This window comes from Mesoplodon mirus (genome assembly GCF_964341445.2).
Source record: "Mesoplodon mirus genome assembly, chromosome: 5".
In the NCBI taxonomy this organism is placed as follows: domain Eukaryota; kingdom Metazoa; phylum Chordata; class Mammalia; order Artiodactyla; family Ziphiidae; genus Mesoplodon; species Mesoplodon mirus.
In genome coordinates, this window is record NC_138980.1 from 83197296 (window position 1) to 83341474 (window position 144179).

The 144179-nt window shown below is 40.4% G+C and overlaps 1 protein-coding gene and 1 pseudogene across 3 annotated transcripts; both read right to left on the reverse strand.

Annotated features, from left to right (window-relative positions):
- Positions 1-14622: 14622 nt before the first annotated feature.
- SNCAIP (synuclein alpha interacting protein) lies at positions 14623-89598 on the reverse strand. Of its 2 annotated transcripts, XM_082621702.1 has the most exons (11): positions 89520-89598; positions 75159-75231; positions 55189-56057; positions 53344-53523; positions 47596-47709; positions 39932-40057; positions 34032-34201; positions 28934-29026; positions 27230-28298; positions 25911-25981; positions 14623-15189 (listed from the first exon to the last, which is right to left on the reverse strand). In XM_082621702.1, exons 1-11 carry the CDS (start codon positions 89577-89579, stop codon positions 15105-15107), a joined length of 2910 nt encoding a protein of 969 aa, XP_082477828.1. In that variant the 5' UTR covers positions 89580-89598; the 3' UTR covers positions 14623-15104. The 2 variants fall into 2 exon arrangements, with proteins under 2 accessions (XP_082477828.1, XP_082477827.1); XM_082621701.1 differs by lacking the exon at positions 25911-25981.
- Positions 89599-100110: 10512 nt separating this feature from the next.
- On the reverse strand, positions 100111-101095 carry LOC309805381 (annotated as a pseudogene). Its single transcript has one exon. The product of its transcript is annotated as an uncharacterized misc_RNA (transcript).
- Between the last annotated feature and the right edge of the window lie 43084 nt (positions 101096-144179).

Here is a 144179-nt window from a genome sequence, read left to right on the forward strand (position 1 = left end):
TTCTCCAGAGAAATAGAACAAACAGGATATCTATGTCTTTATCTATATCTCTATCTAAATCTATATCTATATATCTAGATCTAGATTTATTTTAAGAAATGGCTCATGTGATTGTGGAGGCTTGGTGAGTTAAAAATCTGATGGGGGAGGCTGGCAGGCTGGAGACTCAGAGAAGAGTTGCAGTTCAAGTCCAAAGATTGCTGGCTGAATTCTTCTTGCTCAGGGGAGGTCAGTCTTCATTCTATTAAGGCCTTCAACTGATTGGATGAGGCCCACCTACATTATGGAGGGCAATCTGCTTCACTAAAATTCCGTGGATTTAAATCTTACTCTCATGCAAAAAACACCCTCACAGAAATATCTAGAATAATGTTTGACCACATACCTGGGTACCATGGCCCAGCCAAGTTAACACATAAAAATAACCATTACATCCACACAGATATCCAGTTGTTTTAGGGCTACTTGTTGAAAATACTATTCTTTTCCCACTGAATTACTTTGGGAAATTTGTCAAAAGTCAATTGGCCATATATGTGTGTGGGTCTATTTTTGGACTCTATTCTGCTCCATTGATCCATAAATCTATCCTTAAACCAATACAATTGTCTTGATTTCTGTAGTTTTGCAGCAAATCATGAACTCAAGAGATGTAAATCTTCCAATTATTTTACTCTTTTTAAAAATTATTTTGGCTTTTTTAGATCCTTTGCACTTCTACAGACATTTTCAAATCAGCATGCTACTATCTTAAAAATAAAATCCTGTCAGGAATTTGACTGGGATTGTATTGAAGTTACAGTTAAATTTGGGACAAGTGACATCTTAACAATATTGAATTTTTCAATCCATAAAAATGGTTTACTTCTCTGTTTTTTAGGTCTTCTTCAATTTCTCTGAGTAATAACATAAGAAAATGGAATTATACTTTATTTGCATACATTACCTGCTTTTTAACAAAAATATCAAGAACATCTTTCTATTAAATAATTTCTGCAGCATTATTTTAAATTATGTTTTAAATTATTTTTTTTTAATTATTTTTTTAAAATTTAATTTATTTATCTTTGGCTGTGTTGGGTCTTCGTTGCTGTGCGCGGGCTTTCTCTAGTTGTGGTGAGTGGGGGTTACTCTTTGTTGTGGTGCACGGGCTTCTCATTGAGGTGGCTTCTCTTGTTGTGGAGCATGGGATCTAGGCTTGCTGGCTTCAGTAGTTGTGGCTCATGGGCTCTAGAGCGCAGGCTCAGTAGTTGTGGTGCACGGGCTTAGTTGCTCCGTGGCATGTGGGATCTTCCCGGACCAGGTCTTGAACCCGTGTCCCCTGCATTGGCAGGCAGATTCTTAACCACTGCACTACCAGGGAAGTCCTTTAAATTATTTTTAATGTGCTTAGTTTTGCACGTTATGGATATATCATACAAAATTTATTTAAACCAAGCTCCTATTATTGGATAACTTGGTTGTTTCACATTTTTCAGCTAAAAATTGTTGTGATATTCTCATATATTAATCTTTGTGCAGCTAAGAATTTTTTTCTTTGTATAATTTTCTACAAGTGGAACTGTTGGGTAAGGGTGTCCTCTTTCAAGGCAGCTTCCTGTTTTCATAATGACTTCTTCTTGGTCCTAAGCCTACAGGTTTTTACATGGTTGAACCAATTTATTTGGCAAAATTGCCACTTGTTTTATTTCCTCTAAGTTTTTTTAAATCTGTTGGTGGATATATTTTGCAGAAAATTCTATTAAATATTCATATTGAATCAGGTAAAGACACCAAATATTATATTTGTTGGTATATTTGTTGCTTCTTGGTTAATTTTTTTTCAGAGTTGATGTGGTCTGTGGGCTGCATCAGCCCATATGCATGGCTATTTGGCATTCATAGTGATGAAAAATATTAAACTGCCAACATCTAAATTTGGGGGGTATCCCAGATAGCATATGGATTTTCAGGCTCTCTTGGAAAACTGGGAATTTGGGCCAGCATTCCTACATGATAGGAATTAGTGGGAAGGGGGTAATTACTTTAGATAGAACATCCCCTTTCTATTTTGTCATAGTTCTCACTCAGCCAGTGTCACTTGATTAGGACACAGCTTGACTCTTATAGGTATTTGGATTCACAACCCCTGATTTGGTAGGATAGAACCTATTAGAAAACTAATGCTAGCTATGTATAGGCATACCCTGATTTACTACCCCAAACCGTTGTCATATGATCTCTGCATGCAGACATTGAAATTTCCCAGTGTCTATGACTAACATTTTGTCTCCTGCTTCCTTCTCCAAGAAATTCTAGACCTCCATCTGGTAACCTATCAGATTTATACTTCCAAAAGGAAACTCCACTCTTCTGAGATACAGAACAGAGATTTTCTCTGTGCTTTAATAAACAAGTTTTTCTAGGTTCTTCTAGTTTCTCTAGAACTATACAAACATAATGTATCTATATAATGTCGCTCAGATTTTTTAGGTCTCAGTTTTAAGGGTATATTGAAGATACAGCTCTCACTTCTCAGTACTTTTTCACTCATGATACAATTATGTTAGGATCAAATGATGAATGTGGGATGTTCTCTATTTCCATACCCTACCCAGCCAAAGAGAATTCTCTAATTACCAGATCAATTTCCCTATTCTTTTATTCCTACAAATAGGGATTCTTTTCTGCTAGGAGAGAGGTAAGGTCAATCTACATCATAAAGTGATGCAGAAAAGAGAGGGTGAGGAAAGCCAGAGAAAGGAGAATGGAGTGTTGAGAGACTTTATGGGGAATTGTGGATTGAAGTGCTCTGGATTGGCAGCAAGTATGAGGGGGAGGGGTAGAAGACGAAAGGGAGTTTTAATAACTATTGTCATGGTCTTTGAATTTGGATACCCTTTACGGTTTTTAAGAAACAAAAGGGTTTGAGTTCTTTTGAAATTACTTTTGGCTGTGGGAATATATTTCTTGACTGCAACCCTGCTCTGAGACCAAACTGTGTCTGCTCCAGGTTTATAAAGGTTATACAGGCTTATGAATAGGTTTTCCTTGTTCATATCCTTCTAAAATTGTGGTATGATTGTATTAATTTGCTGTTCATGAGATGGTAAGTACTGGACACCTGTTTAAACAGATTTAAGATTGTTCCTTCTGGCCAATAGTTTTGTTGTGTACTCTCTTTAAGAAAAATCCAAGACCAAGACAACTGAGACATAAATTTCTGTTCTCCTTTTCTGTTTATATTTCTCATTCTATGGTTTTTCTGGGATAGGGTGTCCACATTAAAGGTCATAATGCTTCTGGCTCTAGGGTTTAATTTCTTAAACACATCCCAGGTCAACTAGAGTGCTAGAGTTTATTACTTTTTAAAAACAAAACCCCTGCCAAGTGAAAGGAGAGAAGGGCATGTTTAGATGAAAGTGCTTGATGTTCACATTCTGCAGTTTGTTGACATTTTATTGCTCAGTGCAATTTTTCCTACCCTTCAGGGCATTCTGCTTAATGGTTTCACAAGAACAGTAGATGTGGCTTCAAAGCAAGCCCCAGGTTTTAGCAACAATGCTCTTATTCCAGTTTATATGAGTCACATGTCCAAAACCTTGTATAGATCTGAAGTTTTTCTCATAAACACTAATGCCCAGAAAATACAGTAAGCCATGTTAACAAGCCATATTAGGTATCACACACTAACATGGAAATAAACCAGGTAGTTCCAAGGTAATAACAGATTTTTGCAGAGGCTGTGGGGGAAGAGAGGTGTACCTAAACTAGATTTTAGATGTATTGTAGTAAATTCATTCTGGGCTTTCTGTCACCAGTGGTCTGATAGTGCTGGCTGTCAGGTATGAATTTGTCATTAAGAATTGGCTATGTTGGTGTGATACCTTAAACACTGAATTATTACAAATACACCAACAAGATGATATAACCCCAGGAAGTCTGTCCTTCATGAGTCTTTATTCCATAGGTCAAGGGAAATATGAGCAATTTATTACCTTTAAAGTGGTTCTCGTCTTATTAAACCACATACATACCAATAAAACATGGCTTTATGAGGGGATCTACACTTTTATGGTTAAAAAATAAAGTGCCAATTCTTTCTCTGAGCACTTGATGTGCTATCTAATCCCTCTTTTACTATTATCTGCTTCGGGAGCTGACTGTTCCGCCCTCTTTCTATGTTTGTAATGGATTGGATTCTTGTCATGGTCAACAGGGTTAGTCCTAAAATGAGCATTTCTGAGAAGGTGGGCCCACAGAAATGAGTAGGCCTGGAGGAAGAGAGTCCTGGCATTAATGGTCGTCCCAACCGAAAAAATGTGGAATCTCATTCTCTGGAGGTTTATTAAAGAAAGTACACGCTTTCCTCTATCTGGAATGGTACCCATGTGCTACTTCTTGCAAGCTATGAGAGGCAACGGATCTCTCAGGTCTCTGCCCAGCATACCAGGCTTTTCTGTTTTGTTTGGTTTTTTTGCCTTACGCGAGCCTCTCACTGTTGTGGCCTCTCCCGTTGCGGAGCACAGGCCCCGGACACGCAGGCTCAGCGGCCATGGCTCACGGGCCCAGCCGCTCCGCGGCATGTGGGATCCTCCCGGACCGGGGCACAAACCCGTGTCCCCTGCATCGGCAGGTGGACTCTCAACCACTGCGCCACCAGGGAAGCCCCATGCTTTTCTTTTTGATGTGTTTATTACTGAAAAGCAGGAGAAAGTGCTCTCTTACCTTACAATAAGAAGATCTAACAGCAGGCGGAGTGGGTAGAGTCATTTCATGGCTGATGGTCTGCAACAGGGTAATCTTCCAGGAACTAATGTCAGCCAAACCTGCAACATTTAGGAGACCGTGGGGTCTGAACTCATGTTTAGGAAAATGTTAATACATATTTGAAACTCCATCTGACAGCCATTCTGCAATACTCATTGCACAACAGAGGAAATTTTCAGCCCTGGTTTTAAATTTTCTTCTCTCTTGCGGGCTTGGGGACGGACCTCAATGTTATTTTAACTTAGTTTCCTCCAGGCAAGGAGATTTACTTAATTAGGTAGCCAATCAAGAAACCTTGTGACTGAGCACTTAGTATCCTGCAGTCCATGTGGTCCTTATGGTTTGTGGTGTGTCTGGAAAACAAAAGGAGCACACAAGGGGATGCTCAGCTGTTTAAAATGTCTAGGAGGCAGCTGAAGGATATGCAAATAAAGTAAGAATTTTAAGTGCCAAAATATATTCTGGTAAAATGGTCTTAAAATCAGAGGTGTGATTTTGCTTCACTGTCAGAGTTTAAGTCCAGGAAGAAACAATGGCCAGGGATTCACTTGGAATGCTGCTTTTGGACAGACAGACAGAAAGAAGCACTTTCCATTCCCTTCTGATCACTCTGAAGCTTAAGGATGAATTGCTTCCTCCTGGGGACCTCATTACAACCCAGCAGTTGTTCGGAATATGAAATCATGGGATTCTTCTTGCACATGTGTCTGCAGATCCAGATAAACAGGGAGGTTTGCAGCCATGATGTCAGGAATCCATTCAGACAGGCTACAATAGAATGGCTCCTTTCTCCTTGAAGTCTTTACTGGTTTTAGAAATTGGCTGTGACAATAAATCCTGCACAAAAAAGGTGGGCCTCCCCAAAGGCAACCACCATTAATAACATAATGACAAGTAACTTTCAATCTAACTTGTTATTTATTCCCTGTACCTGCTACTCATTGCCTGTAACAAATTTATGAAAATTTAAAATATCTTTATATTTAAAAGTACATCTCTCTCAAAAAAGATGAATATAAGGGAAATAAATGCTACAAATAACAAGAGATAACTTGAGTAATTTATTAACATGTTCTTAATTTATTAAGTCAAATATGGAAATGTGAAGGAGAGACCTGGGGTGAGAGAAGGGAAGTGTGAATTATTCACCTGTGAGCAGCAACATTTTTGCATAAGGGACAAGAAATGCAAAAAAGGGGAGGGGGTGGGTGGAGCTTAATGTAGAATGAAAGCTCCTTTCCATCTCTTATTGGGCATGTTTTTTCTTTGAACTCAGGTGGCATGTTTTACCTGTGTTACAGGGTGAGTTTTCCTCAATCACATACTGCCTCTCCCTGCCCAACCAGCTTAAGGGAACAGAATATGGCTTTTTGTGATATAACTCAAGGTGGGGAAGGAAATAGATTCTTTTGGCACAAGTTACAGGAGACATACATCTAGCACCAAGTACATCTTTGCCAGGAGAAGACCCATATCCCTACCCACCTCCACCCACAGGATCCTAAGCACCATCCTGACCCCAGCCTCCCAGCTAGGGGGAAGGCTGGGTGGGAAGTAGAGCCTCCCACCCAGCCTCTACTTTCTAAGGTAAGTAGAGAGAAAAGGATAACGCATGCTGAATGCTTACCCCAAGAGGAGGCTGAACCTTGAAGAGGGTGAAAGACTAAAAGGAGGTGGGTCCAAGGATGAAGGTCAAGGAGTGGTGTGTCGGTTAAGGTCATCTGACAAGCAGCCATCAAAATGGGACTTAGTGCAAGAGAATTATTGAGGGACAGGCCTTGGGAAGGATGAAGGGGGAGGGAACAGGAGGAGCACGAAGAGCCTTCAGACTGGCACACAGGGCGGACACCTGTGCAGGGAGGTTGGGGGTAAGAGTCTCAGACTGCAGCACCTTTTGGAGAAAGACTTGGCCAGGTGAGGGGAGTCCTGGGCCACCACCTGCCCTTAGAGGAGTTCCCTGGCAGGAAGATATGCCGACTCTGATGCCTCTGCTGTGCTCAGTCACCAGCTAAGAAAGCTCAGAGAAGTGGGACACAGCAGAGCTGAAGGTGCTCCCCATTGCAGGGCAACTTGAGTGGAGCCGGGCAGGGTTAACTGCACGGTCACCACCAGCGGGACTCCATGGGGCTGGCCCAAGAGGGCTTGCAATGAAGGCTCTGAGAGGCCAGGACTAAGGCCCTGGCAGGTGAATAAAATAGAGAACCCATTTCTGAATCTCTTCCTACCTGTCTCTGTGTTAGAAAATACGCATTGCTTGGCCAAGTTAAGGTTGACTGAACATTTGCCAAGAGTCTGTGACTTGGACAAACTACCAGTAAGGCCATTTGGCTCTGGACACGCAGTACCGTGTTCAGATGGGATCCTCACTTTGACACTGGATTACACTCTGTGGGGACTGGGTAGCCAATCACTGTGTCTGAGGATATTTGTTTGCTTCTATTAAATGGGAAACTCACAGGGCACATGCCTGGCCTCAGCCAGACCAAGAGTGAGCTCCCCCTTCTGTCAACAACATTGGCCCTGGAGCCCGTACCACACACACTGCTCCTTGTCTTGCATTTCACATACGTGTATACGTGATCTCTCCCATCCTGGATAGACAGTGAGCAACTCGAGGTAACAGTTCTCTTGCACTTTGAATCAGCATTGCCTTGCACACACGGTTGTTGTGGGTTTCAACATCAGTTAGATAAAATGAATGGACAGGATTGGGGAGGCAGGGGGTAAGGTGGGGAAAAGATAATAGGATCCTTTATATTTATTTCAGCCTACTTATTTTCAGAAGGTCTAGGGGTGGCTTATAATACAGATGCGCCACAACTATTGAAAAAGCGTAAAGAAGTAAGAATAAAGAAAGGGGGTGTGGGGCTTCCCTGGTGGCGCAGTGGTTGAGAGTCCGCCTGCCAATGCAGGGGACATGGGTTCGTGCCCCGGTCTGGGAAGATCCCACATGCCGCGGAGCGGCTGGGCCCGTGAGCCATGGCCGCCGAGCCTGCGCGTCCGGAGCCTGTGCTCCGTAACGGGAGAAGCCACAACAGTGAGAGGCCCATGCACCGCAAAAAAAAAAAGAAAAAAAAAAAAAAAAAAAAAAAGAAAGGGGGTGAAGGTGAGACAGACTGGTATACAGCCAGCCCTCCGTATCCGCGGATCCTATCAGCTGCAGCTTGTGTATTCTGTTACCATCGCAGTTGAATGAATCTGCGAATGTGGAGCCCAAGGACACACAGAGGGCCAACTATGGGACTTTAGCATCTTTGGACTTTGGTATCCGTGGAGGGTCCAGTACCAATCCTACACGGATACCCACGAAAGAATGTACTAGAAAGAACTAAGCTAAGGATTGCTACTGAGATGGAATGTAAACTTTACTTTTGACCTTTTCCTAGCAGGTAAGACAAAAAGGAAAACACAAGTTATATAAGGTTCTTATTAGCTAATAAAAAGAAGCATGCCAGTTTTTCTATAGAAGCAGATATTTTCCTAGCACTAACTCTAAGAATTTATTTTATGGCTCCTAATAGAGCCATTGGCTTTTAAAACATATGATGGTTTCAATAAGAGTTTTATAAAAAATATATAGAAACTTTTTTCTTTATGGCTATTTCTTATATTGATTTTTGAGAAATTCCATAGTTCAGAGATGACATTTCTTTGGGGACTTAGGTTGTAGTTCAGCCATCAGCAGTGAAATGAGGTTGATGGATTACATCTGGGTCCATAGCCTATGGAAGGACCCTGAGAAAGGTATGTTACAATAATAATGACCACAGGCTACTACATTAAGTATCAATTCGATATTATTAGCTGTATTAGTTGTATTCCAGTAGAGTATAACTCTGGTTGCATTTCTTTGAAGTTTGGCTAAATAGTTCTGCTGTGGCCACATGCATTTTGATTTGACACTGAACCTTTGTCATAATAGTCTAAATTCCATATTTGTACAATGATCTAAAATTGATTCCAGTAGCTCCCAAACTCATATTAAGGGAAACCACTCTGGGGGATGTGAAAAGTGTTCTAAAAGTCCTCTGGTTTACAAATCAGTTTAAACACCTAACACGATTAAACGTTTCTTTCGTACTCTGAGATTGTTCAAGACTTGAGCATGCTAATATGCTGTCCTAGTCTGAGTTCCCTGGTAAGTGGACTCTGACCTGGAGATTAGTGTACAGCAAGTTTATTATAAATGGTTCCTGGGATCAACAGGGGAGGGGAGAGGATAAGGCAGAGGAAGAAGTTGGGCCAAGCCCACGGGGAGCTCTGGAGCTAGGATGGCTTTCTGGAGTTGTCTCGAGTTGGGTGAGGGGCTGAGCATGTCAACCCCCTACACTGACCAGTCGTTGGATACAGGCTGCCCTGGGAAGGGGCATGCTCTTAGGCAAGGTGCCTCTCTCCAGCCAAGGGCAATTCTTGGAGAAGGCTCCGGGGCTATTAGCACTGGCAGCAGCTGGGAGTGTGAGTCTTGCTTCTGAAGGTGGTACATCACAATGCGTTATGGGATTCTGTATGCGCTGTTTACCAAACTAGCAAAACCTACTTTAATTGTAAAGCACAGCCAAACATCTAGAGCTACTGGTGGATGGAACACAATTTGTGAAATGTACCTTTATCCCAGTGAACTATCGGATGTATACTACTTATTCTGTATGAGGAGTACATCAATTAGGCTTTTTTTTTTTTTTTTTTTTTTTTTTGCGGTACGCAGGCCCCTCACCGCTGCGGCCTCTGCCGCCGCGGAGCACAGGCTCCAGACGCGCAGGCCCAGCGGCCATGGCTCACGGGCCCAGCCGCTCCGCGGCATGTGGGATCCTCCCGGACCTGGCCACGAACCCGTGCCCCCTGCATCGGCAGGCGGACTCCCAACCACTGCGCCACCAGGGAATCCCTCAATTAGGTTTTATATTTGGCTACTCCTACCAGAAGCCGGGTATCAGTGACTTGGTCAATGAAAAGAACTTAGTTTACTCACTTAGATAATATGCAGGACAGTCCAGGGCTTACACAGCAGCTGCTCACGGAACCAGGTGCCTTTTCTTTCCTTTTCTTCCTTTTTCAGCATGTGACTTTGTTCTCATGGCTGCAAGAGGTGCTGCTCTACCCCAGAGGGAAAAGTACAGGGGCAAAGACAAGTGCTAGGCAAGCTTCTTCCTCCACAAAATTCTCTAAAGCACCACTTCATGATTTCAACTGACTTTTCATTGGCCAGAACTGAGTCACATGGGCATTCCTAATTTCAAGAGCATCTGGGAAAGTGATTTTACCTGAGAACATTTAACTGACTTCTCTCAATTAGGAAGAAAGGGTATTGAGAAGGGAATGGCACTGCCTACCACAAATAATAGAATTTAACTCCTTCCTTCCTTGTTCCTACCTGGCTGAACAACTCCAAGAACGCATTCCACAGAAAGAATAGATAAAATATATTTATAAAATACAAATATAAGTAAGACCACAACATCACAACAGATTGCTGTACTTTTCAAATTTATTTTAACTCCCACTTGCCACATTCCATCAAAAGCATTATGCTTTCATTACCATAGATTTACAGTTGTATTTCCACCACTAGGGACAGAGTTGTGCACGTGATAGGCGTTCACTCTGTGTGTGTGTGTGTGTATGTCGTGTAAACAAAGGAACATATCTGGCACACAATATGGCACTATACCGTGTAATGAGGTCATAAAATACATCGTGCATCTTGGTGGCATATTATGGGGAGCCCCTGCAGCGGTGGTTGGGGAGTGAGTTTTAGTCTTTGTTTCAGTGTGCTTTATCTTGGTTATTGCCATTGACTGATGGGTAGTTTCCTGATGACTTGACTTCTATAGATTTTAGGACTTGGGGCAATAACAATTGAAAAGCTAGCCCCATTATGATTAAACATAAAAGTGCAGTGACCCCATCCTTAATGGAAAACTTACTGTTCTGTCTTCTATCCCATCCAGAAAAGAAGCCTCACTTTCTATAATTATATGATTTATAAATTTCCTACATATGAAACTATTGTATTGATTTTCAGTTTATGGGCACATTATACATAAGAGTATTATGTGACACTTCCCAATGACACTTCCTTAGAACACCTAGTAGTCTTTTCTCCATACCCTATCCCAGGTTTAGGGGGTACATCATTCTTCCCCTCTCCTTGAGGAAGGGTGTTTTTCCGTCACGCTATCTTCTCAAATATTGTCTCAGTAGATCACAGCATCACAAAATTAAAAATAGAGGCTACGGTAAATGCCAGAAGGAAGATTCTGCATTTCTAATACACTTCCAGCTGAGGCCAATGCTGACAGTGCCCGAACACACTGTGAGACACTGGTTTTAAAACTTGACTGCGCATTGGAGTCCAGGGGCAGTTTTTATAAATGCTGATGTTGGTTTTATCCAAAAAGTTGGATTTATTTGTTATGAGGTTTGGCTTGGGGATCGGATTTGGAAAAGCTTCCCCAGGTGATTCTAATGTGCAGCAAAATTTGAGAACCACTGCTATAAACCAATTAGAAGACTTTTTTTTTCCATAAGTCCCTCCAAAAACACAATTTGGTAGACTTCTCTCTCCTTGTAAGCCCCTCTACCGTTGATACTGACTTCTGGGTCTCTTTTTTTCAATGAGAGTGCCTAGCACAGGGCTTGATTCTTGGCATGGATCAATCCTGGGTTATTGACCACATCAGCTTATAGAAAAATCAGTGTTCTGTTGACATGCTTTGGCAAGAAGGGAGAGGTGATTTACTTTTCATTGAAAACATGGGTCCAACACATTTCTACTTACTGCAGTTCCTTTGCCAGGTTTCTTCTAAGGCAGATCCATATAAAGGGCTTAGAGATCTTGAGAACTGAGAGCAGAGAAGAGAGAAGAAAAGGGAGAGAAGATGACAGCAAACAGGAAGGAGAGAGAGCAAGGGAGGAAACGGAGAGAAAAAGAGGAAGAGGAAGGGGTGGAAGAAGATGAATGGGGAAGAAATGAGAAGAAAATGAGATGGATATAAGAATATTGAAAAAATTGCTAGTAGATATTCACTAACCACCATCTATGAGAGGTGGTTCTATTGAGATCAACGACAAAGACTGCTGAGATCAACAAACTTATGGTCTCATTAGCTGACACAAATCAAGTGCTTGAAAAGTTATATAAAACTATGCAATAGTTAAAGAATAATGTGTTACCAGAGATAACACAGGACACATAGATAGATCAACAAATCAGAGTTATGGGCAATAGACAGCACGAAGTCCATTTTTATCTGGGGAAATGGTATCAACACTGTTGTAATGAATTCCTTATTCTTACTTTGCTTTATCAACTTAACATTAAGCACACAGGAGGCTATTGAAGAAATAACATTTAACCCATTTTGTATCAAAGAGTCTTTCAGGGAATTATTTAAATATTTCTTTTATGGTCATTTCCTCCAGCCTGTACCTTTCAGTATGTGGCTTATGAATATACACTTTAAGGAAAAAAAAAAAAAAAACCTTGTAAAAATTTGCTTCTTGAAGATAACTTTCAGAGTCTCATCCACACTCCCGACCCCATGATGTACATCTAGAACTTTCTTATTAGGGTTGAGGTCTTGATACTAATAATGGGAATTAAAACCATTCAAAGCGGTGAAGGTTTGGTATCTTGTTATCTTTTTTAAGAAACATTCTTAATTTGAAGTGTTGAACTTGGCAATACAAGTCCCTTTAGTGACATAAAAACAGCCAGACTTTAAAAGATGCTGACAGATGTTGTGATAGCTTTTTGTAGCGGAGCTGAGTTCCCGGCTCTGCTGCATGTAATTAGGCATGCAGATAGAGCTTCACTCGTTTTACTCGCCCGATGGGAGGGAGTGAGGGCCGGGACCCCAAAGCTGGGCTTACTAAAAGGAAACATACTCTTTCTTTAACATGTAAATGAGTCTTCATTTCTACAAAGAAGTAAGAGTTTGTGTTTTCATTTTTAAAATTCTGCACAAAACTAAGATTGTGGTAAGGAAAACATCATTTCTATTAACTTCAAGCACATCTAATTCATCCATGTCATAAGGAACTTGGATGGTAAAGATGTACATGTGTGATTTAAGAACCAGCATTTTTAGTGTCCTAGCAACATCATTAAACATAGAATGCATTGTCATGTGGTCTGGCTCATCTGATTCCGCTCGACTTCCCTATTTTACCTTTTTAAAAAATTCTTTGTTCTTCTGTGCTTAGTACTGTGGTATCTAAAATGATAGTGTCAATAAACAAATTGCCAGAGTTTTCTAGGTCAAGGCAGCATCTCTTTCTTTCAAACTCTTCACATTTTCTTTGCTGTGTTTAATTGGGAACTCTGTGTCTGGCTCATAAAATCCCTGCAGAATGCCCAGCCCCCTTCAACTTTCAAGTTTAAAAACACAGCCTGTCAAAGAACAAAACTGGGGCCTCTGGGGGGCAGAGAGAGCGCTCTCTGGGCCTCCGTCCTTTGCAGACCCCATTCTAGGGCTAAGTCCCAAAGGCTGGCTCACATGTGACTCCCGTGTAACCTCCTCTGCACCAAGCAGGAAACACAGGAATCCACATTTCACATATGCTTGCCATATATTCTCTAGTAGAATCTCAAACTCTAGGACAGAGCAGTGAAATGTGAGGAAGCAATCAAAGAGGGCATAGGAAGCCAAGGGGCCACAATCAGAATAGGGCATCTCATTTGAGGAAAAGACAATGTGAGAAACGCAGAACCACACACGGCACCGGGCTCTGACGACAGGAACTCACAGGACCTGAACAAGGACAGAGCAACGTGGCCGAAATTCATAGACACATTGCTCTATAAGTTGGAAGGAACCTACCTCCTAGATGTGTAGGTAAGCCAGGCTCCCCCTTTCCCAGATTTATCAAAGAGGCAGTGTCCCTTGCCTAAGACCAAAGAGTTGTCCAGGGGTAGAGCCAACACCACAACCCTCCCTTCCTGTGTGCTAGTCAATACACTAAGGAGAGAGTGTAGTACAGGACAGATGGATAGTGTCGTGAGGATAACGAGCAAACTTGTAGCAAAGCCAATTCTGCTATTGCTAGTGGTAGTACCTTGGACACACGATTGACACTTTCTGAAGTTTAATTTTCTAATCTATACAATGGAAGTAATAATACCTACAAATAAGCATGGCTGGTACATAAAAGGCACTTTAATATTAGCTCCTTCGTCTATACACCATTGCATCTCATCAAGCCTAAGTTTGTCAAATGATCCACCTATGCAAGATCGCCTCCTAATTCAGTACCTTGGCCTATTTTGTCCACCAGGACACAGAATGGCCCCCGTTTGACTGCAGTGACATTGCTAGTAACTGTTAATAGCATACACTGCTGCCTCGTACTGATAAGAATACATTCTACTTTCAAACTAAAATTTGACAGGTCTCTTACAGGCCATGGCAACCCTTTGAAAATAAAACCCTTGAAGTTGCAACAGAAATATATTTTTACATGATAGGACAAAACCATCTGGAACTTACTCTTACATGGATTCAAAGAGCTGCATCAACAATAGAGCTGTTATGAACTCAGGCTCCACACTGTCTCCTAAAGGAATTAGACAGGCCTCGTCATGTGTTAGAGGCAGAAAAAAGTGACCCAGGAAAGGGGCTAAATCCTTAGCTGTCATTAGTATTTTCTCATGTCAACACTGCGATCTGAGAAGACAGAAGGAACTGACTTACTTTATATACTTGTCTGATCCTTTAGTACTTAGTGAAAACTAGAATGTTTTATTTGACCCCTATGGGAAAGCAGCTCAACTGGGCAGTTTGTTCATGAAATAAAATATCGGCCATCAAAATTCTCTTAAAGCCCCTTAGAAATTAGAACATCACAGATTTATTAGAAGGTAAGTGCCCCAAGCTTATAGGTGGCTGTTAACATTGTTTTATTTCCTTTATACAAAAAGTAGAAATGACAGAAAAAACACGCTTAACAGAAAACAATAGCACTGACCTGGTCTCACTGAGAAGCTGAGCCCAAACTTCCCATGTTATGGGGAAAGGGAAGTGCAACCAACATCAGCAAACACCCATGCAGTTGATGAAATACAAAATGGTGACAGTGGTTTGGTGAATGTCCTGTGGGGAGGTTGAATCAATCTTAAAAAACATACATTTGCCCAACCATGCTTTTAAACAGCATCTCTTTAAAAACAAGTTATATATACAAATATCACCCAAAAATGTGTCTTATATACTCTAGTGCTATAAATTTAAGGCATCCCGATAGTCTATTCTTCTGCTGGTGAGGCACTGTTCTCATGATTCTATTTCCACAGAGGATAGTCCAGACATTTCCAATGGTGTCCAAAGGGCAGCAATGAGAGATAATAAAAAAGTGATTTATAAGAAGAATTCCTTTGACTCTAGCTCAGCGACGTGCTTTATGCTGTAGGATTTCTTCATTTTTCTATTGATGTCATTATGCCTAAGCGGAAGAAAAACCATAGGCCAAAATTAGATAAAACTATGGTCAAGTTACAATACGACGCCACTAAACAGCTCACCAAAAATGGAAATTATCCTCACACAAACCACACTGAAGAATACTTCATTCCAGTAGGCAAATTATTCTCTTTTCATATAAACCACTCTTTAAACAATAAATAGTAATAACATACTTATTAATAAGTATGTTATTACTTAATAACATACTTTGTGGACACCTTTAAATTTGGCCCTGGAAGTAATTTCTCAATTATGCTGATTGGAATCCAGGCAAAATTCTACAGTCAAGTGAATTTTATCAGAGTCAAACAAAATAGGAAGCATAGTACTGCTGGTTGAGTGGAAACAAGAGATTTTTATATTTTATTCACTGGATTCACTGGTGACACCTTTTACTCTCCAGTAAGCTTGAGTGTTAGTAATTTAAAGGAAATGCTTTTTCTTTGTGTGTGTGATTACTGAGTAGTAGCATGTTGGATGACCACAAGTAGGTAACTCTATGGGAAAAAGAAGAACCTAGGGAAAAATAATGCTGTTTTCCCCTCAGTACTTGATACCTCATAAGCCTATGGAAAGAAGTACCAGCTCAAGCTTGGGAACAGTTTTGCTTTTTAAGTGAATTTCCCTCTGGGTAGAAGCATTCATTTTCATGAGATATTAGTCCCATTATAAATCTTCCAGAGAGGAGTTATCTTCTGAGTTTGAGCAAGCCTACATATTACTAAATTCCTTCTTGTTGCTATGCCAGACAAAAACAAACGATTTCTGGGAATGGTACTCACTCACGTGAAGACACATTTGGATGGAGAACCCCAAGTGGCTTGGGGTTTTTATGGCCTCAAAATCGTACTTGCTTACAAAGACCATGTAGTCTATTAATTCTTATTTTTATTTATTCATCTGAATAGAACTTCAGAGAGTTGTTCATGGGCAAGGAAGGGAAGAGGGTGGAAGAAAAACCTGGTTGGTTAAAAAATGTTTTAGGAACTTCCAATTAAACATGATGGATTAAAAACATAGATTTATCATCTCTTTCTTACAAAACAACACTAAAATGAATAAAGAAATAAAAAAGCATCAACCTAAATGAATAAAGGGAAATGAGAGAGGAGATGATAACACACGAAATGCCAATAATATTTCAGAAACAGGAGGATGGATCGATATGTGGAACTGACTTAGCAGAGTAGGCAGGAAAAGCAGAAATCTAAGCCTATAGTCAGGGAAGCCAGGAAACTGATGTGCACTGCAAGACTCGGGAACTAGAAGTCCCATGAATTTCTGAAAGTGACAGTGGGTGCTGTGTGAGTGCTGAAAATGGGAAGATTATTTGAAACTTTTTGGAAGCAGCAGTTCATACCCCAGATTACCTTCCTGACCCAGTGCAGCCAGGTGACTATCCCTTTCCCAATGTGAAGAAAGACTGGAGGTTACAGTTTGCAAGGCATGGACCAGAGAGACTCTGATTTCAGCTAAAGGGGCTAGAAACCAAGGGATTAAGTGAGAGTCCCTACAGAACACAATTATTAACCCATCTACTGCTAGTTTGACCTACAGATTCCTGGTAATCAGGTTAATAGGCCCTAGAAGGAGACTGGAGTTTCCTTATCTTGAGAAATCAACTGCCAAAAGAAAAGTCCTACAAATACTGACAATTAGTGAGTTTCCCAACAAAAGAGCCTAGTACTTAATCAGTCTGTGTGAAGAAACATCTACCAGTCAACAAGCCTCACCCATAAAGCCAGAGCTTCTAATTGAGCTTTATTGTCTTGTTCCTAAATATGAATGAGTCAGGGATCACCAGACTTTTGACGGAAGTGCTACTATGACAGACAAAACCCAAAATAAACAGAGAAACAGAATTCAAAGTGAATAGAGGTAATATAGGGAGGTGATGAGAACTTCAAAAAATTGTAACAAGAAGAAAAGAAAAACCAGGGAAAATGTTTGCAATTCATATCACAAAGGGTCAGTTTTTATAATGTGTAATATATAAAGAGCTGCTATAAATCAACAAGAGACCAGACTCTCAATAAAAATGTAGAAAGGATTAAAAATAGTACATTCATACAATGAAATAATATGTAGCTATTTAAAAGAATAACGAAGCTCTCTCTATACTAATACATAAAGACCTCCAGGGCTTCCCAGGTGGCGCAGTGGTTGAGAGTCCGCCTGCCGATGTAGGGGACATGGGTTCGTGCCCCAGTCCGGGAAGATCCCACATGCCGCGGAGCGGCTGGGTCCGTGAGCCATGGCCGCTGAGCCTGCGTGTCTGGAGCCTGTGCTCTGCAACGGGAGAGGCCACAGCAGTGAGAGGCCCGCATACCAAAAAAAAAAAAAAGACCTCCAATGTGTTAGGTGGAAAAAAGCAAGAAGACAGACTGTGTGTACAGTATGCCACCTTTATTGTAAAAAGGAAGAAAAGATAAAAATATACACTTGTATTTGATTGTAAAATTTAAATAAATTGTGCATATATAATGTCATGAAAAAGGAACAAAGAGAAAACCAACGAAGTCCTATTAGGCATTAACACTATAATAGCTGAAATAAAAAATTAGAAAGGTTGGAAGGTAAAGTTCAATAAATATTCTAGAAAGAACTTTTAGAGAAAGCCAAAGTTTGGATAAGTACAGAAGAATGGTTAGAAAATAGTTAGAAAAGTAGAAAAAAATAGTTAGAAAAGGATTAGTTCAATGTGTTGAACATTAGAATAACAGTATTTCCAGAAAAGTGAACAGAGAAATTGGAGGGGATAAAATTTTCAAAGATATTGTACCAAACACTTCCCAGAATTGAAGTGTGTACGTTTCCAGATTTAAAAAGTGGGCTGAGTGCCCACACCCCAGGAATGAGAATGGAATCATGGCAAAATATCATGAAATCAAAACAGCGGAGATAAAGAGAAAATCGTAAAAGCTTTCAAGGGATTAGCAATTACAGAGGAATTGAACTTCTTGACAGACACATTGAGGAAAATGAAATAATGTGTTCAAGATTCTAAGGGAAAATAGTTTCCTACCCACAATTCTATACCCAGCCAAATATTCCTAATCCATATGAGGGCAAACCAAAGATATTTCAGCCAGGCAAGGCCTCAAAAATTTTAGCACCCCCTTCACCTCCATAGGATGGGAAGATATATTTACTAAAGTAAGAGAATAAACCAAAAAAAGAGGAAAAGATAGATTCAGGAGATAGGGCTCTACACAGGAGAGAAGCAAAAGGAATTCCCAGAATGATGTATATGGGAAACTGCAGATGACAGCTGTGTGGCACTGCCAGATAGCCACAGTCCAGACTTGGGTAAGAGGAAAGAAAGTGTCTCTGTGAACAGACTGAAACACGAGAGGTACCTGATTTGTCTGAATGCACTGAAAGAAGGGTTCTGTCTCCAGCAGAGTGTTTGGAAATAAACTGTAAACTTAAAAATCAAAATTATTATCTCCAAGGAAAACATAAAGTTACATGAGTAAGGAAATGTAACAATAGTATGCTGCATGGATCCACTGTGATTAATATTTAGATAGTCATAATAATAATAAACACCAAATGCTAATTTATAACCCCCAAAAGTGATACAACTATATTGATGGTGGGAAGACGAAGCAGGTGTGTGTTTGTGTGTGTGTGTGTGTGTGTGTGTGTGTGTGTGTGTGTGTGTTGGAGTGGGGGGCAGTGTTGGTTGCCAAAATGGAGCTGGATAAATTTGGTTCATTGTTGACAACATGGATTTTGGAACCTGACTGACTGAGCTGAAACCCTGGCTGCATAATTTATTACCACTGTTACTGTGTAACCTTGGGCAAGATATATAATCTCTCTGTGCCTTGGTTTCCAATCTGCAAAATTTGGATAATAATAGTATCTACCATATTGTGTCATTCATTGTGAAGATTAAAACAGTCAATATGCATGAAGAACCTGGAATATTCTTTGGTACATGGTAAGTGCTTTATAAGTGGTAGCTATAATTTTTATCTTCTATAGTAGGATGCCAATAGACAGTACAGATAATATCTAAAATTTAAAGTCTGTATGAGCATGTTATTTAGAAATACAGGGAATTGCCTGGTGGCACAGTGGTTGAGAATCTGCCTGCCAACGCAGGGACACGGGTTTGAGTCCTGGTCCGGGAAGATCCCACGTGCCGCAGAGCAACTAAGCCCACGCGCCACAACTACTGAGTCTGTGCTCTAAAGCCTGTGAGCCACAACTACTGAGCCCTTGTGCCACAACTACTGAAGCCCGCATGCCTAGAGCCTGCGTTCCACAACAAGAGAAGCCACCGCAATGAGAAGCACGTGCACCGTGATGAAGAGTAGACCCCGCTCGCTGCAACTAGAGAAAGCCCACGCGCAGCAACAAACACCCATCACAGCCAAAAATTTAAAAAAAAGAAAAGAAATAACAGAATACTAGAGAAAACACCTAAAGACAAGCAAGCGGTTGACTCAGGGGAGTAGGAATAGAGAACGGAGTAGGTTGGGCACAGGGACAGCCAGTTTTTGTTATAAGACTACATTACTATCATATGTACCTATAGCACTTTGACAAAAAATTAAACTAAAAATAAATAAAACTTAAAAAATCTTAGGTTGTAGTCTAAGAATATCATCATCATTTAGACATGGATGGAGTATTTCTACTTTAATATAAGGGGTGCTGTGCTCAAAAACACTAAAAACACTTTCTGCAGGACAAAACACAGCATGATTAGAGTTGAGTCAATACCAAGTAAAATGTTAATTTGAGGCATTTATCTGAATAATATCAGGATGATTCAAGTCTCCCTGAACCCTTCAATTACTTAGTCCTGAATTACCAGTATTCAAAAAAAAAAAAAAAAAAAAAAGAAAAAAGGCAAAAGTGTTTGGGTAATTCTGGCATGAATTATTCAGATAATTTGCTGCTGCTTGATTTCATTTTTGGATATGAAATCACATTCTCTGTGACCAAAATTGGAAAGAAGGCTTACATTTAAATAACAGTTTTTCAAGTAATCTAACTTGCTGACTCATCTAGGCATGGATTCCATACTTCTACAGCCCAGGGTGACCAGACGGCAAGTTATTTTAGAGACTCTGCCTAAAATGGCCCATGCGTAGGCACTACATTTTCCAGTGATAGTCAAAACAGGTAGACTTACTTAGCTACTTTTGTGATCTCCTTCAGAGCTTCACTGAGAGCATATCTATAAATCCCATCTACTAAAAAAATGAGATTCTGGTTCAAAGAATAAAAACATATACTTGAAATACCCAATATGAAACTCACTGTAGGAGGGTAGACTTGTAATCAAAAGGCCTAGATTTCTACAGAGTATACCATCCTTTCTGTGGGATGACAGGCTTGGTCCTTTTTAGTTTTCTTTTCCTTCTTCTTCCTCCTTTTCCTCTCTCTAGCTGTCCCTCTCTCGCCAAATATTCTGAAATCCTCACCATGTGCCAGGCACCAAGATAAGACATTGGGGTACAGACTTGGATACGATGGTGCCAACAAGGGTCACCGGTGTCAGGAAGTTGTACCTTTCATCGAGTTGACTATGTTTTAACTGTATCCTCTCTTAGTTTTCTCTTGATTATGAACTTGCTGAATGAAGGGACATGCCTTATTCTGGCCCAGCAAAATGAGTGGCTTATTGCTAAGGACATCACTGAAACAAGGGCACTGGCAATCCAGGAATCTGACATCCAGGAGAGTCATACAGCTGCACTGTTCTCAGCATGGGAAGGAAAATCCCAACTGGCTGTGGTTGGAGCAGATATTCTCAGTGAAGGTGCTGGAAGGCATTTGAGTACAGTCTCTACCTGATACTTTTAAACCTCAAATGACTTGCTGCTTCTTTAAAAGTCCAGCCTTAAGATAGTTTATAGACTGGCCCAGCTCTTTTAATGTGCAGACACTCTAGTGGTGGCAGACATGTGGTGCAAATATGACACGGGTTCTATATTCATCCCCTTTGGAATTACACAATTCAAAACCAGACTGGGGAGGGGGAGGAAAGGAAGCTGGAGGTGGAAGAAGGGAGTTGTTTGTTCATAACTTTTGGGACTACACTTAAAGCAGGATTAGCATGCTGAAAGAATGTATTTCTAGTGGGATAATTTTGGTTTCCAAGGCAGAACTCCCCCCATACCCTCCTACCTATAGCTCATGGGTGTTCTACATGTTTATTTCTTGCCTTCCAAGGGCAGTGCTTTAAGATAGAACATGGGGTCTTAGTTGCAATTGCTTTTTCTATGTCTCAACTCATTATATTTTGATACTAAACCTTGTTCTACTGTCTTCCTGTGATGGAACACCCTTTCTCCTTTTCCCAGAGAGTATAAGGACCTTATGAATAGAAACTCCATTTGTGAGTCATGCTCTCATGAATCTTGCAAACTCTGGCAGCTTTTATAAAGTTTGCTAAGTTGTGCCCAGACACTGGAAATATCTGAATATTTTAACAATCCCCCATAACATGGGCATTTTTCTACACACACAAGATCCTCCTATGCAACAGCCAAGGACAATGCAAAATTGTGATCCATTTCAAAGGAGAAGCTGTCACTTAATGAATGTAATCTGGAGAAATGGTTCAAGATTCGGATCTCCTTCCTCCATGTCATAGGGACCAAGCTTCCATATGAAATAAGTGTTTTCTCTCTGAAATGAATGTGAATCCTAGGGAGGCAGAGGTGGGGTGGGCGGGACAAGAGTTGGGCAGGAGAAACAGAGAACACCAGGGAAACATGGGGAAGGGTGCAGGGGAAGGAGACCAGACAGGCTCTAGGGGTTTCTGGAGCAGAGGTGGTCACCCCAGGTACACCTTGGTACTCCTCCTGACTCATTGGCTCTGGACCCCAGAGCTAGTATATTAGACATGAAAACACAGAAAAACATACTTCAGATCAGAGATTAGAACTTGAAAGTACAGTTTTGGGGCAGAAACTCTAATTGTCTATAGCGTTACTCAGTGCCCTTTTAGTACTAGCATTCTAACAAACTTTTCTGAACTGTTACATTGGTAAGATTCAGTCTGCTCCAGGGGATTCACTCTAGAACTATGCAATCAACATACTCTCAGCTAGCTTGATAACATACCTATGACTAAGTAATTATATAATTATCCCTTCAAGATCCTTAAAAACCTATGAAAATACTTTAAGATCAAAAATTTAAGATTAAAATGTGGTTATTTGATTATATCCAGAGAAATGATGGCAAAGATGCCTTTGTTTACCAGGGATTCCTTTTTGTGCCGACTGCATTTTCTATCATGATTCTGGAAATGCTGTTCAGTGGGGCTGAGGGTATGCTCGACTCGGGACAGGTTTCAGCCAGGGCCTCACCTCTACCTTCCCAACGTCTTCCATGTCTTTGCTCATTTTTCCGTTTAGTAATATGTCCTGACAATAAGGACAGAAATGTGTGTGTGTGTGTGTGTGTGTGTGTGCGTGCACGTGTGTGTGCACTGGTGGTAGGGGTACCCTGAACTCTGACCTCCTATTGGGCACAGCAGATGACCACTGACATACCCTCACATCAACTCAGGCCAAACTTACCACTCTCTTTGAAGTGGCTGTTGAACAATCTTGACATCTATGTAAAATATAGGCTACTAGCTCTTGGGTCCGGATGTATAATTCCCAGTGTGGCTAATTCTTTGGCAGTAAAACCCACACTAATGGTGTTTATTGCTTACTGTCTTTTTAAGGAGTCTACTCTCATGTTGGTGCTAGGATTAGGGGTTTCCTGATGCTAACCCCTCAGGCTACAGTGCCTCTGTGGTCAAAGGGGATGTGACCAGTGGTGGCCAGGGGTTAATGCCCTCTGCCTATCAGTAACTAGAATCAATGCTCACTTCAAGTGTGACAGATCTTGGATAGACTTAAACTCTGGGAAATGAATGTCTTACTGGCATTTTAAAATAAGTAACTGCAAACATTCCCTTGGAGTTGTAATAATTCAAGACCAACTCGTCCTTTATAAGAAAAAGTAAAGATAAATTTGCTTGTTATAAACAAAGTCATCCTCTGCAGTTGAAACACACTGGAAAAGCTATTCAGATTAATAGAGTTGAATCTAATTTTAAAGGGCAATGAAAAGAAATTTAGATTCTTTGCTATCAAGCTGTGACCAATTTTGAAAAATAAATAGCAAACAGAACCCCCTCACAGAGCTGACATTCTTTAAAATGTTGTATTTATTGTCCCTATTTTTCCTTTACTGGGGGAAAAAAAAATCTTAGGACCTAAAATGTGATTCCAGTATAGGCCTGGAACAAGGGTCCACTGCCCCACTCTTTCTCCCAGGGCTATGCTGATAGGGCCACCAGCAGCATAATGCTTAGAGCCAACTCCAACCCAATGACTGCCATTGCTTTCCAAAGTTATATGATCCCGGGCAGCCCCTGCTCCCAAGAGGAACCATGTGGCCTTCAAGCAAATTCTTGGGCCAAGATTTAAAGGCATCACTGACAGATGGACACTTGGGTTCCTTTCTTTCTTGCATCTTTCTGTGGGATGCCCTTTCTATGGGTCCCACAGGCAAAATGAAGCAGGCACCAGAATCACTTAGGTATTTTTCATGTCCACATTCCCATGCTAGTTCATCTCTCTGAGGAATCTTTATCTCAACTAGATACATCTACCCTTGCTTTATCTAAGGAACAGACTGGGCTGGTTCTCCCTGCCTCTGTGTGATGATGAATCAGAGAAACCTTCCCTCATATGCCATGGACAAACTAGTGGGTTTTCACTTTCCATAGAACACATGCCAAGCGACAGCCATGATAAGGGATAAGTTAATTTATAATAAGGTAGGGAGGGGAAGGGGTCTGGATGTTTATTTAACTACATTGAATATTATAATTTGGGGGTTTCTGTTTATCACTGAAGGAAAACTCTGTTAATACATAAAGCCAGTGAATCGGACAGGTTCAAAACTGAGCCTTCAGAAGGACTGTTCCTTAAACTGGGTAGGAAAGTGTTAACCCAGTTGTCGGATGTCTGAGTAACCTCATAACCTCCTTTTGTGTTCTGATTTCTGTAATCCTATTACAGTAGATTGTCAGCTTTGTTCTCTTACTTGTAAGAAGACAGGATGAAATATATCTGGCAGGAGAATCTACTGGGATACTAATTGTCTTGTTTCCAGACAAGAAACAAGACAATTGGTGCTGTAGGAACCTGGAAGAAATGAGAGGTTTTCTCCCTCCCCCTCCCAAGGAGTTTGCCAAGCCTTTGTGCTTCCTTGCCTCAGGGTATTTTTCGTGACTTCTGCTTAAGGACAAAAGCAGAATTTTCCAGGCACCAGAAGACAGAACCTAAGATGGGGACGCAGAGGGGTGGGGAAGATAGGTTGGAAGAAACAGAAGTGGACCAATACTAGTGTCTGGGAGGGCAAAGGGTATCTTTTTCTATCTCCTTCCCACCCCAGGCATTGGGCTTTTAGCACTGGCCAAGCTGCCCTGCCCCAGTGTGGCCAGAAGCAGCCCAGACTTAGGCAGCATGTTGAGCCTGACCCAAGCAGAATGCTGGTGACCAGTAAATACTGAAGCTCCAAGGTGCTTCCTTCAACTTATGGAGTGAATGAGACCCCTAGGGGAACCCCCTAAAATGACTGAGATTTACTCTTCCTCCAACCTGAATGGAGACCTGGAGCAGATTAAACGTGATTTAGAGGGGAAAAAAAAAGGAGAGTGACATTTCTTACACCTTAGAATTCTGAACTAACATTTACACTCACAACACATTCACTTGTATTTGTGTACCTGTAATTATTATATACATACACACACACACAACCACACAAATGCTTTGGAGGATTTTGGAAGGGTGCTGAAAGGCGTGCCACAGCTTTCTTTTAATTTAAATGATTAGTCTCTTTTAAAAGGGTGTTGGGGGTTTAACTCTTCTGAAATAAACCTGTCAAGAGGCACTCACTGACTTAACTCCCCTTCAGCTGATCTCTTCTTAGCCCTCTCCTCTTTCCTGCTCTGTTAGGGAGTTGTATGTATCCCTGGGGGATGAAGGAAAGCTCTGCTGAAGAAGGACTTTGCTCAAGGAGGAGACTGAGCCACTGGGGACCTTGGAGATGATCCTTTTATATACGCCATCCATACATTTTGAATCACAAACATTCTGTTTGAGAAAGGCCATTGTTTTGTCGATGGGAGCTCAGAGACCGGCTTATGGACCAGCAGTGTGGTTCCAAACACTGAGGTAGAGCAACTACAGCATGGCAGGACCTCGCTTCTCCTGCGGGCAGCAGACTGCTGACTAAAGGAGCTCTCAGTCTATAACCAGCAATGAAGGAAAACCTCAGCTCTGGTTCAAAGTTCTGATTCTGATCGGAGGTTGACTCATTCTACCCATGGCAGGAAATTTCATTTCTATACTTACTTGGTACTTGACTCCATTAAAACAAAGACTGAAAGCCAAGGTCATTTGGGAAGCACAGCCTGTTTGTGATCTGAGTAGATTCCTCTGCCCTCTGCTGCTGGACTGAAGCCCCTCCAACAGGGTACTTGCTCCCTTTCTAAGGCCCAGTTACAAGTCTGCCTTCTTCTATTTGGGGAAAGAGTTGTAATTTTCTACTTCCTTGGTGTCAGCCCCTGGGAAAGGTGCTCCAGGACTGGCATGTAAAAGATCATGCAATTCAAAGTGAAGGCATGGCACTGCTGAGCAATACACCCTTAGCACCACGTACCGTGCATAGTCACACAGATGCTCTTCAATCAGCGTGTTAGAGGAAAGATTGATGCAGCTGTTGTACATCTCCTAGAAAGGTGCAATTAAAAACCATCTGAACACATGCAACAAGCTCAGCACATGCACAAGTCTCAATAAACAGAAGGCATGCAGGAGACAGATTAAAGGGTAGAAGCTTCAGACATACTTTAAGGAGCCTGGGGAACTGCTGAGAACTTTGACTTGAGCGAGAGGAACCCTTAAGTCACCTGGAAAAGTTTTATTCCAGCAATGTAAGTTTGGACATATTTAATCCAAAAGGCCTGGTGTTTGGGGCACAAGTGTGACTTTCCTAGCTGAAGCAAATATATGCTAAAGTCTTTTATAACAAAGACAACTTGGTGGAAATCAGTGTAATTAAAATTGGTGTTCAGTTAATTTGAGTGATATTAACTAAAACTTGATTTTGGTATTGCAAAAAAGAATTTGCACAGTTCTTAGAGCTCACTGGAATGGGATTTTACCTTATGGCAAATAATAAATGGTGTGACTCTCTGGTTAGCAGGATGGATATTCTGGATCCTTCTATTCCTCAGAGAGTTTCACATTTTGGCTGCTATACCATGTTTTTTAAGGGCATGGCATGCACAGAGCATGCAGGAAATGTTGCCTAAAAAGATGTTTTTATCTCTTACTCATGGGATTTAAATCCAGATTATAGTGCATGGTTTTACAACAAATGCAATTACACAATGTAGTTCATGGCGTACTCTGCCGTCCCCTGCGTGCTGGCAAGCATTTCAGACCACTAGAGCTTCCTTAGGGGCTTGTGTCGTAAAACGCCAACGAGGGGGTCCCTGTGGTGTATTCATTCTAAAGGTCCTTCCAAAGTTGAGTAGTTAAGAAACAGAGCTTCTATTTATGTGTTGTTTAATTGGGCTTGAGAATACACTATTCAGTCACGAGGAGAACTAAGGCTTCCTGCTGCAGAGTCAGTGCCAAAGAAGGGCCTGATTTCACATCAATTAGTAGTCTAATCTTGTAGAAATGCCTCCCTGTCTATGGCTCCTAATTCTCAAGGATCAAAACTACTTAGGGAAATTTAGGGACCAGAATACAATCTCCTGTGATTTGTTTAATCTTTCTCTCTTAGAGTATTTTCAAAATGTACTCTAACACGACATATCTCATTAGAAACGCATGAATTTGGCTTTTCATGAATCCTCCGGAATTCTCCTGGGGATGCCCTCAAGGTGGCCAAGGGCAACAATCTGTAGCGTTAGGAACAATATAATTAATTTAAAGGAACAGAAAGGATATTCTCCAAATAGCACTCACCGCCTTATTCTTTCCTTTGCTAGCAGAGCTCCCGGGATTTCCCTTACTGTCTGTGGTCTTCCTCCCAAGTGAGGTTAAGGGCAGAGTGGAGGTCTTCAGCTGGTTGGATGCCTGATAGTTATTATTATTGTTCTGGTTGCCACTTAGCGTCTCCATGATGGATCGGAAGGTTCCAAAAGGCCTTTTCAGTTGATCCCCTGGTTCACTGCTTGCAGAGGTCCGCTGGAGGGTCCTGCCCTTATCTCGGTCCTTCTCTCCATTTAGTTCAGGGCTAGTTTGCTCCATCTGCACCACAGGCTCCTCAAAGGTAACTCTGAGTTTCAAGTTCTGCGATGTCCGGCGCTTGGAAGATGGGGACTTGAGGGCGCTCTTGGGACTCGTGGCCACTTTCTGGGCAGCTGTGCTGTCAGGGCTGGGCTGAGGGAGTTCTCCAGAGGGCTGGCTTGGGGCCGCGGTTCCCGAGCCTGGACCCTGGGATTCCAAGTCTGGCTCGCTGCTCTCTGAGGTGGGGGATGGGCTGTGGCCCTCCAGAGATTTGGAGGCCTTGATACTAAAAGGAAACCTGCGTCCTGATGCCAAGCTGTGTTTCTTTATCATCAGGTGTAAGCTTTCCGCGCTGTCCATACTCTCCACGCTTTCCACGACAGGCTGTGGTCTGGGCCTGTCAGCCTTTCTCACAGGCGTGCCCTTGGGGTCCTCAGAGTTGTTGGAGTCTGTGTCAGACTCACTCAGTGGCCGCTGCATCAGCTGCTTCAGCCTGGCTAACTTCAGTTCCCTCTTCTCCAGTGGGGTCTTTTTTGAATTTCTAGAAGAAGCCTGAGCATCCTGGAATTCCAAGGATAGCTTTTCCTGGGTGCAGACATTCTCTGAAATATCTTTTCCTAATAACTGACGTAGGATTTTATCCGAATCGTCGTCTTTAGCTTTGGCCCTAGCCCGGCTGGATGCAGACAGGCTTCCAAGAACTTGAATCCCCTCTTGTATTCCTGGTTTGCTTTTGCCTATAGGCTCATCATCTGCATCTGGGGATTTCCATTGGGACTTTCTGGAAGCTGGGGAGGATGGTGAACTGAAAGAGGATGAAGGACATATGAGATGACTTCCTACTGGGTTAAAATAACTCAGCCACAAATCACTGCATGGCTTAAATGCCACTAATAACTTACAAATCACTAAGACTGAAATAAGAATAATGAATATCTGTTTCAAGCAATCTACAAACATTCCATGGTGGCAACCAGAACCAGTATAGTATGCCTCATACCTTTTGCTTTGACTACAAAATTTATTTTTTTGTAGTTTTACAAAACTACAATAAATAGTTTTATAAAACTACAATAAACTACTGTTTTATTGTTTATACATTAATTTTGCACCAATTTTCTCAATTAATCCCATCTTCAACAACCTTATGAACCTACATATCCTTATTTCCATTTCATAGATGAAGAAATAAAAGACTCTGAAAGAGTAAGTGACTTGTTTATAGTCCTGGAAAGAAGAAATGGCACAGCCAGAGATAAACTCAAGTCTTCTGACCCTAGGTCCAGTGCCTTTCTCCATATGATAGCTCATTTTTATTCCTCTTTATAAGAATAAAATGTTTTCTGTTATCTTCTTAAAAGATATTAAAAGAAAATCCAAAAGAAGGCTCACACATTAAAGACAGTTAAGAATTCTAACCACTAACGTTCCTGGTATTACCTGGGCGAAGAAAGGAGTGATTTGCCCTCTGATTTCTGGGCTTCCAGAAGTTGTTGGAGCTGGTTCTGCAGTGTGACACGTTGCATTGTCTGTCTGGGAAAAACAAACCAAAATATATAAGCTCTCTGACACATTGCTACTATCAAAAATTAACAGGTATAAACTTTTTTCATGATAATTTTCGATAAGTTGCAATAAATCTAAAAATCTTACAAATGTGCATAATTTTCATCCTTATAATTCAGAAATTTTCCTGAGGATGCAATCAAAAGTACCCAAAAAGATATTCATTATTCACATTAGTAAAAAAAACTATAACCTAAATGATCATCAATAAGACTGAGTAAATAATTTATAATTATTTCTATGAAGGCAGCTATTAAGAATGATAATATATTTGAATATCTATTGCATAGAAAAAGTTTCCCTAATATATTTGTATATATGTAGAAAGTATACAGTATGAAGTGTCCTTTAGAAAAGGGAAAATTTGGACACAGAGACAGACACACACAGCGAGAGCATCATGTGAACATGAAGGCAAAGATCAGGGTGATTCATTTACAAGCCAAAGAATGCCAAAGATTGGTAGCAAACCACCAAAAACTAGGAGGGAGGCACAGAACAGATTCTCCCTCACAGCCCTCAGAAGGAACCAACCTTGTCAACACCTTGATTTCAGACTTCTAGCCTTCAGAACTGTGAGAAAATAAATTTCTGTTGTTTAAGCCAGGCAGTTTGTGGTACTTTGTTACAGCAGCCCTAGCAGACTAATATACTAGACATATGCTCACAGATTTTTATATATTCATATTTCACATGCTCATATATTATTCTTAAAAGTTGATTAGTCCTTTCTGAGGGCTTTTTTCGAATCTAGAGAATAGAGTCCTTTTTTTCTCCATTCATACTTGAGATTTCTGTCATCAGTCCATTTAACTGCCTCCAAATAGTTTTCTTGACTGTGTCATAATTCACTCTGACACCTAAGAACCCTATAAAAGGAGTTTAACCTCCTTTTAATCTTTCTTCATCTGTGTTAACCCCTCACTAAATGTTTTTCTAAAAAACTTGACATGCAGTTCCAAATTTCAAAGTGGGAAAAGTAGAGTGCTCTTACGTATTTTTATTTTTTATTCATTCTTGAGACTAGGGTCAGCAAACTATAGACAATAGACTATGGGCCAAATCCAGCCCATCATCTGTTTTTGTAAATAAAGTTTTATTGAAACAGAGCCATACATATTCATTTACATATCATCGAGTGCTGATTTCACGCTACAAAAGCAGAGTTGAGTAATTATGACACAGAACATGTGGTGCACAAGCCAAAAATATTTACTATCTGACTCTTTAGGGAAAAGATTGCTGGCTCCTCCTTTAGACAATTAAGTTTTCAGTAAGTGAGTCACAGAATAAGTGAGAAAAATGAGATCACAGACTTCTTAGGTCTTAGGGATGAAATGTTAGGACTAAGACTGACCACTTCTGAGAAGAGGAGAGTATTGGGGGCTGATGGAAGGTTATTATCCAAATCTGTTCTCACAGAATTAAATTTAGGCAGCCGACAGCTGTTGAGTATGTGCAGTGACATTTGCCAAGGAGAAGACTGGGCTTCCTCAAGCCAGTATCTAAGACTCGGCAGTCCTTTTAAGAACACTTGTAACTCATTTGTTTAGTTCGTCATCCCTGCTCACGAGAGCTCCTACCAGTTTTGATGCTAAGTGTATTAGTTTTCTACTTCTGTTAACAAATTATTACATGCTTAGTGATTTAAAACAACACATGTGTATCTTACAGTTCTGTAGGTCAGAAGACCAGAATGGGTCTCTCCAGATTAAAATCGAGGTATCCAGAGTCTGCATTCCTTTCTGGAGGCTCTAGGATGAAAGTCTATGTCCTGCTTATTCAAATCAGGTGCAGAATCAGTTCCTTGCAGTTGTAGGACTGAGGTCTCTGTTTTCTTGCTGACTGTCAGTTGAGAGTCATTGCCAGCTCCTAGAGGTTACTGCACTTCTTGGCTCACAGCCCCTTCCTTCCTCCCTCATCAAAGTCTGCAAGAGCAGATTGAGTCCTTCTCACACTTTGAGTCTCTCTGATCTCCTTTTCTGCCTTCTCTTTACTGTTACTCATGTGATGAGATTGGACCAACCCCAATAATCCAGGGTGACCTTAACTCCATCTGCAACCTTAATTCCCTTTTTGTCATGTAAGGTAACATATTCATACCTTCCGGGGATTAGGATGTGATAGACATCTTTGGGGGACAGTTTGCGGGGGGTGGGGGTGGGTACCGCACTAATACTGCAGAGTTTGGTAAATACTGCTTACTCCTCTAAAATCAGAATCAGTTTTCCTTTTTCCAAGTTCTATAATAATTAATGTGTTTTCTAAACAGATTTCACTTTCTGTAACCTATGGCTTTTAACCTGTTTTCTTAACTTTAATGCACATTCTGATAATATGCTTCTATGTCCAGAGTAAATGAAGTGTTACCATACATTGTTTTCTCTTTATTGAAAAAATACCAAGTTATTTAATTGTTTTTACCCAACATGGAAAGAGTTTGCTTGCTTTGTTTAATTTAGGTTTTTTTTTGATGGCTAAATTAATACAACTACTTTAAAAATTCAAACCACTTAGAAACAGTGAGTAACATTTTGGAGTGTATCATACCAGCTTGGGGCGGCAGGGAGAGCTGGGGGGAGAGAGAGGGATTTCTCAGAAATGAGATAATGAGATTATACTGCACACTGTATTTTGTAATTTTCTTTTTTTACTTAAGGAAAGTAAAATACACTCTGTGTTTGTGTGTGTGTGTGTGTGTGTGTCTTCATTTTAACTTGATTACTTTTGTAAAGACCCTATCTCCAAATAAGCTCACATTCTGAGGTACTAGGGGTTAGGACCCCAACACATCATTTTATGAGGCCACAATTCAACCCATAATACCTACGCCTGTAGATCAGGATCTCTAAGAGAGCTGAAGGTTGCCATTTCTAAATAATAGCTATGTTTATTAACTCTAAAGGGTTGGTAAAAATATTCTAGCAGGAAAAGGCACTCAAGACTGTCTCCCACTCACAATTTTGGGCTGAAAAACTAGTGTTTTCCATCCTTCTTCCTGCACCTTTCGATGTTATTGATGCCCTAGAGCCTGAAGGGTACAGTGTACTGAGGCTAGACTGGGTGAATTCCTCTGTTCATTTCTAGTTTTGCCAACCTCACTGAGACGCAGATTAAGTACAAGACTAGGGTCTACAACGTAAGCTCTCATATTTCATCTTGTCATTGGCCTAACTACAACTGTCTACAGCATTCAGTTTGGAGACAGTGGAAGAACTGCTGTCTATTAGCATACATGTGTGTTTTATCCCAGGATCATCAACAGAGAGAGCAGCCAAGATCCTAATCTTGAAGAGTGCTACCAATAAAACAGATACTATAACTCATGAAAGCTTCTCCGACTCCGTGGTAAGAGACAGGGGAAAGTTTTGTGATCTTTTCTCTGAGGATGAACCTTAAGGAAAAACATTCCATTGGACCATTTTAAAGTTCCTCTTGATGGATATGTCCATATACTACTGGGGGGAGTGTCCACTGGTACAACAGTTCTGGAAGCACAGTAGGCAACATCTATCCACATACGTATGCACTTTGTTCTGGCAATTCCCCTTCTAGTAACTTCTTTTCAGAAACACCAGTACATGTACATAAAGACATGTGTACAAGTACGTTCGCTGTGGCAAGATAACCTACTGAGTTATGAATCTGTGTGCATTTTCCCCAGACCTTCAAGCTCGCTTAGCTCACCTGCCCCGGGGGAGTCTTGTGTAACTGGGCAGAGGATTCTTGGAGGGAAAGGAACCGTTCTAATTTTTAAGTTTAAATTTTATTTTATTTTTTTCCTAGTAAAAAGCCTAAATTCATTAAAGAGAGTATTCTAGGTACTGGCAGGGGGAGAGGCAGAGGAGTACAGAGATTCTTACCTCTAAGGCAAGAGAGTAGAAGCAGAGAGAGAAAACAATTCCCCGAGCTTAGTGAGGAACCAGAGGATCTCAGGACTTGTCATATTGTTGCATGAATTACACTTCTAATCAGTAAGGCCTCCTAACAACCACAGGTCTTTTTTCACAAGGAAAGAAGGAAAAAAATTATTTTTTATAATTTTAAAGTAAAACTTGATTTTTTTCCTTAAAATTTAATTTTTAAGGTTTGTCCTCCTAATCTGTCACCATTACTTTGAGTACTATTTTTGACGTTCAGTGATTCCCTTCCTAGTACGGCAGCTGTCATTTGGCTGATGTGTTTTCCAAGGGTTGACCTTGGTCCCCTCAGACGAGCATCAGCTCCTTAATCCTTCAACCTGCTGGAGACCCCTCGGATGGCCTCTCCTCTGGTCCTCCTTTCTTCAAGCATTTCATGGCAGCCTCCCAGAAATGCTTCCCTGGCATCTAGGTATGCAGTGTGTACCAGCTGAATCATCTCATCACAAAAGAACTGATTTTAGCTAGACAAAGAGTGTTTTAAGTAACATCACGCTATGTTTACATTCTGAGGATTTTAAATTCTGAGGATTCATGAATCGTCTGCTTAATTTTTAGAATAAATTTGCCAGTGATATTTACCAGGTGACCTGTCCGTAATTTCCCAAATATACATTCTTCTTTTTGAGAAAACTGAGAAACTGGCCCATCTCTAGCTCTTCTCTCTCTCTCTCTTGCTTTTGATGATTTGCTAGACTGTTAAGGACAGACATTTGGAATGATGCCCACGTGTGCTTTCCGCGCCTGCCACGTCATCTGACCCTGAGATGTGAACGCAGAGAGAGGCTCCCTCCCCTTGTCCACTGTGGCTTAAGTTCTCTGCTTAGGAAGCTAGCTCTGCATTTTTTTTGTTTCAATATCATTTTGCCTCTGCAGAAATGGCACGAATGCTGGCCATGAGGACTAGGGACGGAGGAAGAAAAGAAGATGAGGAGGATACTAGGGAATTCCTGTAAGACCAGCAGGAGGGAGCCTTCCAAAGCCCTGGCTGAAACCTAAGCACAACGATGAGCAGCCAGACTTGGTTCTCATGGAACGAACAGGTCACTCACTCCTTCAGTTGCTTGGTTAGCTTCACCACCTGGGAGGCCAGCGACATGCAGGTCTCCACCACCACCAGGTACCGGGAGCACAGGGTGTGTCCGTGGCGCTCAGCGCTCTGGGAGGGCTTTTCCCCCATGTGGTTCTGCATGGTGACATTTGCTCCATATTCAACCAGGGTCTGTCAGAGAATGCAGAGACATGTGATCGTATCAGAACCTCCCTCTAAACATTATTTATTTATTATTTTTAATTTTTTTGAATTGAAGTATAGCTGATTTACAATATTGCTAGTTTCAGGTGTGCGGCAAAGTGATTCAGTTATATTTATATACATTTTTTTCAGATCTTTTTCATCATAGGTTATTACAAGATACTGAATATAGTTCCCCATGCTATACAGCAGGTCTTTGTTGTTTATCTATTTGATGCATAGTAGTTAGTACCTGTTAACCCCATGCTCCTAATTTATTCCTCCCCCTGCCTCCCTCTCCCCTTTGGTAACCATAAATTTGTTTCCTATTCTGTGAGTCTGTTTCTGTTTTGTATATAGATTCATTTGTATTATTTTTCAGATTCCACATACGAGTGATACCATATAGTATTTGTCTTCCTCTGTCTGACTTACTTAGTATGATATTCTCTAGGTCCACCCGTAAACATCCGTATTTTTTAATGACTGTAACAGAAGGTTGAATGGAACTTTTCCTGTTGTTCAAAAACCAGTCACCAGAGCCCATAGTGGGACAGGGTGGGGGTGTGGAGTACCATCACACACAAAGGACAGCCTCTGGTGAGCTTTCAGTGGTCAGTATCAGATGCCTCTTTTCAGAGCCTACAATGATGCAGCCAACCAATCCCACTACTATCAATCTCACACCAGCCTCAGAAGGAGACTGGGAAGGGGTGGAGGTTCCTTCTTCCTTAGAGTCCTTTCTTTTATGAGGTGTGCAGGGCAGTGTCTGTGGTGAGAGGCTTTGTCCCTTTTAGTGGGTGGGCCCTTGAAGTTGGGGATGCCCATAAGAAAAAGAAGGAATTTTGTTTACTTTTTCCTATTTACTTAGGCAGCGCACATGATCTGTTGCTGAACCTACCCAAGCAGGAATAAAAAGAACAGGAGAGAATTGTCATGGCAGGGCCCACATTCCCACCACGTGCCATGACAAGGGTATGTCCCATATATTGAGCAGATGTTGTAGAAGGGAGCTTGCTGTGAGCTTGTTATCACCCAATTAAAAAGGAGAGGGTTCTTGGGTGACTTCCCTGGTGGCGCAGTGGTTAAGAATCCGCCTGCCAGGGCTTCCCTGGTGGTGCAGTGGTTAAGAATCTGCCTGCCAATGCAGGGGACATGGGTTCGAGCCCTAGTCTGAGAAGATCCCACATGCCACAGAGCAACTAAGCCCGTGAGCCACAACTACTGAGCCTGTGCGTCTGGAGCCTGTGCTCCACAACGGGAGAGGTCGCGACAGTGGGAGGCCCGCGCACCACGATGAAGAGTGGCCCCCGCTCGCCGCAACTGGAGAAAGCCCTCTCACAGAAACGAAGACCCAACACAGCCAAAAATAAATATAAATAAAGAATCCGCTTGCCAATGCAGGGGACATGGGTTCGATTCCCTGGTCCGGGAAGATCCCACATGCTGCAGAGCAACTAAGCCCGTGCACCACAACTACGGAGCCTGTGCTCTAGAACTTGCAAGTCACAACTACTGAGTCCACGTGCCCCAACTACTGAAGCCCGCACACCTAGAACCCATGCTCTGCAACAAGAGAAGCCACCACAATGAGAAGCCCGCGCACCACAATGAAGAGTAGCCCCCGTAGGGCTTCCCTGGTGGTGCAGTGGTTGAGAGTCTGCCTGCCGATGCAGGGGATGTGGGTTCGTGCCCTGGTCTGGGAAGATCCCACATGCCGTAGAGCGGCTGGGCCCGTGAGCCATGGCCACTGAGCCTGCGCGTCTGGAGCCTGTGCTCCACAACGGGAGAGGCCACAACAGTGAGAGGCCCACATACCACAAAAAAAAAAAAAAAAAGAAAAAAAAAAAAAAAGAGTAGCCCCCGCTCGATGGAACTAGAGAAAGCCCATGCACAGGAACGATGACCCAATGCAACCAAAAGAATAAATAAATAAAATAAATTAAAAAATTAGAAAGAAAAAAGGAGAGGGCTCTTTAGCAACAGGAGGCAGTGGGGTGCAACACAGGTGGAGGGGACTGTATGGCAGAGGAGGGTGTGAGGTTGGGGCCAGATCTCCTGCCTCAGGTATCAGTGGAAGGCTCTAGAGGACCCTCTGAAGTCCCCACCCACCATGCCCACCAGAGATTCAGCCTCTGAAGGCTTCCCCAGAGGGCATCAGTGGCAAACCATAGTGAGCTAAAGAAGCAAGACAACTATCAGGGAGATGCCATGACCTCTGCCAGTAAAACAAAGAGACAGTTGACTTTTTCTCTCCATACGTCCCCTTTGTCCCCAACACTGGAGCCCAGAAGAGAGAGGGGAATAGGAGCTAGGTGGTGTGTAAAAAGCCAGTCATGCCTCAGTCCCATACCAAGTTCCTTTCACCCTGAGTCTGATCTGGGTTGGGGAGGAGAATGCTTTGAACCAGAAATAAGACTGAGATTTTTAAACTGGTTTGAAGTAAATGTTAATAGTCAAACAAAAGCAAAAAGTTAAGGAATCTGGCCAGGGCACCGTTAGTAGAAGGGAGAGAGATTTGATGGAGCATGGTTCACATTGTTAATTTTTTTTTGTTTTTTTTTTGGCTGCACCTCGGCTTGTGGGATCTTAGTTCCCTGACCAGGGGCTGAATCCTTGCCCTTGGCAATGAAAGCCCGGAGTCCTAACCATTGGACTGCTGGGGAATTCCCTGACATTGTTAATTTAAAAAAAATCAAAACTCTCTTGTTTTTATGCTGTGATGACAACAGACCCCACAAAAAGCTGTTACATCAATATTAATCAACTGTCATAGTCTGCAGTATTTTTTGACACTATCAAGATCAGTGTGTAGACCTCTGGATTTATTTTAGTAATAGAAAATGTTTTTTCTTTTTTTTTTTTGCAGTACGTGGACCTCTCACTGTTGTGGCCTCTCCCGTTGCGGAGCACAGGCTCCGGACGCGCAAGCTCAGTGGCCGTGGCTCACGGGCCCAGCCGCTCCACGGCATGTGGGATCTTCCCAGACCAGGGCATGAACCCATGTCCCCTGCATCAGCAGGCGGACTCTCAACCACTGCGCCACCAGGGAAGCCCTAGAAAATGTTTTTTCCACAAGAAATACTTGTAGTTTTTAAATTCCTAGACTACTTAGACTCAGAAGTCATTAAGGAGCTTCATTTTCCTCTCAGTTTAGGATCACTCACCATGAAAGTTGCCATAAGGCCACCGACGCCCATGTCACAGGGTGTCCCAGAGATCACCTCACCCTGAGCTCTCAGAGACTCAGCATAAACACACTGTTATCACTCCCCTTGACTCTGGCCTCTGCAGTTATCTTTCCAATGTTTTCCATACTCAGTTCCCCTCTTCACTTCATAAAGGTCCTCGCTCATCCCCTTTTCTACTCTCAATCTCTTTGTACCTATTTTTTTTTATTCTCACACCCAGTGGATAGACCCGCTTCCAAGATTATTCAAGTTTCCACATCCATGGTGTCTAGCGCCAAAAATATCATTTGTGTTAAGTGAAGAGACGAACACTCTGAAAAGACAGACTGCCTCTTCTCACGTATTAAGAAGGAAAATAACTAAGATCTCAAACAGAATTAGTGATATCAGCTGCTTTTCTTTGGGTTGCAGTCATTTATTGGCTGACAAAAACAGTCTACTTCAATACTATTAAATATGATTGTGTTTTGTCACATGGAAAAATGAAGTTTTCAGTCTTCATTCAATTATTTTTCCTCCACAAAATGTAATGCTACTCCTTTCATCTTTCTGCAGATCCTGGTAGTAATTTAAATTTCTCTCTTTTCTCATCACTCCTTTTACAACTTGGTGTCTTAAATTAGAAGATGCACGCTTTGCCAACAATAGTGGGGAAACTTCCCAGACACTTGAAATATTTCCTATCAGCGTGGCTTTCCACAGAGTGGTTGCATGTGAGGAGACTCTGCAGAGAGTTTCTTCTGTGACCTCTGCTTTCCGGTTTTATGAATCTTTTCCCTCTTACATTTACTGCTTTTCCAGATCGTCTGAACTCCCTGAGTCCTCTCTACCTTCCCGAGCAAGTTCTCACTTCCCAGTTTTCTCTCTGAGATACAGTCTACCTTGCTCACAGTAGGACCTCAGTAAGTACCCGTTGAGTTTGGAATAAAAGAAACAATACCTAATAAGGCTGAAAAAGAGTGTTGTTTTCTTAGAGTTCTTACATACACATATTTTGAACTGTATAAATCTGGTGAGGTAAAAGTATTTTCTTTAATCATGGCCTTCAGCCAAACGTTGTCAATCGCCTTTTCCTACATCTCAGGCAGATGTGGGAACAAATCCATAGATGTTGGGTCATTTTCAATGATGAGAATGGTGTGATTGGTTGGACTCTGGTAATTATGATTTATGTTCATAAATTAAATTCCAGGTCAATTCCAAACTCTGTTTCCAATTCAAAGCTTTTCTTCTCCTCACACTGTCACTCTCCCTCCTTCTCTTCAGCTCTCTTCTCTGTTTTGTCAGTCAGGGCCTTACATTTTCTAGGTAAAAAAGCCTATCCAGTTTTTAAAAAAATTTTTTTTAATTGAAGTATAGCTGATTTACAATGCTGTGCCAATCTCTGCTGTACAGCAAAGTGACTCAGTTATACACATAGAGACATTTTTTATTTAATATTCTTTTCCATTATGGTTTATCACAGGATATTGAATATAGTTCCCTGCGCTATACAGGGGGGTGGGAGAGGGAAGGGCTGGGAGTTTGGGATTAGCAGATGTAAACTATTATATAAAATAAATACCCAGTTTTCACATTCATGTGTGCCCCAAGCTTCTGAGGACTCTCACAGGGCCTCCCACTATGTGTTGTTAGGTTGGCGGCACTGGGTGTGGCTCAGCTTTGTGCAGCTCTGCATTCAGCTGTGGGACGAGAGGCCAACCTCTCTTCCTGTAGGAACCCTGTGCTCTCTAAGCAGCCCTCCTGGATGTACCTCCAGGTGGCCTGGGGCAGGGGGAAGGGCCTCCCCACCTCCTGTGGCTCTGCTTCCCAACCTCTCTACATCACTGCACACAAAGGACATGGTAATATTCACAAGGTATGTTGGGCTAAAAGAATGAGGCAACCGGAGGCTCTTGGGTGGAGCAGCTGGCCAACTGAGGCCCTGCTGAGCCTGCCCACGGGCAGAGGGGACCAATATCAAGGGCCTCCTGTAATCAGTTCTGGGACTTTTTGAATGCTTTTGGGAAGCTCAGTCCTACTACAGAGAACGGGAGAAGAAAACCACACCACTCTCTCTCCTAAGCCTCCTGCTTGCTACTCTGAGGAATTCTTCTAATTCTTTCTTAAAAATTCCGTCCTGTGTTTCAGACATTTGGGAAGGTGAAGTGTGCTAATAACAGCAGGAAGGGTGCACCCTCCATGTGACGGACTCAGCGATGTCAGTCTGGTAGTGGTTTCCTGCTGTCTTGAGAACATGGGGGTACTTCATTTCTATTGTCCTCAGCATTCGGGTTTTAAGATAATGCTGCAAGGGCAAGAAGTGTCCCCTTCAACATCCTGTGACACTCCAGGAGAAACCCAGACAGCTATTGATGCCAGTGTTTGTGTGCATTTCTGGAAATACAAATGTATCAGTTTGACTCCTCATTATCCACTATAAGAGGAAAAGCTGATTTAATCCAGACATTCTCCCAGTGAACAAAATTCCCATGTTTTATTATTTGATGCACTCATTTCTCCCTCCAGAGCAGCAAGGCCTGTGTACCTGTATGCACCCGAGGTAGCCATGCTGGGAAGCCACATGAACGGCGCTGTTGCCCTCCTGGTCCACTTCATCCAGTGAGATGCCCTGCTCTTGCATGAACTGAAGAAGCCACAGCAGAATCTTTTCCTATTAAACACAAGGACAGGCTGGAATTAATAGACTGTCATGTAGTGAAGTCTAATATAAGGACAGAGGAAAACAAAACTCCAACATGTGAAGCTTAGATATAGCCAAGCTTACCTTACGAGGAGAACATTTCCATTCAGTATGAACTGAAAATTCATGCATCTCTGACTAAAGTTAATGAAAGAAGAATGCTCTGAGAATTTGAAGAGCAGAAAGTTAGCTCAGAAACGCTCTTGTTTTGCTTACTTATTCTACAGGTGGGAAAACTGATTCACAGTAAGTTTGAGTACCTCCTCAGTCACACAGTGAGACAGTCAACGTTGGAACCAGTCCAAGTCTTTTGAGTTCAAGGTAATATTTTTGTTACTTTGTTATATTATCTGGAGGCTTCAAGAATATTATTGTAAAACCTTGGACTATTGAGATACCTAGCTTCTACTTTAAGTTTATCATGCTTCAACCATGCCTTCCTAATCCCATACCGTACAATCAATAGGCTTACAAAAAAGAGGCAACATCTTAAGTTGCTAAGTATAAGATAACCACACTGAAATAAAACTGGGACCCTCTTGATTTTTCTGACCAAATGTTGGTGGGGTTTTTTTGTTTGTTTTAACAGATAAATCTTTCTCTTCTTCTATGTTAAAGGAAGTGGACCCAAAGCTTTGAACACAAACTTTCAAAAGCAAAGACATAGAACAGTCAGTGTGTGTTGTCATAATCTGTTTGCATTTTACCCACTGAGTCTTTTGTGGTATTTACATGTTATGTTTGGCCTCAGGAGAAAGCACGGGGATGGGAATTCACTGTTTTAAAATAGAAAAATTAAATATAATGCTAAAAAAATATGAGAGTGGTAAAAACAACAGCATGAAGTTTAGTGGGTGGAATTTGACATTTAAAAAGATAATCATGCGTTTGTAATAGCCTTGAACCTCTCCTTAGCCTTTTAAAGGATTTTCTTTTCCAGTTATTTGCTTGGACTGGTCATGAACTTTTATATTTTTCTGGATTAAATTTGCCTTCACCTTCTGAACATGCCAACTAATCTGCTAAAGGAATGCTGGATAAAAACAGCCAACTCCTTTCATGTTTCTCCCCTCATGTGGGGAACAGGGCACTGTTTATAAAGGCATCTGTGACATCAGGGAGAGACTGAATATATGTACCACACCTTTTTCACACGAGCAAACAGGGAGTAAGCCCTCTAAAGAGCAAGAAGAGAAAATGTAATCAATACCTACAACCGACCAAGAATGCACCCCGGGAAAGCAGGGTGAGTGTTAGCTGCAAAAGCAGACAGACCTTGTAGGAAGTGAAACCCTCCATGTCCCTAGAGAATGAGGTGGAGCAAAGCCTGGAGGCTAGGGTTGGGAGATAGGAGTGGGATAAGATAGGCTGATGTGCTTAATCCTCTTCTTCAGAGGCAAACTTGGAGGAAGCTGGGAGTGACATTTGGACCAGAGCAGGTGATGTTTCAAATGCATAAGGTACAACAACTTCCTTTATTTTTCCTAATTAGGTAGGGAAAAAAACAAAATATTTTTATCTGGAGACAGATGATCGAACCATGTGATCTTAACTCCTGAAAAGATCTGGATGAGTGGGTGTACCTCAAGATCAGTGACATGACCAACTGGTTAGAAGTCAATGCCTAAGATACAGAAACATCAAGAGGGCAGGTTGCTGTGCTCCTACTGGTGAAAAGGACAGTCCTGCCATCTTCAATGGTCATTGTCAAGCTTGTGGTGACCTGGTTTGCTCCATGATATTACATGTTAAGAATGCGGAGTGGCAGAGATTTTAGGGAATTATCCAATTCAATTATTTTACAAATCAGAAAACTGAAGAAGACAACTGGATATTCTCTGATACTCTAGCAGCTTCTCTCTTTAGCAAGTAAATTTCAGAGGAGTTCAAGATACTCAGAAACGTTTTATATGTACCTTCTTGTCAGGCATACTTTCATGTTTTTCAGACTCAGTTAAATATTATAGTGGATATGTCTATTCCACATGCACAGGAAATGCCCTTTATTATAATTCAGTGTTTCGAATAACTGAATATAACTGAATAACTTTTAGTAATGGAGTTATAGGAAATAGAATACTATTCCTAAGACTAGGAATTTTCCCTTTGTAGAAACCTGGGAAGAATCTAGAGACCTGGACTTTGCAGGGGCTTGATGACCTGGGAGAACAGGGCAAGGTCTGTGTGAGGCAGGAGCTGCCTTGGCCCCTCACTCTCCCAGTAAGGTGCAGTCCATACTGTTATGATAACCTGCCTGCTTTTCTTACGATGGCATGGATAATTCTTTCCTATAATTAAGGCTCTTACCCAATTCAACATGCAAGACTTACATAAAGGAAGAATGTTTATCCTATTGTTCAGAACAAGGCACGTCTTTGCCCAGCCCCTCCAATTCAGTTTTGTGTTCTGCAGTGGACAATTTACTTTAATAAGAAGCTATGCAACTGGCCTGTTCACTGAGAAATCAATGGAAATGACAATCTCCCCTACGATACGGTGCACAGAAGCACTGCTCAAAAGGATGGGCTGGCTGTCTACTTAGGATTTCTGAGAGGGACATGGAGATGGCTAGAATCCCTTGGTTTGGGTAAAAGCATGTTTAGCATCCAGTCTCTGAGAAATGCTTTCTGCTCTGATTCTGGAGAACATTCCAGCAGAGATCCACAGACCTACAATTTAAACAGTGACTTATTTGACAAATATCTAGTAAGGAGAACAGAACAAATACAGCTATTTTCTCCAACTAAGAAGGCCCTTGTAAATGCATACGTGTTATAGATATATATGCAATGATGCCCACCTCTTCTTTTATCTTTTAGACATTCTGCGGGTTCTCTCCTCTGCCCCCCACCAGTGTGTGTGTGTGTGTGTGTGTGTGTGTGTGTGTGTGTGTGTCAGGAAGAAGATGTTAAAGGAAGAATGTAACTTCAGATCTTCATTTTCCCATAGGTATTGCTTTCAGAGAACATCCAATGCAGTCCCATGGATGGGCTGGCTCTTCTGTATTATTTCTGTTTTACAGAATGCCTCTCCAATTGACATTCCACCCAATCACCCACACACCCACCTACCCATTCAACTTAGATCTAACGACTTGAAACCTACTTCATGTACTAGTTTCCTCTTCTCGAGATTTTCTGCTCTTTTGGTAACCTGTTTTAATGTTGTATTTTGCATGTTCTTAAAGGCAATGCAATTTATTTAAAGCGGCAATTAATGCATGTAATTTATGAGATTTGCTGGACAGTCTAATTAAAAATGTAATTGAAAACTATGCCACAGGTTTATTACTGGTATCAATAAAATGTCTACAGTTTTGTTACAATCATAAGTTCTAAAGGAAGCAGCTTTGTCTGTGATCATAGGTTATCAAATCTAACGTGCCATCAATTATAAGATTCACTCCAGTTTTTGACATGTTCAAATGTAAAAAGATGGCCAGCAATAATCTCATATTGTCATTTACTGTAAGATAAATGTAAAATCTAGAGATAGTAAAATGTAAAAAAAAAATACATCTAAGAATTGATTAAATAGGTTAAGGCCTAAATAATTCTTTGCCAAATTTCTCTGATACTTCACTCATAGTGAAATAAATATATTAAATAATACTTATAGAAATAAAAATAATAAAGTGGAAGGTATCCAATAACCATAATAGCCAACATTTACCTAGTGTCTAATATGTGCTGGCAGTGGGCAGTGCTTCATGTGGCTTTTTTCATTTGGACCTCAGAGTAACCCTGTAAAGAAGGTTCTATTATCTCCATTTTAAAGATGAGGAAACTGAGGTCCAGGGAGATCTTTTCTTTTTTTAAAAAATGTAAATGTATGCAAGGCTACTGAGCTAGTAAGGGTAGGGCTAGGATTTAAACTCAGACTCAGGAGCTAATGTTCTCTGTCTTCTGAGTATGAATATCCACCATGGCTCGTTGCCCCATGACCCCTGACTCCATAAAGGACACACTTCCTTTCCAACCCTTGGGTCACAGAAATCACATTAACTGTCAGTCTGTGGGTTGTTGAGCTCTGTGTTTGTTAAGCTTTTTCAAAGGTCCTTGGAGAGCAGATGAATGCTTGTGCCATTCAAAGATTTTTCAGTTTGCTTTCATCTGCAATCATAACCCTTTCAGTGCTGTTTACTTATTTCTACCCCATGACAATGAAACAATAAAGTCAACAGAATATTTCCCCTTTTTAAAGTAAACCGTGGAAAAACAATAACACAGCCTGTGGAAGGAACCCCCTCACCAGCATGCCTATCACTGTTCATGACCATTCGTAGGAACTGCTGAGCTTTCTCTTTTTTGAAAAAGTGTCTTTTTTTTTTTTTTTTGATCCATATCAGGGCAAACATTTAAAATGGAGAATGAACATAGTGTAGGCAAATGTGCTCTTTCTTGGTAAGTGCTTAATGCTATGATTCCTGTTGTTTCTGTAGCAAAACTCCTTGACCAAAAGTCACATGAAAGATTCAGAAACAAAATGATAAGTTTGATGTTGAAAGTATCAGAGAGCCCACTGAACCAGTGACCAATGCAAAACAGGCCGGAGCCCCCAAGCACCTGAGGGCAAGAGCTTTGCTGGGATGCTGGACGAGACCATCTAAACCTTCATGTTCGAATAAAACTGCCCAAGTTACACAGGCGGTGACTTTGACTTGAGACAATTCTGTCTCAATTGTTTTGCCAGAAAGCATCTCTCTCAAGGGACAGCAAAGCAGGCCCATCCGAGGACGCCCCTGCTCGTTCCCTGAGCGTCCCTCATGCTTTCACCTTCGTGCTCCCTGTGGCCGGTTTTGCTAGGTACAATCAGGGAATGAAATAACTGCCCCCTCTGAGACCTGGTGTGTCAAGAGGAGGAAAATCAATTCCTATCACCCAAAGATCTATCACTCCAGAAGACCACTAAAAACTGCTGGCTACCCTGTGGTTCTGGAGCCCTTAAAGGTAATTTTAACCAGAAAAAGGACACAAATTGCGAGTCAAATGGAGCTCATTCTTTAAGAATCTATAGAAGGGGCAGAGGGCAACTAAAATAAACCAAGAGAGGAATTTTCCTCTGTACTATCCTTTCCAAAGGTATTTACTGAAGAAACAAAACCAGAACACACTCAAGTGCCTGCTTGATGTAGAAAAACCTGCATGTGCTGAATCCATTAGAAAACTGTTCAATAACAATCTTCCTTATGAAAATATTAGCCTTGTAATGGTTCCAAGTTCAGCATCTCCACAGGTCATCTGTTACATAAGAGGTCGTGGCGGATGTAGGATGGCTGGGCAGAATTTGCAGTCCTAATGGGCTTCTACATTTTCTACATAGTTAGGAATGTTCTCCTGAAGGCACTGCTGGAGTGCCTTGCTCAAAATTGTACTTGAAGTCATTAAAAATGCTTATCAGCTTGAAATAACAACCTGAAGACCGATACTAACATGAAGCAAATGTTTGACATGGCTCTTCACATAGGTCACTATTTTCCATATTTTCCTCTAGTCCAGCCAAGCAAACTACACTATCACCCAACCAGTCCCAGAAATGGCACTTTCTTTTGTTCTGTCCCAATAGCTTCAAAATTATGAGAAGCCTGCTGTGAGAGCTGAAGAGAGAAACTGGCACATATAAGCAACATTGCTCAGGACAAAGAAGGCCGGATGCCCAATTATTGACTTAAAGTCTCAGAACAGCAGTGCAATCCTTTCCTCCTTTTCTTTGGCAAGCTCTTCCAAAAGTGCAGTCAGCCTTTTCACTGATATCTGAAATTCCTCTTTAGGCTCTACACAAGCAAATGAAATCAGGGGTATGAAACAATTACTCAGACAATTTGAGAATAAATAAAATTTTGTTTTATACTGAGAATGATTTATGAAAACTATTGTCTTAATGATTCTTCTGGTCATTTGAAAATACTATTCTCCCCTTTGCCAGTCTAAGCAAAAAAAGGGCATCTTAACAAATCTTATTAATTCTTACGTTTGTAGATCACCATGACTGGGGCTCATAAGTGCAATACACAAAGAAAATGGAGTAATTATTTCAAAGACATTGGCTTTTACAAATTTTAAATGTTCTTCCTGCTCCTTTCTTCATTCCATAAATTTCATACGAGCTGTGTTAAGATACTCCAAATATCACAACGTATTGTTAGATAAAATTGTAAAAAAAGACTTCTGCAGCTGTATCTGTGCCACTGTAAACAAGCTATACAAATTATCTACACAAATGGAGGAAAAACAGAATCTGGTCCCAAAGCCAAAGGACCTGAGTTGAGATCCAGCCTTTGCTCTTACTAGCCATTAGACCACATGCAAGCCACTTAAGATTTCTTTTTTCAGTCTCCTCATCTATAGAATGGGGATAAAAACAACAGAATCCAATAAGGTTGTTTTAAGGCATAAGCCAGATAATGAACACAAAATCCAATGGCATGGTGCTTGGTACATATAGGAAACATTACATATATATTAATTGAAGTTACCATGGCACAAAATAAACTATCACCGAACATGACTCCCCCTGAAGAAAGGCTGTGGTAATATTCTAGGAGTCTATTTTTAAAATTTGAGATTGTTATGCTTGAAAAAGCATAATCTCTTGTTGACAATACCGCAATTTACTGCCACTGGGAAAGTTTATGAAGCCAAAGGGATAAGGTTATATGCATGAGAAGCAATTTTCTTTGCCACAAACAAATGTGATTAAATCTATTTTAATACAGTGCTGACTTTATTTATATTTTTTTAAGACTGAGATTGGCATTTTGTGGTTCCAATTTTTTTAAAAAAGATAATTTATACTCATCCTTCTCAAAGGGAGTTAGTGATGATTTTTTACTGCATACACTGGATGTGATCTGTGTACATCAGTTACTCACACTGGGATTTCCTAACGCAGAAACTGGTTGTAACTGAGACTCATTTAGTTAGTGTGATTGCTTATCTTTAATGGACGGAGACCTCCTCGATTAATGCCATACCAAAGATTTTCTTCTTAATTTTGGTTTCAAGAAAATCTATCATTTTTCCTTTTGACAAAAGTTAAATTTGTTTATTGTAGGAAATTTGGAAAAAAGTGAAAAATATAAGAAAGAAAATAAAAGCCACTTATAATTCTACCGAGTGATAATTACGATAAAAACAAGTTGTGACATAGTTTTTTCTAGTTTTCTAATCTATTTCTCTTTCTCTCTCTCCAAAATTCAAAGTTGGTACCAAATTACAGGAACAGTTTTGTATCATACATTTTAATTCAATATTATATAATGAATATTTTTCTGTAAAGTTCCATCATATGGATGTTGCTTCATTATTTATCCAATATCCTATCTGGAATATTTAGGTTGTTTAAAACATTTCTTTCACATAAAAAATGCTTCAATGAATATCACTGCTTATAAATCTTTGAATACATTTTTGATGATTTTTTATGTTTGGATTTTAATGGACTAAAAATTTAAAAAGAGATAGATTACATAGCATGCAAATAGAAGATAATTAAAAATTTCTTCATACCTGGCCGAAGCAACCTGCGTAATGAATAAGGCTTGGAAAATCCTTAGAACAACTCAATTCAGCAATGGCTTCTGTTTCACTCACCATCCAGCGTACGCACTCCAATTGACCATTCTAGATTAAAAAGAAAAAGAAAAAAGAAATTTAAGGTAATTCAGGTTTGAAAAAATACCTCACAGGTGGTAATTTTACCAAGGGAAAAATCACATGAATTTAGGCTTTTATATTTGGCGTAATTCATTTACAATAAATGTATATCACCTATTATATTTCTGAACAGTAATTTTACTCTAAATCAACTGCATAATTTTTACTTAATACATTTTCATAATTTCATCAGTTATTTTAAAATCAATTTATTGAGGTATAATTTGCGAACTATAAAATATATTCTTTTTAAAGTACAGTTTCATGAATTTTGACAAATATATTCTCTTGTTAACTACAACTCCAATCAAGATGTAGAACATTTCCACCACATGCCCACATTTCTAGTAATCCTTTGTTCTCATACGCCTCACCTTTGCCCAGGCAACCACTATGATTCCTATCACAGCAGAATAGAGTATGTACTCTTTTGCATCTGGCTTCTTTCACCCAACATAATGCTTCTGAGATTCACCCAAGCTAGTGCTTGGAAATAGTTTATTCCTTTTTATTGCTGAGAAGTATTCCATTGTATAAATATACCACAATTTGTTTATCCATTAGCTCTGCTTTTTCTCTTGATAAGTTAGCATGTTAGGAGTCCAAAATAAAGAAAAGGAAAATAATCCCATTACACTGGCTCAAATGCTACTTTCACTGAAGCCTTCTCTGATTTCATGCCCACAGTAGCCCTGTTCTCCTGTGCTCAGATCCCACACTGTGCAAACCAGGAAGGCAGTTGTGACATATGTAACCTAGTGATTAAGACCCAGACTTTGGAATGGATTTAAACCCTTAATCCACCACTTAGTTACGAGACTTTGAACAACTTACCTCACCTCTCTGATACTCAATTTTCTCATCTATGAAATAGCAGGGGTTAGTAGCAGCTACCTCATGGAGTTACTGTAAAGATCAAATGAGGTGATGCATGTCAGCTTACTAAGCACATAATACATCACCTTACACTGTATTAAAATGCTCTCTTAGATCCTCACAATAACTCCATAAGACAAATGAGACATTCAACTGCTTTCCTGGTTTGCATTGTGTAGGACCTTAGCACAGGAGAAAAGAACTACTGTGGGCATGAAGTCAGGGAAGACTATTCTAAAAACAAGACAGGGTGGGTAATCTTCTCATTCTTCATTTACTCCTATTTGGATAATGGAATTTCAAGTAGTCAACTTCCAACTATTCACACGCAGAATAGTTCTCTCTGACTGGGGCATCTAGCATGATCAGGTATGTGCTGAATAGCTTCCAGGTGCCCCATTCAGATCTATCTCCTCTTGTTTCTGCCCTCCTTCCTGCCCAGGGAGGCTGATCTGTATGTGTTGGCTCCCTTGCCCCCTGGCTTCTGACTGGGTTTGGCTAATGGAAAGCAGCAACAGGAGACCAGGAAAAGTGAGTGAGTTTGAGGTCTCCTTTGTTCTCAACTCCCCCTTTATGGAGGTGCCACTGGTCTGCTGAGTCCTGCCACCAGTCAAAGGTCATAAGTCAGCAGTTCTACTCAACCCTCTCTATCTCAAGGTCCTTCCCCTGCCCTTTCAGGCTCTGGGTTGGTAACTGTGCTCTGGTTGTTACTGACCCCAATATACTGCACTTTCCTTCACGGGCTCCCTGCACCCTGTCCACCCACCCTCCTTTTGTATATAAATCATTCATTACAGACTTTCCTTAAATTACACAATTTGAGCATGCAGTGTTTCTTAGGAGAATTTAAAAAACCCCACTGACACAACGTGCTTCATTCCCTCTGAATAAAGAAAGGTGTAGGAACCACATTGAGTGTCTATGAGGCAAGACAATTTACATCAATGGATATTTACACAGAACACAAAAATATGAGGCAATAGTTCTGATTTTAGTAATTTGAGTCTTCTCTCTCTTTCTTTCTCTCTTTTTTGGTCAGTCTAACTAAAGGCTTGTTAATTTTTTAAAATCTTTTTATGAGACCAAATTTGGTTTTGTTGATTTTCTCTATTATTTTTCTATTCTCTATTTCATTTATTTTTGCTTGAAAAAATTTAATTTTCTTCCTTCTGCTTGCTTTGAATTTAGTTTGCTTTATTTTTCTAGTTTCTTGAGGTAGATTAGGCTAATAATTTGAGCTCTTCCTCCTCCTTCTCGTCCTCCTCCTTCCTTTTTAAACATATGCATTTACAACTATAAATTTCCCTCTAAGCATTGCTTTAGCTGCATGCTTAAATGTTAGTATGTTGCATGTTCATTCATCTCTAAATATCTTACCATTTCCATTGTAATTTCTCTTTTGATACAATTATTATTTTGAGGTGTGTTAATTCTATATACTTATGAATATCTTAAATTCCCTTCTGTTATTAATACCTAATTGTATTTCATTATGGTGGAAGGACATACTTTGTATGATTTTAATCCTTTTAAATTTATTGAGATCTGTCTTATGACCAAACATATGGTCTATCATGGAGACTATTTCATGTGCACTTGAGAAAAATGCATATTCTGCTGCTGTTGGGGAGAATGTTCTGTTAGATGTGTGATAGGTTTAGTCACTCAAGGAAACATTTAAACAAATAAAAAGTTGCTAGAGAGGGAAAAGGAAATATATCACTACTATGATAAGCATAGTAGTATCACTTGAAAGCAGTATCACTTGCCATTAATAGAAATACCAAGAAAACAAAAAATGTTAGTAACTTCTAGTGGGAGATTTTTGCCTGCTGAGGTCCCTGAGCCTTCGGTCACTCACTGTATGTTAAAAAGGAATATCAGTAGGTTATATATTTTCTCACCAGACCAGCATTTTGTCTTTGGGCTTACTCAGAAATAAAAAGAGAATCAAGGTTATCTCATTCCAAATCCATTTAGATTCTAAAGTAATTTCTTGTGCTGGCTCTATTTTAGAAAACAGACTGTTCTCACCTTTTAGAAATCTTTCTTTACAATTATTTTGCTTAACTGTTCCCAAAGGGCACTTAATAATGCCTGTTGAACTCCCATAGTATCTAGTGTTGGGTCCCCATAAAGCACTCAATAAATTCTGCATGTAGCTGGCAAGAACTTATGATGTTCCATATTTAAGGAGTTTAACAGTATGGGGAGATGTTCTTAAGCCTTGCTATAACTTCAGAGCCCCTTTTCTAATGTAATCTTTTTATTTGATACCTTGTCTCTGACTCTGCTTCCTGTCAGCCAAGACATGTTATCTGAGCAACTTCTGCCCATTTGTACCAAGTTTGTTTTCTTTAATGACAGCAGGGTTCTCAGAACTGTGCTTAAGGAGGTGAAATACCACCAGTTAGTTACTAGTGTTCAAAACAAGGTCCTAAAATGGAAGAATGATGACTTCTTAGCACTCCCTCAATTTCATCAATGTCCATCACAATATACTAATGGACTGAGGCAGGACATGTGTCAGGACAGACAGCCAAAGAGGGTGGCATATATTATAAAATGTTTGTATTTACTGCTTTTGTAAATTCTAGATTAAATAAAGCAGTAAAAGAATACTTCCAGGGCTTCCCTGGTGGTGCAGTGGTTGGGAGTCCGCCTGCCGATGCAGGGGACAAGGGTTCGAGCCCTGGTCCAGGAAGATCCCACATGCCGCGGAGCGGCTGGGCCCGTGAGCCATGGCCGCTGAGCCTGCGCGTCCGGAGCCTGTGCTCCGCAACGGGAGAGGCCACAGCAGTGAGAGGCCCGCGTACCGCAAAAAAAAAAAAAAAAAAAAAAAAAAAAAAAAAAGAATACTTCCATTTCTCAGATCATTGTCCAGAAGTAAAGTATGAAAAGCCTGAGACTGCAAAACTATAAGAGCTTTTGAGTCCTGTGGGCTTGATGTATGTTCTTCATTGAAGCAAAAAGATTTATTGTTTAAGTTTGCATGCTGATTGTATGATGGGGATCCTATGTTGACTGGAGCAGTTTAAGAATGAATTAACACTTAATATGGATACCATAGAAGGAGTTTACCCAGGGTTGGCTTAATGACCACTAAATTTCTTATGTACCTTCCTACTCGGAAGATCCTTACCCTATCAGAACAAGCACTCAGGCATATAAATTAACAAAAAAATTTCATCCAACGATGTAGTTAGAATATATTCCAAATGCACCATTAGTCAGGAAAACTAATGAGAACTGTATTTTATAAATACTAAAACGGCAAGGCAAATGTCAACAATCACTGGCATTGCAAGAATATTTTAGTCATCACTGACACATGCCCACTGATTACCAAACCCAACTCCTGCCTTCCTACAGGATTCTGACATGGGACTAGATCCTGAATTCGCCATCCTGCACTTGTATTACTGATAATTTACCTGCCTTATCCACCAGGCTATCAGTTCCTTAAGAAAAGGGACTATGACTCATTTAAATTTGTTTTGCCAGCAGCTTAACACAGTACCTGGTGGACTCATACACATTGCTGAAGTCCACTATGCTTGACTTTGACTTCACATTTCATTTCTCTTTCTTCTTGATGGCTGCCTGCAGTTCAGCTCTTAATCTGACATAGCATCACTAAACTAAAGGAAAATGATATTCACTGGGGTCATGGATTTCTTATTTGATCAAAAAAGCTAATCACTGAGTAACATTAAATAAAACAGAAAACAACTTTTTAATCTTTGCTGAATGATAAATAAATTGAAGACACAAAAATTCAGATTTGCATAAGAGGTATACTGGGGAAGGAAACTGCTTGTTTTTCAAATATAACACGTTCTTCAGTGAATTCACAAGTAGACTTCTTTAACTAGCAAGTTCCCCTAGTAAATTTCAGTATAATTCCATTTATAAAAATTATGATTATTCAGCTTTTAGAAGACATAACTCTTAAGTAAAGTAAAGTACATATGCAGAAGCACAAGATGTATTATATTTCCCTAAACTTCACTTCTGGCTTATTAATAAATGTGACTGAATTCCACATTTATTTACCAAAGATCTTAAAAGTAATTTTAGTTTAATAGCTAACCTTCTCGTGATGTGTTATATTTTACAGAGGCACTCACTGCAGTGCTATAAAAGACCATGTTTTCCTGTACCACAGTTTCTAGGTTTTAACTCTATCCCAGTTGGCATTAATTTGTGGAGTTTTTGACAGGTAACATACTGTACTCTGCAAGAGCCAAACGCAAACTCGGCACTGATATTCTAAACGTCTGATACTGCAGACGTTTAAACTTGAGATGTAATCCATTAGAAGTCCACTTTATTGTCTGAAATACTTCTGAGTGCTAGCATCCCTTATAATGCACCTTTTCCTCATCTGTCTTACTCATTATACTCACATTAGGAAAAAATGAAACAGCCTCACACAGATCCAGGGTTGGTTAAGAATAACAAAAATTCTCAGAATGGCAACAGATCATTTTCCTTTCTCTTTATTAGCTGATTTGAAGCTTACCCTAAATTGGAATATAGTCTCAAAATCTCAAAGCAGCTAGTGACTGAAATGATTAACCTTTTAAATACAATAGGTTCATTTGCTGTTTGCTTGGCATATCACTCTTCTCTCCCTCCATTCTAACACTGAAACTTACTAGGAATCTTCAAATATAGAAACCCAACTTTTAGCTGTGGAGGGCCCGGCCCCCAACCAGTCACCTTGATGGCCAGGCCTGCTGGAGTCAACTTCTCCACATTTCGCTCGTTGAGGCAATCTTCTCCCATCAAAGACGTGAGGTGCTGCAGACATTCTGCATGTCCCTGCGCTGCGGCAATGTGTAAGAGATTGTTTCCGCTTTCATCATGAATTTTGTCTAGATTGTCGGCAGCTAGGTGTGGCTGAACACAGAGTGAGAGGAGAAAACTTAAGTCAATAAACCACAAGGAGATGCTACGGGGGTTTTGCTCCGGGCACTGGGAAGAAGAGATGAGCTTCCAGAAGCTCTGATGGCAGCCATGGGGATCTAATAAGTCAGAACTCCTTGCAATGAATTCTAATGATTTTCAATGACATTTCTGTTATACTGCGCTTTAGAACATGAATGCTCAAGTGACTTATCTTCATGGGAGACATGTGACAGACAAGAGTCAGCAAGTCTGTAGCGGTTCCAAGCTGGCTTTCTAACAACTGTGATGACACTTAAGGGTAACTGGCAGCTTCCCTGGCTGTCTCCTCTACTCCTGCTAAGTTCTGAGGGCCGGGCTGTGTTTTATTCCCTGTTGGAGGTTTGTTAAATGAATGAACTACCTGTCTTAACCATCTGCATTGCCTTGAACTATGGAGAGCTGGCTCTGACGGCTAGCTACGTGATGAGTGCTTCAGATAGTGCTCCCACGGGTACCTCTAGACACTTTCATCCCTAAACAAACTCCTGGGGCTTCTGGAGGCTACCTGGCCTTTGGTTTCCTCACCTCTAGTGAAGTTCAGTCCCCTGAGTATAAACTCGTTGATAAAGACCGTTGGGTAAAACTGAGAGGTGTTATCACTTGGGAAACATAAAAACACAGGAAAGACAAAAGAAAGGAATGAACCGAGGAGAAATAGAGAGGAAGAGCCAGGAGAAATGGAAAAGACATCTTCAGGAGATGAAAAAAATATTACTTTACTTAGTAAAACTGTTCAATCATATCATCCTATTATAACACTAAGATGTGTGATAACAGACCAAGCGCATTATACTTATCTACACATGGCTCTACCCTAAGTAGAATCACACTGCCAAGATGTGATGATTTTCTTGAATGAGACTTTAATTAACACCACAGTGTCAGCTCAGGCTTACTACTGTTTGATCCAAGTCTGGAAGCCAGGAAAGAACAACGTAGGCAGATGGAATGTGACTGCAGTTTAGTTTTCTCTGAGCCTAGGCAGAACAGACTTTTCTTACATCATATTACTCTGTGTCTAGAGTCTTTGGAAAAGCTTCTTCATTCTCCCTAGACATGCAGACCTGGAACTAAAAAAAACTCTGTGGGTCAGAGGGCAGTCAAGCTCCAGGGTAAGTTTCTATCTGCAAATGCTTTCAAACATCCTGGTCCAAGTCTTCTGAATAATGATCAGAATAAAACAGAAGACCCTCTGTTCATGTATCTGGCAGGTCCCCCATCAGCAAGGAACTGACATCCCCACAAATAACTGAGTGAGAGCATTGGGAACCATTTGAAAAGCAAAAAAGAAAGACATTAAGATTCATATTAAAGAAAGTGCTGGGCTTTTTTCATTTTGTTTTGTTTTTGTTTTAGACTCTGTGTCCTTATTCCAGTTGAATTCAGGCAAAGTTCAAGTGAAATAACACTCTCCTCTATAGCCAGTTGTTTTTCCTTGTGCTATCCACCTAACTTATAATTTTAAAACTCAAAAGTCACATCTCCCAACCAAAGCCACAAGTAGAGATTAAACAAAAATTGGAACAAAAGCATCATCATTCTGTTACTAATGAATGGAGTTGATAAAACTGGAGTCTCTAGATTGTTAACATGTATACAGAATTAATTCATACTTACCAGGAGAGATATTTGCCCTTCTTTAACGATGTTCAGGATGCTTTTTACTTTTTTCAGGTACTCACTCCTTTCTTCTGGGCCTTGGGAGCTGGTCCAGTTCATGCCACCGATCTGCTCCTCTAGTTTGGGGTCTGGTGCTGAGGACTGCAGATGGAAGGTCCTGAGCTGGCAGTCTGGCATTGCCTTGTCAACTTTCCGACCATGAGGCTCACTAAAGGTCTTATTTGGGGGGTCCTTATTCTGGTTTTCAGGCTCATAGGCAGAGCCACATTTAACCAGAGGAGGAGAACTCTCAGATTCTTCAGTGGAGAGCTTCTGCTGGTCACGGACGACAGAGGATGATTTTCTCAAGTGAGGGCTTTTCACAGGAGAGAGAACACAAAATGGTGTCATGTTGGACAGTGAGTTCTCAGCATTTCCTGTCGAACAGGCTTTGCTAGAAAGGCCATTGATGCTTGTGCATAAACCCAAAATTCTTTTTTCTGAAGTCACCTTGGTAAAAGAGGCAAGCTGTTGACTGGATTTAATGTAAGGCACATCCAGAATCTCATCCATGTCGAGGTCATAATGCTCCAGTTCGCCCAGCAAGGGGCTGGGTTCCGTGCTCTTAGTTTGAGGGCTGCTCTCTCCATCTCTGGGGCTGAGCTCCTCAGGTTGGGGGCCTGGGTCAGAATCACCCCCTTTCTGATACTCTGCCTTCTGGTTCTTTTGGTCATCACTTTCATTGTTCTCCAGAGTCTCTGGCTGATGTTTCAGTGGGGACACTCGCTTCACTGGGCGGAACTTACTGTATACATCGGCGATTCCCGTGGGCTTCTGTGTGTTTGTAATAAGAGTTGAGACACTGCAATTCCAGCTAGAGCTAGAAACTGTTTTAAAATAAATTAAAAGAGGGGACTATTAAAAACTGTTTTAAAATAAATTAAAATAGGGGACTGTCTGAAACACTGAAAATAGCGTGGCCATGCAGGCAGACATGGTCCACTCAAGTAATGCTCAAAGGAAGCCCGGGGACGAATTAAGGACGAAGCTCAAAGGGGACGAATTTAGAGAGAACGTATATCATAAAACAAACAGTTCATACTTACCATTGAAAAACAGTCAATGGTAAAAGAAAGTTATGACATATTGGCTCAAAATTAATTCAAGTAGTAATAATAGTGAAGGCAGACAGCTAAAGAAAACAAACCCAGACAGATACTCGGGTTTATTTCCTGGGTGGTGGCACCTCCTTGATAGTATTTTGATACTTGCCATCACCCTGAAAAAGAGACTTGGAGGATAGGGTCCTTTGTGTTAAATGAACTTCCAAACTAATCCAGGGAGAGAAGGGATGTATGTGCATATGTGCACACACGCACGGGTATACTCTGAAAGCTTACGACGACGTCTCAGAGAACGAAGGGATAAATGGTTTAATATTGGGCAAACTTAAACTGATACCTATTGGGTGATTCCCTAGGTGATTTGTTAGGTGGATTAGGGAAAGAACGGGAAGGAATGAAGGGGTCAGGACTGACTGGACCATGGGAGATAAGCCATGGTTGAGTTCATCCCACCGCAGACTGAGTATTCCGGTAAACCATTGCTCATGGCCATTCAACAGTACTTTCTGGCATATGACACAGCAACATAATGCACTAGCTTCACACGGGAACGTGCTCTTTAACAGTCACTGCTGCCCTCGGTCATTTGGAAAGCAGGAAATGAACAGGAGGAGAAAGAAGGTGCAAAGGGAGGGTGAAGTAGGCAGACTATTTGTTTTTCTTCTCACTTCTTGCAAAGTTTAGATGAAGACTGTATAGTCTGCGTCCAAGTGCCTGGCTGAGACGGAGTGTAACGGGAGGTGAAAGGTAAGCACCACCTCCTCCCGCAGTGTGGCCGCCTCATGTGACCGGCTGCCCCTTCCTCCCTCAGCCTCGATGACACCACCTCCTCTCTGGGACACTCCCTTGACTACGAAGATGACCCCGCACTCTTGGTAGCTTGCAGCCCACCAGTTTACAGATTCCTACTCCCTTCCCACTGAGGTTACACCATCCCCCATCAAAGGGGTGAGGTTTCAGGACATGCCCTCTAACTAGGCATCTCCCATCACTCTCTCCTCTTCTGCAACAACAGCAGGTGGGGAGTATTTAACCCCAAAGCATGTGTATGTGTCTGTTCTTTGCTATGGAGCACAAGAGTAAAGGAGCTAAGACGAGGGTGTACTCAGGTCTGTAACTTCTGCAACAGTCCCTGGCTACCACTGATTCTTGGGGTGAAAGCAGCATATAAATTATGAAACGTTCCCCAAATTTAGACCCTTGGTCATTCTTCGTCCTACTGCTATGTGTTCTAAAAGGATTCAGATAAGTTCTGGAACCAAAATAAGGAGGTGAGAGTGAGTGTTCTAAGACTAAATGCTATGTACCTATTTATTGGTGGGTGAGTTCTTTACCCCAAATGGACCACAATTTTGTTTGTGGTTTCAGAGGGTCTGCACGAAGCAGTCCTTCTCTGAGGACTTTTGGGAATCTAAGAGAATACTGTGAGCTGTGGAGGGAGGACTGGACTCTGTCCAGTAAGAAACAGGTATTAACAGAGAATGTTCCAGAAGGGAAGGAAGGTGTCTAGATGCTCTTAAGCTGCTGCTTCTCTTGCCTTCTGCTGGCTCTGGTTCTCAGTTGTATACAGTACTTGGCACAGAGCAGACAATTAACAAGTGCTAGTATCTGAATTTGAATCTCACTTTGTCCAACGCATTAAATTTCTTTTTAAATGCCCAAAGAGCATCCTTCTCAGGGATTTACAGCTTAATTTCACAGGAGACAAAAGTCCTGTTAATAAACTCAGAGGAGTGGTAATCACCAATGAGAGCTAGATTTTCTAGTTATTTATGAAATGTAAATAGGCAAAGGCAAAGACTAATTCCTGTTGGCCCATTATAAATTTAAAAGTCTTTCTATCCTTTATATGTCCTTTTCTCCCTCAAAGTGTAAAGCTAATTTTTGCCAGGCCTTTCTCTCTTCCTTTCAAGAATATATGGTTACTCACTTATTTAAACCAACAGAAAAATTGTGGACACAGAGTTTATAAATGTAAATATGCCTTAAATTTTATCCATCAATTTTCTGAAAACCTTAAAATATAGTAGGAAAAAAATATATATATTTCTTAACATTTCTGAGATACATACTTATTATTAGGGATAGCATTTGCTGGTATTTTCCAATTACCTTCATTTTTTGGAAACTTCTTGATTATGTGCATCTCAGAATGCAATAAAAAATTTTTAAGGCCACATAACTTAGTGGGCCAATACAACGAGAGCATTGTACCAATATATTTATGTATCATATAAGGTCGTGGGTTCAAAGGGCTACTCTTTTATGTTGGCTTTATTTACATGTGAAATTTTTTCCAAGTGATACAGGGAAATGGATACCATATGTTTCCCAGCTGTTTTCTTCTGACAGGAGCCATTAAGAATGCTCTATGGAAATGAATTCTGTCTGAGTCTTATGAAAACACTTCTTTCCACAGAAGAGCCCAGAAACTGAAGAAGGGGCGTCAACATTAGGCTCATTGTCCTCCTTATTCAAACCTATCACTCGTTTTTAGGCTGAGAGGGAAATCTGTGCTTTCCAGTCTGTGTCTTGACTGCCTGGAAAAAATCCCAGTTATGAAAAGTGGATTAGATAACAGGTTTTTGTGAGAATGCTCTAATTTATTACTATATCATATACCTGTCTGAGGAGAAGGACAATTTTATGTATGTATATATATATATATATATATATATATATATATACACACACACACATATATATATCTATATACATAAAAGATAAAATGCAATTAGTTTATTTCTCCTAAGCTGGGAAAACGGGTATTTTAAGCACAACACAAGTAAAAGGGCCCTTAATGACAGGCAAGATTTTCACTTCGATTCTGTAAGTTTACCAAAAATTCCACTTATACTGTTGCTCTACCCCGACCCCATGATACACTTCTTACAATGCATGGAAACAAAGATCAGACTAACTAGGGCTTATAGGAAGATTTTGAGGCTAAACTTGTTTCCTGGAAATCATGAATAAATACTTCACATGTTAAATTTTAAATCCCTGCAAATTTTATTGATTATTTTATGAGATCTTTACAAGCGCTGTGAGAAGAGTCTGTGTCTAATTTACCTCTCTATCCCTCAAAGCACCCAGCAAATTGCTTTACATGAGTAGGTTCTCAGTGACTGTTTTGGGTGAGTGGATTCATTTTTAACATCTTATGAACATAAACATGCCCAATATACCTTAAACCTGTCTACCTGATTATGGCACAAAGTTTCTAAAATGGTCAGTAGGTAAATGGAAATGCATTCGAGGTTGATTTGTAGACCACAGTTCCCTCTTCCAATCTAACTGGCATTTGGAATGTCTCTGATCTCCAGCAGGGTATTTCCAGTTGCCTGCTGACCATCCACGGGTCACCATTTATTCAACAAGCATTTAATGTGAGCTTGGGATGTGCACGTTATGTGTAACAGGTAGCATGTTCTGATCCAGGGGTCTTATCACCCCTACCCTCACCTGCTTCTTGCCTTCCCCCTCCTCATCCAAAGCACACACACATGCATATGCGCGCACACACACACACGCATATGCACACACACACTCCACTCTGTCTTCCTTAAACATATTCCTCACATACCTGGCCTGAATCACATGACCATGTTTGCAGCCTCCCAAGCAATCCATCTCCAAGGCATCCCTGCCCCTCATCCCTTAGGCACCAAGTCCTACATAGCTTGATCCTAAATCCTTCTTTAATCTGGTCCCTCTATTCATCTTATTTTACTGACTAGACCCTTCCACAGCCCCTGCAGGGTGTCTTTTCTTCTTTGGTTTCCCTTTTGATCCTGAGTAATCCCCTCTTTAGATAAGTCTGATTTTGTCACTTCTTAGCTCAAAAACCTTGAAGAGGGCTTGTACTGCCTAAAACAATATTTCCCCCTATGTGGGACACATACCCCTGCAGTATCTAAGATGGTGCACAGGAACCATAAATCCCCCTGACTTAGAGAGTAAGCAAGCTATATACCTTCAACTCTTTCTTCCTCTTAATTAATTTAAGGACTCTCAGTTTGGTGCTGCAGTGACTTTAACTCCTCTCCAAAACTTACAAACTCCCTTCAGAATAATGAAACTGTGGGCCTTTAGCTCAGAGACTTTCATAAGCAAAGAGTTAGCAGAAATGCTTTATTTTCATCACATTCATTTTAATGATGTCCTTGAATTTACTGCAAGTGACATTGATTTTTTACTTACAACACTGACATAAAGTTTCTTCCAAAAACAAATATGCTTAAAAGTAAATGGTTTTAGAAAAATAAGTTAAAAATAATAGTACAAGTGGTTTACAGGTCAAACAAAAATAAGAGAGGTTGTGGAAATACTACTTAAAACAACTAAGCTTTGGGAAACCCTGACTTTCAGGATAGTAGCTAAATTCTTTATCATGGTAGGCATCAGCTCTTTTATTTATTTTCTAATTTATCTTCTCATCTCAGCACCACCATTCTCACGTCACTAATTTTTCTCTGCATTTCCATCACTAAACTCACCCCTTCTGGATACCCCAGGTCCTTCCCTCTCTTCTCCTGCCTTTGGGCAAGTTCGCCCTCTCCTACGACACCTTTGCTGCCTTCTCTGCCTGAGATGGAAGCTCATCTGCCAGGATTCCCCTCAGGTGTTACCTCCTTGGTGCATTTTCTCTGAATTTCCCAGGGAATCGTTGTCCTTTGCTTCTCAGTGTCCTGAGATACATCCGCCCATACCTAGAGTCACGCGTTTATAAAGCTCTGTTTCAACAATTCACTCATGCATCTGTCTCACCTTCTCTCTTGAGAGTCCCTCAAGGGCAAGGATGGCTCGTGAACCTCCTTGTGTTTATAACCAGCCCTCTGTCTAGCACAGCATCTCCCAGATATTGGGGCTCAAGGACTAAACCTTTTAAAGAATATATGAATGAAGGGGGAGGGAGGGAGCAGGAGGGGGGAAGAAGGAACAAAGGAATATGCTAGACCAAAGATGCAAAGTATACTACATACATATGAGTCTTGTCACAATGAGTCACTCTCGCCACATTTTGGACACACTGAGTGTGTTGAATATTTCAAAGACAGTCTTGGTAAAGCTATTGAAGATGTGCTGCCTATGAAAGTATTTTCATGTATTTCCTAAGTTCTAAGCCAAAACTTCTTCATCTGTAAAATAAAGGGGTTAGACACATGATTGCTAAGACCTGACCCACCTCTAAATTTCTATGACTATATGGAATGTCTACAAATAACAGGGCTCTTTATTCTGAATGACTCACTATGAAACACTATAATTCTTCTGGATCCACGTATTTCAACAGATCCTCACAAATTTATAATTATGAGGCTAAGCTGATTGCTGACACAGAACAACTCTTTGGCTCTTGGGACTGATAAATTAGTATTTTCTTAGGAAGATAATGTACAGTTTGCTATTGCAATGGTGGATCCAATTTTCAAGACTGAATGTCAGTGCTGGCTCCCAAAATGCCTATTTTACTTCTAAATATGGAGTTTTGTGTCCATATTAGAAAATTAGCTTTAGACATCAAGAAGAGGAAGAAAAGGATGTGTCTTTAGGATAAAATACTGTGTTCCTACTATTTATTGTTAGAAGTGAAAGGAATACTATTTTCCTTGAGAAACAAAATGTTCAGCTTTAGCTGTAATTGCCTTAAAATGTACACAACAATGAATTTCACTTCTACAGCTGCTGGAAACCTAGGCACCTTCAAGGACATGACTTCTAAGTTCTCCAGGATTCCATTTCCTTCCATTTTTATACCTAAGAGAGGGATGTTGTGAAAGATTAGGAGGGTCAATGCTAGAGTCAAGAGTTTCCTTAATCCGATGTAAATTAAATCCATTCTGGGCTTACTCCTCACAAACACTTCAGGTTCTAAGGCGTGGTGACAGGTATACTTATCTCATGACAACAAGAAGACGGGTATGGAGCCTGAGTGAAGACTACTTGCTGGGTGCTCTTCTGTACCACCCTTGGAGACTAGATTGGAACCTGACCCAAGAAAGGGTTGGGTTAACTCTGAATCTGGAGTACTGTGTCAGGCCATGATATTGGGAAGAGCCAGTGGGTGTGAGAAATGTTCGCATGGAGTTGTTTGCTCATCCCTTTCATTGGTGTCACAGACCCTTTATTGATGGTGTTGTGAGGCTGAAGGGCAAGTACAGAGGACTTTCTTATAAAAATATCAACCAATGATTTATTCACATTGAGTTGTTAAAATATTATTGGAAAAGATTCATTGATGTGGTTCTAAACTTCCTAAGTGGCTGCTGATATAAAGCAGCTGTAGAAAGTCAGATTTCCCAGTTTCCCAAGTTTCCTAATTCCCAGCCCAGCCCAGAACTGTCAAGACCTGCTCACATCACTTTGTACCCCATCTGCACCCATTTCTTTATTGTGTAAAAACTCACAGAAATACTCAAAAGCCCTTGCTACCTTGGGTAGAAAAGATACTTCTTCACCAAAGACGCATGTTCTATCATGAAATCAGACTCAATATTTTGACAACTTTAAACCTTTGGGCCTTGAAAGTATGGTTCCCATAGAAGACAAATGAGTGATTCTGAAGAAAGCGCATGGTTTCAGAGTTATTCTGTCGCCTAAAAAGCATGCTGACCTTCACTCTGACATCAGCAAAACCTCTTGAGTGGATTAAGTCTCACACCCACTCCAGGCCCATTACCAGATTTCCTTTCTGTTTTTTCCTCTCTCAGTGCTGAATTATATAGAGAGATACACATCCAAGGATGGTGCAGAGGCTCATCAAGCAGAGAAGTGTGGAAACAGGGGAGAACTGGCTCAGTGTGGTTTCTGGAAAGTGCAGAACCACGCTTACCAGTTTTAACTGAAGGTGGCAATGTTCTACAGTGCTGATCTGTCAAGGGCAGGAAACACCAAGATACTGCTCCTTGCTAAGGGAACAAGAGACAGATGGGGGAGGTTTGAAAAATCCCTATCCGCTACCCTCTACTATCCAGCTCCAACAGATGGCTCCCAGAATGCCATCAGTAAAATGTTTATTTTCCTCCTCGATGTGAAGTCATGTATCCACATTAGGAATACAACTTTAGACACAAGAAGAGAAAAGGGGGTATATACCTTTAGGGTGCATGAGTGTTTGCTTTTTTTTTTTTTTTACGAAACATTAAATGAATTCTATTTTCCAGAAACAAAGTGGTAAGTGTATGAAACCTAGTCCCACTTTGAGAGGGACGCACCTCGAGGTCTGGAGGGGAGGAGAAATGGGAGGAAGAAGTAGCCCAGCCTAGAGCCTCCTCTTCCTCTGGGCAGCCCCGTGGGGTCCGCCCAAGCAAGCTGGTGGCCGGGTGGAGTTCTCCATTACAGGCTGCAGAGAGGACAGGGGAGGTGCAGGGATGCAGCAAAGTGCAGATAGAGGCCCTGCAGGACAGAGCCTGGCAGAGCCGCGCTGCTGCCTCCTTTCCTACTGCCATTCGGTACACGCTTCTCAGGCACTGTTACAAACAATGAAAAAACCCAAAACACTTACGTGTGTTTTAAAAGTTCCTCCAAATGCTATTTATTAATTAGAACTTTCCTAAAATGTCCTCCATCGTTAAAATAACGAATACAATATATTTGTGTAAAACTTCCTATGTTTCTGACCACAAGTCAAGTGTATGATGTCACTAGACGTTTTTACAACAACTCCGGAGGATGGATGAGCAGTGCTTCCGTATTCTCACTTGAAAATAAATGCGAACTGAGGGAGTTTCAAGTGTTACGTGGAAAATTACATACTATGCTGACTGCTCAACCAGGACTGAGGTTCCCTGACTCCAACTTTCTCTCCATAACACTGCAGAACTGCCTTATCAAAAGTAAAAGTATTCCCTAAACATGCAATTCACATTTTCTCTATTTGGGTCACATGTAGGCAATGGAATTCCAGAAACCAGTAGTAAAACCTGGTTGTACTCATTTCAGATTCATTTTAAGCTAAATCCCAAACTGTACTCTCTGCCGAGATTTTGGTAACCACTGACTATGAAGCAACATTAGGAAAATGGTTTTTAATAACAACTTTTCTTAGAAACAGTTGAGTGGAAGAATTTCCCTACTTTGTTTATCTTTAGAGGCATCAGCCTAAATTTAGAGTCATCTTATCACGGAAAATTTGTTCTGATTTCAGCTGCCAATTCTTTCAACTGGTTAAAGGTGGCAATTTCTTTCCAATATAAGCAAGACATATAGGAATATAATAGAGCTTGTTCAGAAGTGCTAAAGTAATTGGCAGAATGCTAAAAGACTCTTACAGGGTCCACTCATTCCACAAACATCTGCTGAATGTTCTCTGTGCACATGGCTGTAGGGGTACAGAGGGGAATGAAATAGACATAATCACCGTCCTTATGGGGCAAGCAGACAGTCAAGCAAGTATACAGATTAATGAGAAATTACAAAATGCAGAGTGCTTTGATGGAAACAAGTAGGGTCCTGGAATAGAGAACAGCCGAGAAGCCTTATCATGGAGATGACATGTAAGCCAAGACCTGAGGATGAGAAGAAGACAATTATGAGGATCTGGGGGAAAATACAAGAGAAAAGATGATTCTGTGAAGATATGGGTAGAAGGAAGCCCATTCTCAAATGCCTAATGCAGGAGAAAATCTGGCAGGTTCCATAGTTCTTCTATCTAGAGCAGAGTGAGCTAGGGTGAAGGAGATCAAAGATGAAGTTGGGGGAGGTTGTCAGGGGCCAACTCATTTGAGGGTTTTATGGACCACAAAAAGGAGTTTGGGTTATATTTTAAGTGAAATGGGGTATTCTTAGGGGTGCTTCACAGAGAATGAAATGGCCTGCTTTACATTTAAAAATATATCCTTGTGCCTCCTCTGGGGGAAATATGGGGTGTCAAGGATTGATGGTGAAGAAAGAAGTCAAAGTATTCGTTCATGGTTGTTAACCCAATGAAACATAAAGGTGGCCCGGCCTGGCTGGGGGCTGTTGAGTTGGAGATAAGTGGACAGATGGGGATAGCCTTTGAGCACAGACAACTCAGGACCTGCTGATAGATGGAGGTGGAGATGAGGGAGAGGCAGAATCCTGGCTTCGGCCACCGAGTGGATGTTTCAGTAAACTGAGTGCTGATTGCTGAGGGGGGGTCTGAGGAGGAACAGGTTGGGGATGCGGATTCAAGAATTCCTCTTCATAATTCCACAAGGCATCCAATGGAGATATCGAGTGGGTCATTAATTAGGAGGCTAGAGTGATGAGGTGAGTAGCAGCAGCAAGTAGAGGGCATGTGAAGCCATGAGAATGAATGAGCTATCAACCCAGAGAGACTTAGAGATTGAGAGGAGAAAGGATCCTACTGAATACTTCCATACCACTTGGATATGTAAAGGTCAAGTAGAGAAAGGAGAGGAGTTGCAAAGGAGACTAAGGAGATGTAAGAGTGTTAGAAGAAAAACAAGGAGAGAGGTGGTATCACAAAGCCATGGGAGGCGAATGTTTCCAGAAAGGCACGGTCAATAGCCTCAAATAACACAGCAATGCCAAGCAAGATGAGAACATCAGTGTCAATGGATTTGACCAACTGGAAGTTGTGACCTTCCCAAAAGAGGTGGAAGCCATACTGGAGATATTTAAGGTGAACAGGAGGTGGAGGACTACAGATTGAGGTTCCGTTAACTCTCTAAAGCATGTTGGCTATAAGTGGGGCCTGGGGTGGGAAGAAAAAGGAGCAGAGAATTAGGGTGGAGCCACCAGAGCAGTATTGTTTGCTCGTTTTTTAAGACAGGAAATAATTAGAGAGTGTTTGTATGGTGCAGATAAAAGAGGAATCAAATATCCAGAGAATATCAAAGTGTCAAACCAAATGAAGAGAAGCAAAGCAGCTGTCCCAAAGCTCAATTATGATACAAAACCCAAAGAAGTTGGCTTCCTTTTCACCTCTTTACACATTCAATCATCCATCCTACCTCAGGTGTATATGTAGCAACAGCAGTAGGCACTGGAGATACCATGATGAACAAAATTACCCAAAAGAGATTTTATTTAGTCTACTAGAGAAAACTGATATTAAACTACATTACCAATAATTTTTAAAACAGATATTTAAAGAGGTGGAAAAGTACAGGGAGCTGGGAGATAATATAGTAAGTTGGGAGAGGGGTTCTAATATAATCTAGGCTTGCACTGTCCAAATAGGAGCCACTAGACACCTGTGGCTATTAGGCACTTAAACTGTGGCTGGTGGTACATATCAAAATGATAATAGTTTTGATTTATTGGGATAAATATAATGTATTATTAAATTAATCTCATCTACTTATATTTTTTAATATGACTACTAGAAGAAGTTTAAATTATGGAAATGGCGTACACTACATTTCTACTGAACAGCGGTGGTCGCGGGAGTAGGGTGAAGGGCTGTGAGGAGGTGACCTTGGAGGCGAAAGGAGAGAAGGAAGGACGTGTCACGTCAAAGAACACAGCACATTTGAGGAAGTGAAGCAGGTCCCTTGATGAGACTGGCAGGTAGAAAGCAGGAGGAGAGCGGCATGCGAGGAAGCTTGCTGATCCAGGAGAAGAGTGCTTGAAGACCAACCACATAAGAGTTTCCCACTAAGAGAGTTTCCCACTGTGTATCTTGAGAACCATCTTGGGGAACTATTGCTTGATTCTGAGCACAGAGTGACATGATACCTCATCAGGACGATGGATTAGCACCAAACGTGGCCTAAGTCAGCACTTCTCAAACTCGAATATACACAAATGAGTCACCTGGAGAGCTTGTCAAGATACAGATTCTGATTCTGGAGTCTGGAGTAAGGCCTCGGGGTCTGCATTTCTAACAGGCTTCCCAGTGATGTTGGTGGTGCTGGTTCCAGTCTCGGAGTGCACTGTGAGATGCAAGGGCCTGAGCAATCGATGCCACAGAAGGGTCTGGACTTTTGGAGATGATTCTTTACTCTCTCCGAGGATCCTTCAACTATGAGATTCTAGGATTCTGTTTCTATTACTTGAGTTTTTTAGTGATTTTTTTTTTTTAGGGGAAGAGTCAGGGCAAAGAAGGTATGTGGACAAAGCGCGCTCATTTTAAATGGGAAGAAATTGCCCACTGGGAGACAAAAGAAAAAGGATACACTTTCAGCAGGAAGTGGGGTGCTCTCAGAGACTCTATGAAGATCCAAAACCAGTAATAACCCTCCCTCTCCCCAATCCTACTGTTGCCTTGATTGGGAACATGGGGCAGGGAAAACCACTTCCTCCTAATGACAGGATTGACTTCTGAGAAGGAAGTCACTGCGGGGTCCCACAAGGTGAAAGGCACTTTGCTTCTGTACCAGTTTTTCCTTGTTCCTGTGCCTCATTTCTTCCCCTTCCTGCCTCCACGATGCTTTTCTCTCTACTTCTGAGTTCTCATCTTTCCTTACTGCTGATTCCCTTGAACTCATTTCTACCAAGAGATTTCCCCACCAGTTTTGAGGGGGGAGGTATGTTTCTTAGAGTCCAGTAAAACCTAAACATGGGAAAGGAGACTGGGTCTCATTCCCAGAGTTTTCTCTTCCTCTAGTACTGCCTCATTCCTGACTTTGTTAACTCTACAACCTTCTAGAAAGTCAGGGAGCTAGGGGACTTAGATCAGCTCGTGCTTTGTGACCATCTAGAGGGGTGGGATAGGGAGGGTAGGAGGAAGGGAGACGCAAGAGGGAAGAGATATGGGAACATATGTATATGTATGACTGATTCACTTTGTTATAAAGCAGAAGCTAACACACCACTGTAAAGCAGTTATACTCCAATAATGATGTTTAAAAAAAAAAGAAGAAATGTTCAAGGAGAGAAGACGGGACAAAGATGCAGTGTATTTAAGCTCTGCCACTGCCAGGCCTTTACATTATTTTTGACACTACTAGAGTTTTATTTTTAATTTTTCTATCACCCCCTGCTCCTATCTTTCCCCGCATTGACTTCATATCCTTTCTTTCAGAGACTTAAGCAAAGTGTTAATGGATTTAAAGCAGACAGAGGGGGCGGCTCTGCTTTCCTAAGTTCTGTAGTTCATTCAAAGTGTTGGCCGTACACATTCTGCAACGGCAGAAAAAAGCAGTGGATAAAACTGCCTTTATGAAAATGAAAAATAGAACTACCCTATGACCCTGCAATCCCACTACTGGGCATACACCCTGAGAAAACCATAATTCAAAAAGTCATGCACCACAGTGTTCATTGCAGCTCTATTTACAATAGCCAGGACATGGAAGCTACCTAAGTGTCCATCAACAGATGAATGGATAAAGAAGATGTGGCACATATATACAATGGAATATTACTCAGCCATAAAAACAAACAAAACCGAGTTATTTGTGAGGCAGATGGACCTAGAGTCTGTCATACAGAGTGAAGTAAGTCAGAAAGAGAAAAACAAATACCATATGCTAACACATATATATGGAATCTAAGAAAAAAAAGTGGTTATGAAGAACCTAGGGGCAGGATAGGAATAAAGACGCAGTTGTAGAGAATGGACTTGAGGACATGGGGAGGGGGAAGGGTAAGCAGGAAAGAAGTGAGAGAGTGGCGTGGACATATATACACTACCAAATGTAAAACAGATAGCTAGTGGGAAGCAGCCGTGTAGCACAGGGAGATCAGCTTGGTGCTTTGTGACCACCTAGAGGGGTGGGATGGGGAGGGTGAGAGGGAGACGCAAGAGGGTGGGGATATGGGGATATATGTATATGTATAGCTGATTCACTTTGTTATACAGCAGAAACTAACACACCATTGTAAAGCAATTATACTCCAATAAAGATGTTTAAAAAAAAATTTGCCCTTGTGTTATGATGACAACCGTACAAAACATATGCCTCATGAAAAAAATACTAGAAAGAAATACAGCAATTTTGTTTTGGTAGCATGGTTAATTGTAGTTTTTACTTACTATTTTAAAAAAATGAATTATGTCACCTTTATAATTATAATTTTGTTAAAGAAAAAGCAAAACTAATTATTTGACTAACATTCTCATCTACATGCTTTACTGTATGTAAATTTTTACTGTAGTTAAATAGATTTTTGTCATAAATGTTAGATTCTTTGCTGCATCAGGGTGAAGTGTTCATTTTCTTGATTGAGATCTTAGCAAATGTGTTTCCCGAATCTTTGAGTCCATTTTATATTAGATCATGTGAAATGGATTAATTTAAACTGCTATACCAACTTTCATGCTTTTAGCATGAAACCTTAATAAAATTGGAAACAGGAGGTTTGTATATTTAGCGTCATCAGCTATGTCACAGCAGTGTCAATAGGATAAATTTCATGTCAATGTATTATTTTCGGTGTTGGCCAAAATCCTTGAAAATCTTAGAAAACCATACATTTTCAGGGTTTATCACAAAATTTGCAGGCACAGGGCTAAACATATAGCAAATCTGCAATGTTTCTAAATATACATCCAAAAGAGCTTTTACCAGATACTGAGTTTAAAAAGTATGATTTTCCTTTACTCACTGTCAGACAAGTGATCTTCTCTACTATTTAGGTATTGAAAACCCTTCAGGATCTCTTCTCGAACACACTCCAGGGCCATTTATGACTGTTACATATCCGAGTTTCCCAACCTCAACACGTCTAAGTTCTTAGATGCAAAGCTGTATTAATATTTATATGCTTTCTTTCATAAGAAAGTTATACAATGAGCTGAGCAGATACATATTTTGAAAGAATCACAAGACATTTAAAGCACCATGAATTGAAACAAATGTGTATCTGAATGTCCAATTAATTAATAGAAGCTCGAAGTCAATGAAATTGAATATGTTTGATTTGAATACCATATGTCGATTTAGTATTAGTCCTCATACGTATTTAGTCCTCATACGGAGAAAATATAGAGCAGAGTTAACATGCCCTGCCTTGTGCTGTCCCCCTTTCCTACATGAGGAGCAGGGATTAAGCAGAGAAAACATGCCAACATTTCATAAATAACACCCTTTTAGAGGTGTAAGTTTTTCACCCGTAACTTCCCTAATGCTAATCCTTGCCCCATTCCACTAGCCGCACGTGGTTCCTCGGACTAGAACTGCTCTTCGGTTGTTCAACTTCATAGGGACTCTGTGGTCAGCAGAACTGGTTTCAAATGCAGAACTCTGGACAAATTATTTGCCTTCTGTGGGCCTCAGTTTCCTCATCCATAAAATGGGTATAATAATGGTCCTCCTTCAGAGAATTATTTTGAGGACAAATAAGCTGTGCACAGAAGACCTGGCCTGATGCCTGGTACGCTGAGCACCTAAGAAATAACTGGGAGATCTCAGTAGCACCTGTGCAGCTCTAAGCACCAGCAAAGTTTGTTCTCAAGCTTCTAACTCCTAGTTCTTCCCCTCTCTCCTGCCTTCCTATGGTATCTGCAAGTCCTCCACACTTCTTTTCAAAACTTCTTTTTCTCACAAAAATTCAGTTTAGTCATAGTGTAGTGTAATTGATGGCAAAGAGTTTAAAATATTATCCTTGTCAGGGGAAATACAGATCTTAATAGGAATCCGTGCTTTCGGCTAAAGGAAGGGCACTCCCGGGGCAGACTTGTGGGCATTGGTGAGCGAGTGGAAGGTGCAGGAATGCTGCCCCAGGCCTCTGACAAAACACCCTGCCATGTGCCTTTCTCAGAGCCCACTGTGGAGCTGACCCAGGGCCCAGGGATGAAGTGGGTGAGCCCTAGGCTCTATGTCTCATAGAGAGGCTCCCAAGGGCCAATATCTGGGCTCATTTGCCCTCCTGTTCCTCTCAGAACACTTTAAAAATAACAGGCAGGAAGGGGAGGCACCAGTCTTGTCTTTGTAGCCCAAGAGCGAAGGCAGGAAAGGTGTGTGGTAAGTCCTGAGGTTGATCTGTGTGGTTGACAGGTTCTGATCCGACCATAAGGGGAGCAACCTCGGGTGGAGCTCTGGGTGCGCCACTTTTAATAGGGAAGCTGATAAATGCAACAGCCGCAAGAAAGCAAGAAGCATGAGCAGGATACGCTCAAAACCGTGGAGGGAAATTTTAGTTTGGAGAAGACAAAACCAAGGGTGACTGCCATCTCCAAACAGTCAGTGGTACCCCTGCCCAGGAGGAACTGTCCTTCTCTAAGGATCCCTAGGAAAAAGCCAGGTGTAAGGGATGGACATTTGAGGGACACTGATTTTGGCTGAACAAAAATTAACCTTTATGAATAGGCAGCTTTGTGAGACTGTGAGCTCCCTGTCACTCACGTGACAAAGTACAGGCTGATGACCCCATCAGGATAATAATAGTCACTCCAAGATCTGATGGACTTTGGACTACATTATTATTATTATTGACCTTTAAAAATTCACTTATAATTAAAACATTTTCATTTAAATTTATAGAATAGTTGAAAGAATGAAAACAGTACAAAGAACACCTGTATACCCTTTGCCCACATCCATCCCCTGTCAACACCGTACACTTCTGCTTTTATTATTTGCACTTTCTCACTTTCTTTCCCTCTTAAACTAGATGATTTTTAGGGTCCCTTCTTCTACTGAGAGTTATGATTTTCGGCTTCTTTCCAGGTAATAGGATTTTAGAAATATTGGGATCCTGCTGTCAGCGCTCTTCACAGAACTTAGAGAAAAATCTGAACTCTGCATACCATGACCCTCAGGGCCCTGTAGAGTCTGACCCTGACCGGATCCCTGGCCTCATCCTCATTTTGATTGCCCCATGCAGCCACATTGGTTTTCCTTTTCTTCCTCATCCATGCTAAGCTCATTTCTGACTCAGGGGCGCTGCGCTTGCTAGTTCCTCTGCCTTCACTGTTCTTCACTGGCTTTCCCATGGCTGGGCCCTAAGAATGCTCCCTGATCCCCCAAACGCCCCTCCCTCCCCATCCACTGTAAGTTACTCTATCACATGCGTCATGTCACCTCTTATCAATGCCTGGGAAAATCTGGTTTATGTCTTCATTTGCCTGCCTTTTGTCTGTCACCCCGCAGAATGTAAGTGCTGTTGAGAACAGGGCCTTGTCTACACCTTGCTTGTTACCCTGTCTTCAGTGCATAGGACAGAAAACACAAAAGTTATTTGAGGAATGAATAAATAAAAGAACAACTGTGTCCAAGAACATCTATCTAGTCAAAGACATGTTAGTACAGGTTGGGTGTTAACATCTGACAACCTACACAAAACAGAAAGTGCCTAACAAACTTTAGTAAGGTAAAGAGACACATCTTTATCTGGTGGAGTATGTTCTAAGTCACAGGAGGTTTAGGGAAAAGTTCCCCCAGAGGGTGCCCCATCCAGAAGAAGATGTGGACCCTTCTCAGAAGCCAATGTGTCTTCTGCCACCATCTGTTCGAAAAGACTACCATAAAGATGGAAATTGTGCAAGTGCTCCTGGAGCGAACTCCTCCTAGGTTGTTGAAACAGGAAAGACTAAGGGGATGTGTTGGGGGTGGAGGGTTATTTCCACAACTGCATGCCCATGAAACTAACTGAGATTGTCTCAATTCTTTCAGAAATGGAGGGTGAAAACTTTACTATGTTGAGATTTCTTTGAAAGCAGCTCATAGATAATTCTACAGCGGTGCTTTGGAGAGATTGATTTTTCATGGGTTTCTTTTTCTAGGATCCCTCTTGCTCTATTAGAAAGTGGTTTACCAACCTCCAAATGGTCCGTCGAATTGGAGGTGTACATGTGATTCCATTAAAGAGGCCTGAGTCTTTCCCTCATATATCCATTTCCTGTCAGGTCTAATTATTGGTGATTACCTTGAGCACTGGATATTTGCTCTGGGTGAGTTTAAAGGCTTCTGAACTTGAAATTGGCATCCTTCTCAACCACAGAAGAAATGTCTAACATCACCTACTGTGGAAGTGACTACAAGTCACAAGACCTGGAGAAAATGGAATAAACCAGCCCCAGGAAACTTCTTTTTAAAAGCTTCGGTTAATTCACTTAACTTGGTAAGCAAGAGAAGCTATTTAACAGAGAAAAGAAATTTTCTACTTCATCAGTGAGGGAAAATGCTAGCTTTTAAAGTTTTAAAAGGAAAATATCTTAAAATTAAATTACTATCCCTAAGTCTAGCTATATGACAGTATATGTAATGGATAAGACAACAGACTCCAGAGGCAAACTTCCTGGGGTTTGGATCCCAGCTCTGTAACGTAACTGCTGTGTGACTCTGGGCGAGATAATTTACTTCTCTGCTCTGTGCCTCAGTTTGCCCATCTATATAATATAAACATCTTAATAGTACAATACTTAGCTCACAAGGATTTTAGGATTAATTGAGTTAATACGAGTAAAGGGCTTAGAGCAATACCTAGCCAGTAAGCGCTACTGAAGTGTTTGCTGTTACGTCTCCTCTCTTGCCCCATCTCCAATTTAAAAAAAAAAAAGGAGAAAGAAAATCTTGTATCTACAAAGTACCTTCGGATACATCACCTAATTTTGATTCTAACGGTAGCCTGGCAACATTGGCAGAACAAGTTTCTTTTTTATTTTATAGATAATGAGTCACAGGCTCAGGGTCGTATAACCGATAGATGTCTGAATGCTGACTCAGACGGAGGTCTTCGGACTCTGAGGCCGGGGGCCCGTCCACCTTGTCTGCTGCCCTTGTCACTGATCACAGAAGTTTAACTTTGAACCTGGTGATGCCTTTTAAGGAGGCACATCCTGATAAGCCTTACGGCCAAAGCCTCTGTTAACCCCATAGATACTTGAGTGCATTTGAAATAAGAAAAATGTTTTTTAAATGGAGGTAAATGAAAACTTTTATTTGACCTTCAAACTATCTTCTGTGATGTTTCTGACCCAAACATTGAATCATTACTTTCACTCATACAAAAAAAAAAAAAAAACACACAGATAAACAAACCTAGATAGATTAATTATTTTCCCCATCTCATCTAAACAAAATGTTGAAAGAAAACAAACGGCCCAAGAGAAAAGTACATTAGCTTTGCACAGTCCTTTCAGTTCGAAAGGCCTAGGGTTCTAGCAGCTGCATAGGTAAGGCCGATCTATTTATTTTCAAACACAATACACATAATTCTAGGGTTATCTTAAGTCTTCCATCATCCGTGGTTCTCAGGATTCTAGTTACTATCAGAGGTCCAGCTTTGGCAAGGTTAATGGTGATGCCTTAGAGTAATTACTTGGAAAAATAATAAACATCATTTCACAGTTTAATGCTATGGTATCATTCCCATCAATATCCTTTTTATTTTCATTTTTGCCCATCACAGAGAGAAAAGCAGAGAGGTTTAATTTGATTTACAGGGGGAAAAACAACCCTGAATGTACTTTTTTTGTCAAGGGTCGGGGGTGTGCAGGGAGAAAAGGTCAGCCAGCTGGTTTTCATCTACACGCCATAATTCTCTGTTTAGTTTACACTATTAAACTCCAAAGCTTTGCTTTAATCTTAACTGTTACAGTATGTCTTACTGCAGATTCTATCATGTCACATCCCTGATAGGGTTTCAGACTTTGGCAAAGCACCATCCCCCAAGCTGGTCCTTGCCATATGGGTAGTAAATGCATCCAACATTTTTTCATTGGCGCCTGCATCATTATGTTTTGTCACCAATGGTTTCTCGGGTTTGCAGTAAATTGCTGCGTATACTGTGGTTTGGAGCTGCCGCGATGATTGCCTACATTTATTTGTAAACAGCTGAGTCCTCATTAGGGCCTCCCTGTCCGGTTAGTCTTTGGAGGATGACCTAACATCTGTTTGTTGAGGGTCGGGGGTAAGTGGAGAAGCCATAAAAGAAAAAGAAAACAGAAAGCAGGAGCAACCAATGTGAGGGGGAAGGGATGCCAGGAGGAGTCCCCCCGCACTCTAAAAGGCAGGATAAGGAGAAGAGGTGGGGAGCAAAACTTACCTGATCTGTCTTCATTTTGCGAATCACATCTTCGGCACAGTTCCGGGATGGTCTTGAGTGACGTGACTGAATACTGAATGGGAAGCCAGAGGAGGAAAAAGTGTAAAGTAGCAATTTAGAATAAGAGCATTACATTCACTCAATTGGCCAGAAAATCAAAACACAAGAAGTGATACTTGAGTACAACATATATCTCTAGAAAGTCTATCTAATTTTACCCTAAATGGGCTGCTTGGTGATCTGGCAGCATCCCAGACTCTACCTATAAGCATGTAAGTAGATGCAGATTAAAAAGAGGGCTGGATAGTCCTTTAACAAATAAGGTGGGGTGTATCCAGCAGACATTCTATCTCTTCTGCTACTTGTAGAAGATGGAAGGATTTTCTGTCCTTGACACTTTCCACAAGATGGCCATAATATTTGCATTCTGAATCCTAAGAGTGAATCTATGTGCGGGAAAAAAAAAAAAAAAAAAAAAGCCAAGAGGAGGAGCACCCAGCTTCCTGCAGCATCCAGGGCAGCCAGGAGCTATATCTCCTGGACTACAGAAATGTCCCTAATGTTGCTACTTGCCACAAATTTTACTGTCATCTCCATGGGAAATACCAGGATAATGCTATGAAAAGTGAGAAGAGCATTGTTCTGTGTTTGAAAGCTCATCTGTTTCATGGATAGATTAGTCTGAATTGAAAGAAACAACCTTGTAGGCTCAGTCCCAGCACCAACTCAGGGGCCGGCTATCAGGATAACAAATTACAAATTATGACATAAAGGGGCATAAAATCAACAGAGCGACAACAAATGTAAAATCAATAGCTATGATGTATGGGGACGAAGTTTGATCCCAATCAAGCTTTCTTTGGAGAAGGGTGTTTTAAAACAAAATAAATAGGATGAACTCTGTCTTTAATCAAAGGCCAAGTCAGGTCCTGTCTTCAATCATACGTTAACTCACAAAATACAGCTTTCTAAAAATAGTTTGCTCTGTACTTTTATGAAACAATGCTCTTATGTAAATGAGCATGGATTCTGAATGACTTCACTGTTACAAAACTGGAAGGGGGATTGAGAAAAAACATTTAATCTAAAAGAAAAATGATCATGGGAAACTCATTAGGATTATTCTAGCATTACAAGTGAGGAATGTGTAATTAGGACACATTTGTCAATACGAAGGCGCTTTAGTTAGCTTGATGTTGACAGATGAAGCGAAGTGTCTACATTGAGACAGTCCCACATGTCCCACCCCCGTGCTTTCCACACAGCATCAGGACAGCAAGACAGAGGGAGGCGCAGTTGGAGCTACTGTCAGTTCGCCAATTGCACATCACAAACAAATTAAATTTCCAGTACTTCCAAGTGAAAAATGAAATCTCAGATGACTAATTAGAGAAATTACTCTTACCTGTCTGATGCAATAACATCCTGTTTATGTCAGCCATTCCTCAGAGACTACAGGTGCTTTAGCAAAACCCATTCACATACTCGAGGGTGGGAGGACTGCCTCTTAAGCCAAAAATGAACTCCAAGGATTTTATTCCCCTTTTATATTATGCTCTTTGGGAGTGGGGGGCGGGTAACATAGGTATAGAAGGCATTTTTCTTGTTCCTAATAAGTTACCTTATGTTTCTGGCCAAGTACAAACTCTCTGAGGAAATCTGGTAGCTTCTTGAGACCAGCTGGTACAGGTTAAATAATTACACAGTTTGTAATTCAATTAAAATTGGGCCTTTTGTTTTGGTTGCCATGTGCCCCATGAAAGCACCCTTTGGCAAAGTCTTGCCCTCATTCCCTTTTTTTTTTTTTCCTTTTCTTCCAAGGCAAAATTTTAGAAAGAGGAAATTTCAGATTGATTGTGCTTAAATATAGTTAATGATAAGTTCAATAAGTTGCTCAGTGGGCTTTAATGATATGTATTTAACTAAACCAGGTATGCTGCTATCTGCATTTCCAGCCACATGCATCCTAACTGTCACCTCCCACCCCAAAGTCAGACATGTCACAATCTACAATTTATTAGCTTCATCTTCAGCTCCTCCAATGTGACCTCAAAGGTCCACAGTATGGGGCTTCCCTGGTGGTGCAGTGTGGTTGAGAGTCCATCTGCTGATGCGGGGGACACGGGTTCGTGCCCCGGTCCGGGAAGGTCCCACATGCCGCGGAGCGGCTGGGCCTGTGAGCAATGGCCGCTGAGCCTGCGCGTCAGGAGCCCGTGCTCCGCAACGGGAAAAGCCAAAACAGTGAGGGGCCCGCATACCGCAAAAAAAAAAAAGGTCCACAGTATGCAATCACTTTTAATTTGATGAGGTTTAAATTTGAACAACCCAGGCTGCCTGGTTGGTGTAGGGACTGAGCTCCAGGCAGAGACTAGCCTGGCTGAGCCCCATCCGCTGCCTCAACCTGCATCACACCTGACAGCTCTACCTCTTGATCCATGGTCACACAGAAAGCCACTTTTGTGCGGGCATTCATGTTAGTAATTTGGGAATAATGCCATTGAAGAAAAAGTCAGGTGCTGCTCCTGGTCAGGGAAATAAAAAATATAATAATCTAAGAAAAAGATGATGTGTAGGCCAGAAAATCAAAGTTTTGGATAACTGTAAGGGTATGTGGAATGTCAAATTCAGCAATGACTCCAGTCTACACTGTGAACAAATCTACCATTCTTTACAAGGACACACAAGAAAAAAAATCAATTTGTAGATTTCTTTCAGCAAGTACATTGCTCTTTGCATAGAAGATAAAGCTTAAGGGAGTGCTGTATAGATGGTTAAGTTGTGATATGAATCGATACAGTGGAAACACACAATTCACAAAACGAACACGCAAAAAAATTTTCATATCTGCAAATCTGGGAATAAGCAAATGACCCAGGAAGTCTCTTTCACAAGTGCATTGTGATACCATCTGGGAGCTGAAAGGGAAGACTTCCCAGGCTTTCATCCCAGTTCACAGGACAGATGGCCTTTTATAAGGAGCTGTTAGGTCGCCAGCCCACTGACTGCGTTCTCAGGACAATGGCCAGCTCCCAGGGTAGCAACTACTGTTATTTTCACCCTAACAGAACCAAAGACCCACGAACCTTCCCTGTCTCTTGATCCCAACCCAAGCCTTTATATTCTGTTCCCTTGATTCCTATTATCCTTGGGTGATAAGAGAGGAGAGGGGCTTGCAGATGGCTGAGAAGTACTATATTTCCTACCTCTATGTTGCTGTCTAATTTATTCTTTTTCTGAACATCTTTCAGTGGAAACGCCCTTTTTGATCCAAACTTCTTTTCCACTCCTCCATCATGCCTCAAGAAAAGCCCCTGCCAAAGGTTGAAGAGTTGTCTCCGCTTCTTCAATGTCCCTGTGCACTCAAAGCTCAGTTCCCCTTCAGTTCCTTTACTCCGGGGGCCTCCTTGCCTGCAATGCCTTCCTCCGGCCAGGCAAATGCCACTGCTCTGCAAGGCCAGCTTGAGTTCTGCACTTTCCGTGAAACCCTGGCTGATTGCTTCAGCCCTTACTGACCTCTTCTTTTTTTTTTAATTAATTAATTAAATTTTTTGATTGAAATATAGTTGATTTACAATGTTGTGTTAATTACTGCTTACAGCAAAGTGACTCAGTTATACACACACACACACATTCTTTTTCATATCCCTTTTTTTTTTTAAGAGAAAAGAAATTTATTCCCTCACAATTCTGGAGGCTAGAACTCCAAAGTCAAAGTGTCTGTAGGGCCATTCTCCCTCTGAGGGCACTAGGGAAGAAGGTTTCCTTGCCTCTTCTAGCTTTGGGTGGTTGTCAGCAATCCTTGGTTTTCCTTGACTTGTAGACACACCAGTCCAATCTATGCCTCTATCATCACATGGCATTTTCCCTGGGTATCTGTGTCTAAATTTTCCTCTTTTTTTTTTAAATTGGAGTATAGTTGCTTACAATGTTGTGTTAGTTTTTGCTGTGTAGCAAAGTGAATCGCCACACATATACATATATCCCCTCTTCCTTGGATTTCCTTCCCATTTAGGTCACCACAGAGCATTGAGTAGAGTTCCCTGTGCTATCATATTCTTTTCCATTATGGTTTATCACAGGATACTGAATACAGTTCCCTGTGCTGTACAGTAGGACCTTGTTGTTTATCCATTCTCTATACACCAGTTTGCATCTGCTAACCCCAAACTCCCACTCCCTCCCTCTCCCACCCCCCATCCCCTTGGCAACCACCAGTCTGTTCCCTAGGTCCATGATTCTGTTTCTGTTTCATAGATAGGTTCATTTGTGTCACATTTTAGATGGATGCAACTAGAGATTATCATGCTAAGTGAAGTAAATCAGAAAGAGAAAGACTGTTTTCTGCCCTTGATAAAGAAGCACCTTGCCTTGTGAAAGACAAGGCAAGGTGTTGCCCCCTTGGGCTGTGCTGTTGTTCCCTTGGGCTGTGCTGGCTCCCACAAATGCCTAATGGAAAGGATGATGTCCTTGACTTGTACATATGCATGGCACACAATGACTTATTAACTATTCGACTGAAATACTAAGCTGTACACACATCTGATTAATCCCTGGGCATAATATTATAGACGGTCAAAGGAGTTCTTTCATATTTAGGTCGTAAGTGGCAATTTCTTCCACGCTTCCATACTTGCTCTAAAATTAATTAGCTTTCTAAAATGCAAATTTGACTAGGGTGCTTCTCTATTTCAGATCTTTCAGTGGCTCTGCACTGCCTGTAGGAGAAAGGCCACATGCCTTAGCACGGCACGTGCAGCCCTCCACGAGCTCAGACATCTCTCCCCATGGTCTTCTTCTTCTTTTTTTTTTGAATCTGCTGTTCTTCATCTATTTAAAAATCTTTATCCAAGTATAATGGATAAACTTTAAAGAAACTTCACATAGTTAAAGTGTACAGTTTAATGTGTCAGCATAGTATACACCTATAAAATTATCACAATCAATATAATGAACCTATCTATCAATTCCAACAATTTCCTTGTGCTTCCTTGTAACTCCTCTTCTCTACTTCTCCATGACATTTTTCCATCCTCAGGCTACTTTAGTAACCGTAAATTTCTTGTGGCTCCCCCACTGTATCTTCTCTGAGTCTCCCGGATGGAACTTATCTCAGCTTCCAAAGTGTGGTGTCCAGACCAGTGGCATTAACACCATCTAAGCACTTTGTTAGGAATTCATATTCTTGGGCTCCATCCAAGAAACTTTAAGGGCAGGGCCCAGCAATCTGTGTTTTCACAAACCGTTCAGGTGATTCTGATGCATAGCGAAGTTCAAGAACCACTGCTCTTTAATTCTTTATCTTGGGCATATGTCCATTAAAGAATCCATCATGTGACATTTCATCTATATGTTTACATAATTTCTTTCTCTGCTTCCTGAGGGTGTGGACAATATTTTATTTACCAAAGAAACTAGGTACTTGTTGAACTGAATGAAATGAATTCTCCTATGTAGCCCATGATTTGGGTGGCAATAAAAATACTAATAATGGTAGTACTTAATATTTATAAAGCACTCATCTTCTTAGAAAATTCCATAACTACCAGTCTAGCAATGTAATCACGTTATATTTAAAAGAATAAACAGTTCTCATATATTAACAGCATGAATGCTGGCTGATGCCTTAGCTTTTTGTATAAAGACAATGGATTTGGAGCCAGAAGCTCTGGATTTGAGTCCTACTTCTGACATTTATTAACTGTGTAGTTCTGGACAAATAAATCATTTCCTATCTTTGGGGCTCAGTTTCTTTATCTAGAAAACACAGATAATCATAAGAGATAATGCAAGCGAAGTCAATTTGCAAGCTGTAAAACGATGTTAAATGTTCTGGTCTCTTCTCTCTAACTCATTTTTCATGTGTGTTCCTCATCTTCGTGCCTCTCATGATTTGCAGCTCAGTATATCAAGATGTGAGAACTGATGAGGCAGGAAGAGGTGAGCCAGGTTCAGACTGGAAAGGAAAAAAGGAAGGACAGCCAGCCTGTCTCAGCACCTTATTTGGCCTCTTTGGTCTTTCCTCATCCAAGAGAACCCACGGCCAAGAACAGACATTGAAACTTAGCTTCACAAACTACACAGAGTTGCTATGACGTAAGACAGTCCTACACGTCCCAGCTTACATCAATGTTGTCACTCTGCCATGCAAAATAGTTTGAACATGCGTGGGATTCATAATAACAGACTGTGATTTCTACATTGGGCTTTGGGGATCTCTGACCACCCTACATACTATTCGGGACTGAAAAGCTTTGGCCCTTGCTCCTGAAAAGTGCAGCCAGTTGGGTGAATAAGCAGGCATTACTCAAATGGTCATGAGCCACAGAAAATGAAAGAACTAAAATCCCAACACCTTTTCAAGCTAGAGACTTTTAAACAACTAAGGTCGCATTAAGTTTCCAAAAGAAACAATTAGGCCAGTCATCCGAACAGCTATACTAAAATTCATTGTTTCTCACGTAGCTTTCCAAAATTCAAGCAGGTCTCTCCACAGTCACACAATAAAATGACAGAAATGTGTACACGCAAAGCTGGTAGTGAAAGCAAAGACACGCAGCTGAAGTGAGTTTTTCAGAGGCACAATACTCTCCTAAAATTGTGACCTCCTCTCCAATGGCCTGACCTCCCAATTCAGGAAGGGGTGTCCTGACTTCATGCCCTCCCTAACAGATCAGGCTCTGTTTTCCCTTCTCTGAGGATGTGGTACTCACAGGGCACGCCTTCATCACGCTAGCTCGCAGCTTGTGCTCAGATCTCCTCCTCTCCCATCTCAGACTCATGCTCTGCCATCGTCCCCTCTTCTTGTCTTCAGCTACTCTCTCAACTTCAGCTCTCTCCTCTGATCCCATAAAATTAAAGAAGCACCCCTGCCACCTGAAGACACGCTGCCTCCTCAGTTGGCCGTGGGTGGAGTTTCCTGCTCTTGGGTTCACAGCCATCTGTTTTGAAAGAACTGCCTTGGTTCTTGTCTCCACTTCCTCACCTCTGCATTCACTCTTCCAGCCACGACGACCCGCCATCTGTGCTATCACCACAGGCACTGCTCTTATTATGGCCACCAAAGAGTTTTAACTGGAAAATCCAGTGGCACTTTTCAAACCCTTCTCTTTCTAATGACCTACCTCCCACTCTGGACCACTTCCTTTCTTAAATTCTTTAAATCATCCCTCCCCCTCTTTTTAATCTCCCTTAGTTTTCCTCCTGTATCTTTGAAAACTCCTTTCCAGTCTCTTTTGTAGAAGCCTCTTTTTCCTCCCACCTCATAGGACATACATCTGCACAGTTCCTTCCTTGGAACATCCTTCCCTTTCCACATTCCATGTTTCACAGGTGACCTTATGGACTCCCACAGTCTCAACTGCCACCTCTACATAGTACAGATATTGGTGATCTACATGTTCATATAAGTATCCCAGTCTGATTTAAATATATTTCTTTCCACCATGCAGGCTCTATTAAAGAAAATTATTATGAATAATCCTCTTTTCAAATGAATTTGATTTTTGCTCTTCTTCCTTGTTTTTATCCTATGTTCTAAGAGGTACTTAAAAAATTAATAATCATCAAATTCTTTTATGCTAAAACATTGCTTGTGGTTGGTATTTGGGAACATTCAGTAATTCGTTCTGACCATATTAAGAGTATGCCAGGAATGACTCTGTTGTAATGCTAATATGTGTAGTCAGGCAAAAGATTAAGATCCACATTGGTGAAGGTGATGAGAGCACAGTGTTGAATGATCCTCACCTGCTGTGAGAAGTGGTCATGGATGGGAAAAGATGGGGGTGAATGAGGGTGGCCACAGGTGACCAAGGGACTGGGCAGAAGTCATTTTCAACACAGTGGTTATATACATGGATTCCAGAGCTAAACTGCACGTTATAGCCTGGCTTCACCATTTTCTAGCTAATTAAATTTAGTTAGTCCATCTCTGTCTATCATCAGTTTCTTCATCTGTAGACAGGTACTCATGGTATCTACATCAGAATGTGGCTGTGAAGATTTTGAGCTAATAATGTAAAACATCAGGAATAGTGTCTGATGCATAGTATGTGTTCAATAAATGTTAGTTACTATTATCATTTAATTAAAAAGTATCAAAAATGAGCATTTAGAAATGAAGCCAAAATAATGGTAACTATTGAGGCAAAAATTACAAATTACAAAAGACTTAGAAAAGAAAGTTATCTCACAGTAAGGCAGATGGCTGGCTTTACATCTTGTTTGACCTCAATGATTGCCTGGTTTTAATTGTGAGCCAATAATTAATCACTACCAAAATATAAAGACTGACTGTCAAGAATGGAGTTTGATATTGTGATTAAATGTAACCTACTGTTAAGTTAATCTGGCATTTCATAATATGCTCAATTGTTATCATAGGGTATTGTAAACTCTGTGAGAGCACAGAACAAGTCTGTGTCATTCACGCCAAGCCTAGAACCATGCCTGGTGCACTGTAAATGTTTATACAGGCCTGTTGAGTAGACTGACATAAAATCTAGTTGTCCATAAATGGTAAATAGTTTGCATAAATAACCTGCATAGTCAATCTAATAAATGCCATGACTATTGGGCAAGATGAGAACATTCAGGGCTACCTGCAGAGTGAGATAACAGCAAATTAAAAAATCTGGCAGCTGCTCATTCTTCTTGGAAATCACTCTATGCATAAGGTTGCTCTCTACCACCTCAGGTAGAGATATCAGTCAGGTCCAAGATTCGGAGTCTGAGGACCTGGGTTCTAGACCTGGACTCTAACAGTAGTTATGGGACATGAATTTACAATTCATTTTGCCTGGATTAAATTATTCCTAATTCCTTTCCTGGCAGGTATTAAGAAAATGGTTCGAATATAATATTCGAACAAGTGTGAGGTTTTGGATAGTGGGGAGGCTGGAGAGGGGACCAATGAGAGGTAATTGAGACTTGAATACAAGATATTGCAAAAAGAATACTGAAAAACGTTGGGTCATTTTGAAAAGCTGATGAAACTAGATCCTACTGAGAAGCACTAAGAAAAGTTTAAATATAAGTAAGTTTAAAGTAAGCACGGTGATGGCTTGGAAGGGCAGGGCTGATTGACGGGGACAGCCAAGAAGGGATGGAGGCAATCAGAGGCCACCTAAACGTCTTGGTCACATTCTAGGAAGCAAAGAGGAAAGGATAATAGGATCTTAGACCGATCCCTTGCTAGAGAGGAGGGGCAAGCCAGGTTCTCTGCACCTTGAATATCTTTCTAGTCTTTTTCACACCTAAAACTGGAACAAAAGCTGTATTCTTTACCCTCCCTAACTCAGCGCCTAAGTCCACGTGATAAGCCCTACACACTCTTTCTCAAGGTCTCCCACTGCTGTGAAGCAGCTCTTGGTCAGAATGTAATGAAATCTGGGAAGTGTTAGTGGAATGACTTGAGCAAAAGGTAGTGCACACAAAACAGAGGGGGTCAGGTATTTTAGTGCAAGTGATGCCCAGTCTGTGGGATGGGAAAATGTAACTCACTGAGAGTGAGATTTATTTGCTGTAAGAATTTATTTTTCTACCAGTGATTTAAGCACCTTAGGAAAATGAATCCACATAAGTCTGTGCTATTACTCTGGGTTGCAAGGGCTTGGGTCAAAAGGGATAATAAAGTGGAAGGACACTTATTTATCTTGATCTCATTTGATTTGCACAAAACATAGGCTATGCAATTTCTAAAAATGTCAACTTTCACCAAAGCTGCAGTCATGGTGACACAGAAAGGCAACAAAATTTCCTGTGCTGAGGAATACAGCATTGCACTTAATTCTATTTATGTGTGTGTGCACATATGTGTGTGTGTCTATTTACCTGTACATGTTTATATGTACATGTAGGTATTTGTATACAGATGCGCATATACATATACATGTATTTGTGTCTGTATATAAATATTTGTGTGTTTACATATATATAAATTTTCATATCTTCTCCATAAAATCCAGGATGCTAGGTAGAGATGGATTATTATCATTTTACAGATGGAAAAGTTGAGGAACAATAAAATTAAGAGACTTGCTTAAGTTCTCCTAGCTTGTTTTCATTTTATTTATTTACACTATATACCAACTCCCTTACTTCCAAAAAGCACTTTGCAATTGTTTCAATGACAGTTGGGGATAGTGATGGGTGAGATGACTGGTCCAGAGATGATTCTACTCAACCAAGTTGATCAGAAGAGAAAGAGTAACACAGTCAAACAGTTCTGTATTGAAATCCTGGCCCGGCCACTTATCTACTTGTAACCTTGTGAAAGTCAGACTCTCTCTCTAAGCCTCATTTTTTCATTGGCCAAACAGGGGATAAAAATAGGGCTTGCCTCGCAGACTTGATGTGAGGCTTAAACAGGACCAGTGTTTAAAGAGTTCAGTCGGTGCATGGCATGGCCAACATTTGATGGCTCACGAGTGGAGCGCTGCAGTGGATCTGTGGTTTGGCCTCTGCTTTATTCAGTCCTGTGTATAATCCTATTTTTGAGGACAGCAAATTGGTCTCTCTTCATAAAATAAATACATCATGGGGGACACTTCCCTGGTGGCACAGTGGTTAAGAATCCGCCTGCCAATGCAGGGGACACGGGTTCGAGCCTTGGTCCGGGAAGATCCCACATGCCGCAGAGCAATTAAGCCCATGCACCACTACTACTGAGCCTGTGCTCTAGACTCCGCGAGCCACAACTACTGAAGCCCGTGTGCCTAGAGCCCACGCTCCACAACGGAGAGTAGCCCCTGCTTGCTGCGAGAAAGCTTGCGGGCTTTCTCTAGTTAGTGCAGCAATGAAGATCCAACGCAGCCAAAAATAAATATAAATAAATAAATAAATTAGAAAAAAATACATCATATCTACTAAGAACCCGATGGTAAAATAATATTCCAGAGCATTTCTCTTTTTTAAGACAGAGAGATCTGGCTTCCATAGGAATAAAGAAGGAAATCTGTAAACACATTTGCAGTGACAGAAAAGCCCAACATTGAACTCGTATGTTTATGTGTGTCGTCATCTCTCCTACACTGATCCTCAGTTATTGCACAATGTTCTGCCCTTTTAGATGGCAGGGTTACAAGAATGTATAGTTTAAACTCTGCATTTTGCAAAAGATGAGCATTATTTTTGAGTCTGGGAAACTTCAAAATAATTTGATTGCCTTCTGTGTTTTGTTTCATTAGGTAAAGGCAAAGAAACAGTTCTAGCTGTTTTTCTGTACCAATATACAGCTTGTGTTTAAATTAAAACAAGAGCCAGGCTCACAACCAGAGGGGAAAATCATGAAACAGAAACCCTGTAATATGTAAAAGGGCTATGGCTGGAGAGTAAGAAGAGAAGTTTTAAACTCGGGCATCTTTTTTGTAAACATCTTTTTCAAATGTATTGTGCATTTTCCTTCCCCCTCCTGCCACTACACCAGGAAAGAAGCTTCAGGGCTGTCAGAAAAGGAGGTTTACAGAATCCTAACAACACAGGCATGTTTATGGGAGACTACATTTCTTGTCATGCCAGTGAATTAGCAAACTGAACACATCATGGCGTGGTTTTCTTTTTTTTTCCCCCGTGTTAGCATTTGAATTGTCTCCGTTTAGCCCCTAAAGCAGTTGTAAATTTATTGTTCCTAGGTTACCTAAACAGGCTGAGACCTATCATTTCAATATTTTAGAGGTTATCCTTACTGCTTTTCCCATGAAGACATTATATAGAGCAATATGATTCTGACACATTTAAGGTGTTGAACCTGGATGAGATGGAACTATTATAAAATAATCTACCATGTTACAGAGGTTGCCAGGTAAAGTAGAGTTTCTTTAGTTTTAAGTGGATTAAAATAGACCAGGATTGCTCATCCTCAGTACTGCCCACATTTTAGGCCAGATAATTCTTCGCTGTAGGGGATTTTCTTGGGCATTGCAGGATGTTGAGATCCATCCTTGCTCTCTACCCACCAGATGCCAGGAATACCTCCCCAGGTATGACAATGAAAAATGTCTCCAGGTATTGCTAAATGTTCCCCAGGGGCGATGGGTAAAGCCGACCCAAGTACTGGGGCTAAAAGTTGATATTCCAAAGACAGTGCTTCTAAGCAGGTGGGTGAGCCCGGACAAGTTATGTAACATCTCCACACCGCAGTTTCCTCATCTGTAAAAGGAAGATAATAATATTCCCTACTTCACAGATTGTTGGGAGGATTAAATAAGATAATGCCTATCCCCTGGGAAGTGCTCAGTGTTAACCATTATCATTATTTTAACAATTCTAAGCAATTTCATTTTTTTTCCTTCCTGATTTCAGTTTAAATGCAGGTTAAAGATACAAACAATAGGAATCTATTTAAAGGGGGGAAGTTTGAGTGCAGTTACACAATTACAGATGGAGATCTTTACTTATGTTTGAGTGGTCAGGTTATAGAAGCTCAACTATTGCATAATTTTGAATCCCAATTTGCTAAACAGCTTCAGTTATTGTTTAACATATTTTATTATCTTGCAAGTGGAGATTCCTAATTCATCTAAATTAAGGGCTGCTGCCAGATGATTCTTCTGTAAATATAACTGCTCTATTGTGTTTTTTGAAAGTCTTGACGTGATGCCTGGTCTTTTCCCTGGAGTTCTTCACCATTGGTCATATAAATATTATTGTAGTATTCATTGAAATAATAACAAAAGCTACCATTTTTAAGAGCAACTTACTGTGTGCCAAGATAAGTGCTTTCCATATATTATTATTTCACTCAATCCTCAAAACAATCTTAAAAATGAGGTGGGTATCTCAGAGAGATGAAGTTACTGTGTTCCAGCCAGCAAAGGTCAGAACGAGGCTGGAGCCCGGACTGGTGCCTTCAAAGCCTATGCTCTTAAAATGCAACTTCATTATCAAGGCTCAGAGAGCTACCCTGAATTGATAATCATAACATATGCCCCTTTCTGAAACACATTCCACCCTATCCCCGCCTCTCACATCATCATTCACTTTTCTTGCTTTTCCCCAGCCAGCTCAAAATAGCTGGAGGGGAGTGGTTATAAAAGAACCATGCTATGATCCACATTTAAGTCAAGCACAGTGATTTAAAAAGGGAGGGAGGGAGGGAGGGAGGGAGAGAGAGAGCGAGAGAGAGAGAGAGAGAGAGAGAGAGAGAGAGAGAGAGAGAGTGAGAGTGAGAGAGAGAGAGAGAGAGAGAGAGAGACCACTCATTTCACATTAGTCTTAATGACACTTCACATTAGCCTTAATGAGGACTAGTAAAAGCTGTCTGGAAGCTGAAGGAGGGAAAGGCTGAATTCACAAATAGGGAAAGGTAGGAAGATTCATCCATTAAACAGGTGATTCTTCAAACGCATCCCAGGAATCCAATTCTTGCATAGAGTATGCATATTTTACTTCAAGGTAAGGAGTAAATTAGAAGAATAACACTGCTGTCAGAGGTGCCTTAAAGCTTATATTTTTGAGACAATTGCCAGTGGTGACCAAAAACTGAGAAATCAATGGAAAGTAAGGTCAGAAAGTGTACCCTTGGAGGTCCTGGGGAGAAAAGTTACATAGCTAGTTCAGAAACAGCAACCTTCTCATCACAGTCTTGAGAGTCAGCGCAATTGGGCTAGGGTTTGAGAGGCGAGTAGGTTTGCTGGTTGGCCTTTGGCAGAAGAGATCACGTGGCCCAGGGTAAGTCACAAGCAGCTCTGAGCAAAGGGCAGGCAGACCATCCACTCAGCTGCCAGGAGTTAGGCTGGAGGCAGCAGGAAGTCTGTGAGTGTTGTGGGAACTAAGAAGCTCATCAGCCCACAGCATTACAGTATTAAGCAGGGCCTCAGTGGTCAGCCCGTCCTGTCCTTTATCAACACGTGACTCTTCCTCAGTATTCCCAACAAGTGTTTTGAAAGCTCCAGTGACTGGAAGCTCTTATTGTTCATCAATTAATAACTTGGCCATCCTTCAGTCTGTGTCCTTGTGAATGCTACAGCATGCTGGCTGTGGCACAGCCAGTCACATAAAGGAGATGAACATCGATGGGGTTAATTTTGTACCTAAGTAAATTTATGAAGGTGTCTACCATATGCAGGCACTTTATAAATGTACTCAATGAATAATTTTGACAACAATGAAACAGATTAGGAAGGGGAAGCCCAGTGAGGTTAAATGTCTTTCTCACCCAAGCTCACACAAAATTAAGTGGGATTCACTCTTGGTCCAGGAGGCCCCCGAGCCACACTTTGTCTGCCACGGCAGGATTTTTGCTGTCAATTTCTAAACGTGGTTGGAAGAGTTTAGGATATACAGACTACAAACAGAGAAAGGAGCCCATACAGATGAAGGCAGAATCTCCTGAAAGCATTGCTTGCACGTAGCAGTACTTACAGAGATGTCATCACTGAAGTCAATTTCATCCAAATCAAGGTATTCAGGGGCTTCCATCATTCTTCTCTGCACATTTTGAGTAAGGTCAAATCCTTATAAAGTCCTGGACCCGACAGAAGCACAAAAGAAAAGCAAAACGGTTAGCTGTTTTATAACCAAAAATCACATTTATATTTAGACAAACAAAGTGAGAAAAGTCACTGGGTGCAAGGGCTGCCTTTGAGCACACTTCCTCCCTTTGAATGTCCCCAGCTTGGCTCTCCAGAAGCAGTAAGCACAGCTCCTCCAGGCTCCCTCGGAGGCTCCCTAGGGAGCAGCCATGGTCCTTCGCTGTATTGCATTTGTGCCTGTGTGTCTTTGCCAGAGCAGTAACTCAGGTCAGATTCTCCCCTTGTGATCAATATTAAGATCGACCCAGCCCACATCTACCACTACACCTTGGGTGAACGCAGGGGCTTCGAGGATGGGGAGCAAACCTTGAAATCTTAGGACAACCATATTCAAATGTTTATGTGGGCATATCTTTGGATCCTGGGCATGGAGTAATGAATACTGGATCTCCACGGTAATAACACAAGGACGAGGCAGATACTAACTTACCAACAATAATGGATATTTCAGAATTTGTAGTACAACCTCCAGTTCACCCCCTCAAAAAAAGGATCTAAGTAGAGATTTAAACCACAAAGTTATTGCATCACCCCCTGCTTCTAACAGCTTTGCCTGCCGATGCCAGAGTGACCCGACACAGGCGCCAGAATGTCCTCAGTCAGCACTTGCCTTGGGGCTGCCTGTGGCAGTTCTTTAAATCTGTCAAGGAAGATATATCACCTCCCAGTTCATTTTCCCATCACTTATCCTCATCACCATTGGCAGTGGCAGTGGTACCTACAGATGTCAGGAACAGAAATATAGATCTCCTGGCAGTGCCTTGGGGTGCAGTTATCTTCCGCAGGGTAAACTCTCAGATATCGAAAAAGATTCCATTTCCCGTAACTTGTCTTTCTTATTATAAAAACTGTCTTATGTACTCAGACTTGAGTATCCGAAATAATTTATTTTTTTCTCTTTCGGATCTCTAATGAAGGGGTACCTTGCCAAGGAGGAAGGGGTACCTTGCCAAAGAGTAAGGAGTACATTCTTGGAAAGGGAAAATAAATCTAGGCTGATGAAAATGAGCTTATCGATATAAGATCAAGAATGTAAAAATACCTAGTTTTTAAAAGGAAACTAACTCTGAAGGCACTGATTTCTCATTTTGAGGTTTTTAAAAAATTTACAAAAATAGCATAATTGCAGCAAAGGGGGAAAACCACTCTCCATTCCATACCTCAAACCCATGACTTGACTCAATCTTCAGTGCTTCCCTTCCCTTCCCACACGCATATACCATTTTTACATATTTTTAATTATAGTGGATATGGAGTTGATCTAAAAAAGAATTAGGATGCTACTACCATGTACAAATGTGATTATCCATTTAGAATAAATATTAAACGTTCTTCTGAAATCACAGTAAAGTTTAAAATAAAACCAATTTGTATTTGATACCTAAATTAAATTTTATTATTTATAGAAATATAAAAATCGGTTCTTAAACAAATTTCTTGGTGCAAAAATATATCACTTTTCCTCTAAGCCTCACAAAGCTTTTCAGAGAAAAACATGCACACTCATGCTTGCAAATTACTCAAAATAACTTTCTCTTCCATTCTGGTGGATTCTGAGACAATCCAGACTCTGGATTTCAACTTGTCAACTAACAGACTTTCTTCCAATCCAATTTCTTTTCACTAAATCTGTACTCCACAATGAACTGTTGATTTATAGACTGTTCCCAAGGCTTTGGTGAACATAAAGATGATTCTGGGTGTCAGGATGGGATACAGACAAGCGCAGTATCACCACAAACATGGAAACACGAGATGAAGTAGAAAAACATGAGTCAAAGCTGGGGACCAAGCAGATCTCTAAATATATGGAAATACACAACTAAATACAAAATGCAAATGGACATATCTTAACTAAGCATATTAACAAGTAATCGTTGAGTCCCTGTTGGAGGTGTGTTTAACAACATGAAGAGCAATTTCCCTTTGAGCATAGACATTCTAATGGAACATATCCAGTGGATAATATAAATCATGACACCAAGGCACAGGATCTTTATATTTGGACTTGGAGGTTGGTAGTGAGATTGTTTATTCTACAGAACAGCATAAGAGTTACAGCAGTGCCAGCCCATTATAGGAAGGTCATACTTATCTCAGTGGGTTGGATGGTCCAGCCTCAGACTAAGTGGTCCAAGGCATACAGGATTCTCCTTTACTTCCCAATGGACTCCCATATGTGGCCATCTCCTTTAACATGCCTTATTCTACCTACAACACAATTCCGTTTGTCTAGTTTCAATGCTTCTTTCTTTCAAGGTGCCACTTCGCAAGTATTTCATCCTCGTTTATAAGGTACAGAAATCCCTGTGGTTCACCAATCCTGGCCACATTCCCAACATCAATTGCTTCTTTGCACTGGAGGGTGAGTCCGTGGTTGTCCCAAGGATCATTATATTGCCTCTTCCTTCCCCATCTGCCCTTCCACTGAGCACATAACACCCTCGAGCACTCCCTTCTGAGGAATTGGGATGTGACTGGAGGGGATGAGGCCAGGTTTAGAGCAGCTGCTGCAAATAATCCAACATGATAAGGAAACTGAGCTGGGCTGTGGGTGCTTTTCTCATTGTGCTCTTCAGGCACTGCCTCACCCCACACACCCAGTGGGAGCCAGCGAGTGGGACCCAGCGAGCCCCCGTTTCTGACTGACACACAGGCACCGATGGAATGAACAGCTACAGAGGGCACAGACCAGAGGCCCAGGGGCCAAGTCTGGTCCACAGATGTGATGCATTTGGCCCTAGCAGTGTTTCCAAAAAATTGACTGTTGCCAACTTGTAGACCTTTGGTGCTTTCACATAAGATTCTAGATTTCTGGCTTCACTTAAAAAAATATCTGGAGCTCTGGGAGCACAGGTCTGCATTCCCCATGATAACAGTTGGCTATAGCTGAGCTGCAGCTGCCCTGTCTACGGGGCGTGTGCTCCCCAGCTCCCCCCCACTCCCACCCACCATCGGCTCTCCTCATCCACACATCCTTCCTGGCTCTGGGGGCATTTGAGTCTTTGACCCTTCAAAGGAATCCAGTATTAAACATGAAGTGCCATCCTCCTCCCTTTCCTTATTGGTGTCTTCTGCCAAACGCTATTTCCTTCATTTGTATTCTAATGTTGAATTTGTATTCTACAATTGTTTTAAATTCTCATACCACACCAGCAGTAAAACGAAATTTCTTACCAATAAACTACCAGCATGTTACAATTTGTGCTTTTCCACAACCTCCATTTTATCTCTTAGTATTAGAAAAAGAAAACTTTCACAAACATAATAAAATGCTACGAGGCGGGGATTACATTTCTTTCACTTTACAACCTGAGGAAGAAGAGGTCCTTGCCTTGTTGTCATTGGCACTGTGCAGTTGCACGGTGTCACTTCACTATTGTGACGGGGGGAGGGTGGAAGCTGTGCCAATGACAAGCCCAGAAAAAGACTGAGACCATCCTCCACGTGGCCAGCCCGGCAGCTTGGATGTGAGAAGGCCAACCCTGCTCAAGGCCGATAAGAGTGGGTTGACAACTCAGTGGAAAATATTTTTCAGCCTCCCCAGAAAGGGCAGTCCAGCTTAAAAGCCTTTACATGAGGTTTTTACTGCTACACATCATTGTTGCCCTGGACCCCTCTGGGACCTCAGAGCCCAGTCATTTATAAATTTGTACTGCATCCTCATCCCACCAGCCCTGTGCCTGCAAGCTGCAGTCACTGGTCCCACCCAGGTTCTCTGAGGACTTTCTCCCGTATTGCCACACCTCTCCCCTCAGCACACCTCTTACAAGAGCTGTCCACCTCAGGTACTGTTGACTGGTTGAAATCATTCCATTTCAAGCTCAATTGGGCTTTTAATTTCTCTTCATTGACATTGGCAAGTTTTAATTTGTTATGCACTGAAGTAGGTATGTCATGCGTTTAAGCTGTTTTTAAGTGCAGGGAGAGGTGAAAGTAGAGATTGGGCAGGGGGTGGGAAAGCAGAGAAAGGGAAAGGAAACATTTTCCAATGGCTTAGCTCTACTACTTTGGGTAGGAAAAATGTATAGGGAGGGAAAGAATACAAATATTAGAATGTGAGGACACAGGGCTAGGTGGCTAGGACCCAAATGCCATGTAGAAGCTATTGGTGACACATCACACCCCTTCTCCCCAAGGCACTGGGAGAAACTTTACTCAAACTCCAAATTGAGGTCAGCTAGAGCAGGAAAAGACCAAAGAAGTAACGAGCGTCAACTGTGCATAATGCCTGTAGGATTTTTCCTACTCTCACAGTTTTGATAAATTGCCAAGAACAGAAGTCCCTCTAGTGCCTATTAAAATGTACAGTAGAGGCTCTGGCCCTATTAGGTCTATCAACACCATGTCACCTTCTCATGGGTGACCTCAGTGATGGCCCAACTGCTTCCTTCAAGAGAAGATTCAATTTAGGAAAAAGCTCCAAGTAACTAGGAGTCCAACTGAATAATAAAAAGTAGGCATCGATTTTAAAAATAGCCTCCCCCCTCTAGTATTAGGATTTTCAGGTGACATTTAAAATTTTTTTTATAGTGACTTGAAAACTGACTCTGAAAATAATTCCAAATGAAGGCTTACAAAAATCTGTTGGGTAATGGCTTGGAGTGGCCGACAAAACTTCTTTGAGAAACTACCCTCAATTAATGTACACAGTCTGGTATGCTTGGCTCATAAAAGGCTCACTACAGTCACAGATCACATAAATTGCTCTACTGAAATTCTTCTTAAAATGAATTGCCTCACTCCAATTTATAAAGAGTCAGCATGGACTCATTCTGAAGGCTCATGTTACACAGATTTCTCCTTTTCTGCCAAAGTCACTATTGCTACATTTACCAGTGTACTAGGAGGCCTGGTAATTAAAAGTAAGTTGGGCTTGTCAAAATAAATGAGCAGGGTACATTCGGTGATGAGGTAACCTCGGTTGATTTGCATTACAACTTCTTTCTTTACTCTTTAATTCACCAACACTTGGGAAAACACAACAGCTGCCTACACCCTCACACACACACTTGGCCAAATTTGTACTGGGATATATTTTCAGTCTGAAAGCCTACACATAGATACTGAACTTTCTTTCATATAACAAGAGTTCAAAAAAAAAAATCACAAACTACGTACTGGAAGGCTTGGGTGGAAAAAAGTGGAATATATGAAATGTCCCCAGTTGGCTCAGTAGCTTGGCTGGCAAGAAAGCAACTCATTCCAAATGTTGGACTCAGTTTCTTTCACTCTTTGATTCAACAGCGGCCAGAAGCATGGCAGTCACTAAATGTCTAGTCTTGAAGCAGAAAAATGATAGAGGCAAGAAATTTCTACTGGAAAGAGGTAACTGAAGGAGAGCCAAGAAGTACATATGAGGAGAAAAGGGAAAAGCACAAGCTGTGTAGATTTCATCCCCTTCTTCATTTATGGAATATTCCCGCATGTACATGCTGGGTAAGACCAACACTAATCTCCTCGCCAGTATGCGGCATTCAGTACAAGGGGGAAATAGACAAGAAAATAAGCCATTACAATATACTGTGGTCCTACCTAGAGGGGTGAGATAGGGAGGGTGGGAGAGAGAGGCAAGAGGGAGGGGATATGGGGATATATGTATACGTATAGCTGACTCACTTTGCTATACAGCAGCAAGTAACACAACAGTGTAAAGCAATTATACGCCAATAAAGATGTTAAAAAAATATGCCTCCGTGAAGAGAAGAATGAAATCAATATTTAAATAATAAAAGATACAATGTATGTTTTCTACGAATTCAAAAAAATGTATACTGTGGTTCCTGCTGAGACAAATAAATACACAGGAACCTGAGTCACTTAACCTAGACCTTGGAGATGAGGGAAGTGTGACTGGTACAGGTGAGGTCTAAGCTGAAAGCTGAAGGGTGAGGATACAAATGGTGAGGGAGCCAAAGGGGCAGGACGAAGTGTTCTAGGTAGAGTTACAGCACGGGCAAAGGCCTGGAGGGGAGAATTCTGAAGCAGGATTTCCAGAAGAATGGGTAACATTGATTTAACACCTGTTGCTGTTTTTGCTTCAGAAAAGGGGTCTTAAAGGGTGATGGCCAGGGTGGATGGATAAGCACAGCAGTCAGGAAAGTATTTCCAAAGCCAGAGTGTAAACAGAGCATGTGTTGGAACACCAAATTTTCTGGCATGTTTGGAGAAAGTACAAGCGAGTATTTGCTATCAAACAGGAGACTTCAATGTACAGTAATATATTGAGCTTGCTCCAGCTTGGGGGCAAGGGGAGCTGCATTTCCTGTTTGAAAGCTCACAAACATTTGTGAAGCAAAACTTCATAGCAGGGGCTAGGTCTGGGCACCTTTATGTATACTCTCTCCTGTGTGTCTCACAAAGACTGGGAGACAAATATCTTTACAATCTCCTTTGTGGAGGTAAGGAAACCAAGGCTCAGTGAGGTTCTGTGATCGCCTCACACACAGGGCTTCTGGTGATACGTCTGCCTTGCTCCCTTATTTCAGCTTGCCATAAGTGCAGGGGTAAGGTAACACTTTGCCCATATCAAACATTTTATTTTTTTCAAATCATCTTAAATATTTTTTTTACCTTTCTTGAATACAACTCTGTGAGAGGGAGGCAGAGGGTGTCTATCACAGTTTGCAATCATATCTTTCCTACTTTGAAGACAGCAAAACTCAGGAATGTGTCGGCCAAGGTTATGTACTCCTAAATAGGGGCAAAGCCAGCTCAGACAAACCACTTCCCGATAGCAAGTCCAGAGCTCTTCTGATTTACCCCCTAGACTGTTCTGAAACATGGCCGTGGCTCCGAACCATCTAGGCCAGAATTCCATTGGCATCCTCAGTCCTGAATTGTACTGCTTTGGGTGTTCACAGGCCATAACTCCAAATTGCTCTTTCCTCTCTCCAGCAGAGTCTAAAGAGAATGGTATAGGCATGAGGATCATTAAAGAAAAGTGTATAGACCTTTGTGAACCTAACATACCTTATCCACCGGTGTCTGTGAACTGGCCAATAAAGCATTGTATTCCATAGTCAATTGATTTAATACCTCAACTTCATCTTCAAAGAAAATTTGATTATGACCATCTTTCCTTATGCCTTATTGAAAAGGCAAGTAAAATACCACTGTACTAGGGAGCCTCATTCTAGAGATCAGGATTGTTCTGACAAAACCCTATAAAGGTTGGTTTTTTTGTAGTTCTTCAAAAAATTGAAGTATATTTGGTTTAAAATATGGTCATTTTAGCTGTGAGCCCTAGCTTGTAGTTTAAAATTCTTGCAAATGATTTGGGGTTATTTCATCATTTCTAAAATCTGTCACTGAGAATGAACTAACTTATACCAGAACTTTAGAACCTGAAAGGACCTTAGTTTTTAAGCCCTGAGGCAAAGGTACTTTTAAATTTGTATTTGTGTGTGTGTGTGTGTGTGTGTGTGTGTGTGTGTGAGTGATTTAAAGTTGAGTTTAATATTTAAAATTCTTTTTGGAAGAGGAAGGGAAGAATCCATGCTCACAGTGCCTGAACAAAAGAAGATAAATGAATGTAGAATAGAAAAAAATATAAACACATGTAAATACAAGGAAATATGTATTGTTTTCAGTTCTGGATGCTTCGACTTAAGAAGGCCACAGGCAAACCAGAATATGCCAAGACAGAGCAAGGAAGTCAAGACAGCCAGTGGCTGGCAAACTCTGCCTCATGTGACATAGTTAAGGAAATATCTAACTTGGAGAAAAGCACTCCTCTCTCTCTAAGAATCTAAAAAGCCATCGGGTAAAAGGAGGATTTGCCTTCAAGGGTAGGGAACTTTTTGGAGGAAGTTTCAGGGATGCCAGTCACAGCAAATACTTCTTAATAATGGCATAAATGGAATGGGCTCCTTGATAAGATCACAACCACCCCAGCAAAAAACTGTTCCTTTAGAGGTTTGGAGAGATATTCTGAGGGAGAAAGATGAGAATCCTGCATTGGAAAGGAGGAACAGATGACCTTCTAAGTCAGACATTCTGTGCGGTCCTGATCCAGGACCTCAGGACCATCCTGACCAACTCTGACCCCTCTCCAAGGTGCTACCATGACAACCTTTGTCGAACTTCCTTTATCCTATTTCATCTGCCATCCTGATCCCACCAGGAATGTGAATGAAATATGGAGGTTAAGGGAGAGGAAAGAGAGAGAGAGAGCCAGAGAGTTAAAGGGAGAATAATTTTAAAAAGCGAACTGGAATGTTGTTCATTCAGTGAGAATACAATTTACTCTCTGTTGTAGATGAAAACTTATCAATTCCACAAGGACAAAACTATGACCTAATGAGGCCCAAACAAAAAGAAAATATCTGGGAAGGAAAAGGAAACATTTTTAGCACTGGGAAGTTGAGCCTGGGCATATGCCAACCATGTCCTGCACTGGCTTCTGGAAAGGAACTATGGAACTGGATCCCTTACCAGTTATGTACCGGAAACTCTCCAAGTTTCAGATTTTTGGCGCACCTGAAGTGGTCATGCTTTACTCTTGATTTTGCAAAGATTGCTTGATTTCTACAGTTGATTTGTTTGGCAATTATTATTGAGAATGTATGCAGCACAGATGACAATCCTGATTCAAATTTTAGAGAGAAGTAGACAAAACAGCACTGTGCATGGGAGCATTAAAGACTACATCAGGAGTCAGTTATCTTGGATTCGTTCTTATACCTCTCATCGTTTGTGAGCATTAAACTTCGGAGTAATGCTAGACCAGTGGTTCTCAAAGTTCAGCCTGCAAAAGAATCAACCAGAAGGCTTATTAAAACAAATTGCTGGGTCCAACCCTGAGAGTTTCTGGTTCAGTAGGTCTGGGTTGGGGCCTGAGAATTTACATGTCTAACAAGTTCTCAGATGATGCTGATTCTGCTGGTCCCAGAACCCCATTTGAGAACTACTACCTAAGATCAATGGCTGATCCCAGCCCTGGCTACATCTGCACTTAATTAAAAGATGGTGACCTCTTCCCCATATTCTCCATCTCCACAGATGTTAACTTCATTATACAGGATCCATGCCTAGTGCCCTTCTGATTAAACTTCCTCAGTGGACTCAACTAAGCATTTCCCATGAAGACCACCCAGAAACCTCAGAAGGTCTTAAGTCTGTGTGTGTGTGTGTGTGTGTGTGTGTGTATTTTAATTCCCAGTGCTATACAAGGGACAGACATTGGCCTACCAAACCCTACAAAATTTGGGCCTTGGTTACTTTAAAAATTCCCTTCTCGGTAGCACTTCATGGCAAAAAAGATGTTCTAAGTTTCTCCTGTTAATGAGATCCAGGTTTATAATTTTAGATGCAGCCTTTTCAGAGCAAGAATCTCTATTTAGGAATATCCATTCACTAGAACTACAATATAGTAAATCCTATGTCTACTAATAAAAGGAAAATGAAAAAATACAAGAATTGAATAAGAATTAGCTTAAAAATTCAATGCTTATACAACATGTATGCATCATAAGATATTTAAAATTATTAATCATTGAATTTGAAGCAGTTCAAATGGCTACACTGGCTAACTGTAAAAAATAAAATCCTGGTCATGTGTTTTAAATTATAATTATAATGTGCTTATTTTTATTAAAACCAAATTCAGAAAAGCTTATTATGGATATTTTATCAATTCTTCCAATTAAAATGTACTAATTTAATAACCAAAACAGGAAATAAACTCTTTGTAAAATAAATATCCCTTTTTTTCTGAAGAGGAGTATAGCTTGATATTTAGGTGATTAAGTAAGAAGAGTAGGCTAAATGTCTGTAGTAACCAAATATTTGCACATCTGTACATACACACAGGTATGATTTGGCAAGCACTAATTCTTTCATCCAATTCTTTTACCTAGCCCGAATTTACTAAAGATACTTAGAGGAAGGAAAGTGATCAAAATCTATTTCTGGCTTAGATGAGGTACCACAATTGACAGTGCAAAAACTGAACATTGCACACTTAACTAATACATTTCCAATATGTGTCAAAGCATTTCAAGAAAAACATAAGATGAAAACACAAGATTACTGTTAAGTACCTTTAGGAATTCAGCTGGGATGTGTGATCCTCAGTTTCCACAATATGCTATTTTTTAACACAGTATCTTACACAGAGTAAATACTTAATCAATTGTTTGTTGAGCTCACTTCCAGGCTGTGATCACTGTTGAGTCAGTCAAGAATTTCTACACTAAAAACTGTGGTATTGTCTAGAATAACAAACGTTGAGATGACTAGTTTTTCTCCACTTACAATAACCTTGTGTTCATATATCTTCTTGCACAGTTTCCCTCAGAAGGTTTTTTTTGAGGAGGTGTCAATCTTCTAGTACCTCTTGCAGAAACTATAATATCTATTGATGAGGCCTATGGGGACTTCAGCTGAACCTTCCATTGATAGGGTCTGTTTCCCAAAGACTAAAACCGAGCTTTTTCCCAGTAAGCATATGGAGAGAGAATAACATTTGCAGGCTGTGGTGTGAGTTTTTCCTCTTTGGCATCACAGAAGGACATCAACTTCATTTTGTAATTCACCAGCATAAGCAGGAAAGGACTGAGAGCAGAGAAGCCTGAAGAGAGGGCTGTGAGAACAGCTGGAAAAAGGGCACAGGCTGCCAAGTCTTTCAAGAAATAGACTAAGACAAAATGAGAAATCCAAAGTGGAGTGATCAGCCACATTAATAAAATACTAAACTTGGCCCCTCTTAGGATTTCAATTTCTGAATCACCATCTCTAATCCAGATGTCACCGTATGTCATCTTTCTTTCTGAAAGCAGAAAAGACATCCAGAAACAAAGACTAAGATGGCTAAAGGAAGACTGTCAATCAGAACCCCAAATACTTTCCCATAGTAAAACTCTACTTGCTTGTTTCCAAAGTCAATTAGGCAATCCACGTGAATCCTGTTAGTAGACAAGGGGTCTGATTCATTTCCTGCATTCAGGTATTCTGATTTTCTAGTATAAGGTAAAGCTGGGAGGTACAGTGCCACACCAGCCATCCAAAGTGCAGAAACCACCTTCAAGGAATGCTTCTGATGGTCTGGGTTTGGAGGCTCACTCAAGGGCTGGACAGTCTGGTAAAGCTTCTGGTGGTAGAGCAATGCAAAGTGTAACATGAACTAGATGGCCAGGAAGTCGTCAGGGCTGCCATGAAGTGTAGAACTTTGCAGCCAGCTGAATCCGACATGAAACCAGAAGAATAAACTATTTTTATGACATTCACCACCAAGTTTTTAATGAGGTGGACAAATGTAAGACTGAAAATCAGAAGAAAGGATGTCTTTAAACGCCCAGTCATACATTTCCTTGTAGAATAAAATAAACACATGTTTCCAACAAAGCTCACAAGGATTAGAAGGGTGCAAGCAATGATCTCAAGCACATCTGCAGAGGGCTTCATGGTAAATGGCAAATCAGTGAGCTCAGATGTCTTCTTCTTCAGTTTGAGTCATTAGGCACTTGAAAAACTTTTAAGAAGTCTTTAGTGAGAAGACCTGGGTTTTTCTAATTCACTACGTTGACACAACCCTCACCCTAAGAGTTCGGAGATGGTCTGTAACAGAATTCTACTTGCTCCAGCGCTGAGCTGCTGGAAACAAAACAGCTTCTCAAGAGGATTCTGTTTTATCATCTCTGGGGATTAACTATAACGAGAAAGTGCTAGGTATCATCATTTCATTAAAAGTTCTCAGAAATGTATTTATAGCACTGTAATGAGGGAGAGAACAAAATTAAATTTGTGACAGCAAAAGAAAGGTAGCCAGAGGCTGAAATGACCCTCTCCACTCATAAAAAATATTAAAGAAGTGAGGGTGTCTGAATAACCATGAAGATTTCCAAATAACAAAATTACATATTTTGTTATTATATTGTTATTATATATGACATTATTTGATGTCAAAATTATATATATATATATATTTGTGTGTGTGTGTGTGTGTGTGTGTGTGTGTGTGTGTGTGTGTGTGTGGTATGCGGGCCTCTCACTGTTGTGGCCTCTCCCGTTGCAGAGCACAGGCTCCAGATGCTCAGGCTCAGCGGCCATGGCCCATGGGCCTAGCTGATCTGTGGCACGTGGGATCCTCCCGGACCGGGGCACGAACCCGTGTCCCCTGCATCGGCAGGCAGACTCTCAACCACTGCACCACCAAGGAAGCCCTCAAAATTATATATTTTGACATTAATAACATGATAGAGATTTATGAAGTATAGCAGTTTTCTAATTCCTCTACCATTTTTGCAAAGCAGATATACTATGACTTGTTCTGATGATCTCTTGGGGTTGTTAGGATTACAAAAGAGAGGATAGAAAATACTGTGCTGCCACAGGGAAGGGAATAAAGAAGACAGGGAGGGAGAGAGGGAGGAAGGAAAGAAGGAAGGAAGGAAGCAAGGGAGGGAAAAGAGAAGGGAGGAAGGAAGACATTTTTATAAACATGGGCATTACATCCAAGACCAAATCTTTAAACTACTGGTTAAAGAAACAGTCTGATAATTTGGAAGTCATTAGGGAGACCCCACCCAACCGCCAACTGGGCACAAGAGGCTAGGAAAAGATTTCTGTCCTAAGTATGACTGCAGAGTACAGAGTAAGGACAGAAAAGCGTCATTGAAACACGCTGCTCAAGTAATCGCTTTCTGGATGAATTCTGTTGCCCATTCTGAAGACAAACAATTTTCCCTCTATTCTAGTTGCTTGTAAGTTTCTCTGTCAATCATCGTATCCTGTACTGTCACAACACATGCTTCACTCTGACCCAGTGGTGCTCTGGAGCCAGCTTGCTCTGACTTGAGCAACTGTGCACATCTCTTCCCAACTCTGTGCTCAGTGACTGCACGTTGGAAGCTTGAAATTGGGTATGCTGAGAGTACTTATACCATGGAAATTAGCAAACACTGCACCTCAGGGCTTTTGGTGGGGGAAGAGTTGTTTTAATTGGACAATACTGGCCCGACCAAAAAATACAGATTAGAGTGATAAGAAATTAGCTGGTATTTTACCTACATAAGGATGAGATCAGTACTACGTACCCAACAACCCTTTTAATAAGGGTATGTGTAAGAGGTTTACAGCAGTGTAAACAAGTAGGATAGCTGGACCTTGCAATTCCACTGAGGGGAGGTGGAGTTTGGGGGCTGACACTTCCTATTAAACCCCCTATCCCCAGTTGCCTCTTAAGACAGGTAGCCAACTCAGAGTCCCCACACCACATTTTTCTTCCCTAAGAAACATCCATTACCTCACTGTCAACTGCACCCTTGAGTTTATACTAATAACAGTAATAATAATATAGTGATAACACAATAATAATGCTCATACTGGTTACTGTTTAACACCAGTTTGAACCAGACATTGTGTTGGTGTTTTGCTTTAATAAATGTAACCTCATTTAATCCTTAATATCATTTTTATGTCACTGATGAGAAAACAAGACCAGAGACAAAAGTAAATTGCTCAAAGCTGCTTAAGTACTGGAGACAGGAATCAAAGCCAGGAATGAGTGACTCTGAAACTGCTGCCTCTCCACGCTGTGGAGATCGTGGATTTTCTGCTGACTGTTCTCGATCTTTCCCTAATCATTTGCAATTGGTGCACCCAATTGTATAGGCTATAGAGCCTATAATATGCTCCTCTTGAGAAGAGGTTTCTCGGGTTTATAATACACAAGTCATGCAGATTTTTGGATAGCAATTAGTCTTCTCCATGCTCCTTCAATAGTAATACCCATTATGGGCATTTACACTTCTGCATCTCAGAAAGATCTTTAAACATTCTGTACACCAGTTCAAGATGCCTTACTTGAAACAGAAAAGGGCTGTTCCCAGGAATGTAGTGAGACCCCCATTCCTAACTATGTTTAAGCAGAGGCACAGTGACTGCCTGGAGTGAGTGTGTAGATGAGTGAAACACAACCCTAAATAGCAGACAACATACAGCCCACCTTAATGTGAGATTTAATTCAGGGTAATGAATTAAGAAATTATGTGATGCTGTTTCTTAAACATGCCCTAATAGTAACAATTTGTGGCAAATACTACTGACTTAGAGCTGATGGCTAAGGGTAAAAAACGTTTTTTAAACTTCCCTCTCTAAAGGCTTACATAAACGTTTGTTTTTCAAAGGATTAGAAAACGTGTAATATGTTCCTTTGCATTAGAGCAAAAGTGTAAAACATAAATGTCACTGTTTTCCTTCAGGGTTATTTATATACTAGAAAAATAGCACACATTAAAATATAAGGGGAGTAAAATTAATTTTTCTGAATGTTGGCTTGACTGATGCATAGTACTTTTGTTACCTAAGGCACAGTATGGCTAAAGAGGAACCTTCATAAGACTGCCTCAACTGGTTGTCTACTGAGAACCTATCTTGTGCTCAGCACAGCACTGGACTCCAAGGATGATGCACAGGAGTGGAAGCCACTGTCCCTGCTTTCAAGAGGCATGTGGTCTAGTTGTAAGAACACAGTGATGCATAATACATATGTTATATATATTATATTATGTAACATGTATATATACATATACATATATATTATTTCTTATAAAATATACTTAAATAAATTATTTACTAATAATCAATAAATCATGAAGAATACAATGTAATGTAATAAACTGTGTGGTCACGAGTACAAGAATAAAACACTCAGAGAAGAGAGGGACCCATGTGGGCAGAACTATTTTTAATCTCCTGTTCACAGGAAAGGAAACTGAAGCTTGGAGAAGTTAAGCCACTTGCCCTAACCCGCAGGAAGAGGTGGCATTGAATTCCAGACCTCTTGCTTTCGACAACTCTTTTTGAAAGGGAAAGGGAAGGGGAAAAGTGAAGCTGACTGACTTGTGAAGCAGCGGTGCTAAGAAACCTGGATGCCGACTCCAAGGCTCCCCAAGAAGGGCAGTGCTGAGCTCCGGATGGCAGAAAGCTCATTTCTGAGAGGCACAAACACGGCCCAGGGCAGGGGGACCCAGGAAGCCCTCCTGCTTCCTCCTCCTCCAAGGACTGCATCCTCCCCCAAGGAAGGTAGCTGTCACGTGTACGCTTCAAGAAGGAAAGAAAAAAATTCTTCCTTTGGAAACTAAACTTTGGTTCTGCCAATCCAACTTCACTGGGGTCATTTGAGAACTGAGGCGTTCAAAGGTTCTCTATGGCTTCCATTTACTTTGGCATAAGATGTAACAGAAAAAGAACTAAGGGAGAATTTATATGGCCCAGGCTGTTTTCCAAATCGCAAACAGCTCAAGTTATTTAGAATTGACTTGAACTCACAATCACAAGTAAAGTGGTATAGATGTAAATGCTTTCCGTGTGGCTTAAGGCAATCTAGGTTTCCTCAAGTGCACGTGTGCAGTTCTAATAGTAAAGATTTGGATTCGAAATCTCAAAGTACTTCGGGTTCCTCTTGATTAGAGGCTGCTGTTACTTTATGCAACTGTTGGGTCGGAGGAGAAGAAATAAAACACACTGCCTTCCTTTGGGCATTAAATTCTCACAGTAGCGCTAAGATAAACAAATCTTGCAGGCTGAGGGAAGAGCCTTTACTCCTTTAAATTGAGTATGTAATATAAATAAATGTCTTTTAAGAAGAGATGCTTGAAACTTGATTCTAAGTCTGAATCTACATGAGGGCACTTAGTTTATTTTAATGATCAGTATAGCGCGTATCGGGGAGGGCACGCCTTCTGGAGAGCAGCGCGGCTGTAACCAAGCAGGATAATTCACTAAGTCACAGAAAGATGCTGCTTGAAATTGTCTGATTTGTTCACTGGCCAGGAACAAACTGGTATTTGCATTTTTCTATACAACAAAATGGAGGGAATTACCAAATCTTTTCTCTTGTAATCAATGGCTGCCTGAAGGTTTTTTTCAATTCTCTCTTAAGGCAGTGATTTTGTGACTGGCCTGGGTAGGATGGAAACCCCCCTAGCTCCAAATTAGAAGTGAATAGAGAGGAACTTCAGGCTGGCTGGGGCCAGAGCAATTAAACGGTAATTGCCTTTTAGATATACTAATGTTGCTAATTATGTTAGTGTGCTGAGTGCTGGGAAATGTGGATAAGAGCTCCAGGCCACTCTGGTGGGGAAAGGGAGCTAAGATTGATTAAGCCTGGCACTGAGCTGGACCCTTTACATACACGTTCTCTCCTGAAATCCTCACAGTAAGCTATGAGGAATTATTAGCTTCAATAAAGCTGAGTAACTTGCCCACTGGTTCCAGTCGTACGTGACTGAATCAGGAGGCCCACCAGGGTTATGTGGCTCCAAAGAGCAGTGGGTTGGCAGGGCCTTGAGCAAGAATGGGGAGAAATACTGGATTCAAAACTGGAAAAAATGTGGTAGCAGAGAAAGCTGAGAGAATCTGACAACGAGGCCATGAAGAAAAAGTCTGCAAGTATGAGGGCCCTGGTGGTGTCTTTCCTTGCTGTATGTGGAAAGGAAGGGCCCAGGATGGGGTAGCTTTGTCGGCAGAATTTGGGGAAGCCTGTCCATTAGAATACAGGAGGGCAGAAGGGGAAGACCTGCCACTGGAAGAAGAAGAGTGGCCCCCCGGATGTCTGAGGCTGAAAGGCCGGGGAACCAGGAAGTAAAGTAGAGGGCAGTACCTATACATGACACTCTCTAGGCCAATCTATGAGAATGACAAAGTCTGTCCCTAGGAACCCGAAGCCAGAAGACCTGGGTTAAATCATGTATGGATTGTGAAAGGTTTGTGAGGTCATATCTGCTCTGAGCCTCAGATTCCTAATAAGGGGTTTCCCAGAGACAATGAAATATATATAGCCATGTGTGTACATGTGTGTGTGTGTGTGTGTATAAACAAGCACACACATATGTACACACATATATGTTTGTATGCATGTATATGTTTATGTTTATACACTCACAGTGAGGTGTATGTAAGGTGTGTGTAACAAGGTGATCACAGGTCAAATGAAATCATGAACCCAGTCAGAAGGCTGCAAAGTATTATATAACTGCTAGTTTTCTGTGACTGGTTCCTAAAATCGTAAGACAGTCATAGAGGTGTTTTCTACTTGTAACTGGAAGGTGCTACGTGGCTCTTTGCCAAAGGCTAGAATTCTAAATGCACTGTCTTTGCAGCACAAGCTCAGTTCCTCGGCAGGCAGTTGTGGAAAATTCCCCCCGCCTTCTCCAGGCCTGACTGCAGCCCTGAGCCCCTTGGTCTCCATCTCTACTCTATCCTCTAAAGATTAAACCCACCTCTGGCTTTTTGCACCTGACCACACACATCCTCAAGTCTCACCAACCCTACAAATAAAACCCATCCCAGCTTTGGATTCCATCCCATCTTTTCTCTCCTTCTACCCAAACATCTCAAGAGGGACATCTACATACATTCACTGTTGCCACTTTCATGTCTCCTTTTACTTCTTAACCCACCACAATTTTCTACTTCTTTATCCTTTGAAAATTATTTAGAAGAAGATCAGCTCCTACCACTAAATCCAATAATACCTGGACCTGTCCGACATTCTTTCTCCTTTTCCTTTAAGAGTCTAATTTTTTCCTCCTTATAGGTCAAACAAAGGTCTTGGTCCACTGCTCTTCCCACTCAACCACTGACCCCTGCACAGGGGTCACCTGTACAGGTATCCACCTGTTCCTCGATATCACTACCTGGATGCCCGCAGGCTCCCCAACTCAAACTTGACCTTACTTGGCTCCACCATCATTCTCCACTCGCCTGAGGTTAGAGACTTGGGTATTATTCCTGAGCCTTCCCTCTCCCTCATCCCCTCTCCCTCGCCTGCACATTCAAACATCCCATCAAGTAAAATTTTATCCTTTCCATCCTTCTTACCATTTTTTAACTTACAGCTTCCCATTGTTTCTTGCTTGAATGAATTTCAGAAGGACAAAACTAAAGGCAGGGAAACTGGTACATTTTGGCTTCTTCAAAATCATTCTCTGAGTCTACACAACTTGTAACGCAAAAATGGCCTTGACACTTTCCTACTGACAATGCTTTGGTGCTTTCCAAAGCCCACAGGGCAGAGAGCCAGTTCCCCCACCAGGCACCTGAGGGCCCTCATGGGGTGTGCCTGCCTACTGTTCAGCTCCTCCGGATGTCTGACTCACACCAGAAACTGACATGACACTGGCATCCTGTGCACACTCCATGCTGTTCCTTGTCCCGGGTTTCAGCTTAGGCTGATGTCTCTGTGTACACCCTTTTCCTCTCATGACCACCACCCCAAACCATCCAAACCCCTACCTTTGGCTATTCATTTACCAATCATTGGTGCAATCACTTGCCTATTTACTATAGATCCACTCTCTCAGGTAACTAGACTTCCTAAGCACCGTTGCCAGCTGACTGGCTTCCCGGTAGGTCCTGCTAAGGGCAGATTTGGGCAGAAGATTAGAGGGCAGCTCTCTCTCTCTCTCTCCCCCCCTTTCTCTTTCTCACATACACACACCCTTGCCCTGCTACGGGCGGTGTCTCCTGCATATCATCAGCTCCCACAAGGCAGCACCACCGGCATCATTCTTATTATTCTCAATTGTGCTAGAAGGCTCTAATTTGTGGGTGGCGATGGACCTCTTTCCTTTATCCTCTCAGCCCTTGGGGTGGTAGTGGCATTCCTACTTTTGCTAATCTCAGGATTGCCTTATCGTGCTTAGTCTGGTGTCTCAACTCTTCCAGCACCAGAGTGACTAGTGCCCTATTTTAATTTCCCTCTGTTTGAAGTACCTATAGTGGTTTCTGTTCATTCTGACTTGACCCTGACGATTTCACTCTGTTTACTCTTTAAGCTTATTCTTTAAAGACTCAACTGAGGGGTTACTTAGGAAGTAACTCCTAAGGAAGCATTCAAACCTACACCTGACTTCGAGTTTAGATTATTTCCCGCCCCTTCCTTCTCTGCAAAATTCCGGAGCAAATTACATTCAGTGTACACAGCATAACTTAATATTATTATCTGCTCACACATCTGCCTCCCCCATGATAAGATCCTTTGTCTTGTTCACCATAATCCACAGTGCTCAGCGGAGTTTGGCATATGGAAGGCACTCAAAAATTTGTTGAATGAATGAAAAAGCTCACTGAATGAAACAAGAGAACCAAACAAAGATTTTTTATAAGAAGTTAACTTCAGCTTAGCCACAAAAGGTATCCAAAATTTTTCACACTGGTCCTGTAGAAAAGTCTTACCACAAAACAAATCATACTTTTATATTTTAAAATAAATATAGGACATACTGCATTTGGGGGAATGATGTGTATCATAAAATCAAAGTCATAACTCCAAAAAATTTAGGGTTCATAGTTCCAAAAAGTTCAGACAGGGAATTGGGGAAAGTAAGAAAAAGATGGACATCTGACAACATGAACACTCCAAACAAGACTGACCAAGGGTCAGGGAGGGCAACAAAGCAGGCAGGAACCCAGAGGGGAAAAACCCCACCACTAATACAAATGACAGGTTCTTCTGAGATTGATTTTATGTTCAAACTGATTTCATGTTCAAACTCTAGCCTTACCCAAATGTCTTATATGTACCTCTTTTTACTACTATTCTCCTCTGTGTCTCCTTTCACTAGAGAGAGCCATTGAAGGCTACTATTTAAAAAATTATTGAATAGAAGGGAACTTCCTCAACTAAATAGAGAATATTTACAAAATCTTATAGCTAGTACCATAATTAAGGGTGAGAAACTCAAAGCCTTCCCACTAAGATCAAGAACAAGGAAAGGATGTCCCCTCTCACTGCTCATTTTCAACACTGTACTGGAAGTCTTAGATAATGTAATTAGACAAAAGGAAATAAAAGGTACACATATTGAGAAAGAAGAAATAAAACTCTCTTTGTTTGTAGAGGACATGATTGTCTATTTAGAAAATCTGAAAAATTGACAAAAAACTCCTGGAACTAGTAAGTGATTACAGCAAGGTTGCCAGGATACAACGTTAATATACAAAACTCAATTGCTTTCCTATATACCAGCAATTAATAAGTGGAGTTTGATACTAAAAGCACATGATTTACATTAATACTCCCAAAAATGAAATGCTTAGATATAAATCTAACAAAATATGTACAATATCTATATGAGGAAAATTACAAAACTCTGATGAATTAAATTAAGGAAGAACTAGATAAATGGAGAGCGATTTCATTTTCATGGCTAGGAAAACTCAATATTGCCAAGATAGCAGTTCTTCCCAAATTGATCTATAGATTCAATGCAGTCCCAAAGTCCCAACAAGTTATTTCATGGATACTAACAAACTGATTCTAAAATTTATATGGAAAGGCAAAAGACCCAGAATAGCCAATACAATATTGAAAAGAACAGCAAAGTTGGAGGACTACCTAATACGTACTATAAAGCTATAGTAATAAGACAGAGGAGTATTGGTGAAAAAATAAACAGATCAATGGAACAGAATAGAGAGCCCAAACAGGCTTATCTAAATATACTCACCTGATATTTGACAAAAGAGCAAAGGCAATACAATGGAGCAAAGACAGTCTTTTCAACAGATGGTGCCGGAACATCCACATGCAAAAAGAACAATCTTGATATAGACCGTACACCCTTCATAAAAATTAATGCAAAATTGATCATAGATCTAAATGTAAAATGCAAAACTATAAAACCCTTAGATGATAGCATAGGGGAAACCTAGATGACCTTGGGTATGGTGATGACTTTTTAGCTAACACCAAAGGCACAATCGTGAAAGAAATAATTGATAACTGGTCTTCATTAAAATCAAAAACTTCTACTCTGTGAAAGACAATGTCAAAAGAATGAGAAGACAAGCCACAGACTGTGAGAAAATAGTTATGAAAGACACATATGCTCAAAGACTGTCATCCAAAATATACAAAGAACTCTTAAAACTCAACAATAAAAAAGTGAACAACCAATTAAAAAAATGAACCAAAGATCTTAACAGACACCTCACCAAATAAGAAATACAAATGGCAAATAAGCATATGAAAAGATGCTCCATATCATATGTTATCAGAGAAACTGATATTAAAACAATGAGATACCACCACACATCTATTAGAATGACCAAAATCCAGAACACTGACAACACCAAATGCTGAGAAAAATGTGGAGCAGAAGGAACTTTCATTCACTGTCACTGGGAATGTAAAATGGTACAGCCATACTGGAAGACAGTTTGGCAGTTTCTTACAGAAGTAAACATACACTTAGCATGCAATCCAGAAATTGTGCTCCTTGGTATATACCAAAAGGAGCTGAAAACTTACGCCCACATGAAAATCTGCACACACGTTTACAGCAGCTTTATTCATAACTGCCCAAACTTGGAAGCAATGAAGATGACCTTCAGTAGGTGAATGGATAAATAAGCTGGAGTACATCCAGATAATGGAGTATAATTCAGCACTAAAAAGAAATGAGCTATAAAACCATTGAAAGATACGAGAACCTTGAAGTCATATTACTAAATGAAAGAAGTCAATCTGAAAAGGCTACATACTGTAGTGATTCCAACTACGTGACATTCTGGGAAAGGCAAAACTAGAGAAAGAGTAAAATGGGATCAGTGGTTGCCAGGGGTTTGGAGGAGGAGGGAGAGGGATGGATAGGCATAACACAGATGATTTATAGGGCAGTGAAAACACTCTGTACAATACTATAATGTTGGATATGTGTCATTATACATTTGTCCAAAACCATAAACTATACAACACCAAGAGTGAACCCTAAAGTAAACTATGGGCTTTGAGTGATAATGATGTGCAAATGTAGACTCATCAGCTGTAACAAATGTACCACTCCGCTGGGGGATCTTGATAACGCGGGAGGCTGTGCACATGTGGGGACAGGAGGTCTACAGGAAATCTCTGTACTTTCTTCTCAATTTTGCTGTGAACCTAAAACTTCCTAATAAAATAAAGTCCTTAAAAAATACTGATTATCTAGCACAATCCTATCAGTGTGCAAATTAAGGAAATTAAATCTAGGAGGGACAAGTGACTTGCTTAAGGCTGCATAGTTTTCCAACTGCAGAGTTGGGAAGAGGACACAGGTCTCCTGAGTTGTTCTGCCTGCGACACTTTTCAAATTTGTTTAAAAATAAAAAATATAAATAAATAATAGTACTAAAAATAAATGAAATGAAATTAGTGAAAAAATACTTATTTTTTTTGACATGAAGGCAACTTGACCTCAGGTGGGCCACTGCCCACGCATTCATACTGAAGCACCCAGTCCAAATGACTTCACTAGTGAGACATGCATAAACACAGGATGCCACACTTTTACTGCAAGCAGGCAAAGGTCATGGTGGTACAGATGATACATCTGTCTTAAATACAACATTTTAAGAATATGCACCAAAAGTCTGTACACCAGAAACTAACACAACATAGTAAATCAACAATACTTCAATGAAAAAAATGAGTCTCACAACTATGTCAAATAACTGAACAATAAGCAGCTGAACACAGATGCTTATTTTTTCAGAGGAATTATATGTGTATGTTTTAAGATATTTTTCAGCTTTGAACCATTTAAAATCAACCAAGAGATGCTTTACAAGTCCTCACCAGTTTCTAGCACTGTTCTAGGTGCTAGGGCAAATAGGGATTATGTTTTCTTTCTTCCTTTTTCCCTTTGTATTTAAGTCATTTTGGATCCACATTTTAAACACTCAGGTTTACTTCTAGTTCTACATTCATTCCCCCTTTTCCTGGACCTAACTGTTTCAGATGAGGTATGGCAAAGGGAGCAAATCTCAACCATCAGGGTCCTGGTCAACCTCAGCCACCGTACACAGGGTTTCCCAGAGAAGGAACTCTGTCACTTCAGACCAAGCCCCTCCTGGGAAGCAATGCCAACTTGTAGAACAAGAGTTCAACTCCTTGAACTCTCGGCATTAAGTGCAACAAAGTCAGTGAGACAACAGAAGCCACGGTACCTGGAAACTCAATGTTTTAAACATAGATTCTTTCCCTCTTGACCATATGTTTCGTCTGTGACTCAAACCTTATCAAACTTTTCAAACTCCATCCTCCAAGGGGAAGCTAGCTGGAGCACATGTTGCTACATTATTCAATTCACTTGCATGTGTTTGTTATCATTATATCATTACTGGGCGGGGATGGGCATTGCCAAGGCCTCTGAGTGTGGTTCATGCTCAGTTCAGCCTCAGTTGGCCCTCTGCTTCATTTGTCAAACTCCAATGGAGTTCTTGGCTTGCTCCACTCTTGTTATCTAGTGAAATGTAGACATTCTCCAGTTTCCTCCTCCTCCATTTAATCTGATCCTGCGCTTGCTAACCAGTACACATTCTTATGAGTGCTCTGACTTCAAACATTCCATTTCTACTGATAAGCCTTAACATTTCTCTGTTCTAATCCACTATGGTTCTCTTCAAGTCGATACTGTAGTTTTCCTGCACATCTCTGAGCTTAACAGAGGACAAACCTGGCTCTCCACCATTATTCTTTTCATTTGCTCCATTCCTGGGGTCAAAAAACACCCAGATTCCTGAATTTCCAACACACCCCCGGCGGTGATTTATACTGGTGATCTTTGTACCTCAGTGGGCAATGATATTTGTATTCATCTCACACTCCTGACAGGTCTCTATCATCCAATGATCACAGGCATTTAAGTGATAGAGACTCAGAATCTTCATCTGTAAAATAGGAACACTTGACCTCTGACTGTTGTTTAAAATTTTTATTTATTGAAGCATAATTGATTTAGAATGTTAATTTCAGGTGTACAGCAAAGTGATTCAGTTCTATATACCTATATCTGAATATATAGAGATATTCTTTTCCATTATAGGTTATTACAAAATACTGAATATAGTTCCCTGCACTATATAGTAGGTCCTTATTGTTTATCTATTTTATATATAGTAGTGTGTACATGTTAATCCCAAATTCCTAATTTATCCCTCCCCCCTTCCTGCTTTGGTAACCGTAAATTTGTTTAGTAACTCGAAATCTGTGAGTCTATTTCTAGTTTATAAGTTCATTTGTATCTTTTTTTAATATTCCACATATAAGTGATATCATATGATATTTTTCTTTCTCTGCCTGACTTACTTCACTTAGTACGGTAATCTCTAGGTCCATCCATGTTGCTGCAAATGGCATTATTTCATTCCTTTTATGGCTGAGCAATATTCCATTGTATATATGAATATATACCATGTCTTCTTTATCCATTCATCTATTCATGGACATTTAGGTTGCTTACATGTCTTGCCTATTGTAATCAGTGCTGCTACGAACACTGGAGTGCATGTATCTTTTCAGATTAGAGTTTTCTCCAGATACATGCCCAGGAGTGGGATTGCTGGATCAAATGGTAACCCTGAGGGTTTTATGGAGATTAAATGAGTTCATGTAGGCAAAGTCCTTAGAATAGTGCTCAATAGATATTAGTTGTTACTGCTTTTATTATTATTTTCACTACAAATCTACTACAATATCCCCAATGATAATCAAAAATTACTCAATGTACCGAGGTCAGTGACGATTAGGAAATCAGGACTCTGCAGCTGGAATTTAAAACATTCACACGTTTTCTTCCATTTTTAGTTGTTCCCAAACTGCATCCATATTCCAGTAGTAGAAAATTGCAAGGGTCACTCTTTTAAAATCATTACTGGCCAGTTTTATGGATGGTTAAAAGTTGATTGTGCTGACACAGGTCTGAGGAAGCATGAAAGATCTTCCCCTCCTTTTCTGTGTCCGTTCTGTCATTAGAAACTGATTATGTGGAAGCAGAAGATCAAATGATACTGATGGAAAAGCTGATGTGGAAAACCCAGGGGACAGCATGAGCAAACATGCTGAAAAATGTCCTCATCCTGAGGACCTTAAGGTCAGTGATACAGCTCTTCATCAAGGGATGAAAATAATTCTACTCAGGGAGGCCTGGTTATCCAACTGCCCACAGTTTCAAGGTTGCATAAGGATAGAAAAGTCATCATAATATGAAAATTTTCATGAATTGGCTGTTTTAGCCCCTCTGCCCCCAACATCCCACCCTGCTTACAAATAGCATCTCTCTGTATCCATTAAATCTACATCTGTGGAAATCAGTCCCACACTGACTGTGGGATGTTTCAAACCTTCCTTCAATACAACACAAATACAATGCAAGTGGATTGGAAGCAAAATTGCAAAGCTTGCAAAAGATGCAGGATCCATGAAGTCAGAAATAGTGATGTTGATTAACTGCTTAAAATACAGATCAGGTCACTGGAAAAAGTTGGAGCAGTTAGTAATTTCAGAAACATATCAACAAGGATGATGGTGTAACAGATGTTTCCCAAGAGAATGACTTGACTATTAAAAGAAAAAGACAAGGCTTTAGATAATTTGATGAAGCACAAGGATTTTTTTTTTTTGCAAAAATGACCATCATTATGTACTGCAAAGATGAACACAAAATAAAGGATGTCGTGTAATATGAATGTATAATTTTGTTGAAAGAATTAACGGCCAATTCATTCTAAAGATCTAACCTAAATCTCATTAAATATAGGCATAGATGCACTTATTTTCATAATTTCAATTTAACTTTTCAAGACAAATTCCAATGACATGAATTTTGTTTGTGTGTTTTACTGTTTACTATGAAAACATGTTCTAGTGTTTAGTGACTTGACTTTTTAAGCAGGCTTTTATTCCTCTCCTGATTACTCTCAGATAATGCAGACCTCTGGTACACATAATCATACTTTTTTTCACGGAGAATACCTGGAGACATTACAAAATAAAACTTAAGTGCTAAGTGAAAGCTATCCAAAAAAACATTTCTCTTCTCCAAGTAGAGTTCCAGCTAATGAATTTCATGAAGCTAAAGAGACAGTACTGCTCTTTAAGCAGCTACCACATGCCAGGCACTTTACATGCCTAACTTCTAAAACTTACAACCACCCTGCAAAGTTGTTATAACCATCCCCATTTTAGAGACAGGAAAACTGAGACATGGGGTAAGTACCGGTCATTAGTTCACAGAGCAGGTCATTGGTGGAGAAAGGATTGCAATCCACAGTGAATAAGATTCCTAATGTCCTGAGGAGACAGTATACAGGGGGCTGGATGCTGGAGTTGGTGGGAACCAGTAGTTTCCAGTTCAGTCACTAATACAACCCTATTCATTACCAGTCTTCACAAGAAGGAAACTGCGATATAGTTGCTGGGGATGGCTGTACATCCAGGCTGTCAGGAAGACAGAAGACCCAGAGTTCCAAAGTGGCTCCAGGAATTCTGTTCAACTGGTGCGGCTATAGACAGCTGAAGTGCTTCCAGGCATTCTTACATATTTGCTTGTTGTGGGATACTTTTTTGAGGGGAAAGGCTGGCTATGTTACTAAATATTTAGGTCTCAAGGAGCCAAAAGCAATTCTGACATCAAAATGTTAAAATCCAAAAAGAACTGTGGGAAAGTGGTTACAGGTGCTCCCAGGAACAATGTTTTCCCACTTCTGCATGAAACAGCCTGGCCACAAGTACAAATAATCAACCTTGACTGCATAAAAAGGTCCTTAAAATCCAGTAGGTTTTCCAAGATGTAGCATGTTCCATACACAGGAATCCTTGCAGTATAGATCCTCTTGAGAAGCTGAAGGCATTATTATTTGTTGCTACAAATAACAAAAACAAATAATAGCAATGCATGCTAGAAACCTAGATCTTTATCTCTAAAACTACAGATTCATGGGTTGCTGAGCACTTGGCTTTTAAAGACATATTATGCTCTACTTTTTTCCAATAAAAATTAGTACGACTTTCCTCTAATAGCTATTATAGTTCTCTCATAAGATCTTATTAAATAAAGGTATTCATTAATTCATTAATCTTTCTGGAGAAAGGCATAGTGAATCTGCAAAGTGTATTTGTTTTGTTCAAGATTTAAACATCCTATGTTGTTACTCACGGCAACAGAACATTCAACATGAAAGCTATTCCAAAATTTAAATGTTCTGACATAATTTTGATAGTTCAAATCTAATGAGTTCCTAGAATCTAGACTTCAGAACATAATTTAGTAAATTATTCTGGGCTTAAATGATATATTTCTCTGACTTAAAACCAAACAAAAGTGACAAATTAGTTTTTAAAACCATTCTTATTTGAAAATAATTTTCATATCAACTACATGGAATGATTTCCTATCTAGACAATTGTATATTAAGAACTGTTTTTTAAAAACCCTTTAGAGAGTGTATTTAAAGGTTTCAGATAATTTTTAAAATATTAAGTTAGAAGAAAACCTTAAAAAGCCAAGAATCAGACTTATTTTTAATAGATGTGATTTGTTATAAGGAAGACACAAATTCTTAGCTCGGGATTACCTTACTTCTTATTACATATATCTAGAAGTTTCTCTGAGTTCAAAAGTTCACAGCGACAACTTATAAGGGTCTTAGCTCTGAAGCAAGCCAGAAGGAAAGTGCTGCTTTTAATCAACACTCAGCTATAATCCTTATGCTAAAACATCTCTCCAATCGGTGTGATGTAGAGTGCTGTGAGTTCTTACACTGCCAAGACACTTCTAAAAAGTGTGGTTTCCACAGGGTAAATGCAGAAAGGTTACACAAATAACCTGCAGGTACACATATTCCATATTTCTAACTTTTGGAAAGTGTAGCCTTATAGAAAAAAAATAACATTGTGCATACATCCTAGAGATAAAGGGAGGAAAATGGTTTATCGTGTTAGACAGAGATCAGGAAAAATGTGCTTTTCTCCTGGAAGTCTGATAATGTCTTTATTTGAAGGTTGGAGTCCCCAAAGTGAGAATCTAAGCAGATGAGGTGAAAGATGGCAAATGGAGGGGAATTAAAAAGGATTCCATTATGAAGATTAAATATTCCCCCCAAGTCTCCCCTAATATGTTAAAAAATATATTTTTTAAGCCTGAAATTTAAGCCTATTTTGGGGTATGGAAGGATTGGAGACAAATACTAAAGTGATGAATATATCTCTTCCTGAAAGATATAAGGCTGTTCCTTCCCTCCTTCTTCTTTCCTCCCTTCCTCCCTCTCTTCTTCCTTCCTGCCACCTATTTATTGAGCATCATGTGTCAGACACAGCCATCGAGCATTAAGCAGTGAACAAGCAAGACAGGCTCACTGCCCTAAGAAAACTAATTTTTTACAATATAGTTCCTTGTGCTATACAGTAGGACCTTGTTTATCTATTCTATATATAGTAGTATGTATCTGTTAATCCCAAACTCCTAATTTATCCCTCCCCCACTTTCCCATCTGGTAGCCATAAGTTTGTTTTCTATGTCTATGAGTCTGTTTCTGGTTTGTAAATAAGTTCATTTGTATCATATTTTAGATTCCACATATAAGTTATATCATATGGTATTTGTCTTTCTCTGACTTAACTTCACTTAGTATGATAAACTCTGGGTCAATCCATGTTGCTGCAAATGGCATTATTTCATTCTTTTTTATGGCTGAGTAATATTCCATTGTGTGTGTATGTATATATATATATACATATATATATACATATATATGTTTATATATGTATATATACATACACCACATATTCTTAAAAGAAATGAGAAAACTCATTTTTAGTGCAGCGTCATACAATAGAACTTTCTATGATAATGGGAATGTTCTATATCTGCATTGTTTGATATGGTAGCCACAAGCAACAAGTGACTATTGAGCACTTGTAAGGTAGCCAGTACAACTGAGGAACTCAGTTTTAGATTTTATTTCATTTTAATCTGTTACATTGAAATTTAGAGACTTCCCTTGTGGCACAGTGGATAAGACGACACACTCCCAGTGCAGGGGACCCAGGTTTGATCCCTGGTCAGGGAACTAGATCCTACATGCATGCTGCAACTAAGAGTTCACATGCCACAACTAAGGAGCCCATGTGCTGCAACTAAGGAGCTGGTGAGCCCCAACTAAGGAGCCCTCCTGCCGCCACTAAGGAGCCAGCGCTCCACAACTAAGGAGCCCGCCTGCCACAACTAAGACCCGGTGCAACCAAAAAAAAAAAAATTTTTTTTAAATAGCCACATGTGGCTAATGGCTACCATGTTGGACAGCACAGTTCCACAGTTCCAATGGATTAATCAGACAATAAATAAGTAAATAAATAAGTATATAAAGTATTTTCAGGTTTGAATAAGTGCAATAAAGAAAAACAGCAGGTTGAGGATGACTAGGGGGAGAAGGTTGGACTTTTTAAATTATGGTGGATAAAGAAAGGCCATTTTCTGTAAGACAAAAGGCATCAAGGCACACATAATGTGGGGGAAGAGGATTCCAAGTAGAGGAAACTGCAAGTGCAAAAGGCCTGTGGTGAGAGGGAGTACAGCAGAGAGAGCAGAAATGTTGGTGTGGAGGAGAACAGGCATGAGTTTGAGGAGACCAAGTCTGAGAAGCAGGTGGAGGGTTGTGGGTGCATGGCCTTATGGGCCCATGGAAAGGAGTTCGGAGTTTACTCTGATGTGGAGGGAAGCCAGCAAACGGTTCCAACTGGAGAGTATCATGAGCTAATTTATATTTAATGAGAGCCGACGACCAGCTGGTTGGAGACCAGACTGCAGAGGTGGAAGAGTGGAAACAGCAGTCAGGAGGGAACCATGTAGTCAGGCCTGATGCTCCAGTGGCTTGGCTAGGACCACGCCAGCGCCAGACTCCAGTGCAGCAGGAGGGTGGAGCCAACAGGCCTTGGTGATGGATGATGGGTGGTGAGAGTATATGTGTGTGAGAGAAAGGAAAGGAAGAGATCAAGGAGGACGATTCCAAAGAGAGTTGTAGAGCTAATCCCAGCATCACCAGACTCTGGGGAGGGAGTGCCATTTGAACCCTTGAACAGTGTGAGAAAAAATGGTGCTCAAACTCCCAGGAGCAGTCAAACCATAAATGCCTTTATCAATATGTCAGGAAGCCTGTGTGTGTGTGTGTGTGTGTGTGTGTGTGTGTGTGTGTGTGTGAAATTTTAAGTAAAATGTGCCCAATTATTTCAGTCCAGTCATAAAGAACTTCTTTAACTTTAGGCATATAAACTGTGTAATCACATGTTAAAAAGGAAGCCAACTCTTGCAACATCTATTGTTGCCAAAATACATTTTGGCATAATACTAAACACAATCTACATATATTTAAACATGCATAAATGCCACCCACCTTCAAAACCAGTTATTCTAAACCATAATCATATGCTATCTAGTAGGAGAGTTGGGGTACAGACCACTTAAATCTCTCATTACTGTGTTGTTTTCAAGTGTTTAACCCTGGAATTGACAACATATGTTTCCTGACATGTCCATTGGTGTGTTATGCACAGAAAAGCCCTAGAGGGGCCTCATAGATATAATGGTGTCACTGTATGTATGCATTTAACTTAAATTCAACTCTACAGTGAGAGGGAGGAAGAAAGGAGAGCAATTGACATAGCGTGAGAAACTCCACTCCCTATTCCCCTCTATGAATCTAGGCCTGATAATGAACATGAGACTCAAGACAGGAAATTAGCTGTTCCACCCATTGATTTGGCTCCCATTTATTTCATGCTGTGGGGATCTTACCATGTCGGGTGCCCTTCTAGTGTTACTTTTTCCTATAATGTGGCCCTACATCATCTGATGTGCAAAGACAAAGCAGTGTCTCCAACGTTGGAGGAAAAACTGACAGCACTGGGCCTATGGGAAGGTGGATTTTAAGGGCAATTTAGTGGGCATTCAAGGGTCATTCTGACTAGACATAATTTCTGCCTCATGCCGTGAGTTTATAACCTAATCACCTTTTAGGATGGGGCTTCACTCTATACCGTTATTGGCAGAGAGTTGCTTCAACTTTACTCAGAAGGAAAATCATGAAGGATCTTAATATGACTATCTCTCGGTTTGAAAGAACTTGAAAATCAAGCTTTCTCAAGATTTTTTTTAGGGGAGGCCATCCTATATATGAAGGGCATTGACACAAACAAGAGAGAATATACAAATTTTGAGGGGTCTTACCTAATAAATTTATGGCCTATGAAACATGGTTTTAATGAGTTGAGTTTGTTGTGTGTTTATTTATATAACCTGTGGAGAGGTAACAGGAAAGTCCTTGCATGGAATTTGCTTACCTCTCTAGAAATGTCTATGGTATGAGGCTAAAGTCTTGAACAAAGAATGTATGTACCCTCCTCACACACGAACTTTTATTCTACTAAAGATTTACGTGATCTCAAAACCCAAACATTCCTTTAGAACATAAAACCAGAATTTATATCCTGGCACTTGCAAATTTGGGAGTGATGCCTAGAAAAACAAACATGTTTTCTTTAATTAGCCCTAAAGGAAAAGAAATACAACTGGAAATTAATATTGTTGGTTTTAAAATGCAATAGAAAACATGGTTCATAAACTCCAAAGGAAATCTGAATTTGTCCTATGCTTTACTCTGAAAAAAGAAAAACAAGTATAAAAATAAATAAAAGGCCAGTTGATCTGCTTTAAAAGGGATTTTTCATTTACTGTTTTTGATTAGTTTGTGTTTTTGCTCATGTTTAAACTCCTACTAGGCTGATCATTGAAAATATCATATAACCCTAGTCACATAATGTTAACATGATTATTTCACTATATATCTGCTCCAAGACAATCAGCTCAGTCAGGGCAACTTTCCTTTCAATTGTCTTTGCTGAAAAGTTGCATAAACATCCAAGACCAGTTAATTCTTTCCATGGGCTTTAAGCCTCATTGACATGCAGATGAGAGCCTGATCAAATGACAAGCCTGGGAGCCTAGTGCTATGAATGAGTTTACCCACACAGAAATGTTGGGGACTCCAGTCTACAGGCCCAGAGGAGGATGCAGCAAGAATTCTCTCTGCTCTCATCAGAGCCTCTCTGGAAGACCAGTGTCTCTTGTAAAGAATATTAAACTACACACAATTCTCAGAACGTTCTTCCTTGAACATAACAAAAGATGCAACAAGTAGAAGTGGGAAGGAAATTCTAGCCTGTGCCTTAACGAAATGAAATGGCCATCTTTCTGAAATAGAAAGATTAACGTGAATCAAGGAAGTGCAAACTCAAATGTCTATTAGGCAGGGCAGGTCATGTATATGAGTCAGCTAGAAAGCCTGACTTCTAAACTCCAACAGGGGCAGGGTCTGGCTGGGTCAATCTGGTTTCCAACTATATCCTAGCATCCTGCCCCATAGCTGAGACACAGTATATGTTCAATATATATGCATTAAATAAGTTAATAAATGTTGTCATCAAGTAGCTGTGTAATTTGGGCAAATCACTGTCTCTAGGGGAGCCCTTCTTTTCTTCGCTCCAAAATATGGTAGTTGGGTCATACCAGTGGTTTTCACACTGGCTCAGCCTCACCTCAACCCCATCTTGGGCCCTCTGTACTTTTCCTGCTTTAACTTCAGCAGCTGTCTTTCCCGCCCAGTTACCTTATAACTGTTATAACTATTTTAAGCTTTTGGTTGAAAAGTACACAAATCATAATTGCACAGCTTAATGAATTTTCACAAACTGAGTCCATCTCCCTCTTACCCCTTATCAGTCACTGCCCGCCCCAACCTTAGCTAACCACTGTCCTGAATTCTAACACAACAGATTGGTTGGCCTTGCTGACTTTATATAAATGGAATCACAAAGTATGTACTCTTGTGTCTGGTTTCTTGCTCAACAAGGTGTTTGGAATATTCATCCATACTGTTGTAACTGTTAATTCCTTCCAGCTCTAAAATTCTACTGATACTAACTACTAACCCAATACACAAGAAAAAAATACTTTTGAAAACATCTAGGGCAATATAACTGATCACAGTAATAAACAGAGCCATAAGCAGATAGAGCCTAGGCAATATCATCTTTGTCTATATGTGTGTTAAAGGATTTCCCATGTAGTTGGGGTTCTGTAGCCACAGGGGATGAGGAACTAGAAGCTGGTGATGATTCCAGAACTGTTCTAGATAAAGTTCCCAAGAGTCTACAGTTCTATTAACTGTTCAGTTAGAGACACAGCATATCAACTATGGTTAACCATATACTTACCTGTAAAGCAAAGTGTAAAGTGAATAGTGTGTAACTCAACTGCATGAAGATAACAAAAGGAAATATTTGTTGAAAAATGAACTAATATCCTCTCTTCAAGGAACTCAATGGTCCTTGTGGGCATTTGCCCACAATGATTTTTTTCTTGCCTTATAACTATGAGGATTAAAAAGCCCATTTTTTTTTTTGCCCCCCGAATGAAACTTTTATTTATTTATTTTTTATATACCTCTTTATTGGAGTGTAATTGGTTTACAATGTTGTGTTAGTTTCTGCTGTGCAAGAAAGTGAATCAGCTATATGATTACATATATCTTGGAAGCTAAGCAGGGTCAGGCCTGGTAAGTACTTGGATGAGAGCCTGGTTCTTTTTACAAGGTTCGTAGTGGGCAAGAAAAAGCTATCTGGAGAGAGGGAGGAATAGGCAGACACAGAGGATTTAAAGGGCAGTGAAACTACTCTGTATGATGCTGGAATGGTGGATACAAGCCATTATACATTTGTACAAACCCATAAACTGTAGGACTCCAAGAGTAAACCCTGAGGTAAACTGTGGACTTTGGGTGATAATGATATGCAAATATAGGGTCATCAATTTTAACAAATGCACAGCTCTGGTGAGGGATGCTGATAATGGGGGAGGCTGTGCAGGTATGGGGGCAGGAAGTCTACAGGAAATCTCTGTATCTTCCTCTCAATTTTGCTGTGAATTAAAAATTGCTCTAGGGCTTCCCAGATGGCGCAGTGGTTGGGAGTCCGCCTAACGATGCAGGGGACACGGGTTTGTGCCCCGGTCCGGGAAGATCCCACATGCCGCGGAGCGGCTGGGCCCGCGAGCCATGGCCACTGAGCCTGAGCGTCTGGAGCCTGTGCTCTGCAACGGGAGAGGCCACAACATTAAGAGGCCCACATACCGCAAAAATAAATAAATAAATAGAATATGGCTCTAAAAATAAAGTCTATTAAAAATATTGTGGAAAGTGGGCGAATTGACAAATTTTCAGGAACTTCCCATAAATCATACAATTTCTGAAATATTTATATTAATAATTTATACAGTTGTAGCATGAGGAAGGTTGAGAGTCTATTTTTATTAGACAGCTCTTCCCATGAACTTTTACAATAATAACATCTCAAACAAAACTGTTTCTAGCACTTCTCTTTTCATAAGATGAAAGTATAAATCTTTGTGATAGTTCCAGTGTCTCTGAAATCTCAAAAATTGTGTTAGGTGTAAAAGATATCCTGGTAATTTATTTTATTTTATTTTTCTGCATTTAGGTTCTGAATTTGGGAAGGCAAAATTCAAAAAGTTTTCAGAGAAAATGTAGGCACTTCATTGAGCTAAGATCATGGATGACTTTCAAACAATATTTGGTAACAAGGTAACAAGAAAACATTTAAAAATAATCAGAAATGATAAATAAAACTGTAAAGAAACTTAGTTCTTTCATAAGTGAGAAATTTTTGCCTTTTTTTCTTAGTAATCAGATATAATAAGGTCAAAATAAAGCACTTGCTTTAAAAGTTTTGCTATCTAGAAAAATAATGAAGAAGTAAATAATAATCTTTGATTTTGTATATAAGAGCATTAATTGGTAAACCAAAGAAACAAGGCCATCAAATTGAGCAAACTTTTAAAGATTTTAACAAATCTCATACCTTGTTTTCAGACACAGGTATTATAAACCAGGGCAAATAATATTTACTTTCCAAGTTCGGTTCTTCTTTAGAACAGAGGACTTAGGAGGTCTGTGAGGTCAAATCTTACCTCAGAATAATGGTATATGTTCTTTATAGTAATATGCAATGCACTAATATCAAATCAATAAATATAAAAGCTATCTGAAATTTTTAAAAGGTTAAAAAACTTTTAAAAACCTCCAAGAACCTTTTCTGTAGGGATGAACTATTTTCTCATCCTTATATAGAACCATGAAGAAAGGCTTCTAATGTTTATGATCCCACAGAATATTGTAAATCAAAAAAAAAATCACTATAATTGCATATTTACAATTTGTCCTTCAGTAAGAGAAGTAGAAAGCTCAGTAATCAGAGAAGATAACTTAGCAAAAAATTGGATTTTAATCCTATTAATGAGAGCCCAATAGAAATTCCAATAATTTAAAAGAAGCTATTCAATCTATGGATGTTTAAAAAAAGACATCTTAATAAAAAAGAGAGTTTTAAAAAATCGCTGGAAACTTTGTGAAGCCCTTTGAGATTTTTATGCAAGCAGTGGTGTAATCTTCTTTGACGACAGTGTAGAACTACTTATACAAGGAACTCATTTTTCTGGAAGGGATTAGATAAAATCCAATAAGAGGAGCAGAGAAAAAAAGGTAATACGTGACTTTCATAGAAATTACCACATGTACCAACTTAATACATTTGGGAAAACATCATAAACAAACACTGAGCATCCAAGATTTTGAAGACTGCACTTTGCCAATCATTCATAAGGCTTGTTGCTTCCAACACAGCCATTAGATGAATCAGACATGCCAGCCTCCTAGAGGATATGAGTGGGTGAGATCACAGTATCTTGCTTTTTGGGAAACAAGAGGTCATCGTTGCCATAAATCCTTCCTTTTGAGCAAGGGCATCATCTGGCCTTCTGGTATAAAGCCCACATACTGTATATGTATATATAAACCAAACTCTTTTGGTTTGGGATAGGGTTAGCCAAATTTGCTAAGCAGCCAGCCTTCCCTGATGAGGTCAGTACAACCATCCCAGTTAGAGAGCTGGGTACAAACACAGACAAAGATGTTACATGCTGCCGATTAGTACCCTTTGTTCAGGCCTGTCTAGGTCCTAATAACATTAAACACAAAACAAAAAAGCTGCTTACTGGCTATGCCAAGTACACAACCACTACAGATGAAATCATGTCTTTAATCAGTCCACATTCTTAATTTTCCTCTGGAATCAAAAAGCACATCTATTAATGGGGGAAAAGATGTAAAATGAGGAGAGAGGACACCACAAAACAAACCTTAGGGCAACAAAAGCATGAAAAAGGATAATACTTTCATATCCAAGAGAACACAACAGTATATATGCTGTAGAAAAATGCTATAGAACAAGGTTGGAGGTATAGCAGAGGTAAAATAAGATCTGGGTTACAGTAACTGATGCACTAGACACATAGTTAATGTTTCTGAAAAAGCTCTTTAGGATTAAAGAAAGTAAACAGCACTCAACACTATAAGCAAGAATACTGAATTTCTTAGTTATTACATTGTCTTTGGTGCTCTGGCTTCAGTTAATCCTCAAGAAATCCCTCAGCACCACCCCAATCTATTCTCCTTACTTCATTGTGAACACACTGCTCTCATCTCCTCCCTTCTTTTCAACCCATCTTCTCATCTGGGACCTACCTTTTGGTCAGGCTTTGCCAGGAAGTAGTGTGACACTGGTTTGGAGACCTGTCTCATGACCCCATCATACACATTATGTGATCTCTGGCTTCGTTGCACACATAAGCACAAAAAAACTAAAATAACATGGTTTTTGCCCCCAAACCCTTGCAATTAAGGTTGGTCAATGATGAGCTGTGAGTCAGAGTCTGAACTAAAACACAGAAAGATGACTTATAAGACTTTCCTAGTAATCAACAATGATTCAGGCAAAACTCTTTAATCGTTGTAAACACTTTGTGAGGCATTATTCTTTGTGCACAAAAGAAATGCACAAGTCTAAACTGTAATATCTCTTTAGTGTGTACTGAAATAAAATAATAATATTAAACATTTTGTCATCCCAATTAAAAAAATATGTTAGCTGAAACTAATTCTGGGAAACTGAATTAAGAAAAAAGAAGAAATTATCTCTATATTTGAAGGGGATTTACACAATTACTTCTCATATTTCTTTCCTCCAAAACATAAAAATCAGCAAACCTATTTATGTATTTGCAAGTCTTTTCAGGTGGGATGGACCCCTGAATTCAGGTATTGCCTGCTTAACTTATCCCAAATGTAGAAATGTGCCATGACCAAGAAAATGCAATTCTTGAAATAAATCTGTACAGAATAAACTTTTATTACAGTTGAATGAAACATTGAGATTTTCCCTGACATTAGATGCTTTCCATAATTTCCTAACTTAAGAGCTTACTGAGTGTCTACCTAGTATGAGAAAATTGTAATATCCACACGGGGAGAAATATAAGACAGTGGCTCTTTCTAAAGAACATTCAGTTGATGGGGGAGCAAAGGGCTGCGGAAGTTCGGAGGTGATCTACAGGCTGGCCAGGAAGGGCCGTGACAGGTAGACAAACAGGACAGTCACAGGCAAGGCAGAGTTTCATCAGAAGTATTCCAGCTCAATGAAGCACCATAGGTTTAGGGAATAAACGGTACACTTAGTGGCTACAGGATGCCTCATGGGAAGGTACAGCAGAGGAGATTAGAGAAAGTGAGGTATGACAAGTCTGAAGAGACCCTGCCTGCCAGGTCCTTGACCTCTCAGAAACAAAAGTAGCACTAGGACGTTTTCTCTAAAGAGAGGAAGTTACAGCAGGAAAAAAAAATTTAAGAAATACATAGTTCAAAATACAGAAATGAGTTATTTTGCTTAAGAGAATTCTCTTTCTTGTCAAGAAAGACCTAACATGCTACCATTACTTTTTCAAATTTGACTTATTTAAGGAAAAACCTTAGAACTTTTTAATACATTAGAACAGTGTTAGTAGGAAGAAAATCATATCTATATTCATTTTTTGGTTGTAAAGCGAATTGTTGGTGGTTTTAATACCTTTTTGATGTACTATCAGTGGTACTCACTAGAATCTCATGGGAAGCCTTAAAAAAATGTTGCTCTCAAGCTCCAACCCTCAGAGATTCTGATTTAGCTGTTCTGGGACTGGAGCCGGAGCATCAGTTTTTTTAAAGACTCCTCAAGTAATTTTAAAGTCTGACCAGAGCTGAGAATTACTGTGCTAAATAATATTTTGAGATGAGATGAATAAATAATTTGGGTTTTTAATGGAGGGAGCAACTGAGGCACATTCTACTCATAATTACTGGTGATGGATAATTCAGAGTGGTGGTTTAATATGACATTTTCATTATCAGAGAAAAACTGGTGACAGGAAAAGCCTAAGCCACTTTTTCATTGAAATAGTGAAAAACATCATGTTGGGTTATTATCTTAAATAAATCCATTAAATTTATATCATAAGGGAAAAGTTTTAGCTATAATTGTGGCTATGAACTGGAGTACAGACTGAATCAAGTGGACATAATTTTTCTTTTCTGACAAAATTATACAGCAGTTCAGCCTAAACTAGAGCTATTATTTCGAAGAATACTCAAAAAAACCATCAATTTTCCCAAGTGTTTCTCTTACCCTTCGATTCTAAAGTAATTCTCATATGAAACATCTACTTATGCCCTCATCCATTTCTGTTCTCTCGTTTTAAATTGTTCGTTGGTCTCACTCTGCCGGATCCTCATCTATCAGTGGATTTATATGTGATTCAGGCAGTTTTCCAACATCAGTTTTTTTTTAGTTAATGAATTCTTGCAATCAATTTGTTTTGTTATATGGATTGTATGTGCACTATATGTTTTGCATTGCATTTTTTGGCATTAAATTGTTGTAAGCATCTTACAGTCAGTAAGCATTAGCTTGATAAGGGTTTAGAAGGCTACTTTTACAACCAGTAATTTCATCAGTAACTTATTTTCCTCTTAGGACAGCTTACCTTGTAACCAAACTGTGAGGACTTAGACAGTGAAGACTCTTGTTATCACAACACTTATTTAAGAACATCAGGTAATGAACAACAGTAGTTCTCTAGACCATAATGTTCCAGAAAGTGAAAGCCAGGTTTATAAATCTTTTTTCTCTTTAATGAACAAATAAAAAGGCATAAACTTTATAAACAGTTATTTCTATGTCCCACATTTCTTTAAGGAACATATAAAATACTTGGAAAATTAAAAATTTTCTATTTGTATACCAGTTGTTAATATATTTTGGTTTTTTTTTTATTTTTTTTTATTTTTTTTTATTTTTTATTTTTTTTGCGGTATGCGGGCCTCTCACTGTTGTGGCCTCCCCCGTTGCGGAGCACAGGCTCCGGACGCGCAGGCCCAGCGGCCATGGCCCATGGGCCCAGCCGCTCCGCGGCATATGGGATCCTCCCAGACCGGGGCACGAACCCGTATCCCCTGCATCGGCAGGCGGACTCTCAACCACTGCGCCACCAGGGAGGCCCTGTTAATATATTTTGAATGAAAGATATATGTCCCTCAGAATCTGAAATAATGGGGGAATCAGAAATTTGAGAAAAATATAAATAGAGTCAATATTTGTAGTATTTTTTACATTTGAAAATCACTTTTAATTTAAGAAGTAAAGACAAAATACATACAATTTCCTTTGCTCATAATATGCTTGGTTATGTTGAATACTCAAAGGATGAGAAAAAGGGGAAATAGGAAGGGAAACATTTTTTATTTTTAGTTTTTTAATCAAAATGGCACCAGAGGAAATATCAGGATGAATGTTTTCCAAATTCAAACTCTTCCTCCAACAAAGAACTTCACAGTTCTATTTTAGATGAAAAAGCATTAGGTATTTCTTTTCACAATATTCTACAAATATGATACAAACAGAACTGTCTGAATATAGAGCTCATCATTCCATGGTGTCACACTGAATGTGTTATTTTACTTAAAAATGTAAAGCATTTCTAGAAATTGATAACTTAATTGATAACTAGAAATTGAAAATCAGAAGGGAGACAAAGGAAAATCAATATTTATTTTTTTTCAAATTGAGGATATCTACACATATGTGAAAGTACCAAGGACTTTCAAGTTACCTGGAGAAACAACATATCCTTAGAAGGCTAGGCTTATGATCTTAGCATGCTCTACACATGTGTGCACATGTGCACACACACACACAAACACACACTATTGTTATCTTTGCAGTCTGTCCTCAAACACAGAAGCCTGTCAAGAGACTAAAAAAAAAAAAAAAAAAAATCATTCCCTAAAGCACTCCTACAACCAAAGAAAGCAGAGCTGGTAAGCAGATGTTCTTTGCGGTAAAGATGCTATGATGACCACTTTATCCCAGCAAGCTTTGAAAAGCATTTCTCACACAGACCTTCCAGAAAGCTGTAATATATTACGGATGACAAAGAATTCATAGTCTATCTTTTCAAATAATCTGTGAGTAAAATGAAGAAAGTTAAACAACTTTGGCTTCCTGTAGGTCCTACTGAAGTATATGTCTTTTGCTCCAGCTGCATTAAAACATTGAGTTATATCTAATCTAATGATAAAAATTAGCTCACTCACATCTGGGAATCATTCCTGCAAAGCTTACCTCAAATGGTGTTCTAATTTTTTGGTAATATTGTTAACATGATTTAAAAAAAAACCCCTACACAATCCATTGACAACTGTTTTCATTGTATCCATAATTATATCCATATCATTAGTGCCTCTCAACAATCCCACAGTTCATATGTATCTCAGTAATCAATATTATTACTTTCTTTGTGGCTACTAAAAGGTTTTAGAATTGACTTCTCATGCTACTATGGACTGGACATGTCAAAAACAGGTCAAATAGATCATTTCAACTCTACCTTCATTTACCCAAATCCCAGGAAGCTATCAGATAAGCAGATAAGAATGTGAAAGTCCTATTATTCAGTGGCTAGCAGGAAGATGTGTATTTAAGTGTCTACTAATTCATCTGTCTCTGAGATTATCTCCAATAATTTTAGAGTTCGAAAACTCTGTTAGTCCATGAATCTATGCTTTGCAGAAGACAGAAGTTGAGTTCATTGGTCAAACTGACTCCTACTTGAATGAAGAGAAAAGAGGAAGTTTTATTTTGACTCTGGAAAAATCATCAGCTATTTGAGAAAAACTCTATACCCTCATCTTTAACACTGGAATCCTACTTTTAGCCTCTTCAGGTGATGTTAAGGAGCTTAGAAAATATAAAGCCACATAGTGCAAATCATGGGATAAATGAAATACATTTTTAAGTTTTAAAAAAAGTCTTTGAGAGGATGAATTCTAAAGAACTACAAAAATGCTACCAAACCATACAGTGTAAGCCATTCTATTGGATGTCCAAAAGTCACAGGAACATGATTTTCTTAAATCTCTAACACTTCCAGAAAGAGCTGTAGCTATGGGCTGCAGTGGACCATCTCAAGGAAGGAAATCATTAGAAGGCATGCTTTCCTGGAGGGCAGGTCTAGATCATACTCATCTTTGTATCCCCCATATCACCTATCATGATGTTTTGCATGTAATGGAAACTTAATATGTCCACTGATTGAATATATTCCTAAAATGTTCTGCTATCAGACAGAATTTCAGAGAATGGCAGCCGTCTACTCTATTCCCTTTTCCTGTGTTCCCTGTCACCTCCATTCATCCTATTACCATTATAAAACTATACCAAAACCCCTGGCTCCAGACACTGAGCAATGTTATAATCCACGAGGGATAAAATATGGTCATGTTATACCACAAATGGAGGATGGGAATAACACCGGACAGAGAGCATCAGAGAAGGGTCTCAAGCAAGGATGTATCACCTATATCACCAACATACTGTGTAAGACTGGGTGAGTCAACTCCTCTCCAAGCCACAGGAATAAAAAAAGGAATAGGATAGTTCACTTTGGCTCTTCTACTTCTGTAACTAATCTATGATAAACAGTGCCCAATCCACAGACCTAGGGCTGCCTTGGACTCTTCAGGACTTTACATACGTCTCAAGAAGCAGGTATGAAAAAAAGAAAAACAAAACAAAACAGTAATCTTATTCATTATATCGATCCTGTGTTTAAAAGTAAGAAACATTAGGTTATTTGAAAGAACTAAATGGCATTATAATTAAGAAACATGAGGGCACTCTAATCAACCTACAACAAATTTGATATTATCATTCTTTGAAAGATAAATTGTCATGGTCCTTTTGCTGACAATACTAGTGAATTCTTGCATCTGCCCATGGCCAGGTTGGTTATTCTTGTCATATAAAATTTCAAGTGGTGTTCAGTATACAGCCTGAAGGGGCTGCATTCTTCACCTTGCCTGGTACACATGTCCATAATTCTTCAAGACAAAGACACATTTGGTGGAAAGTGTATCTTTACTATTTGCTAAGCTGACAGCATTTTATCCCATTCCTTTCTGGGCCTTATAACTAAGCCAAGGATTTTGTGTCCCATCTTTATGATGAAATGCAAATTTCCTATTAAAGGCAACTACTTCAGTTCAAAAGATTGAGGGTAATGGTACTTAAAAACATTTGCAGAGACTTCCGGAGAAGATGGCGGAAGAGTAAGACACGGAGATCACCTTCCTCCCCACAGATACACCAGAAATACAGCTACACGTGGAACAACTCCTACAGAACACCTACTGAACGCTGGCAGAACACCTCAGACCTCCCAAAAGGCAAGAAACTCCCCACGTACCTGGGTAGGGCAAAGCAGAGAGATTCCCGCACAGAGGATCGGTGCCAACGGGCACTCACCAGCCCGAGAGGCTTGTCTGCTCACCCGCCGGGGCGGGCGGCGCTGGGAGCTGAGGCTCGGGCTTTGGTCGGAGCGCAGGGAGAGGACTGGGGCTGGTGGCGTGAACGCAGCCTGAGGGGTCTAGTGAGCCACAGCTAGCCGGGAAGGAGTCCGGGAGAAAGTCTGGACCTACCGAAGAGGCAGGAGACTTTGTCTTCCCTCTTGGTTTCCTGGTGCGCGAGGAGAGGGTATTAGGAGCGCTGCTTGAAGGAGCTCCAGAGATGGGCGCGAGCCGCGGCTGAAAGCGCGGACCCCAGAGACGGGCGTGGGACGCTGGGGCTGCTGCTGCCGCCACGAGGCCTGTGTGCGAGCACAGGTCATTGTCCACACCCCCCTTCCGGGGAGCCTGTGCAGCCCGTCACTGCCGGGGTCCCGGGATCCAGAGACGGCTTCCCTGGGAGAACGCACGGTGCGCCTTGGGCTGGTACAACGTCACACCGGCCACTGCCGCTGCAGGCTCGCCCCGCACTCCGTGCCCCTCCCTCCCCCCCGGCCTGAGTGAGCCAGAGTCCCCGAAGTGGCTGCTCCTTTAACCCTGTCCTGTCTGAGCGAAGAACAGACGCCCTCCGGCGACCTACACGCAGAGGCGGGGCCAAATCCAAAGCTGAGACCCGGGAGCTGTGAGAACAAAGAAGAGAAAGGGAAATCTCTCCCAGCAGCCTCAGAAGCAGCGGATTAAAGCTCCACAATCAACTTGATGTACCCTGCATCTGTGGAATACATGAATAGACAACGAATCATCCCAAATTGAGGAGCCAGGAGTCAGTGCTGTGCCTCTGAGGTGGGAGAGCCAACTTCAGGACACTGGTCCACAAGAGACCTCCCAGATCCACATAATATCAAAGGGCGAAAATCTTCCAGAGATCTCCATCTCAACACCAGCACCCAGCTTCACTCAACGACCAGCAAGCTACAGTGCTGGACACCCTATGCCAAACAACTAGCAAGACACCCATTAGCAGAGAGGTGGCCTAAAATCATAAAAAGTCCGCAGACACCCCAAAACACACCACCAGACGTGGACCTGCCCACCAGAAAGACAAGATCCAGCCTCATCCACCAGAACACAGGCACTAGTCCCCTCCACCAGGAAGCCTACACAACCCACTGAACCAATCTTAGCCACTGGGGACAGACACCAAAAGCAACGGGAACTACGAACCTGCAGCCTGCAAAAAGGAGACCCCAAACACAGTAAGATAAGCAAAATGAGAAGACAGAAAAACACACAGCAGGTGAAGGAGCAAGATAAAAACCCACCAGACCTAACAAATGAAGAGGAAATAGGCAGTCTACCTGAAAAAGAATTCAGAATAATGATAGTAAAGATGATCCAAAATCTTGGAAATAGAATAGACAAAATGCAAGAAACAGTTAACAAGGACCTAGAAGAACTAAAGATGAATCAAGCAACGATTAAAAACACAATAAATGAAATGAAAAATACTCTAGATGGGATCAATAGCAGAATAACTGAGGCAGAAGAACAGCTAAGTGACATGGAAGATAAAGTAGTGGAAATAACTACTGCAGACCAGAAGAAAGAAAAAAGAATGAAAAGAACTGAGGACAGTCTCAGAGACCTCTGGGACAACATTAAACGCACCAACATTCGAATTATAGGGGTTCCAGAAGAAGAAGAGAAAAAGAAAAGGACTGAGAAAATATTTGAAGAGATTATAGTTGAAAACTTCCCTAATATGGGAAAGGAAATAGTCAGTCGAGTCCAGGAGGCACAGAGAGTCCCACACAGGACAAATCCAAGGAGAAATATGCCAAGACACATATTAATCAAACTGTCAAAAATTAAATACAAAGAAAACATATTAAAAGCAGCAAGGGAAAAGCAACAAATAACACACAAGGGAATCCCCATAAGGTTAACAGCTGATCTTTCAGCAGAAACTCTGCAAGCCAGAAGGGACTGGCAGGACATATTTAAAGTGATGAAGGAGAAAAACCTGCAACCAAGATTACTGTACCCAGCAAGGATCTCATTCAGATTTGATGGAGAAATTAAAATGTTTACAGACAAGCAAAAGCTGAGAGAGTTCAGCACCACCAAACCAGCTTTACAACAAATGCTAAAGGAACTTCTCTAGGCTAGAAACACAACAGAAGGAAAAGACCTACAATAACGAACCCAAAACAATTAAGAAAATGGGAATAGGAACATACATATCGGTAAATACCTTAAATGTAAATGGACTAAATGCTCCCACCAAAAGACACAGATTGGCTGAATGGATACAAAAACAAGACCCATATATATGCTGTCTACAAGAGACCCACTTCAGACCCAGAGACACATACAGACTGAAAGTAAGGGGATGGAAAAAGATATTCCATGAAAATGGAAATCAAAAGAAAGCTGGAGTAGCAATTCTCATATCAGACAAAATAGACTTTAAAATAAAGACTACTAGAAGAGACAAAGAAGGACACTACATAATGATCAAGGGATCGATCCAAGAAGAAGATATAACAATTGTAAATATTTATGCACCCAACATAGGAGCACCTCAATACATAAGGCAAATACTAACAGCCATAAAAGGGGAAATCGACAGTAACACATTCACAGTAGGGGACTTTAACACCCCACTTTCACCAATGGACAGATCATCCAAAATGAAAATAAATAAGGAAACACAAGCTTTAAATGATACATTAAACAAGATGGACTTAATTGATATTTATAGGACATTCCATCCAAAAACAACAGAATACACATTTTTCTCAAGTGCTCATGGAACATTCTCCAGGATAGATCATATCTTGGGTCACAAATCAAGCCTTGATAAATTTAAGAAAATTGAAATTGTATCAAGTATCTTTTCCGACCACAATGCTATGAGACTAGACATCAATTACAGGAAAAGATCTGTAAAAAATACAAACACATGGAGGCTAAACAATACACTACTTAATAACGAAGTGATCACTGAAGAAATCAAAGAGTAAATTTAAAAATACCTAGAAACAAATGACAATGGAGACACAATGACCCAAAACCTATGGGATGCAACAAAAGCAGTTCTAAGAGGGAAGTTTATAGCAATACAATCCCACCTTAAGAAACAGAAAACAGGGCTTCCCTGGTGGCGCAGTGGTTGAGAGTCCGCCTGCCGATGCAGGGGACATGGGTTCATGCCCCGGTCCAGGAAGATCCCACATGCCACGGAGCGGCTGAGCTCGTGAGCCATGGCCGCTGGGCCTGCGCGTCCGGAGCCTGTGCTCCGCAACGGGAGAGGCCACAACGGTGAGAGGCCCGCGTATCGAAAAAACAAAAAGAAACAAAACAAAACAAAAAGAAACAGGAAACATCTCGAATAAGCAACCTAACCTTGCACCTAAAGCAATTAGAGAAAGAAGAACAAAAACACCCCAAAGTTAGCAGAAGGAAAGAAATCATAAAAATCAGATCAGAAATAAATGAAAAAGAAATGAAGGAAACGATAGCAAAGATCAATAAAACTAAAAGCTGGTTCTTCGAGAAGATAAACAAAATTGATAAACCATTAGCCAGACTCATCAAGAAAAAAAGGGAGGAGACTCAAATCAATAGAATTAGAAATGAAAAAGGAGAAGTAACAACTGACACTACAGAAATACAAAAGATCATGAGAGATTACTACAAGCAACTCTATGCCAATAAAATGGACAACCTGGAAAAAATGGACAAATTCTTAGAAATGCACAACCTGCCAAGACTGAATCAGGAAGAAATAGAAAATATGAACAGACCAATCACAAGCGCTGAAATTGAAACTGTGATAAAAAATCTTCCAACAAACAAAAGCCCAGGACCAGATGGCTTCACAGGCGAATTCTATCAAACATTTAGAGAAGAGCTAACACCTATCCTTCTCAAACTCTTCCAAAATATAGCAGAGGGAGGAACACTCCCAAACTCATTCTACGAGGCCACCATCACCTTGATACCAAAACCAGACAAGGATGTCACAAAGAAAGAAAACTACAGGCCAATATCACTGATGAACATAGATGCAAAAATACTCAACAAAATACTAGCAAACAGAATCCAACAGCACATTAAAAGGATCATACACCATGATCAAGTGGGGTTTATTCCAGGAATGCAAGGATTCTTCAATATACGCAAATCAATCAACGTGATACACCATATTAACAAACTGAAGGAGAAAAACCATATGATCATCTCAATAGATGCAGAGAAAGCTTTCGACAAAATTCAACACCCACTTATGATAAAAACCCTGCAGAAAGTAGGCATAGAGGGAACTTTCCTCGACATAATAAAGGCCATATATGACAAACACACAGCCAACATTGTTCTCAATGGTGAAAAACTGAAACCATTTCCACTAAGATGAGGAACAAGACAAGGTTGCCCACTCTCACCACTCTTATTCAACATAGTTTTGGAAGTTTTAGCCACAGCAATCAGAGAAGAAAAGGAAATAAAAGGAATCCAAATCGGAAAGATGTAAAGCTGTCACTGTTTGCAGATGACATGATACTATACATAGAGAATCCTAAAGATGCTACCAGAAAACTACTAGAGCTAATCAATGAATTTGGTAAAGTAGCAGGATACAAAATTAATGCACAGAAATCTCTGGCATTCCTATATACTAATGATGAAAAATCTGAAAGTGAAATCAAGGAAACACTCCCATTTACCATTGCAACAAAAAGAATAAAATATCTAGGAATAAACCTACCTAAGGAGACAAAAGACCTGTATGCAGAAAATTATAAGACACTGGTGAAAGAAATTAAAGATGATACAAATAGATGGAGAGATATACCATGTTCTTGGATTGGAAGAATCAACATTTTGAAAATGACTCTACTACCCAAAGCAATCTACAGATTCAATGCAATCCCTATCAAACTACCACTGGCATTTTTCACAGAGCTAGAACAAAAAATTTCACAATTTGTATGGAAACACAAAAGACCCCAAATAGCCAAAGCAATCTTGAGAACGAAAAATGGAGCTGGAGGAATCAGGCTCCCTGACCTCAGACTCTACTACAAAGCTACAGTAATCAAGACAGTATGGTACTGGCACAAAACCAGAAAGATAGATCAATGGAACAGGATAGAAAGCCCAGAGATAAAGCCACGCACATATGGTCACCTTATCTTTGATAAAGGAGGCAGGAATGTACAGTGGAGAAAGGACAGTCTCTTCAATAAGTGGTGCTGGGAAAACTGGACGGGGACATGTAAAAGTATGAGATTAGATCACTCCCTAACACCATACACAAAAATAAGCTCAAAATGGATTAAAGACCTAAATGTAAGGCCAGACACTATCAAACTCTTAGAGGAAAACATAGGCAGAACACTCTATGACATAAATCACAGCAAGATCCTTTTTGACCCACCTCCTAAAGAAATGGAAATAAAGACAATAATAAACACATGGGACCTAATGAAACTTCAAAGCTTTTGCACAGCAAAGGAAACCATAAGCAAGACCAAAAGACAACCCTTAGAATGGGAGAAAATATTTGCAAATGAAGCAACTGACAAAAGATTAATCTCCAAAATTTATAAGCAGCTCATGCAGCTCAATAACAAAAAAACAAACAACCCAATCCAAAAATGGGCAGAAGACCTAAATAGACATTTCTCCACAGAAGATATACAGACTGCCAACAAACACATGAAAGGATGCTCAACATCTTTACTCATTAGAGAAATGCAAATCAAAACTACAATGAGATATCATCTCACACCAGTCAGAATGGCCATCATCAAAAAATCTAGAAACAATAAATGCTGCTGGGAATGTGAATTGGTACAGCCACTATGGAGAACAGTATGGAGGTTCCTTAAAAAACTAAAAATAGAACTACCATATGACCCAGCAATCCCACTACTGGGCGTATACCCTGAGAAAACCATAATTCAAAAAGAGTCATGTACCAAAATGTTCATAGAAGCCCTATTTACAATAGCCCGGAGATGGAAACAACCTAAGTGTCCATCATTGGATGAACGGATAAAGAAGATGTGGCACATATATACAATGGAATATTACTCAACCATAAAAAGAAATGAAATTGAGCTATTTGTAATGAGGTGGATGGACCTAGAGTCTGTCATACAGAGTGAAGTAAGTCAGAAAGAGAAAGACAAATACTGTATGCTGACACATATATATGGAATTTAAGAAAAAAAAATGTCATGAAGGACCTAGGGGTAAAACGGGAATAAAGACACAGACCTACTTGAGAATGGACTTGAGGATACGGGGAGGGGGAAGGGTAAGCTGTGACAAAGCGAAAGAGAGGCATGGACATATATACACTACAAACGTAAGGTAGATAGCTAGTGGGAAGCAGCCGCATAGCACAGGGAGATCAGCTCGGTGCTTTGTGACCGCCTGGAGAGGTGGGATAGGGAGGGTGGGTGGGAGACGCAAGAGGGAAGGGATGGGGGAACAGATGTATATGTATAACTGATTAATTTTGTTATAAAGCAGAAACTAACACACCATTGTTAAGCAATTATACTCCAATAAAGATGTAAAAAAAAAAAACATTTGCGATTGGTTAAATTTAGGGAGCTGAAAAAGTATAAAGAAAAGTTTTGAAAATATAGAATAAAAATTTTTAACTCAAAAGATAAATTATTTGCTTTAAATTCCAAACTTCTCAAACTACAAAACAAAAAGAAATGCTGTACTTGTTCTTCCGCACCTTCCAGTGAAACACATTTTCAGTGGTTGCTTGTACAAGAAATGTTGGTATTTTCCAATTGTTTTCTGACTTCATGCATCATCTGGACTTTCTTTCCTCATTTCCTTACAGCCCAAAGCTTTCTCTTATCTGACGCCATTGTTGCTTGACATGAAAATGGACTCTAGTACAACTAATTCCATCAAATGAGGGAAAACCCTAAATCTCAATTATGAAACAATTAATTATAAAATCATTAGGTAGAATTATTATACTTGAAGCTGTACTTCTTCATTAAAAATTCTCTCAATTTATTTTAAGCTATATTTGTCATCTGTAATATCCTCACTCTACCTTTATACAGCAAGGGTCTCTAAATAATTGACTCATTTAGTCAACAATTACTCATGGATTGCAAATTATATGCCAGGCATTGATCTATGCTCTGCTGTTATGGTACTGAATAAAACCCAAATTTCCTGCACTCACGTAGCTTATTTTTTCTTATTTTTTTTGATTTTTAAAAAGCAATTTAAAATTTCCTGCCTTAAGGGTAATGTAGCTTACGTTTTGATATGGGAGAAGGACAACAAACAATACATAACTTCAGTTGAGACTGGTCTCAAGTTGAGACTGGAAGATAAATAGAGCAGGTGAGGCTGACAGTCACAGGTTGTGCTATTTTTCTGGTAAGATGACACTTGGGTAAAGGTGTCTGAAAAAACAAGAGAAAGAAACCCATCCTGGCCTTAGACGTTAGCCACATTATCCACTGTAGCTTGGTCATCACCAGAGCTGATATTTTCATCCCTCTCTAACTATGGTTTCTCATCTGAAGAACCACAGAGCAATGGCTCTCAGTCTGGGGTGATTTTGCCCCTAGAGGACACTGGACAATGTCTGGACATTTCTAACGGTCACGTGCGGGAGGAGGTTGCTACCCACATGCAGTCGGTAGAGGCCAGAGATGCTGGCAAGTATCCTTCAATGCATAGGCACAGCCCACACAGCAATAAATGATCTGGCCCCAAATGTCAGTAGAACCAAGGATGAGAAGCCCTGCCATAGAGGGTGAAGCATGCTTGGCCTCTCCCAAACACTCAATACTTACCAAAGAGAAAACAAACAAAAAAAAAATGGCATATCATTTTTAAAGAATATCTATGCAGAGCTTACTTACAAAACACTTTCAGTGACTCATTAAAGGAAGACATGATTACTAGTATTTTATTTCAGTTTAAGTAACTGCTTACATATAAAAGTCATCTGTTCCTTCAAATATCCTGTAATTAAAACTTGCACTAATTTTAAGTCTCCAGTGAAAATTACTGAATTAGAAAAAAAGTGTGCCTAATGTAATGATATGTCGCTGCGTGAGTGAAAGGTTTCAGACAGTACTGATTGTTAGGAGGACAGTGAGATGAAGAGGGAACATGAGAAGACTACTTGACTGGCAAGGGTTAAACTCCATAAGTGAATATTTAGCTATCCACATCTAAGAGGCGAGCAGAAAATAATACTTGGCTGATTTAGTTTGACAGCTAAGTACCTAAGTAGGTTTCAACATTAAAATGTTCAGTTTTTATTGTGTCATCAGAAAACTGGTTGGTATGAAGGATGTGAACATATTTGTTAAAACTACTCTAAGATGCCATCTGCCACGGGATCTTTTCCAGTGCAAGTGTAATCACAAGTTTAGGAGGAAAGGAAGAGAAAGACATTCTATTTTGTTCTTACTTAAGGCAAATATAGAGATAGAGTTTCACATATCAATTGCAAAAATGCCCTATACATCTCTAAGTTAGGAACAATATATCTTAAACATTCTGCCACTGGAAAAAGAGTATTGCCTGCTTATCACGCTGTCACCATGAAAACAAGCGACAAATGAAGAAGCTAACATTGTGGAATGCATTATACACACTGCTGAGTGAAGAAGACAGTTGGGAGGACACAGGCTGTATTAAGGGCATGGGTTTGGGGCCAGGGTTGAGTCCTTTCACCACCAATGACCTGAAGAATAACCACGGCAAGTTCCTTAGCCTCTCTATAAGCTCCATTTTCTTCATCTGTAAATTGGGGATAATGGTCATCAAAGTGCCCCCTGGAACTGCCATGAGAATTAAGTGAGACAATGACTGGGGTACTTGCACTTCACTGGGCACTCCATAAGGATTCAATAATGACTGACAGCATTATTGATACAACTAGCTGCATCTGGACTGAAATGATCCTGCCTTTTCTTTAGCACCCACATCCATATCCAGTGATCTGGATCATGTGAGAAATGCCAGCTCTTTGCTTGCCAGAGGTCACTGGATGCTTGCAGTTGCCATTCCCTTAGACACTACCTGAGGACCTGAGCACTGGGGGCAGTGACTCCCACTGGGGGGACACAGAGTAGTGTTGATTCCATTCTTCCATTCTCCAAACCACCAGCTCAGTCTTCTCTACCCTCAGACTGAGTGCTTGGAAAATAAGACAACAGTGGATCAGCCACTGAGGAGAGGAGTAGAATAGGAGGAAAGGAGAAACCAAAAAATTATAACTTGGAGTGTATTAATCTTGATGGCTAGCAATCAATATCCTGATTACTGTGAGAACATGCAGCTAATGGAGGAGCTGTGAGAACACAGCTAAAATGCAAAACATCCCATGCCTCACCATCCATGGAAGTTCTATTCTCCTAGAGAAAGAGGTGGCTAGATGACAAAAAGCATGTTTTACTTAAATTTGCTAGAGAAACTTTCCTAAAGTTTATTTTATACTCCCTTAATTTTTGTTTCTACGACATAATCAAGAAGTAAATTTACGAGAGACAAAGGATTTTAAAAACAGGTAAATTCAGCACGGGGTACTGTTTATTTTATGTGCTAGCTATGCAAACGACACCCCATGTGCCTCCTAGGCAGTATTTCCAAGATACTGGGGTGGATTTCAAATGGCAGAGCCTGCCTCAAAATAATGCAGTTTCCTACAGAACTCCAAGAGACAAAGGCTCTTACTGCTCTTCTGAGGAGGCATTAGACAGACCAAAGTTTTAAACAGTGACAAGAGGCATAGACAATCCTACAGTTTTCCAAACAAAAGTGTTAAAAAACCTGCAGGCTCATTGCATTTGTCTGAATTTAGGCAGATTTCACTTAAAACTTGGGACTGGGTTAATTTCCAAAAGATGAATAAATCTGAATCTTTAAATGGTTTGCCTTAAAATACTAAACAGTCGACAGCCTTACCAAACTGGGTAATAGATGGCTTCTATGTTTAAGGTACCATACAACTATACAAAATGAGCATTCCTATGAATAATGTCGATTTTACATTTCAGAGTATGCACTACCACCTTTTATGCATTACGTAGAAAATGCCAATGACTAAGGTAGCCAATTCATTTACGGACCATGGAGTGTTACCCTGACGACTGAAAATAAGTTTCAAAATTTCATCGAGGCCAGGGAATTGAGGCTGCTCAACCTGTAAGGTCTGTATACTTCTCTTTCAACACTTTAAAAAGGTACCTTGTCAGTTTTAAGGGAGACAAGGTGCTGATTATCCTCACTGGTTAGCCAAGACATAAAGAAATTTCTGGCACCAGAGAATCTAACTTTAACTATGTCCTTCCTTATGGCAGAGCAGGCTCTTGGGGTTGAAAGAAAGGGAGGGGTTTCAGACCAAAAATGCATTAAAAATAGTTTTCTTCCCTCTCAGTCCATGGTCTCTTGATTCAATTTATGAATGCCTAATCTCTATTTAAGCTTAAATCCTAAAGTACTAAAGCTAATTTATGAAAGCACTCCTGTAAGAAGCCTGAAAATCAGCTTAATAAACAGGTATTACTCACCATCAGCAAGTGCCTAATAAATTTGTCTAGACACAGGTGACAAGGCAGTAAAATTTACTCTAAAATTCCCATGGACCTGTGGGATCATGTGGTTCTCTCGAATAATGAAATATAAGGGTTCACATATTTTAATACAAAGGGTCATTGAAATGATTGTTTATGTTTGTAGCAGTAAGTAATAGTAAATATTGAGGACATTATGCACAATTGACAAGGTTGAATACGTTAAGGGCAGATCAACTTTCTAAATTACTTTCATAGCTGCTGTAAATATTTTGAGAAACATTCCCTTGCTTCAAGGTGTCAACACTTCGAATCACTGGTCTTTCACTCGGTGATTCTTAGAATTTATTGATGAAGGAGAGGAACAGAAGCTTCCCTGGTGAGGGAAGGGAGAGGTTTGTGTTGGGAGGCGCTGGAATATTTCATCACTCCCTCCACTAATTCCCATTCTCATCCCCCACTTAATTCTTACCAGGTATTCTAGTCCAAATGAGGGGAAAACAGGATGCTTCTCTGTATTCACATACACAGTCAAGGAACCACACTACAGAGTACTATTTACATATGGCTTCTCAGTATTTAAAGTAACTCAACTGCAGCTTGACTCCTCGACACCCATCACGTGTTCGAGAAGCACAGCAGAATTCCTATGTTCTCTACTGAACAACCGAAATGACACTCAACACATGGAAAAAACACCTCAGGTGCAACAGGGAAAAGAATCTCCCCACTGTTTCCAACTCTTAAGTAGGCTTCGTACAGCAACTTTTTCTGAATTGCTTGTAAGGGCAATTTACAAGCTCCTGATTACTATAACATATTGTGCTCTTAAAAGGAAAAAGGTAATAGGAGTTTGGCTCCTTGCTGGCATTCCATTTTTTATAAGATGATTATATTGTCGTCAAGCTGGGTTGAGTCTGAAATTAATATAATTAACCTCCTGCTCAGCTACGTGCGTTTATTTTCCATTTTCATTCATCTTTTCTCTCTGCCCCTGCAGACAGACTTGGAGAGGAAAAGTAACCTGTGTTCAGTGGTCTAACACTCATTGTTAGCTCCCAGACTTCTGTTCTAGAAGCCAGTATCAGTCGAATGTGAAAACAACTTGAGAAATCACAAGAGACCCTTCACAGGCGACCAGCTTGCTTTCCACAAATAGCACTTACATTAACTGTTAAAAATGTTACAAAAACATACCAAGGATATCAGACAGACAAATGATCAGATAAAAAACAGGCCACAAAGGCTTAAATCAGGAAAGGAAATCTCATGCTGAGATATAAATGGGAAAGAGGTAATTGGGTGCTCAATTTTGGACCAATCAATAAAAGACAATACCCCAAATGAAACGAGATTCCAAC

Bases quoted from the DNA above. Each gene is read 5' to 3' on its own strand.
- SNCAIP (XM_082621702.1), bottom strand. From the start codon at position 89,579: ATGATGGAAGCCCCTGAATACCTTGATTTGGATGAAATTGACTTCAGT. The intron at 53,524-55,188 runs GTAAGTATGAAT...CTCTGTGTTCAG, and splicing joins AAGGGCAAATATCTCTCCTG to CCACACCTAGCTGCCGACAA. The intron at 15,190-25,910 runs GTACGTGGTGCT...TCTTCCGCTTAG, and splicing joins CATCTGTGTGACTATGCACG to GCATAATGACATCAATAGAA.